The 144,179-nt window shown below is 41.6% G+C and overlaps 1 protein-coding gene across 1 annotated transcript; it reads left to right on the top strand.

Annotated features, from left to right (window-relative positions):
• Positions 1 to 23,742: 23,742 nt before the first annotated feature.
• LOC308377967 (cadherin-7-like) lies at positions 23,743 to 116,717 on the top strand. The gene is made up of 11 exons (XM_080854754.1): positions 23,743 to 24,083; positions 53,468 to 53,762; positions 59,525 to 59,644; positions 80,230 to 80,397; positions 88,725 to 88,912; positions 90,714 to 90,967; positions 99,789 to 99,925; positions 101,452 to 101,573; positions 109,689 to 109,806; positions 110,644 to 110,895; positions 116,064 to 116,717. Exons 1-11 carry the CDS (start codon positions 23,817 to 23,819, stop codon positions 116,585 to 116,587), a joined length of 2,445 nt encoding a protein of 814 aa, XP_080710880.1. The 5' UTR covers positions 23,743 to 23,816; the 3' UTR covers positions 116,588 to 116,717.
• The last annotated feature ends 27,462 nt before the right edge of the window (positions 116,718 to 144,179 follow it).

Raw genomic sequence — 144,179 nt, forward strand, 5'->3', positions numbered from 1 at the left:
CCTAAGAGATACTTAAGAACTCGTGCACGTGGCGCTCGTGCACCTGACTTTAAGATGATGTTCGGGAAACGCTTGTGAATAGAAAGTGTTACTGAGTCTACTATGTCGCCAAAATCCACGTAGAACGTTAAGATACGTCGTTATCGGGAGACGAGGCCCATTTTGATAATTTCTAACATCTAGAAGTTAGCGCTAGCAGGCTAGCGTAAAGTTGTTAATTAGTTACATTTGGCAGCGACAGACGGCCTTGGAAAATGCTTTAGTAAACATGTCTGACGTCTCTTTGCTAGCTATGCGTGTCGAATGTCTACTAGGCCTCCAAACTAACCGTTACAACGTTACATGCAACTGACATGCTAGTGCTCTATTTTACTATACGTCGTATCAGAGAGGTAAACTAATAGTGACATTATAAAGTCTAAAACTATAGTGACATTATAAAGTCTATTGATTATACACATGGACTGTAGTGACAGGTGTTTATTGATACTTACCGGACAGGAGCAGTATTTGGGCTTGATAGTATGCCCCATCGGACCACATCACCCACCACGTCTTGGAGGGGCTTTGCTTTTCAGCGTCGAAATCTTTAATGTCTCTGCAGGACACAATTCTCCTGCAACTGTCGGCTATATACCTCACCAGGGCAAACATTGTACTATTCATGCTACTAGGCTATAACACTAGCTATGACTCTGGACGAAAAAGACGTTAATAGAGATTCTATCTAGAGTGCTGTGATTTAATGTGTGCGTCAGAATTTGGCAGTTGCAGGTCACTTGTGAAGTTGACGGCTCAGCGTCAGCTGATCGCACGCATGAAAACAGAACAGCGTGGCGGGAAGGAGAGGCATCTTTGGTAGTACGGAAGTTTGGCCAATCAAGATACACTACAGCATCATCTTTTTCATTGATGAAGTCAACTTTCCCGTCAAACAGCTGTATTACTTTTGAGGTGAGTCTCGGTATCTGCCAATGATGTAATATGCTGTGTAACTTAATGTTGCAATAATGCTGTTTGGGTATTCCGTAGATTATTATTATTATTATTATTATTATTAATGACACCATACACCCACCATAATAAGAATGTCTAGCCAAACTCAGAGCTACTGTATATAACCAAGTCATCATACCATTAAATTGTTTTTAGGCCTTAAGTGAATTAATGTTTTATACCCCACTAAAAAATAATCATTATGGATGGGAGTGAATCTGCAACATTATTAAAAACTATTATGTCACTACCAGGGCATTCAGTGTAGGCTACTGTGGCCTATGCTACTTCATACAATCACTAGACAGATTAGTCCGCATTGTCACTGAAGACCTACAGTATGTGATCGATTTCATTTCTAAAAGTTGGATTATACATATTATAAACATCCAATATAGGCATGTTAATTTACTCATATTGTACTTGTATTTATAGCCATATCCAAGAAATGACCTCAAAGGCAACATACAAAACCTTTTTGGAGCCACAGGGGGAGTCCTCCATTCCCAGAAACTCAAAATGGAGAAAAACCCAGACCAACACATGTACAGACCAGACCAAGGTAGCCTATAGTATACAGTAGAAAATCAGTATTGTTGCGTTATCTGAAAATAATTCTCAAAATATTCTGATGTTAATGTCAAACTAATTGAACTTATGGCTTCCCTGTGTGTCTCTGACAGGAGTTTGAGGAAGAAGATGACCATGCTGAGGTAGGCGTATGTACAGGGCGTTACCTTATGGGCAACTCAATATCAATTCAACACAAAGAATGTCTGGATTTCCTCACCATGGTCTCACCCTAACCCCCACAAACAGTCCTCCATGTGTCATGACTACCATGCCAAAATATCCACGTTATCAGGTGTGGATTCTGAGTTATCTTACCTCCAAAATCATACTTTTTTTGCTTCACAGGGACGTGGGGAAGACGCGCCCTTGTGTTGGCAAGAAGACCTGGAGTTCAGTGACGCTCAATCTGATGTAGGTTGACAATTACACTCTCGCTTTTTTATGCTTTTCTGACCTGGTGTCACCACTGAACACTTGGATGAAGGAGAGTGGGATGTGGTTCTGAAAATAATTCTCAAAATATTCTGATGTTAATGTCAAACTAATTAAACTTATGGCTTCCCTGTGTGTCTCTGACAGGAGTTTGAGGAAGTAGATGAGGTAGGCCTAGATGAATGTGACGACTTCACTTTCACAATTGTATACTTTTATGGCCTTTTGCATCAAAAATAGCCTTGTTTGTGTTGATACAATGTTGTGCAATAAAGGTGATGATGAAGGAAACAGCACAAAAATCAATGTCTGTCCATCTATCTATTCTGTCTATTTAGGCTAGTGTCAATGGCTGGACCAGTGACAGGGACAATACTGCATCAGAAGCACCTGGGCAGCCGGATACATCTGAATATGAAAAGGACCCATTTCACATATTTGGAAGTACACCAAGTTTGAACAAACCATTGAGTAAATCTGGCCGTGTAACAAAAGCTGAAGCATTACTGATGGTCCTATCATTTGCCATGAGACATTCCTGTCAGGACTTTGGGCGGCGATTGCCGTAATTTGGCACATTGGCGGCATCTGGTGGCCAAAAGGACTTCGTGACTTCTGTGTTTGTTATATGTCCACATGTGCTTTTGTTGTGATTGTGTGTCCACATGTGCTTCTGTTGTGATTGTGTGCCCTCACCTGTTTCCCGTTATGTGCCCTCACCTGTTCCCAATTGTGTGCCCTCACCTGTTTCCCATTGTGTGCCCTCCTCTAACTATGTGCCCTCACCTTTAAATACCTGGTTAGTTTCCCTGCTCTGTCTCTGGTCGTTGTATTGTCTTTGTTCCCAATGGTTGAGAGAAGTGCTCTCAAGCGCCATCGTTTTGTCGTGCGCTCAAGCGCCATAGTTTTGTCGTGCTCTCAAGCACATTGTTTTGTAGTGCTCTCAAGCACATTAGTAGTATTTAGTTAATGGCTTTTTGCCCTGTTCTTGATTTTCTGCGTTTTTGTAGTTTCTCCTGTCGAGGAATCTTTTGTGTTTTTGAAAATAAAAAGAAGCTAAGCTCAAAACGACATCCTGCAACTGGGTCCTGTCTGTAGCCCACTGGGTTAAGCGCTGGTTCCCCAAATCCAGCAACTCAGGTCTCATCCCCGAGAAGAGCCCCTGACAATTCCCTTAGTGGAGTTGCAATTTTTGACCTTTTTCAGCTAATCAAAGTATTATTTGGAATGAATGTCCTTGATAGTTCGAAACATTTATTCCAAAAAGTATTTGGAAAAATATCAAACATGCTCAATTTCCATTTTTACTGCACTTTCTGTCTTTCATATATTGGTTCACCTGACTCTCGTGATGTGACAGAAATGGAGTGTCCTCAGTGCAATAATAAGTGCAAAACACATGATCTAAAAAAACCTAATTTTTTTATTAGTGTGCCTTTAGCTCCACAATTACAATGTTTACTTGAACAATTAGATGGTACAGATATTTTAAATTACAGAAAAAACTGAAAAACAAATAACTCCATTTCGGACATATTAGATGGCGACGTTTACAAAAAGTTATCAAGCCCTGGACACATTCTGAATAATGAACATCATTTTTCTTATATATTTAACAGTGATGGCTGCACAGTTTTTAATTCCTCCCCTTTTTTAATTTGGCCAATCCATATACTTATTAATGAGCTGTCGCCAAAAGAGAGAGGAAAACACATGGCTCTAGCTGCCCTATGGTTTGGGAGGGGGCATCCAAAGATGACCAGTTTCCTCCACAATTTTGTCGATGATGCCAAAACATTGGCAGAGGTAGGGGTGAAGTGGATGTCCAGAGGTCACGGCTGGGTCCTGTCTAGATTCATAGGCCTGTGCTGTGTAGTGGACTCTGTGGCAAGACCCATTATGCAGAACACCACACAGTTCAATGGGTACTTCGGGTGCAGCTGGTGTTTGCACCCAGGCCAATATGTGTCGGGCCAAATAAGATACCCAATGACACAAGAGGATTGCTCAGAGAGAACTCAAAAACAAATGCTGAGAGACATGGAAGAAGCCCTAAAAGCTGGCAAGAGTCGGAATGGTGTTAAAGGGCCGTCTCCACTCATAAACCTGCCATATTTTAACATTGTCTGGGGTTTTGTTCCTGATTACATGCACTCTGTGCTTCTAGGGGTCACCAAAGAATTAACAGAACTCTGGCTGTCTTCTGTGGGCAGAGCATATTATATAGGTGCCCCCTCTGAGTAAAAAAAAATTGACCCTAGAATTATTGCAATACGCCCCCCTAAAATTTCCCGTTTACCAAGAAGCCTCTCAGAGAGAAAAAATTTGAAAGCCTCCGAGTGGCGTAATTGGCTATTGTTTTACTCCGTGCCCTGTTTACTTGGAATTCTCCCCAACAAATTTCTCCAACATTTCTCTAAATTAGTACAAGCGGTTTACACCCTTCTTAAAACCAACATTTATCCCCACGAAATAAATAATGCAGACATTATGCTACTGGAGTTTGTGTGTGGTGTCCAGGAATTGTATGGCGAGGAACAGATCACCTCAAATGTTCATTCGCTCCTCCACCTAGCCAAGAGCGTAAAGCTCTGGGGACCTCTTTGGGCCCACAGCGCTTTTGTTTTTGAATCGGCCAATGGGGAGATCCTGAAACTCATACAAGGGACAAGAGGTGCAGCCACACAAATTGTTGGCAAATTTATATTAAAGAACACCTTATTGGTATTTTCAAAAATGTATTCAATCGATAACACCATCTTAGAATTCTGTCTTGAGTTAACATCATTCCCAAGATTGAAAGTCGCAGAGAATTTTGATGGCACAACTGTTTTAGGACAGGGACGCCCCTATGAATTAAATTTTGAGGAGAGGGAGCTCTTCGACAAACTTGGCTTCAGAGTAACATCTGTGACTGTCCACACAAGAGCTATATGCCATGGTCAAAGAATAGACAGCCTGGAGTACATTAGATAAAAAAAAAAAAACAACTCTATAGTGCAATTGACTAATAACACATTCGGAGAAATTCGTAACATTTTTACTTTTAACTTGGCAGTTTTTTTTCAAATAAACATTTTCAAGGTTGGTCACAAAGTTGCCAACACCCTTCATATCAGAAATGTTACACTAACAGACAAAATCATGATAGTATCACCAAGTGACATTGTAAATAAATGCTTAATTATAAACCATACAGATAAATTGTATATGTGTACGTTCCCGAATTTTTATGAGCAAGACTAAGGTGTTTAGTTTACGTTTATATTTAGTTTACCATCCAGTTACCTGTTGTGTTCTTGTGTTCCCGAGTGACTGTGTATAGTGAAGCTAATGTATGTCTGTTCTTGTTTAGACTTCTTAGTTAGTCCAGCCTGTTTCACAGTACTTCTCCTGTTAATTATTATCCTGTGTGTCTGATTTTCTGTTCATAAACTAAAATTCTGTTACTCCAAAAACACTTGTCTGAGTCTGACTTCCTTTGTCCATCAATCGTTGTAAAATTGCTTCACTTATGAAAATGTAAACATCATTTTTTTTTTTTTTTTACATAATAGGCCAAGGTAAATTGAAATGTCCTTGTATGTTTCCATTGTCCATCCATTGTAGTACACATCTTCAATGCAGTGGCAAAATGTCTGTAAAACAAATATAATTCTGCTCCCGTCCAGGAAATGTACAGGCGGTCTACAACTGCCTAGAGTCCGTCTGGAATGCCCACAGTTGCACATGCAGGCTATTATTTAGGTCCGGGAAACCAACCCGCGAAATGGACTGATTTGTAGTTGTGAACACATCCGATTAATTGTAGGCATGCACGTGCCGTCCATATCCAGGTGGTGCAGCGCCTCACTTGCAAAAGCATGCTCCCCCCAAAAAAATTCCTCAGTAAATCATTGCTCCAAGTCTATTTTTTATTAATATGATCGTCACACGATTGTCATTTTCCTTCTGTAGCCTAGCGATCATCTCGCAGGACCAAACTTTGACCTGCTATTGTAACTCTTGTTTGTTAATGAATGTTCTGACATTGAATGGACTTCTATACGACCATAGAAAGCCTGAGTAGCTTGCATTTAACTAAAATGAAATATTTAACTAAAAGCAAAACATTGGCTAAAGTTGGCAATTGGTTTGCCAGACCAGTTGAGACCAGTTACTGAACCAATTGAGACCAATAACCATTAAAATGGCAGACACCAGTTAAATCCAACTGGTTTCAACTGGATTGAACTGGTGAGCAACCCCAGTCCAAAAGCATTATTCTGGTTTGCCAGACCAGTTGAGACCAGATACTGAACCAATTGAGACCAATAACCATTGAAATGGCAGACACCAGTTAAATCCAACTGGTTTCAACTGGATTGAACTGGTTAGCAACCCCAGTCCAAAAGCATTATTCTGGTTTGCCAGACCAGTTGAGACCAGTTACTGAACCAATTGAGACCAATAACAATTGAAATGGCAGACACCAGTTAAATCCAACTGGTTTCAACTGGATTGAACTGGTGAGCAACCCCAGTCCAAAAGCATTATTCTGGTTTGCCAGACCAGTTGAGACCAGTTACTGAACCAATTGAGACCAATAACAATTGAAATGGCAGACACCAGTTAAATCCAACTGGTTTCAACTGGATTGAACTGGTGAGCAACCCCAGTCCAAAAGCATTATTCTGGTTTGCCAGACCAGTTACTGAACCAATTGAGACCAATAACCATTGAAATGGCAGACACCAGTTAAATCCAACTGGTTTCAACTGGATTGAACTGGTTAGCAACCCCAGTCCAAAAGCATTATTCTGGTTTGCCAGACCAGTTGAGACCAGTTACTGAACCAATTGAGACCAATAACAATTGAAATGGCAGACACCAGTTAAATCCAACTGGTTTCAACTGGATTGAACTGGTGAGCAACCCCAGTCCAAAAGCATTATTCTGGTTTGCCAGACCAGTTACTGAACCAATTGAGACCAATAACCATTGAAATGGCAGACACCAGTTAAATCCAACTGGTTTCAACTGGATTGAACTGGTGAGCAACCCCAGTCCAAAAGCTCTATTGGTATTTAAATGGTTTCAACTGGTTTCTACTGGTGTTACTAACTGGGTAAACCAGTAGAAAATTAAAAACCTAGCTGGAACCAGTTCAGACCAGTTCACACCAGTAGGCTTCCTATTGGATTTTCAACTGGATTTTCCACTAGGGAAAGCATACAGGTCTCAATCAAAACATTTGAAACCCCACGACACGACCTCTTCATTAAATACCACCAGCACAACCTTTTAAACTAGTCAGTTTCTTTCACCGCTGGGTAGGATCTGTATATAATACATATCAAGCTAGCTAATAACCTATAAAGATTATTTATTCGTATTCTTTATTCCATCTCTGGTGAGATATCTATCTAGCCAGTTAGGATGGTGACAATCTAAAGTACAGAACAGTAGCGTAGCAGTGTGGAGCAAGATAGCTGCTAGTAACCCTATTGTTCAAGGGATGTGTGTGCATGTTGCTGAAAGTATTTCACAGTCACTGTTCCGATAACTTGCTTGTAAAACTGATGATCCTGATGTAATGCTATGGCTTTGTATCAGATCGCTAGGTTATTGCTCTCAGGTTGTGCCTTATGCTTGGGATACTCGGGAGTAGGTTGCCCATTCACTATGTGTTACGTTATTTAAAAACACTGTTGTTTTTTTTAAGACGTTTTGTTCAACATTGATAAAGTATGTAAAGCTCCTGGCAACTTGCTGGCGTTTGCCACTGAATAGCTGAGCGTGCAATTCCAAATGGTAACATTAACATTTTGACGTCAACATTAACATTTTGATTTGAACATTAACACAATTGTTGAAGAGACTAGTTATGTACTAGAAGTGGTAATAATACTAGTTGGCATTCACCATAACTGTTTGGGGATGTTATATTAACTAGATAGTTAGTTACCTAGCAAAAGTGTAGATCGCTTTCTAGATATCTAGCTGCAAGCAGCTTTGTTTGCAGGCATATGTGTGTTTGTGTTTGTCGATGTGTTAGGTAGTGAGTTGGGTTCAAATCAGCCCAAGTTTATAAGTTTGCTCATTTAAGTCTGAATAAACTTAATTATTCTCTAAATTCTGACTCTTTGCTTTATTAACAGCATTTACTTGTACTTTTACTTTCAATACTTAAGTACAATAAATATCAGAAAATTACTTTTGATACTTAAGTACAGTAAAGATCAGATACTTTAATTCTTTTACTTAAGTAGTATTCTAAAAGGTGACTTTTACTTTTACTTGAGTAATTTTCCAGTAACGTATCTGTACTTTTACTCAATTATGGCTTTTGAGTACTTTATACACCACTGCTGTTATGGTTACCATTGAAAGTATCCAGACCATTGATACAGAACGGAGATTAAACTCTTCACCGGATCAACTTCATAGATGGTCCAGTTATAGATGATTAATGGACGCCTCTCAGCCAATCAGAAAAGAGTAATTCTTGTCCCGGGGCATAATTGACAATATAAAGACACATGGAAGGAAAACATTTGAAAGGATAATTTAGCTATGGAAATACAGAATAGTATATGAGGAGGGGTACCCTAGATGTGGCTCAGCTGGCTGGGCAGGAGGGGTGAGGTGGCAGGGAGAGGTGTGGAAGATGCTGGTAGTGCAGGACCCAGGGGAGCAGAGGAGAGGGTTGTGGGAGCCGGTGTTGCAGGCCACCTCATGAGCACATGTGATTGATGGGGAGAACAGAGCAGCACTGCTCCAAGTGTCAGCCTACAATTAAATAACTCTCAGCACTGACCTCCTGCTCCCTCTCTATTCTCTACCTCTTTCTCTTCCTCCATCTTTCTCCAAGGATGTCACCCATCTCCCTGAGTCTTCAGCTGTCTTCTGCCATTTCTTTCAGCTCTTCCTCCATGTTTTCACTCTCCTCAACAGTCATTTATTTTCCCTCTCTGTCATTCATTCTGTTATGTTCCCACAGGCCCTCCATCCCCACTAAGGGAAGCATTTACCCTTCATTCGATTCCATTCTTCCCCCCTTCTCTCTTATTCTCTTATTTGTTCTCTCCATTTCAGCTGCTTCTTTTTTTTTGTTGCCCTCACTCTCACCCCATTTTTACTTTCCTCTGACCTCATCTTTCCCTTCTTTTTACCCAATATGCCCTTACCTAACACTCTTCCTCTGTCAAGTCTTGCTCTGTGTTCCCTCTCTCCCCCTCTGTCCTGCCTGTTTTTCCCTGTCTGACAGACAGAGGCTGCTCTGCGTTCTGGTTTGGATCACGTCCCTGCTGGGCAGCACTGAAATTAAATAATGCAGTTTTTTTGTTTTGAATCAAGTACTCTCAGCTATAGGAATGTTAGGTTTTAAAGATGGAGAGGGGGGATGGAGCTAAAACAGACACTTTGGCTTAGAAAAAAACCAAATCAGTATTGATAAATACAAATAAAGTGAAAAATACAACATAGGCATGGAAACTCTGGGTACTAAAAGGAGTTCCACTGAACTAAAAGAGAGTCATTAAAACAATCCAAGCCTTCAATAAATAAAAAATGGAACAGACTTGATCCTTTTTTACCATAACATTTGTAATCTTATTATTACATTTTATTAAATACAATTTTATTTTTATAGAGCCAATAACTCTTTTAAGTTTGGCCACCCCCCTTCCTTTGATGTCCAGTTGTCATCTCCCGCTGCTGGTAGTAGTGGAGTTCGACCTCCCTTTGCATTACTCCAGCTAATGTATCCAATGAAATGTTGTTCCGTCTGCGATCCAATATTGTATTAAACACAGCATGCCATGAAGAAGACACTAACTTCCTGAGGGATGTATTGTAATGTGCCACTTGACCTGTCAAAAACATCGCAAGATTCAATTACCACTGAGTCATTGGCATAAAGTATGGCGGGATAAGCCAGGTATGTATGGGATAGCCATGGTCTCCTAACAGTCATCCATTGAAAGGTGCAACACCCTGGAGGGCTGCAGGAACATCTGGATTTGCCAAAATGAAAGAAGAGCCAGTGAGGAGCCAGGATAGTTGTGACTACAGTCTATTACACCTAGACCCCCAGGAACCAATGGGCATCCAAAAACGCAAGTTTATTTACAGTATAGCACATTTCACATACAGAGGCAATTCAATGTGATTTCCATAAATAAGAGCAAAATGAACATTTGAAAGAAAGATAAAGATAAGTGGAAGGGAAAAATATAATTTAAAGAAAGTAAGGAACTGTGTGAAAAGGCAGCCCCTCCTTTCCACCAACACGCCTGATACTGCCCATGACATTTAAACTGATCATCACTTTTTTACTACCCGCAACAACACGGAAACACGCATCCATTCACCACCTGGTATTGTTTGGAAAGTAGCGCCAGTCCGGCAACCGCGTCTCGCATTTCATCATTAAACATAGCAATCTCAATTCACAATTGCATCTGTTACTCACACATTCTTGTCACCATCCTAGCGATCGGTCAGTTACCAGCCGATTCTGCTCCATCACTCATTTCACGCAGTTAATCCATTCATTTCGCACAACACAAACATACATCACACTCACTTTCTGGTCTTGCAAACTTTCCGTCCCCAAAGAAGCCCCCGAGAAAAGCATAGTTTATTGCATGATTGGGATAGGGGGAAGTGACTGATTTATGCAGGGGTCATGTTATGTTCTTTTTTGTAGATGATGGTAGTTTGCACTGTTCAAGTTATATAGTTATGGTTGTTTAACAGTGTAATGTAATTGATAATGAAACGTAAACAGACCAAGGTGATTTTGATGTTGATAGTGATGAATATTGTGTAGAGCTTTGTGTAAATGGACTGGGTGGTCCACTGCTGATCTTGGGATGTGCCAATTTAGCTGATTGAAGGGCTTTATTTAAGCTGAGGGTGTTTTCTTCCTTAGACGTGGGAGTCTGGAGAGCATTTACATGTAGCGTGCTGTGAGGCTGAGAAGGAGTATTGTGATTTCTATTGCGGATTGTGTCTTCTGTATTTTTGTTGGCTTTGTCACTTCACTTTTTTTTGGAGCACTGTAAATAAAAGTGCACAATGTCACCATATTTCACATCGCTTGCTGTGTTCCAAAATCATCAATTTGATTGGTTAGACATTCTGTCGCTTGCTAGACTTATAAATCCTTAAATGTTTCTGTAGTGGGCACATGCAGCGGAGTGGCTACACAAACCAATGGCCTGGCGCTCAGCAGCTGAGTAGAAGGACGACACTAGTCTTACTTTGTCGTAGAACGGCACACTTCCAAAGCACGGAACTCCAAAGCACGGAACACAGAACTACATAGTGCATATCCTGGTTGTCTAATGGGGAAGACACAGGTGTTTATCTATCCATCACATGACCATATGCTATCAAAATTTATTTGAGGTTGGTACCGAAACTAGTTGCCTATAAAACTATACCTCAAAAGGTGTCAAATTGTTGCAAAGTGTTGCTTTAAGTTAAAATATTCAATTCAATTCAATTGTATTTATATAGCGCCGTAAAAATACAACAATACAACAATACCAGATTTGCGGATTCTGAAGTCACACTGTTTGTCAAAACATATGCTTTGAGTAGATCCAGCCAACAATGCACCTCTGAACGGGGCGTGGGGAAATTCCACTGAGCTATGCAGTTCAAAAGGACTCTTCATGGACAAGGAATTTACATCGATAATTTAACACTTGATGAGAAATTACGATATATAGACAAACAGCTTAAAACCTTTTACCCCTCTATCCAGCTAGCTAACGTAACATAGCAGACTTATGTTAGCTACCTGGATAGAGGGGTAGAGCCACCATGGTGAACCTGGACAATATTTCTGACAAGGGGAACATTTTGTGAGAATACTAGAAAAAGACACTTGCTTGAATAGGACAATCTGACTTAGTAGATTTAGCGCTGCAAGTTGATGCAGCCCTCTAGTGTACTTTGCTGGCAGGCATGTGCCCCCTTGAGGACACACCTGCTCAGCAGCCCCAGCCTGCCTACCATGTACGTATTACAGCGCCCATTCCACAGACAATAACTGGTGCTTGGAGCCAGCTCCCTTTCCACGGACAATAACCGGTGCTTGGAGAGGGGTTTCCCAGTGCAGCTCACATAGAGGCAGCGCAACAGGTGCACCTGAAAGGTCTGTGGCATCTGTGGTTCAAAATCACACAATTCTACCGCACATCATTTTACCAAGATGTGCTGCTCTGTCCCGGCAGCTGTACCACCACACATGAGGCCCCCACCTTGTTCTCTACCACCACACCTTGGACCCCCACCTTGTTCTCTACCACCACACCTTGGACCCCCACCTTGTTCTCTACCACCACACCTTGGACCCCCACCTTGTTCTCTTCCACCACACGTGGGGCCCCCACTTTGTTCTCTACCACCACAACTTGGACCCCCACCTTGTGGTGGGGCTCTGTACCAACACATGTGGGACCCCCACCTTGTTCTCTCACCTGCTGTTGGAACAGCCGGCTACTGCTCCATTAGGTTATGATAGATATCCTGTGTGCTCCGTGTTCCCGTTCACTATGACTCCAAGTGTTCATGTTTAGGGATGACTCTCGCTTGAACATTCGCTGGAGGCAAAAGTGCAGGTCGGCAACAAGAACCAGCACCTATCTGACCCAGTGCTAGGCCACGCTATGGGCCCAACTCTGAGTGCCTCCAGTCAGACACAGTGCTAGGCCACACTCTGGGCCCAACTCTGAGTGCCTCCCTGGCTGCTTTGGAAAGGCCAGAGCCAGGGGTTGAGGAGGGGGACAAACTGTACAAGCAAGGCCCTGAAAGACTGCAAGATTTTGTCTCAAAGTTCCACATGTAGGCCTCAAGAGCATTCTACTTATAGATGTTCAGCAGTCCTGGTAAGGATTCAGTCATACATACATGCTGTGCTCTTGGTGTGGAGGGGTCAATACTATGCACACACTCTCAAACATGCATATTATGCACATACTCTCAAACATACATATTAAGCACATACTCTCAAACATACAGTACATATTAAGCACATACTCTCAAACGTATACATCATGCACACATGCTCAAACGAACATATTATGCACACTCTCAAATGTAATTTTTTATGCACACACTTATTATGACAGTAGGGTAGCTGTTTGACACTACCAGGCTGTGTTGTTGTGGGTGCTAGGTTTGGTGTGTGTGCCTGCATGGCAGAAGTGAGTAAAATAGCATACACTAATCCATCCTGAAAGTGTTCAGTTTAGCGAGGTATCATAGTTTCTCATCAGGTTTTAAATGATCAGTATAGATTCTTCTGTGTGGGTGAGGAGTCGCATTGAACTGCATGTGAAAAAATGTTTCAATGACAATATTCTCTATTTATTTATTTATTTAATAAGTGACGATTTCATTTTTTTTTCAATGCCAAAATAAGGTATGTACTTATGGATGAATTTACAAAAACTCTCACGAGACACACTTTAATATTCCTTTATTGCTGATCACACTGATACCATCAACTGTATAAATCACGCAGGTATAGAAGAGGCATAGACTGAACACTTTAGGTCAAAAGGCTCAGTGGTACTAAAGTACTCTAAAGAAAGCATGTCCTCTCATTTCTGATTTCATGATATGAATTCATGGTGTTACTAGACGTAAAGCTCTGGAACCAGGCCTCCCATTTCTCAAATCTCACTGTTTTTTCTTGAATGCCTACTCTTTGTATTAAATGTCTATACAGTGTGCTATATGAACTTGAATGCCTGCTGTGTGTATTAAATGTACTACACAGTGTGCTATATGAACTTGAATGCCTGCTGTGTGTATTAAATGTACTTTACAGTGTGCTATATGAACTTGAATGCCTGTTGTGTGTATTAAATGTACTTTACAGTGTGCTATATGAACTTGAATGCCTGTTGTGTGTATTAAATGTACTTTACAGTGTGCTATATGAACTTGAATGCCTGTTGTGTGTATTAAATGTACTATACAGTGTGATATATGAACTTCCCTCGCTCAGCCAACTACTACTGCCAATGCCATACTGCTGCTGGAGCTGAAACAACTATTGGTGAGGGTAAACATGTAGGGATATTAATGTGAAATATTATGTGAGATATTTGTGAAAATATGTATTTAACATACATTGTCAACGTTCTTAACATGTTTTAGGCATACAACTTGTACCCATATGCAAATAATAACGACTTATCATTCAGTCATTCAGGCTTATACATTTGCCAGACCTGCAAGTAGGTGAGCTAGCAAGCTGGTTTACCACCAACTACAGCCCGATCTTAGATCTGTCAGTCTCAGCTCTCCTTATTGCTTCCCTTTCTCTGCAACGTCCAAAGAATTTGTCCATGTTCATCTACGTCTACGAGATTCAAAAATATTTGAGTCAAATCGAAATCAAAATAAGATTATCGGTATCGTTTGAAACTGACTTTAGTCCCGTCGTGTAAACATTCCTCAATTCTGAATCTTGTTCCGCGCACAATAGGGATGGCTTCGTGCGCGCCACGGTGCACCGGTTACGATATGCTTGTTGCCGTGCACAAATAGTTGTGTGCGGGTCGCGGTGCACAAGGTGCGTTCCTCAGCGTGTATGTAGGTTTAAACTGCGTTGGTTTGACATTGTGGATTTAATCAAACAATTTCTAAGTTATCAATCGATATGAATGACCTGTCAAATATAGGATCCTGTTGAAACTCGAATGTGATATTTTTCTATGGCACAGCAGATCAATACTGGGGAACGTCCCACTAAAAGGGGTCTAGGGACGCCATAAAGCCTACTTCATCATCAATTGTAAATTGTGTTTGAAAGTTGAATTTTCACCTAAAGCTTGATCAATGTAAAGAACACACAAAAAAAACAGATAACTAATTTCTCCTGAAGCAATGTAGATTCGTCCATGACAAATGGAACACAAACACATAATGATAAGACACACATAGACCCATGCAAGGGCGTCTTCATTGATCCAGCACTTTTTAGCTTTGTGAAAATGAAACATTTAGCTGGCAGGAGCACAGAACCAGACAGATATCAAATCTATTTAGATCAACGTGTGAAAAAGTGTCATTAAAGTGGAAAAGCTAACCACTTTTTTCTTTCGCTCTCCAGAATCATAAAGCGCAGAAATCCTAATGGTGCCACAGTTGAATTAATTTCCCCTTTAAGAAAAACATCAGGTTTAAAAACACTGTGTCGCGTACAGGGGTGGTGTGGTATGGCGCAGAGAGAGAGAGAGAGAGAGAGAGAGAGAGAGAGAATAGTTTACTTGAACAGTCCACACACCATTGGCGGAAGCAGAACGTCCATTGCGTTTACTCATCTCAAACACTCTTTGATTTCTAGGACTGCAAGCATTCTATTAACATCGAGTTTCTTTCCTATTTCATGATTATCAGTCGATGAGAGGAATATCAGACATGTTTCTGCACCCGTGTTTCTTTTTAGGAGGACTGATCATAAGAGCGTAACTTTAACTGTCTTATCCCCCATCAAGTTCTGTCCGAAACCCGATTCCTTGGCTGAGGGTGAGTTCGTAATCAAGTGGAATTCTTTGTATAGCCTACCTCGTATTCTCAATTTCAGGATGTTGCGGGGACTGATAATCTGCCAACGAACAATTTTCAATGTTAATATATGATGTGATTGATGCCTAATTATACAATTAGTATTCTGTGGATGGCGGTATCTCAGCTCTTGTTGAGTGACTTACCAGGGGCTTTTGCAGAATGAAGTTCCTCGCTCCGGACAAAAATCCATTTTACCGTGAGATCAAGGCAGCTACAAGAGCATTCGTTCACTGTCCGTTAAGGACATGAAACGCATTTAAATCCATTTATATATTTATAACTATTCCTGGGGTTAACTGCATGTCATTCCAAAATAAGTCCGTGTGTCGCTGAAACATCGAACAGGTGCATCGAATTCAACCCAACTTCCTTTCACGGAGACCCATTGTATGTTGTAGCCTATGCATCAATAGAACTCAAAATGTATTTGAAAGGGCAGGCAGCTATCTGTCATGACTTAACAATTTCTAACCTGTACAACATTTGCTACATACGAATAAGAGAGAAACAACTCTCTTAACTGCGGCCGCAGTCGCCATCAGAATCACCAAAACACGTTTGTTGTTCACATACTTTTGAAAAGGTATTTGTAATACACAATTGACTAAAGAAATAACAAAACAATGACGGGCTTACTTTTCTTTCGCTAGGCTAGTTGGTGTGCGATTTTGCAGCCTGTAGCAGGATCATGTCATCCGATGAGTAGGTGATTATGCAACGCTACAATATGGCACTAATCTCCACACAAAGTTTCAGACAGTGGAATTGGTAGGGGTCAAACGTCTTTGAGGTTTGAATATGTCTGAGCCGTTTTTCCTGACATGATAGGTACAGTTTGTGTCCATGACCCACGAATACACTAGTATTTCACTCAGTGGAAAAGTTCACGTATGATTTAGGCGACAAATAAACTTCCATTTGCATCTGGAACAGATTGTTCCTAATGATTTAAGTGCATAGGCTACAACATAGCCAGAGTAGCATACGTATAACACAATTTCTCTGCCTTGATGTAAATTCGAAATTACATTTTCACCCTTCATGTCTGTCAAGAATTGTGTTGGAGTGAAGATGATTATAGCTGTACATTTCTCCCTCATTAGTTTATTATGTCTTTGCATGTTTAATTAAACTATTAGTGGCAACATTCTTAGAAGATTAGGCAATAATCTTGTCCATGGAATGAGGTTAAAGCAGCACAACGGATCAATAGCTATTCGCGAACGGCATGCTAGCAGCTAAAACTATCGAAATCTCTTGAAATGTGCTGACTTTGACATTATGACAAACTAGTTACTCAACGACTGTCCTTACACAGTCAAATATCAAGCAAGTGCGATACAAGATAAAGCAAGACGGCAAATAAGCTACTTACTAGATCTGCAGAAAGTCAACAAGTCAGGGCGGCTGGTAGCGGCAGGTAAAACTACAGAACGCAGTTAGATGCCTAGAAGGACCCTTGTATCGCAATGGCACGGAGGCGATTCTCCATATTAAAAATCATTGTAGCGACCCAATTTTTTTTAAGCTGTTATTTTAAGGTTAAACTGCTTATCCTAACCCTAATTCTGAAGTATAATTGTTACATAATGAGGCTTTAACTATTAACCAACATCTGTCTAAATGTGGAACAAAGCAGATGCAGAATTCAAATGAAAGAGACTGACAGACATTCTATTCCTAGTAACGTGCTGTATTTATGCTTTATGCTTGATCATAGATGATAGAAAGGTGATGCTGATTAAAAAAAGGACCACTTTTGGAGCTCTCCCTCATAAGTCTCACTTGTGACATAAAATATTAAAATTATAGCTCATTGTTTAAGAGAGATGGCACTTCTAAGGGCCTTCCACTTTGAGATGTTGTTTATTGATCCTGTCCGGTGGATAAAGTGCAGAACGGTTCTATGTAAAAATTTACTTATTCACTAGTACTGCAGTATGTGCAGTATCTTGCTTTGGAGGTGTTTAAGGACATCACCTTGACTACATTTAAGACTGATGCATTTTACATTGACACCTCTGCTATCTATTTACTGATTGTAATGAAATGCACGTTGGAAGACTGCCATGTCCAATCCATCGATGACAACATTATGGACAGGCAATGCCTAAACTCATTGGTTCATTGGTTTCTATTTAGCCTCGCTTGTTTGAGATTTTGCTGGAATGATGTGGTGAATGACCAGTGGCAAATGAGCAATAGACTATTGAAGACTTGATGGGACATGTCCAAGTAAACCTTAAGTTAAATTCTTAGGAAATTGTTCATTATTAATGGCAGACAAGGAAAACCCACTTTCTTTACGATTTGTGATGAGCCCGAGTTGATCTTGTGTGTGACTTGTTAAAGGTAGTATACATGTTTCTGTCATGGAACAACCCAGGAAGCTAAACAATAAGTAGAAGTAAGTTAAAATAATTGTAAGAGTAATTGTTAGAATACATTTTTGAGCGCTGGAGACCAGGGTGGAATCATCGTTTACATCCTTTCTCTCTGAACAGGAGTGAAACTTTGAGCCCAACAGTACTGTCCTGTATGTATGCGACTGGAACAGCCATTTTTAATATACCTTTGAATTCTGGTGGACTGATGTTTTTTGTGGTATTTTCTGGACTTCTTCCTGTGATGGAAATGGACTAAAATCCCTTGTTCTTTCCAATGTAAGCCCGTGGACAGTGACTGATGGGAGACTGGTAGAACAGGTGGTGTCAGGGTGACTAATATGGTGCCACAAAGTGATTAATGAGGAAAATGAGTCCCTCTTTCTCTGTCCTTAAAGGCGTATTTGATGTTATGTTTTTCATTGCCCTAAAATGAACTTGAATATGGCAGGGTTTGAATCTGAAAGCGAGACAGGCTAAGCTAAGCTTAGCCTTTCTTGACTGTACATTTATTTTGTTTTGTTATGGTCCCTCCTCACACTGTTTGCCTTCAGACTGTGAAATGAACAAGCTTGTTGAGGAGCACATGAAAGAGAGAAAATGATCCATCTGATGCTAAGCACCAGTAATCCCGTTGTGAAGCTGGCGAATGGGATTAGTGGCGTGAGGGGGAAATGGAGGAGGGGAAGAGTGATGTTGAGAGATTGGGGGTTTTCTGGAGTTTATTACTCCTTTTCTTTGTATATTTCACTCTCATGTCTTTCTTTTTCCTTATATTTCTTTGTTTTTTTTACCTCCCTCTTTGGCCAGTTTTTCCCTTAAAAAAGGGCGTCAGAACATATATTTCAGGACGCGTTTCAACTTCCATGAAGGACTCTTCTTAAAGAAAGTCTCTCTAAGCCTCGGCTCATTGGCAAGGGCACAACATTAATCATTCATTAATCATTCATTATTATGTTATTTGTTTTTCATAAAACACTAATTTACATCCAAAAATGTTCTTCAACTGAGCTACTTTTCTGCTGTTATTGTGATTGCATTTACATTTGCTTAGAGCTATATATTTCACAAACAACTCAACACAAAGACTGTATAGTTTTACAAGGTTGTCAAAGTATATGAGGCCATTTTTGTTCGCCCAAAGAAGCCACAAGCCTGAACTCATTAACTCATTGGAGTGGAACTACACTACATACGTAATATGAGGCCAGTTGTGGTCAGGTGTCTGGATACATTACCAAATAAGTGCAATGGTGCCTGGATGAGATGGAGCACGGGAGCACTTTCCTTTGACTGCCATGAAACCCTTTTGATTTCATTATGTTAATTATGGTTCTTGTTTTAGTTGCCCTGCTTATCTAATGCTGATATACAGCATTTATTTTTACACTGAGAAACCAAATGTTTCAATAAAACCATTGGCATGTGGTTAACATCTTATTGACTAAGTCCAGCACAAGGCCAATAAGCACTGACTTCTGTATGTTTGACTTCCTTAAGAACATACAGAAGACAGAAACCCTGACCACAAACTGTTTCAGTGGGCTCTCAGTGCCCTGAAACCAATCCTTCTCCAGTTTCTGCCCACATCATTACATGGCTGACTCAAATCAAAAACGTTGTCTCCTTCTTTATGAAATGGCCAGCCTCCGCACTTTGCCATTGAGTTCTTGGTCTTCGCTGAGGAGAAGGTGCGAGATAAAAGTCTGACCTTGAAAGTTTCCAGCAGGTCATGTAAACAGAGGCACGAGAACTGGGAGTGACAGTCTTAAATATATTAAGAGGAGCATGTGTGTCCTACATACTTAGAGTTCTGGCCAGAGCAGTGGCAGGCAGGTTGACAAGGAAGGATTACAACCCCAGAGAAGCACTGTAGCCCACAACATCGCCCCTCTCTGAGAGCACCCATTCAACCCCACTTGAAAATATTGATTACTGCCTGTTAATTGGTAGAATATGATCCATTTACAGTGTTAAAACACAAGAAGAGCTCATACACATTTCAACAGGATGTGCAGTTTGCTGTTTACTGCTAAGCTTGGGGCAAGACATTCCAGAAAGACTTAGTTAGTGCTTGTATGTGTGGGTAGAGAGGGGTCACTTCATGCCGAGGCAATTATCTCCACGGCCCAGGCACCTGCCAATATGTAGAGTAGTGAAAAACAGGCCAGGAAGGAAATAAATGAGAGCCAGGCCTCACTGAGCTTCCGCCAATACAGCCCGCTTCCAGAGATCTCTCTTAGGAGTGTGAACTTTGAGTGCTCTTTTTCTAGCTGACTTAAATTAGTTCTTCATGTTATTTGGTAAGCTTTTCTTTAAGCATGGGCAAGATACAGTAAATAAAAAGGGAAGGTGTTTGATTAGACATTCTATCTCTTCATTTCAGTAAGCTCGTTTCTCTTATAAGTAAAAATATTTTGTTAGATTTGATCACATAGCAGTTTAAACTATTAATTCAATAAAAAAATGTAGGACATCTCGATGCCTCGGAGATTCATGACTATAAATGTGAAACGTAATTGTTTATGATACAAATATTCTCGTATTTATTATTCTAATTATTTTAATCCCAGGATGTCTGTAGAGTTGATGTGAACGCAATCACCAACTATTTCTCAGAAATTCAGCCCTTAACACTCCAAACACGGAGGGGCCCCTTGGGGCATTGTAGCCGGGATGGCCTCGCGGCGATGTGAAATGAAAGGGAAGCAGTGTCAGTTCAGAACAAATCCCAGATGAGAAAACTTTCATGAATGCCAAATTTGGTCCTAAATCCCCCGGAAGTGGAGTTCAGAAGAATTTTCTTCTTAAATTATTCTCAACTGCGTTCGAGACTGAGGCCCCTTGTTCATTGCATTAAGAAAATTTTGAAATATTTCATGAGGGTTTTTTTCCCCTCCATGAACCTTTTAAAACCCGTTTTATTTCATCTCATCTTAGGCAAAAAGATGGTTTTGCTTATTACTATTTCCCTTATTGGTCAAATAATGCAATATGTTTGAACCACCTTAGAAGGGATCCTGAGTCCATATACCAAGTTTTGTGTCATCAAAGAGTTGCTTAGATATGGTCTTTCAGTCAGCATAATGAATTGACATACAAAGACAATGGTATGATTTACAGGTCATTATCTTAAATACTTGCTGTATCATATTTCATACTTGCTGTATCATATTTACATCACCATATTTACATCACCATGTACATTTACACTAATATTGGTAAAAGGAGGAGGTTAATACCAATTTGTCGAGAGTAGCGAAAGATTGAATTTTGATTTGTCATAAGTAACCATTTCATTGAGCAAGCCAAATGGAGAATATCAGCAGTTCTTGAGATATTTGTCAGCACCCCCTGTGGACGAAACCTCAAACATTATTCTTTCGGTGACGCTACTCCACAAGTGATTCATACTAAGCTTGGGTCATACACCTACAGTACTAGAGGCCAATTTGCCATGGACATTTTGTAATATTTGGTGAAACGGTTGTAGAGCTATTTCCCAAAAAGTGCTTTTAGCTGACCCCATTTCAAAGGGGCAAGCCCAGCTCGGGACAGAAACCCTTTATTCCATATCAGCCTTGCGGGGCTACAATCATGGCAAGTTTCCTGTGGTTTGGTGAAGTCTAAGTATATGATATCGTCGACCAAAAATTTGTGAGAACATTTTTGAAAAAAAAAAACTTTGACAAATATTGCAGAGCACCGGCAGTCATAATGTATGGTAGGATAAAAATGTGTCTATATTGTTTCATACATTTACATTTAGTAGACGTCAAATATAATCAATATTCTTTTTTGTCATTTACATTGAAACCAAGAAATATCCCAAAAAATGTGCCTTAGTCTATACCTTACTCTAGTCTGTAGTTACTAAGGATTGCCAAAATGTATTCAATATTTCCAGGTTGCTTAATATTTGACTCAGCTCTGTTTTATAGCTTTTGACATTTATTCCACAGGGAAGGAGTTATTTCAACAAATCATGAAACATACATGTCATTGAAAATAGAGTAAAATCTAGTACAATTCAGTAATGGCAACACAAGCAGGGGGAAAAAACATAGGATAAAGGGATAATTCGGGTTTTTTTTTCTGTGTATGAATTATTTCTTGAAAACACATCTACTTTAGATCTTAGGTACCTGTAGTCTTAGGTAACATAATTAACTTGCTTTTTGTGCTGAACAGATATCATCAGTGTTACACTTTATATTTCCTTTATATGTCATTTGTCAAAGGGCTTAGTGAGATGAATAGACAATTGTATTGTGAATTGAATTGTGAATTGAAGTCACTTGTGAAAGCAGTGATGTGGCCTGCAACCTCCTCAGTATGTGTTTCATGGTGGTGTGTTCAGTGTGTGTTTCATGGTGGTGTCTTCAGAGTGTGTTTCATGGTGGTGTGTTCAGTGTGTGTTTCATGGTGGTGTCTTCAGAGTGTGTTTCATGGTGGTGTGTTCAGTGTGTGTTTCATGGTGGTGTCTTCAGAGTGTGTTTCATGGTGGTGTGTTCAGTGTGTGTTTCATGGTGGTGTCTTCAGAGTGTGTTTCATGGTGGTGTGTTCAGTGTGTGTTTCATGGTGGTGTCTTCAGAGTGTGTTTCATGGTGGTGTGTTCAGAGTGTGTTTCATGGTGGTGTGTTCAGTGTGTGTTTCATGGTGGTGTGTTCAGTGTGTGTTTCATGGTGGTGTGTTCAGTGTGTGATTCATGGAGGTGGCGACAGTGCAGCCAACACCGGAGCACACTAACAGATGTCAAGGGAGAACGAGTCCGTCATGATGCTGACAGCTCATATTTATTTATAATCCCATGGACTTGGGCTCATACACACACACACACACACACACACACAGACACACAAACAAACACACACACACACACACACACACACACACACACACACACACACACACACACACACACACACACACACACACACACACACACACACACACACACACACACACACACACACACACACACACACACACACACACACACACACACACACACACACACACACACACACACACACACAGTATCATGTGCCTTGTTACTATTGAGTGGTAAACCTTGCCACCGTTCCTCTCTGCTCTTCAACAAGGAGAGAGAATGTGACACAGCTAATGACCTTGGCAAGGTAATTCTCAGGTAATGGGGGTATTGAGGCACTGAAACAGCTGAACGTCTCTCAATTGGTATTCCAAACACCTGTGCCCTGCACCATTTTTATAGAACACAAATCACTTTGCCTGTGCTGTGTACACTGAGAAGGTGGTTCATTCTCGCTTATGCTTATTAACACTTAACCTCAATCAATTGTGTGATGTGAAAGTCAGAGAGCGATGGTGTGTGTTTATACCTGAAGGACACTGTTCTGACTATATTTACCACGCCTACTGTCTGTTCATTCACGGGCCTCATCAGTAGTAGGAGAGGCCATTATCATTGCATCAGCAGGCATATTACTTGCTGTATAAAGTGACTGCGGTCACCGTGGCAATTTTGCTGATGGCAGTCCCCTGCCCCCCCACCCCCCTTTCTCTGTCTCACTCAGGCTGTCTTTCTGTGTCTCTTCTGATAGGTGCCAATTACTACACCCCTCTTGAGAAGAAGGGAGACTGTCATCGGGGGCCATTCCCTGTCTCAACACTCAATGACCGTCTTCTGTTCTCAAAGCAAGCAATAGTTTCACTGCTGTCACCCACAATCAAACCCCAAGAGTGACAATTCCACTGCTCTCAGGTTTAGGCCATCTGAAGCAGTCACAGACTTATCAGCACCTCTTTGTTTCCCCCTGCATTTTCTAAAGGCAGAAACTCTTATTGAACTGCTCATCTGTCGTGGTGATTATGGACCACCAGATGAGGTTTTGTGGACCTGCTGTGTGCCGAGCTGTCTGGCTCCTGGCCGCACTGCTCCCCCTCAGGGACACTGTGTCCTGGGGTTTGACCTCTGGGTCCTGGGGTTTGCCCTCTGATGCCAAAGCTCCTCAGGCAGGTCCACACACAGATGGTGACTCTTTGGAAACACATCCCAGACACAAGAGAAGCTGGGTGTGGAATCAGTTCTTCGTTCTGGAGGAGTACACTGGCAACGATCCTCTTTATGTTGGAAAGGTAAGACGTGTTTTCCTTATGATTATGCAAAGGGCTGTCTTGATTGGGTGTTGTTCTCAGGTGAGACTGAGATAAATACAAACTTAGATAAAACTCTACACTCAGGGGAAAGTGTTTGCTAAAGGTGTGTGTATGACTTGAAGCAGGAGGTGAATAGAGAGTATGAATGAGAATGAACAAAGAGTACTAAACCAGTGGAACTGACGGAAGTCATTCTCTTGGTCAATCAGATGCTGTTAGCCTTTCACCATAGGCATGGTCAAACACAGGATTTTCATAATAATAACACTTTCAAATTGATGCTTACCAGTCAGTATTAAATGTTACCACTAAACATATCCATCAATACCATGGCAAAAATATCTGGAGATATCTGAAAATATCTACAGGTTAAAGATCCAAAACAGAAATGATATTGCTGTTCTTGATAAATTACATTAAATGCAAGTGGGAGGATTTTTCCGATTTGCAGATTTTGCTATACAAACAAGAACATCTCCCTCAAGACAGTAAAGAATCAATATTAGCTAGCAAGAAGTATAATGTTGTATTACTGTCAGCATCAAATGTGTTCAGTAGTAATTCTGTGCAAGCTAGGCCTACTTCAGTATTACATTTGCAACATTTTGTTAAACTGTCATAACCCGTTTATACATTTAAACCCCATTTATACAACACATGGATCTGTTTAATACATACAACTTATCAGATTTCTGAATAATTTCGATTGATTGTTGTTAGTTTGATGGTTACTTCCCAAAAACCTTTGCAGTTATTTTCAAAATTATGTAGAACAAACATGAGCTATACAAGGCCCCCGCATCTGGGGGTTACATTGCAAGACTTACCATAGAAACCTGAAATCACAGATAGGAGAGAGCTCGAAATATAGCTTGTTTTTTGTGTACATGCATTCCTATGATAAGGTTTAATTTATAAATAAAATCAAACATCAGCCACAATAACTAATAATAAAACTAAATAATCGATAACAATAACAACTAGAATGCGTTTCGTGAACGAACTGCGAGAGTGTGCTTGCTCTGTGACAGAGAGAACAAGTGCCAATGAATTAACATGTATTTACATCTACTCAATCAGTGTAGTGGGGCCTTCTTCCAATATATTTTAGCAAGCAACCAAGCTCAACCATTATATTTTGGCTCCACTGACGTTTAGACATATGAGGGTATCTTTGTTGTTCTGTTTTTGTTTGTTTGTTTGCTTGTTTATTGTGAAAGGGTCTAGTGTGTTACATTTGGTCATAGCCTAATAGTTCCAGAGTCTCGTTATACTGACTTACTGAGCTAAGTGAATTGTTGAAATTGTTATCTTGGTAAAAGGAAACATCTCTGCAACAATATTGGAATGAATGCGGTTACATAGCCAGCTTTACTTAAAGTTTATTGTAAGATAGGCCTATATGTTAGACTTAATGCAGTTAGAGTTAGACTGTAGGTCTAGTATCAAACGTAAGCAACACTTTTACTGTATAGCTAGAGAGCACGTGTATCACATTGGTTTATAGTCTGTCAAATTAGTTCTAGTTATTGGTGTTCGTTGGCATAAAAAGTTAGTCTTCTCTTATAAGCCTATAGTACATCTGATTAGAGCTAGCAACCATGAAAAACCTCTTCTGAAACTAAGAAGGATAACTATGACTAAATGTGACTAAAACTAATATGCATTTTTGTCTTAAGACTGAATCTAAAATAGCTGCCAAAATTAATACATCTCAGTGTTCATTTTGGCAGCTATTTTAGATTCAGCAGCTATTTTAGATTCAGTGCATATTAGTTTTAGTCACATTTAGTCATAGTTATCCTTCTTAGTTTCAGTCTAGTTTTCGAAAACTGAGCACACTACAACAGCTACGCTGTGTGTACATCCTCAAACGTTTTTCAGTTAACCTAATGATTCAAGGTCTCTCATGAATCATTACTCCCAGGACACGGGTTAATGTTAACTCACGCTATCGGTCACAACAAGTTACTTGGGATATGCTACCTCATAGTTAGCTAACGTTAGCTAGCTAAACGTTTACAGAGGCTAACGTGAAGCTTCAATCAAAAATTATTAGCTAGCTTTCCAAGCTAGCTGACACAACCTAAACACTCGACTGCCCCTTTGAAGTCAACTTAACGTTGGCTAATATATTCTAATAACTAGTTATCATTGACAGTTACAAGCTAATTTACCAAACTCCTTTCTGTCCTAAATTGAGCAGTTGCTGGTGTGAGCTACAATATGGGAGCTAGCAAAGCCATTTCTAGCTCTACTTCACAATACTGCTGCCTAGTGTAATAAGTTAACGTAAAACATAAATGTTTATAAAGTATCAGACATAAACAGGATACAACACACCAGTTACCAATTGATATTATGTGTTTATATATACCGAAAATGTCAGTAAATCCAGATGATGATTATGCTGCTGCTGCTGTTGGTCCCGTCGCAGGTCCCGTCGAAAACCCTGGAGTCGCGACCCTGTCAGTTGTTTCCATGTGAAATCAATGGAATGCTTCACTTTTTGGCGCCGTATTGACAACTGTCTGTCACTCGCACACTGTGCTTGTAAATTATTTTTCAAGTTTGCACGTACCTATTTATGCGAGTGAAATACTCGCACTGTAGAGCCCTGGAAGGTGTCTCTTAATATTCCTACAGTTGATTGGAGAACGACTGATAGAGCGGGTGACGTCACAATGGCTCAACCTTCCCCATGTTAGTCAATGAGAGAAAAAGGGGATGAAAAAATGGAATAAAAAAGGAGTGACAAGGAGTACCGCCACGAAAAGTCATAGCAGCTTGCACCGGATCGGGCCGGACGTTTTGGTGTTTGAATGGCGTCTCTAGCTCAATCGGGCGAGGAGTAGTTAGCTGCAAGAAAAACGTACGGAATAAATAAATAAAGAAAGAAATAAAGAAAACTTGACGATAACAATGCTGTGCTTCCCTTCGGGCAAGCACACTAACTAGAATGCGTTTCGTGAACGAACTGCGAGAGTGTGCTTGCTCTGCAGTGCAGTGGCCGAGTGCGCATATGTTGTTGAGGGGCCTCACAGACTGATATCTGAGAACAAAATCTGTATAGTACTGTGTTTTCTGTGGTCATAGTCATAATAGTTCCAGAGTTTCGTTATACTGACTTACTGAGCTAAGTGAATTATTGAAATTGTTATCTTGGTAAAAGGAAACATCTCTGCAACAATATTGGAATGAATGCGGTTACATAGTCAGCTTTACTGAAAGTGTATTGTAAGATATAGCTTGTTAGACTTAATGCACTAAGAGTTAGACTGTAGGTCTAGTATCTAACGTAAGCAACACTTTTACTGTATAGATAGAGAGCACGTGTATCACATTGGTTTATAGTCTGTCAAATTAGTTGTAGTTATTGGTGTTCGTTGGCATAAAAAGTTAGTCTTCTCTTATAAGCCTATAGTACATCTGATTAGAGCTAGCAACCATGAAAAACCTCTTCTGAAACTAAGAAGGATAACTATGACTAAATGTGACTAAAACTAATATGCATTTTTGTCTTAAGACTGAATCTAAAATAGCTGCCAAAATTAATACATCTCAGTGTTCATTTTGGCAGCTATTTTAGATTCAGCAGCTATTTTAGATTCAGTGCATATTAGTTTTAGTCACATTTAGTCATAGTTATCCTTCTTAGTTTCAGTCTAGTTTTCGAAAACTGAGCACACTACAACAGCTACGATGTGTCCAGGTACATCTTCAAACGTTTTTCAGTTAACCTAATGATTCAAGGTCTCTCATGAATCATTACTCCCAGGACACGGGTTAATGTTAACTCACGCTATCGGCCACAAGTTAACCATTCTTTCAGTATAAGCAACTTTTGCATAGCCCCGCACAGCTAGGATAGCTCACGTTACCGTAGTAGGAATACAAGCATTAGCGCACTATATCCACACAACTAAATTCATGAATTACTTCACAGGTTTACTTAACAACTTGAATTAAGGAAAATGATCCCCCGTTACGGCTAGCTGAAACTGCCAGTGGATACTCCCGTTACGTAGTGTTAGTTAGCCTTTAGCCCCGTACTCACATGTTACAGCTGCTTAACACAGCTAGGATAGCTAACGTTACCGTAGTGGGAATACAAGCTTTAGCTCACTATATCCACACAACTAAATTCATGAATTACTTCAAAGGTTTACTTCACAACTTGAATTAAGGAAAATGGCGTCTCCAACGTTAACGTAACGTTAATTTATATGTTAGCTGCTACCATTAAAATTTCAGTCAGTACACTGAAAATGCTGCCATTCAACTCACCTTAACGAAGTGGAAATACGGTAGCTAGGTTAGAAACTGTAGTTACTCTTATTCTTTCTCAAAGTTGAATTGAGAGGGACAGAGAAATACGGTTCCTCTTATTCTTTTTCAAAGTTGAATTGAGAGGGACAGAGAAAATGCGGTTCCTTGGATTTGACGGAGGTGTCAGTGAGAAGCACAGCTGCAAGCCAGTTTAATGACCCTTTTATGATGTCATAATGGCAGAGACCTCTGCCATGCAAGTCTATGGAGAAAAAAGGGTATGAAAAAGAGGGATAAAAAAGGAGTGGCATGGGGTACCGCCACGAAAAGTCATAGCAGCTTGCACCGGATCGGGCCGGACGTTTTGGTGTTTGAATGGCGTCTCTAGCTCAATCGGGCGAGGAGTAGTTAGCTGCAAGAAAAACGTACGGAATAAATAAATAAATAAAGAAAACTTGACGATAACAATACTGTGCTTCCCTTCGGGCAAGCACACTAATAACTAATAATACAACTAAATACTCAGAGTGGCGCAGAATTTTAAACTTGTGGGGCGTTTATTTTGGGAATTTTTAAATTAATAATTTCGTGATAAGTAAACCATAGTTACCGACATAACCAGTTCAATTTAGGCCAATGAAAACATACTCTGATAATACCACGAACACATGACTTGTACAACCAGCTATTTTCTATTCCATTCTATTTCATGGATGGTCATTAGTCACACTGTTTGCATGATAACAACAAAAACAACAGGAAGACACGGAAGTGCTACTTTTTCATTTTGTGGTGGCCTTATTGCCATCACATTGAGTCATGTAACCCTTCCAGAAACTACTTAGAAACCTTTCAAACTCCTCAGTGGTAGGTGTTCACGTTTTGCAAATGTCTCTTAGGATGCTAATATACGTACAGGACTTTTTTGGAATGTATAATACTTTCAGATTACAAATGAAAGTTTACAGTAAGCTTGATGGGAAAACCTCTTTGATGAAGTGTCAATAAGAGATGGACGAAGAAGATGCAAGATGTTCCATGCATTCATAAATTAAATATAATTTTAACAAAGACACAGGTGCCAAAAATACTGTATCTTCTGACCTGTTAATCAGCTCAAGAATCTCAAGACATGTGAGTACCTCCAAAGGCTAAAGAAGATCTTCAGCATAGTGAATATAGTGCTTGTATCTGTGCCATATTCCAGAAATAATATAAAAACACATATGCCAAATAAAATGTTTTCTGTCCCTATTGAGTCAGATGCCTCCCTCAGTTTCGTTCACGTTTCAGTAATTCCAGAGCTTCCCCCATCAGCCCTCAGGGCAGAGCTCACTCACTCACATTAAGAAGGAGCCAAGAAGTGGGGTAGAACAGGGCTGACCTTGGCCCGGGACTTTATTTTTATTGTAAATTTCAAATGGGTTAGTGCCAAAGCAAGGCACAGTTACTTTCTGTGCTGTAGTTCCATACTGGAGTATTAAAGGCAGTAGTGGCTGTATAAATAATTAAGCCAGCAAACCACACCACACAACCTGAGTGAAAGAAATGAACCTCAAGTAAATCGGAGTTGACATGCCATTCATTCTTGTGAAGCACTCTGGCATTTCCTGAAGGGTAGGCACATTCTCAAATAGATCACTTTTGGAATCCTAAAAGCTTGCACTAATCACAGTCAGACGCCCAGCTCCAAACCAACTTCATTCTTGGTCAATGATAATGATTGCACAAGTTCACTTTACCATACACTTTAAGGTTAAATGATCAGCACTTACGCATTAAATGTTTGATACTGTTTAAGACATTGAGACATCAAGGCATAACTTGTACGCTGAAGTTTTAGTATATGAGGTCAAGAGCAAAAAAGTTTGTTTGTTGTAAGAAATCCATTAGAAAAGTAAAGAATAGGTTTTCCTGTTAGTTGGATTTCTTTCGTCCTGTAGCTGTTATACTACTTGTCCAGCACAGCATGGTCCTGTAGCTGTTATTCTAATTGTCCAGTATAGCATGGTCCTGTAGCTGTTATACTAATTGTCCAGTATAGCTAGTCCTGTAGATGTTATACTAATTGTTATACTAATTGTCCACTATAGCGTGGTCCTGTAGCATTCTAATTGTCTAGTATTGCATGGTCCTGTAGCTGTTATTCTAATTGTCCACTATAGCATGGTCCTGTAGCTGTTATTCTATTTGTCCACTAAAGCATGGTCCTGTAGCTGTTATTCTAATTGTCCAGTATAGCATGGTCCTGTAGTGTTAAACTAATTGTCCAGTATAGCATGGTGTTTTCAAGCGATACTTTGATTGAGGTTAGTGCTCTGCAGCTTTTGCAGGCTTGTCTTGTACGATTATGGTGTAGAAAGCTCAAGCAAGGCATGTAACCTGACAACTGATTAGTGAAGCAGACCACAGTTGTAGTCAAATAAAGTAGCAGTTGCACTTCAGTTTTGAGTACAACACAGATTTAATGAATTCATGATCTTGCTTAGAGAGAGATTTATTTTTGACTGACCTGTGACCAATAGGAGCTGACCTTTGACTTGATTAATACTAATTATTGCATATTATTATTAATAATTAATATTATTAACTATTCTGCAGTCCACTCCTGGGTTTAAGTCAGTATCGATTCCACATAATTCCAAAGAGATAATCTGGTGCTGAATAATTAATGTTAAGTCCTCAGATATTGTTCCAGTTTTTATATATCAGGGTGATATATATACCTACTGAGGATGAAGCTGAGAGAGAGGCCGCAAGCTGCAATCTATTTGGAATTCTGCAAAACTCAAAAGACCCTTTGTGTTTTATCCAGAGACAAATTGATGCAGGTTTGGCAATAAACAATGCAGTACTCAGAAAAAGTGTGTGTGTATGTGGGGGGGGGGGTTGATAGAAGTCATTTATATGGATGATTTCACAGGAGTCACAATGACATTGGCCAGTTTACGCTTGTTCTAATCCTTTGCCTAATATTTAATTAGTTGTGAGATAGACATATGATTCCATATCACATGATCATTCAAAGTGCTTGAGTTCTGTATGTGCTGCTTCAGTTTCTTCAGTTGGTATCCGTCTCATTGGCCCTCTCACTATGACGGGTATGGCACTCTACTCTGACCACTGCCCACAGAAGGATTCATGGGTGTTGGAGTCCAATGGAAGGAAACGGATCATTGCTGGTTGTACAAATCATTCATGTTATGTAGCAGGTGGTGTGTTCATGTTGGTTTTCCAAAAGTGTAATACCCATGTTATGGTATTACTGTTACTGCTATTACTACTATACATTTCTATGAAGACTATCAATATCAACTATATCCGTATCAATATCCGTACAACTAATGCAAACCACACAATGATGACACACAAAGCATGTATTTCTCTATATCTCTTTCTTTCTCTTTCTTCTTCTCTTTCTCTTTCTCTTTCTTACTCTCACACACACACACACACACACACACACACACACACACACACACACACACGCACCCACGAACACACACACACACACACACAAACACACACACACACACACACACACACGCAAGCACGCACGCACGCACCCACGAACACACACACACACACACACACACACACAAACACACACACACACACAAACACACACACACACAGACACACACACACACACACACACACACACACACACACACACACACACACACACACACACACACACACACACACACAAATTATACACTGCCTCATCACAGAGGCTATCCACGCCTATGCTGTGACTTTTACTAAAGGCCAGTTTCAGCAAATGTCAACCGGCAAACATTGGTAAACAGTCTAAGCGCAGATCAAATTCCAGTGCATTGACATACGTGTTAAGGTTCTCTATTTCAGGACGAAAGCTGCGATTGGAATCAGCTATTCTAAACAGAGCTCTCTGCTGATATGTTTGTACATCTATTTGCCATATTCACTTCTGTGAGCTCTGCTCACTTTTAAATGGCTCACGGCTGCGAAGCAGTTCAGGAGGTGGCAACCACATACTTACGCTTTCAGTCTCTGAGGTTTTCAGCTTCTGTGTCATATAGAAAGGACGTGTCAACATGGTCATGTCCTTTATAGTTCCTGAAATTCTTCTGATAATTCAGTTCTGGACTGTATCAACTGTGGAGTGATACAATTTGAGAACATTGGTATTTCAGTCCTAGGTATCATCACTCTAATTACTATCCTAGCATGGATGTGTTTCAGTTAGCTGGAATTACTTTTTTTTACAGCATTGAAAAAAATCCACAAAACCTGTTATGGTTTCAGAAAAGAAACTTTCAAATGTCAAATTATCCTTACATACAGAATTCCAACTTGATTTGAATGACACATATGTGTGAAATGTGAAATGTGACATGCAGATAGACAGCAGACAAATAGAAATATTGGTTTTAAAGGCTGTTTGCCTTCATCTGTTTTTATTCCAATGAGTGTGCTGAAGGAGAGTAGAGGAAAGGAGAGGAGAAGAGAAGAGAAGAGAGGAGAGGAGAGGAGAGGAGAGGAGAGGAGGGGAGAGGAGAGGAGAGGAGAGGAGAGGAGAGGAGAGGCTACTGAGATCATTGTCCTGAAGTGTCCTTATGAAGCTGTGCACACACGCTGAGGACTCTCTCTGGTAGACAGGTAGTTTATCAGGACAGCACCCTAAACAGTTCAGCACTCGAACATGGCAGAAGTATGGGACATGCAAGCTAAATGGCTTATGTAAGTGACTACAAGTTGTTTGTCCCTTTGCAGTGAACGTTTGTTATATATTTACATATAAATTGTTTTCGTTGAGGTTTATTAAATGGGGCCACTGTCAATGTTTAGTTTGAAGAGCCTGAACAATGTGTGGTAATTGTAAGACAAAGTGGGAGTTTAGCTCAAGTTATATCATTGCATTTGTAAACACTGCTTCATATCCTCGTGTAGAGCCTGATCATGGCTGTGGAAGAGCCAGGCAGTGTCATTGTTTACAGTGAGTTTAGTTCAAAACAACACAACAGGGGACACAAATTAGAGACTGTGATCAGAGAAAAGAAGTCAGTCGAAAATGCATCCTGTCATATTCATAATTACTCCCACTTCCACCACCCTTGCCCAGAAGACAGGGTTGAACTGTTGCCCTAATGTGAAAGGATTTGTTCACATGTGAGCATAAGCAACAGTGACATGTGCTTGTTAATTAAGGACATAAGAGTGGACCCTCAGGCTCTCACACATGTATTCCCACCCTGTGTCTCCACAGTAAATACCCCCATTCTGTAACCCCAGCCCATATTTCTCTCCAAATGCCTCATCATGGTGTGTAATGTTGTAATGTGTTTTCACAACTAAAAGTCATAAGGCAGGCAATCTGGACAGACATCTCTTTTTGAATGCTCAACGCATATTCAACAGCACACCTCTATTTTCACAGAATCCAGCACAAATGGTCGAGCTCTTATGAAAGAGTTACGAGGGAGGAAAACAAAGGTGTATTTTCTCTTTCCACTTACAGGCACCCTAGATACATGCTCTAAGAACTTCTTTCCTTTTTTATATTTCCCTCGGGCATGAGCAATGATCCCAGATACTTTTGATAGAAGAAGAAGGGTGTGCATACATATGTGCATGTCTATAAGGAGCACTTGTGTACAATGAAAGAATGCAGGCATCATTTGCATTTATATTATTTCCCTCACTTGACACCCTTCAGGCTAACCAAGGAACAACAGCATCATGCCTTAAATTGATGTGGAAGGATGGATGAACAGAATGACAACAGTAGTCCACCATTGAAACCTAATACTATGCATATCTGTAAAGATATGTAGGTCTGTCATGAGCATCTGCGATATGTCATATCACTAGCATCAGCAATCCAGTCAGGCTTCTGTTAACGTGGAAAGAAACTCTAAATGGAATCATAACAGACATTGCCGTGGTGATTTACTGATTTATATGTAAGGCTTTGGTCAGCAAGGACAGCATGGTTTGGGTGGTTGATAGACAAGTTCAATAATATCAAGATATACAGTAAGTAAGTAAGGGATGGGTGTTTTGTGTTGGGAATGAAGGAGAATTTGTCTGCAGGAATTAATCTAAAGTGTTAGAATCACTCATCTCAAACAATTGGAATAAGGACCACAAATAAGGACCACATAGCAAACACCAGCAGTTTCGACATTCATCATTTAATTTACCCCATTCAGAACTCTACTCTGCTGCAGCAGGTTTGACCATCTCCTTTAATGCTAGTCCTGCGGTTTCGAACTAGTCAGTGCACCAACGTTAAGAGAAGTTAACACTCTATTTATTTATTTTTTTTGTTTTACTTTTGTTGGACTGTAAATGGCTAAATTAAAATGTGTGTATTTATTAAATTGATGATCTAACCCAGTGGTTTTTTTTACCTTTTTGAAGGTACTGAACCCTGCAAGCTACATCAGTGCATTCGCCAAACCCTTCGTAATTTGAAAAATAAAATGATTTCTTCCAAACGAAGGTATATATAAAAACGGCCCGACATTGCTAGTGTGAACCGGGCTATACTGCGTGTGTCTTGACCCCTGCCAAACCCCTGAGAGTGGCTCAACGAACCCCTGGGGTTCGATCGAACCCAGGTTAAGAACCACTGATCTAACCCTTTTATGAACTAGTATTATTACTATTAATAACAAAAACAACAAGAATAATACTACATTTGATTTCAAATCACCTTTTATAACACCCAAGGTCACTTCACAAATACAAAAAAATACAAAAACAAAAATGGATATAAAAATTCACTGCACACTTAATCACAATGAGACACTAAATTACAGTAGTAATGACAAAAATACTGTTAATATCTCTATCAGTAATGACAATAGAGTGCTAATTTCTCTATCAGTATAATTTGAGAATGAAGGATGTAGTAGGAGGGACTAGGAACCAGCACAGATCTAACTTAAGGGTGCACTATTGAATATTCTTGTGTGACTGTGAAGTAAATTAGAGCACAATACATGAATGCATATGAACAGGTTGGACTACTTAAATTATACTACTAGTTATGTTTTGTTGCCTTACAAGAAATAAAGTGAAGTATATTGCATAATTCACCTCAGATGATAAAATTGGACTATTCATTCGGATCATATTTGATGATAACACAGTCAAAGTGTTATCTAGTTTATGCATTTTTAGCAAATAGGTGAACCTGAGTTAGGAAGAAGTCATTGCAGAGATTTCTATGCAGCTTGACTTTTGAATCTCTCTATGGTCAAACATGGGGAGGAAAACCTTAGAAAATGAGGTTCATAGTGTTACAGATTATCCTAACACAGACAAAGACTAATTATTTAATGACTTGTTCATTGGTAAATGTGTTGTGTTGGATATCATTTTTGGTGTATCCAATTTGGGCCAGTTGACAGCACATTAGCTATTTTGGTTGCCAGTCTGCCCCTGCACAGCACTGCTCTTATATGGCCCTCTGACCATCCTCCATCTGTTGCACCTTTCCTCTACACCTCCTGTCCTTTTGACAGTGAAGTGCAGTGTTTCTCAGATGAGCATGAGGAGCTAGGTCAAGAGCAGGGTCACAGCAGTCATCATTGTGTGTCTTTTGTTACCCCTCTCTGAAGGGTTAAATTAACCTTACAGCTGGGGGCTTGATCCTGAAGGAGGAGATCAGAAAAGCACATCCAGGTCACCAAAACGCTTACTGAAATCGTCTAGGTTAGCATTCAATTTGTGCTTTGATTTATTCAACCCCGTTCATGGCAGTTCTTGCTTATCACAGTGTTTTATGACGATGATGGCATAAGACGCGACGAACAAGCCCACAGCCATTTCTAATCTGTGCAGTTGCCTGCTGTCTTGTGATGGGAAAAAGACAAATGAACCTCTTCTGCAGGCGCGACATAATGGCACCAGTGGTAATTTGCTTTATACATCACAGGGAAATATGTTCCCCATGATAACCCTGATGGTCTCTTTTTGATTGATAAGACCAAGCCATGCTCCTTCATCATGATGTCTTATTGAACCCTCAACCAAAATGTCCCCCAAAACAGGCCAGTCCATTAAAGCATTAGCTCAATTTACCATGAGACACAACGGCCGTTTAACTCATGTGCCAGACACCTATTATAAAGTCTTTGTAAAAAGCTGACAACATTGCATGTACCTGGATTTAACTCTGAGGGCCCTATAGTTTGACAGAGAGAATGGCTGGTGGAAAGGGCCTATTCCAGCCGGGCAATTTGTCTAAATGAAATTAAATGAAATTAAACTTTATGCCAAGGCATGGATTTGGGATATAGACGTGGCGACATGTTCTTCTCAAACCATCACTGCCCAAGTCTTATTAATCTATCTGGCAAAAAAACGTTCCCTTCATTGGAAGAGTGGCATTATCACATTGTGTATTATGCCTACATGAGGCAAGAAAGCAGGAGAAAACCTCTGTTATGGGTTAATGCAATTCATCTTTTTCAGATATCCTCAAAGTTAACACATATCCTGGCAGGCTTTTACATTTTTTTTATCCTAAATTTAGCTTAAAAAAAAAGTTGACTGTCTTGGAAGTCTAGGGTCTTCTGATTGGTCCAACTTGAATTAAATGCTCAATCAGCAGTGATGATGTTAATACACAATAATGACATTTTTTGTAATTTCTATTCTCACATTTTAAGCTATTTAGACCAAGGCAGAAGAAGAAATAATGCACCACACCAGCACATGTTCCACTAAAGAGCTCTTATCTGGACTGCAACAGAAGATGAAGAGATCACATTCAGATTGGTCCAGGTGTTATTTAAATTCATCAACATAAATATAGCTCACAACCTCTCATATCTTCTGCATTCCCCATTCATTTAGGGTATTTGTCACGGCTGCTCTTGCATTTTATGCATCAGGTTCTTTCCCTGTCTCTGGGATATCCCATATATCTACAAACACAGTGTAGCCAGTAGCCTCGTGTTCAGCAAATTAATACGTTTCTATGTCCACTCCCTCCCGTAATGCTCACCTAATCAGGCTAGTTTGGCTCTGCTGGGGTTCTGGATGCATCGACTGCACCAAGAAATCGAGATTGTTCCCAGAATAATTGTAGTAAAAAGCCATGTAAATGATAACATTTCTATCTTTTTAATGTTGAATACCATAGTTACTTGAGACAAACGTCTCGGTTACTTACGTAACCTCGGTTCCTTAAGCACGGAACAAGATATAACAACAGGACTTGACCTAGTGTCATGGACTGTTCGAAGAACTTATTCATTCACGCCGCTAGGCAGGGAGAAGTGCGCCGCGCTCTGGCCCCGCCCCCACTGGCCGAGCCTATAAATACCGCGGCGCTCATCTCCATCTTCCTTGGATCAAAATCTGAGCGTCGAAACACCCACCCAAAAGAAGAAAAACACTGTATCACGCAACTATTGTTTTATCTTGTGCTTAAGGAACCGAGGTTACGTAAGTAACTGAGACGTTCCTTATCGCAGGAAGCTGCGATATAACAACGGGACAGTTTCCATTAGCTCGTGTAAATATTGCCATATCACCCCAACTTTATTATGCTTTGCCCTCACGGAGGTTCATACAGCAGCTGGTGGTGAACGTTCATAGGGCCTTACCCGTGCTTGTGAACGCTAACTAGGTTCTCAATGTGCACATATGCCAAGGGGATAACCAATCTCCCTGATCATAGGATTACCCATTAATTTGTTCATTGCGTTAGCCAAGCAGAGGCTGATGAACATATATCTTACTAAACCTTCTCACGTTTAGTATCTTGTTCATGGCACTCCTTCAAGTAGCGCCGATGAACACATAACACTCTTCTCAGGTTCTGGAGATTCGGAGATCGTCAGCCTACAGAGTTATTTTTAATACACCATTAAACTGTCACCGTTTAGGTCTTTGTTCACTGCATTCTACCACGTAGAAGCTGACGAACACATTAAACTCGTAACTCTCCTCCGGCTCTGGGGATTCAGAGATCGCCATCCTGTAGAGTACTTTCTAATACCACACTAAACTGTCACTGTTTAGGGCTCTGTTCACTGCCTTCTACCACGTAAGAGCTGATGAACACCTGTACTATTTAGTTATTCCTAGGCTCTGGCGATTCAGAGATCGCTTGGCTGCAGAACGCATTGTAACTAAAAAATTGGTCTCAGCCCCATCTAACATATAGAATCTAATGAAAGTGTGGCGAGAACTCCAGCTTGCTGCCTCATATATCTCTTCCACTGAGACGCCTTTTAACAAGGCTCAGGAAGAAGACAACCCGACGCGTCGAGTGTGCACGAAGTGCGCACAAAGTGCGCACGCAGCCTTGCCGGGCGTCCAGAGACAAACCCTTATAAGACTTGTATACTATCCAACGATAGAGGCTCGGTTTAGACAGAGGTCTGCCTTTTTCCTGTGCCCCGAATCACACAAACAGCTGATCTGATCGTCGGAACGTCTTGGTGCGCCCTAACAACGTAGAGCACGCACCGGACACAGCGTATTCAAACGCTCCTCCTCTGCTGAAGCAAACGGAGGAGGCGAGAACACTGCCAACTCAATCACCTGATTACGAAACGGGGCTGCTACCACCTTAGGTGTGTATGCAGCATTAGGTCTCATCCCTGCCTTGTCCCCAGCGATCGAGAACTGAAGGCACGATGGACTGACGGACAGGGCGTGCATGTCACCAACGCGCTTTGCTGACACAAGTGCCAGCAACAGCGCCGTTTTCAACGAAACACATTTTATGTCCGCTGTCTAAAGAGGCACAAATGGAGGCCCTGTAAGATCACGTAACACAATCAGTAAATCCCATGACGGCACCGGGTGCCTGCCCGGCACTCTGATAAGTCTCACACCAGCCACGCTGGTGGATGATAGCCCGGGGGTTTATTATAAATACCTGCGTGGCAGGCAGAGATGGCTGCTAGGTAAACCTTGGGAGTGGAAGCAGCCTTCCCCTCATCAAATAACTGCTGGCGAAATTCCAGAATGACGCCCAGCGCGCAGTTGATAGGATCATGTTGACGCGCAACACACCACCTCTCGAAACTGCGTCATTTTAGCGTATATAGAGACCGGTTCGAAGCGGTCCATGCGCTCTGTATCGTTGCCACAACTGAGTCAGATGAACCTGGGGCTAGGAGCCTATGCCTTTCAGGTGGTAACTCTAAGCCGCCACAGCTCTGGGGTAAAAACGCATATAGACGTAAGCTCGGCCATTGCTTAGCGCGTCTATGCTATCATTGATAACAGGTCTGCTCCGTAGCTGAGCAGGCGGGCATGTGTACTGCTCTGATCAGGGGGAAATGCGCCGCTGTCCACAGAGTAGGCGGTTCGCCCATTGAAACAGTAATTGAGAACAAACTCCTCTTTGGCAGTTTATATACGCCATAGCGGAGGTGTTGTCCGTTCTTACACGCGCATGATGACCCTCTATCATGCATCTGGCGTTCACCACCAGCTTACCATACCTGTCCTCAGTGGAGCTGAGCTTCAGGGAGAGGTACCATATTTGACATGGCCTCATGCGAAATAGCCCTCAAGGCAGCGCTACCGCAGCTGATGCCATCATCCACATGGCTTTTATTCTCGCTGGGGACAGACTGACGTTCATTGAGGTAGAGTCTAGTACATTGCCTTGGAATGGAGCGCACTGTTGAGGTACGGAGCGCTTTCGCCTCTGTTTTTTTAACGAGCCGAGTCGATGCAAGTGTGCTACCACTAGATGGCAGTTTTGCACCACCGCTGACTTTGAGTGGGCACGTATTAACCAGCGATAGAGACAAGTGAGAATGCGTATTCCCTCTCTCTACGTAGCGATGGCTGCCTCTGCGCATTTCGTGAATACGCAGCCAAGACAGGCCAAACGGGGGAACACGAAATTGGCATGCAGTTCCTCCGAATGCAACCCTCAGAATCTCTGATGTCTGTGGTGAGTCGGTATATGAAAATATGCCTTCTTTAGACCTTAGCGACACAATCGTTTGGTTGTGTGAACTGAACGAGCGTGCGTGGGGTCAGTATCCTGATCTTCAATTTCTTAAGTGCTCTGTTCATTTTACGTAGATCTAGTATTTGACGACAACTTTTATCCGTCTTGGGGATGATGAAGTGTTCGTGTATAGCTCAGAGCTTGCCTCCTCGGGAGGCACACAGCGCCCTTGCCTCTGTCTATTAACAAGTCGGGTCGATGCAAGTGTGCTACCACTAGATGGCAGGCTTGCACCACCGCTGACTGAGTGGTGCATATGCAAACCTCTGAACTGACCGGGTCACACCGCCGAACCTCGGAGGGGGCGGGTGAACTGCTGTGCGTAACCCACTGTTATTGTATTCAACACCCATAGTGACGCTGTTAATGTGCGCTACCCGTCCGCGCAACTTGCCAAGCTGGGCTTCAAGTAGAATTGGTCGGGACCTAGCCCGCTCATTATTCAATAGTTCTAGATCTGCCACCGCTCTGCCTAGGGAGAGCTCTCGGGTGGCTAGATCTGGGGTTTCCCCCGCATGGTGTACGAATACAATTGGGTGTACGAACGCCGTGGGGGAAGTTACACAAGCATGGCTTATGTCTGGCCCAAAGGGGCAGTGGTTATGACACTCATGTGGGAATGTGGTGCTTGGTGGAATACTTTTACGGTGCTTGACATGAGCTCTGCCTGCGAGCAACGTGTAGTTTTCCTTGGAAGCCATGGATCCACCTCACCCCGCTTTGTGGTCAACGACCGAATCTCAGGTGGCGGGGTGTTTGTTGTGGCCCTTGCCACGACCAGCAGTGCGCTGTCGTCCCGTGTGGGTAGCGCCCTGCGTGGGGCGAGCTGACTGCTGCGCTTGCGGCTGCGTAGCGACAAGAACTGGTTTAGATTCCCGCCTGCACCTTTGCCGAGGTGTGGGTGAGCGGAACTCACTTCTCTCATGCCCTGCACTCGGGGTTCGCTGTCCCGATGACTGCGGGGGCTCGGAGCTGCTTGAGCGAGGCATCCAAACCTGCAATGCCTCCTCATTCTTTTGCTGCTCCTCAATTTGGCTTGCCACACTCGCTCCCATGACTCTCCCCAGAGTCTGGGAGTTGCAGCGCGTGAGACGCAGTGAGAGACCCGTTGCGGGACGGATCTCCTGACTGCTACCCAGCGATGCTGCCAGCTCTGTCAGGTGCTTCGCCTGCTAGCGCTGTAGCAGCGCAGCCGTGCTCGTAGAACACGTTGCCTGCCCAGGCGCTAATAGGCTATCTCCACCAGAGCCTCTCAACCAGAGGGTAGCGCCACTATCTCAGGGTCTGGGGCGACCAAGAGGGCAGTAGCGACCGGCTGTCACCCCAGGGGGGCTCCCGGATGCTGAACTGCCTGGGACCCGAGGAACGCGTCGGCGCTTGACTCGCCCCCTCCCACGTCGGTGCGTTCTCATAATGCGAGACGCCTCTGGGCCCTGGCTATAGCCATAGCCACACAACGTCACACCGGGGTGCCACCACTCAAGCTGCCTCCAGCAGCTGTCGCCCTTCTCCCAAGTATGACCACCGTCAGGGTATGCTTGGCGCGACATATCTGAAACACAAGAAAGATTAAAAGAGCACACTATCACCGTAACCCAGAGGTTAGCAAACCAAGCTAGCAGGCTAGTAAACCATGCTAGTAGGCTAGCCAACCAAGCTAGTAGGCTAGCAAACCAAGCTAGTAGGCTATCAAACCACGCTAGCAGGCTGGTCAGAGACCGGCCAGCCTTACAAGTTAGACAGTGAAACTCGACTTTCTATACGACGAGTCGAACTTGTAGCACTGTTGAGGTAGTTAAGGTTAGAGAACCTTTAACTCACCAGCTCATATCGAGTTAAGTTTAAAAATTGAAGCAAGTAATACGACCGTCAGGAATGGAGCGTCGAATAGTCCTTGGAACGTCCTAATCTTACGCGAAGATTTTGAAAAAGATGGAGATGAGCGCCGCGGTATTTATAGGCTCCGGTGGGGGCGGGGCCAGAGCGCGGTGCACTTCTCCCTGCCTAGCGGCGTGAATGAATAGGTTCTTCGAACAGTCCATGACACTAGATCAAGTCCCGTTGTTATATCGCAGCTTCCTGCGATAAGGAACCTATAGCTGTTGCAGTAAAAGCATAAGATAATTATTTTACATCACCACACCATATGTAGGATATGCTATTAGGGAAAGGAGTGAAAGTAGCCTACTTTTGTATCCAAAAACGTTTATTTCCATTAAACAGAGTTGACCTCTTCTGCGCCCACAAGTCGCCATACAATAAGTGCCAGAATGTCATTTCAGCAAAGATGTAAGCTATACATTGCTCATTTTAGTACCTAGCTCTGAAGTTGTAAATGTGTTGCATTGGACGAATTTAGATTATAAAATTGAATATGTATTACATGTTAGACATGTTTGGACATTTTACACTTATACATAAATAACCTAACATCCTGGAGCCTAAATACATTCTCCAGAATGGGTGTGAGATGGGCTGGATTGATCTTGACAAAATAATGTTAAGGTATTGAATCTGGAATCTAAGTGAGCAAAACCCTGTCTTTTTCCACAGGCTTTAAATCACACACCCTCATTAACTACATAATTGTCAGTTGGAATGAATGTGGCTTTGGCATTTAAAAACAGGTCTGACAAGCTATAATTATGTGTCAACAAATTGTATTATTTTGAGCAACAGAAAAGGCACTGCGGTTTATACCTTGTAAAGGCGCTCATGACGAATACTGTCCAGAACCTGCAGATATATAGTCATCTTCTTACATTGTAATCTTGTCTGACACTAAATGGGATTGCTTGACAAGGCTATTGGTCTGCTTTAACCAAACCTTTCACTAATGAACTTCGGCCTGGCTCTGCCCACGTAGGTACCTTTGACCACACCTTTACCACAGACAGTGAAATATTTTTGTGCAGCAGTGATACCCGTTTTCACCCTCAAAGTAGGGCCCTAAGTGTGTGTGTGTGTGTGTGTGTGTGTGTGTGTGTGTGTGTGTGTGTGTGTGTGTGTGTGTGTGTGGTGTGTGTGTGTGTGTGTGTGTTTTATTCAATTCAATTCAATTCAATTCAATTCAATTTTATTTGTATAGCGCCATAACAATACAATTGCCTCTCGGCGCTTAACAGAGCCCAGAGCCTGAACCCCCTTAGTGCATGCACAACGGCAACAAGGTATCTGTGTTCTTGGGTGTTGGTTGGTTGTCTCCTTTCCCCTGATTTATCATTTCTCATGGACTGAAATAATCCATATTAACCAATTAAATTAAGGGCAAAAACACCCTCCAACGCTCTCAAAATATGTTGCATTTCCTTGTTGTGGCCTATACACTGTGGAGCCTGGGGCTGATCTCCAGAACAGTGCTGACTGCATGAATAAAAAGTTCACAATCTTGCGTAGTGATGGAGCAGTGTGACAGCTGTGCTGATGTGTCCGCTGCTGTTTTTATGTCCTTTGTGCTGCATTCTGACCTCTCCCTGTCTCCCCCCTTTCCTCCCCTCTCTCACTCCCTCATGGTTTCTTTCTCTTTCTGTCTCTCTTCTCTCCTCCCCTCTCTCAATCTCTCATGGTTTCTTTCTCTTTCTGTCTCTCCTCTCTCCTCCCCTCTATCACTCTCTCATGGTTTCTTTCTGTCTCTCCTCCCCTCTCTCACTCTCTCATGGTTTCTCACTTTCTCATGCTGTCTCTCCTCTCTCCTCCCCTCTCTCACTCTCTCCTTTTTCACTCTCACTCTCTCCTCTGCTCCCCTCTCACTCTCTCCTCCCCTCTCTCACTCTCTCATGGTTTCTTTCTCATGCTGTCTCTCCTCTCTCCTCCCCTCTCTCTCTCTCTCTCTCATGGTTTCACCATAGCTGTCTCTCCTCTCTCCTCCCCTCTCCCACTCTCTCCTCTCTCCTCCCCTCTCTCCTCTCCTTTCTCACTCTCTCACTCAATTCAATTCAATTCAAATGGCTTTATTGGCATGAATGTACGATACACTGTTGCCAAAGCACTAATATTAATAACAATATAATAATAACAATAGTAAAAATAAGAATTGGTAATACAGGAGCAGATAAATTATGTAAATACCAAATAAAACAAATACTAGATACATATAAAAGTAAAGTCATTACAATTAATTAATTATAGTTCAGGCCTATATTCAGGCCTATGTTTATAGGTGGTATGGCCTGCTCTCGGAGGATGTGGCAGGACTGCACATATTCAGATGCCAAAAAGATACATGTCTCAATTTCCCCCAGGAGGAATGGCACTTTCTGTTGGTTAGCTAGGTTCATGAAACCAGGGTGGATGTTTTCGAATTGGTTGAAATATGCATTTCTTATATTTTGGTACTTTGCACATTCCGTCAGAAAACGAGGCTCATTTTCGACAGCGTTCATATTGAAGTGGACGCATAGTCTCCCTTCGGGAGCCACCCAGCATTGTCTGTGCCGCCCCTTCTCCACTGCAAGACTATGGTCGCTGAGCCTGTACTTTATCAAAATAATTCTTCGTTTATAATTTTTGATTTGGATTAGGTATGGTGCCAATTTGTAGTCTCTCTGGGTGTTCATCCTCACACTCTCTCACTCTCTCTCTCCTCTCTCCTGTCCTCTCCTGTCCTCTCCTGTCCTCTCCTCTCCTCTCCTCTCCTCTCCTCTCCTCTCTCACTCTCCTCTCTCCTCTCTCCTCTCTCCTCTCTCCTCTCTCCTCTCTCCTCTCCTCTCCTCTCCTCTCCTCTCCTCTCCTCTCTCACTCTCTCCTCTGCTCCCCTCTCTCACTCTCTCATGGTTTCTTTCTCATGCTGTCTCTCCTCTCTCCTCCCCTCTCTCTTTCTCATGGTTTCACCATAGCTGTCTCTCCTCTCTCCTCCCCTCTCTGTCTCACCGTAGCTGTCTATCCTCTCTCCTCTCTCCTCTCTCACTCTCTCACTCTCTCATGGTTTGCAGTATTTCTCTTGCAGTCTCACCCCCTGAACCACAGTGAATAAACAAATGATGTATCCCTCTCTCTCCTCTACTAGCCTCACTTCAATCCAACCCCCCACTGGCTTTCATACATATTTTTAGCTAGTATGCTGGCAGGAGCGGCTCACAGAATGCTCTCACACTATTATAATCATAAGGCTACTAAGGGGAATATGTGCAACAATACATATTTTGGCTTTCCTTCTAAGTGATCAGGATTTAATTGAAAAAAAAAAACATGATGCGCTGTACAAATACAAACAAGCAATTTTGTGTTTGTTACCATTGAACATTTTGTGTTTGTACCATTGAACATGTGTGTACACATACACATTTTTTTTTGTTGATTATAGTACACATGTGAGTCAAAACTAGGTGGATGGTAAGAATAGTTGCTACTGGTATCTATGTAGCTATCTGAAGCACTGTTGTTGCTCCAACCCACACAGACTAGGGAAGGAGAGCTGAGGACACGGTTTCTGGGGTGACTACTAATTTTCTTGTGGTCGCTTTAAAGACACAATGAGGGTTCAGAGCCTCGGCCCCACACACACACACACGCATACAAATATAAACACGCGCATACACACATTTGCTTATGCAGACAATCATGTAATTTTGATGCGTTCACAATTTGGATGAATCGGCCTATTGCACCAAAAAAAACCTAATAGGTCAAGATGGATTTTTTTTGTATTATCTATTAGTGTTTGTTAGCATAATCAAAATGGGTAATTCTTTAATGGCCCACTTAATAAGCTGACTACGACCTCTGTGTTTCCATGTATCAACAGCTATTTATCAATTAATTATTCATGTGCTGAGAAGATCTAATTGGAAATGATGTGACTGCCACACTATCCACAGTAATACCTCATTGTTGGCTGGATGACACATTGACACATTATGAGGCAAATTCTTTACTGGGGTGTTTTTCATGCGACATCAGATTACCAGTAGATGAAGGCTCAAGCCTTTGAACATAGGGCCTTACTGTAACTAACATCTTAGTTAGCAGGATCCACAGTTCACCATCAGTTTGTCAATATTAGCTTTGCCTAAAAGGAGATAATATCAGAGAGTGTATCTGTTTCTCCTCTTCGCAGGGCTGTGCTCCGTGGAGAGTTAGCTCAGAGTTAGAGGGTTTTTACATTTGATGTATATGGCTAATACTACCTTGCTCTGACAGCTTTGAGCTTTGCAGAGGCCAAGCCTCTGGGTCAAGGCTGTAAAGTTTGCTTGTTTAAATATTTTATTCTGAAAGCAGCCAGAAATATTTTCTCACACCTACTACCCTGTTTCTGAGACTGTAGGCTGTTTCACACTGGCATTATCAGAGGTATTATTTCAATCAATGAGGGAAGGCATTTAACTTGCAGCTAATAAACTTAAACTTTTAAACTGTTAACTCTATACCTAACAGTGGTGGCTCCTGAAAAGATTCTCAGTGGGGACAATTTTTTTGATAATGATTAAGGCGACCCATTCAGTAGGTACATTAAGTTAGCCGATTTACTCATGCAGCAATACCTTTTATTCCACTATTGGCAGCAACCAACAGTAATATTTCCCCTCTTTCTACATAGCTAGAGTAGCAAGTTACAAGTGGAACGCTATGGAAGAAAGTTACATTCAGGAGGCATATCAGACAGTCTAGTGGTAGAATCCAACAGAAAAAAAATGACATTTACATTTAGTCATTTAGCAGACGCTTTAATCCAAAGCGATTTACAAGGAAATTGCATTTAAACATCAGATTTTTTTTTTCTTTTCCCATAGGCAGTGCGTCTCCCCAATCACCCTTATGGACGAACCGCCTCTGATACCTCAATAAACTGTTCTGTCATGCACAAGAAACAAACGTCTTGAGGGATTTTCTGCTCATCAATGGTTGACTAAATCCATTTCTGTTTTAGTCAGTGAGTGGAGGCCAACTGACTTTGCTATGGCTTACAGACTGCTTCAGGGTATAGACATGGTTCTTTTTGTTGATTGTAACACTGTAGATAGTGCAGCCTCTTCGGATAGCTTCTCAAGAAAACTTTCAAAAAATACCACAAAATAGCACTGCTACAAATACAAATGGAGTGTGTTTTCATTTGACAAGAGCACTTCCAAGCATGGCAACTATTAATGCCATTAGGGGAGAGTGGGGTAAGATGAGTCATTTTTTTTTTTCTTTTAACTGAAGTTCACTTATACCCAAGGGAATATGAGACAGAAATAAAACTATTGCATTCAACACAAGTTCAGGATGTGGGCCATCAGCTGAAACCTTAGCAGTGTGTCTAACTGAAATTATCCATCTGACAGGAGAAGTTGAGCCATCTAAGAAAACAAACTATTGTATTAACCAGATTTTTAAGTATAATTCTAAACATAATTATTAGGGCTGTGAAATGATTTACATTTGTAATCAAATTAATCACAGGTTTCTGTGGATTAATCATGATTAATCACATATTACCGCTTTTCTGGGTATATTTTTGAGAGAAAAAGATGTATGACAAAAGACATATATATGTACATTTAAAATGTTTTCTTTTTTTATTCATAAAAAACTAAAAATGTTTTGCTTCAACTCAGTAGTTATCTTTGCTATTCCATATTGGACATTAATACATCTAAAATGATGATCCTGATGTAATTATATGGCTTTGTATCAAATCACCAGGTTATTGCTCTAAGGTTGTGCCTTATGCATACCTTGGGATACTCAGGAGTCGGTTCCCCGTTCACAAAATGCTACAAAGATTAAAATAAAAAAAGTTCATAATGGCCTTTTGGGACGTTTTGTTCAAGATTGATACAGTATATTAAACTCCTTGCAACTTGATGGCGTTTGCTATCGATAGCTAGGATAGTTAAGTGTGCAGCCTTATAGACAGTAACATTAACATTTTGACAGTAACATTAACATTTTATTTTAACATTAACACATTTGTTGGAGAGACTAGTTATGTACTTGTAGTCGTTATAATACTAGTTGACATGAACCATAACTGTTTGGGAATGTTCTCTCAACTAGATAGTTAGCTAGATAGCATAGTTCGCTAGCTGGCTAGCTGCAAGAAGCTTAATTTACTTTGGAAGCAGACATATGTGTGTTTTTTTCTTTGGCAAGATCGGACGATGATGATTCTAGGGAGGAGTTTCGCGAACTGTCAATTGTGGGATTTTGGGAAGCTCATTCTGCACATGCGTTAAATGAGTTAAAAAAGAATTACGCATTAATCCTGTAATTTTATCAGAACGCGTTATTTTTCACAGCTCTAATAATTATCAATTATAATTAAATCCCCCATTCTGTTGATTTATTGGAATCAATGAAAGAAATATTGCATCTAATAAGTCTATAGTTCTGACGAGACATGATTTGCCAAGTCCTTAGGATTAAAAAATAGACATGGACTTTTATTCTTTTGAGGAAGGTTCAGAGGTTCACAACTTTTTAGGCTATACACACTAACATGTCACTTAATGCGAATATCCGTAACATCACAAACTTTGTAGCCAATGACATAAACACTAACATGTCATATATGTACTTGAAATGTTATTCAAAATGGCAGAACGAGAGTGATTCTTCTACATCATCCACATAGATGGAGAATGCAAACTAAATTAAGGGTCACAAGACAAAAACTGTGTTTGGTTGCCCAGATACAGGTGGCGGGTCATCTTACCCTACTCGTCACCTACTTAACAGCAGGACCTGCAGGACTGAGAAATAAAAAGATAAGAAGACTTTTGTATTGATGCAGAACAAGTTCACTACATCTTTCCTGAGTCACTTTGAAAATTAGTAAAGAGCAGAAAGTCGCTCCTGGGAGCACATTTGCATACAAAGTGACAATCAGTGTCAGTAATGATTCAGTGTGCCTTTGATTCTTGGTGCCCTTTCACATTTTGTCTCAGTATGCCCAGGAATTTAGAATTTAAAAGTTCCTATAAACACACACATACCCTCCTGTGAATACACAAATGCATACCCACTAGTTTTATTCATATACAGTAAGAGAAGCAGGATTGTGAAGACATCTGAACACCAAGCACACACTTCTACAACCCATGAACACGCATATCAGTGATGCGCGGGCTGATCCAAAATGAGCGGTCACCCGCGGTGACGAGTCATCAAAAAATATTTTTAATTATATTCAGGTCGCATTCGGTCGAGCCGGTGAAAATAAATAAATAAATAAAAAACTCCCGACGAAACGTTTGTATTTAATTATATTGTAAACATACATTTTATAAAAGACAAATTAGACATCATTGACTGCATGACAACTGGCAGTAAGGGAGATGGAGTCGGTTAGGGAGAAGTTAAAGAAAGGAGAGTGGAAACTCAAAAAACACGAGAATCGAAAGAGCAAAGTGTGGGAAACATTTGCAGAGGTGATTGATAAAGATGACATTAGTGCCGGCTACGTTATGTGCACTTCGTGCGATACACTGTACAAGTTCGACAGCCACAAAGTCGGCACGACCAACATGGCCCGTCACAAATGCGACACCGGTAAGCCTTCATTATAGCCTAGGTTAGGCCTACCTGTTTGATGTGAATAAAGTTTTTTGAAATATGTTATTCCTGCCTTTGTGTTTGGGAGGGTTTCAACGGAGCATCCACTTTGACGGAAATCCTTATTAACTTTTGCATGAAAGCTGCGGGATGAAAACAATAGGCATAGGCTAAACTAATAATGCTGGTTCCCCACGCCAAACAGCTGAGCATTTAAGGTCATTGTACACGTTTAATGCGATATCTGTAGGCCTACTGGGTTTTTCATAACCAAATACCACTAGCTAAACAAGAGCATAAAAAACTGTTTTTTTTTTTTTTTTAAATAATAAGCGGGGCGGGTACAACATTCTAATAATTCATATTTTCGGTCGAGTTGCGGTCCAGTAAGTCGAAAACGCCTGGCGGTCGCGGGTCGTTTAGACACGTGCCCGCGCATCACTGACGCATATATACACAGGATGTATTATAATGTCTTCATGTTTTTTATCTTTATATATATTTTATTAATGAATTAATTATAACAACAAAAGTTAGAACAACCATCTGGAAATGTGTAACGATGGTTCAATAAAGTAGTTGTGCCAGATGTTATTTTTCTGCATGTCTGCCGTTTGCATTCTGCATACCTGCTTTATAATCATTTAGTACATATGAAACTCATTCATGTATCATAAAGTACATATGAAACCCATTCATGTATCATGAAAAACAACTCAGAAAAGATAACAGTTCCACTCCCACTCAGGGCCAGAAAAGAGACATAATTTAGCTGCAAACATGTCATGGCATGGTTTGTAGAACACACCACATGACCTGCTGCATGAAAACTACAGGGAACAGCACAACTCTGTCTCTATCCTTTAAAAGCAGGTGTAATCCAGAATGCCAGAGGAGAGAGTGATCCCCAGGCGTAAATGTTGTCCATTGATTGGTGGACTATTTTTACACATCTTTATTTGACCATTTAGTCAACATGTGGTTCTTGTCATGTTCAGTAGTAAGTGGCTTTCTTATCCTGAGTTAGATGGCTGGCCACTACACTAGGACACTAAAAGCTAAAACAGAGACTTGGCACTGAACAAAAAACAGATTTGGCATTCATAAAAAAATGATAACCTAACTTATTGTATTGTTTATTCTGGTGTGCTTTTTTACATTTAGTCATTTAGCAGACACTTTTATACAAAGCGACTTACAAGGATGTATGTACACATTTTACGTTGATGGCACACTGCATATCAGGAGCAAGTAGGGTTCAGTGTCTTGCTCAAGGACGCTTTATCAGGGATTCAAACTAGCAACCTTCTGATTTATAAACTACTTCTCTACCTCCTGTACCACTGTCACTGTTTTAAATGGCAATCTTTTCTTAGACATGTTTCTTCATGTAAGTCTTTTTCAGTGCAAGTCTTTTTTCAATGTCAGTACTTTCCAATGTCAATTTACTGTCTCTGTTTTGGCGTTGAAGGGGAGGAGTTTGATGGGAAAGACAAGAAAAAGATGATTTGCACAGATCAATGGGCAAATCTTCTCTGATGATAGAGATTGGGAAAAGAAGAGAAGATCCCACAGAAACTTGATACAGGACTTCTCATCCACAAAGAATAATCTACATTGATCATTTAAGACCTGAGGAGAAACTACCATACCTCACCCAACTGCACCTTTAAGTCACCAAGTTATATGTGGTAGAAAAAAGAGAAGACATTTGACATTTTGCCGTGGCCATCTATTAAAATAAATGTTTTAAGAAAAAGAAAGGTTATCCATTCAAAGTGTCCAGCTGTGTATTGCAAGTACTTACATTGAAGTACTTGACTTGCAGCACAAAAAAAGATTGTCATTTAAAAAAAAAACACCAGAATGAACAGAAACAAATCATCTTTTTAGTGCCCAAAGTTAATTTCGATGCAAAGTTGTTAATTGCCAATGTTCTATTTTTAAGTTTTTCAAGTTTTAAACAATGCCTTTCAAGTCTCTGCCTTGGCTCCGTAGCTGTCCAGTGTATTTTGACTTCATTTGGTGTAGAAGAAGGGGCCTGTTGAAATAGTTTTAACCCCGGCCCAGTCCTCATTGGGCCTAGGGTTTCTACATGTTCCTTTTATAATCTGAGCTCAGGTAAGGAGAGTGTTACGTATTAGCTACCATGTCATGCAAATGGAACACTGCCATTTAAACCATTTAAGGTTATTTATAAGTTTCCTTTGCTAGCATAGCAACTAGGCACCATAGCAACCAGAACCCACAATTTGCTGCATAGCCTTTTTCAAAATAAGATCACCAATTAAAGGAAGTCTTAAGTTCAACGTTAATACAAACACTTACATGATGTTAAAATACTTCACGTAAACAATCCTGAGAGAAAGAATGGGACATCGATGAGCCAAAGGCTTACTCTGAGATCAATGTGTTGAATGAAGGGGGAGGAGTCCCCTTTCCCCCTTGCCCTACTCGAACATGTTAACTGAATGGCTCCTATTTCCATCTGGGCTGTGCCAGAAGATTATCGTTCATGTTACTAGGTCGCCAGGGAATAGATTAATGATTAGAATTCACATGTTTAGCTTCCATTCCCACACAACACCATAACAGTACAATAGTGATACATCAATGGCTTCCAGTGTGAGTGGGGAGGACATCATAGTTAGCTAGAAGTCATTTTGAACCTGCCTGTGCTGCCAGAATTGAGACCAAGTTTCCCAGTTTGACTAAGTGCAGTAATACAGTAATGCCCTTCCATTCACCCGGAACAGCTCTGCTGAGGTTAAAATAATTAATTTTCACACAGAAATATAAAAAAGAAAACTGCGTAATTTCTTTTAGATTTCTCAAAATGCAGCACTTTTGAGAAATGAAATATTTTCTGTAAAATGAAATAAGCCCAGAGTAAGCCTGGGGTTCTCCCTGAACAAACTTGTTCTCATCTCATAAAACTGTGCTGGCACCCCCAGGAACTTAATATTCCAGGTGGACAAAAGGTTGGTAAACATTGGCTGAGGCACTGACCTGATTAGCAGATACGTGTTTGAACTTTGATAACTCCCACGCTAGTCTGTACAATGGTATTAGTTGAATCTGTATCATCTGTTTTCACACACTATCCTGACATTTCCCATTTGTCTTTGAGTACTTTTCTTCTGCTATTCAAAACCAAAAAATGTTACCTGTAGGGGAAGAATTTTAAAGACCAATTAGTGTCATGTTTGCGTTTCACTTCAATAAGAGGCAACATGAGTTACAGTATAGGGATAAGTATGAATTAGCCTTTGGATGGTTGGAATCCTCCTTAAGAAATCTTGTGGTATTGGGTAAACATGCAGCGTCAGTACAGCTGACATTTACAGCTGTCTCTGACTCCCATCCATCAAAATGTTTAAAATGTTCAAAATCAGGTTGTTAAAATAGCTGGCCATTAACTTACCTTTTTTCTCCATCGCTTACACATGTCTGACTAATAGACATCAAACTCGAATAAACAGACATTGAAAACAATGTACACCTGTAATGTTTGCGTCTCCTCAATACAAACAGTATATATGCTAGCCATTTCAGTCTTTCTTCAGAGCGGTATGGTCAGCTTTTCAACATATGTATGCATTTTGTGATCTTTTCTCATGTCTTCCCTTTCCCCTAGCTTCACTCAGATGTTGACAATGGGGAGGGAAATGTGAAGTACATTCTCTCAGGAGAGGGAGCCTCCTCCATATTCACCATCGATGAGAACACTGGTGACATCCATGCAACCAAGAGACTGGATCGGGAAGTCCAGGCCTACTACACCCTGAGGGCCCAGGCAGTGGACAGCGAGACCAGACGGCCTGTTGAACCTCAGTCTGAGTTTGTGGTGAAAGTCCAAGACATCAATGATAACGAGCCCAAGTTCCCTGATGGCCCTTACTCAGCTGGTGTGCCTGAGATGTCACCTCTAGGTGTGTTACTGCCTCTCTCCTCCCTCTTCATACAGCATATCATCTTTTATTTCTACCTACTCTTTTTGTCTTGTTCTTTGCAGAAATTAAATGTGTTCATTACAGTAAGATGTCATGATAGTGACTTCTAGCAACACCAGAGAGATTGTATCAATTAACAGCAAAAATGCATATGTTACAGGACACGGAATGCACAGTTCTGGACACAGTTGTACTGATCACAAGTTAATGCTAGCAATACAAGTATTGTTTTGTTAACTTTCGTCGTACCCTGAAGACTAAGCTCTCTCTGTAGATCACAGCGATGCCCATCTCTAAGCTCTCTCTGTACGGCACAGCGATGCCCATCTCTAAGCTCTCTCTGTAGGGCAGAGGGATGGCCATCTCTAAGCTCTCTCTGTAGAGTACAGGGATGCACATCTCTTTTGAAGTGGCATGATTGTCTGCTACAGCCTAATGGTGTTACATTTGAAATTCTGATCAGAGAGTCCCAAAAAGATATTTTTTTCTGATTTTGTGAAAGTTAGAAAAATGCAAAACCAGCCAGCAGAATCAACCCACAACAACATCACATTATCACAAGCTTACTTTAATGTCATGTTTTACTTATAACAACTTTAAGGACTGCGGGACATGTTTGACTGGAGTTTGAATGTGTGACTGTTCCCTTGCTGTGGTTTGAGTAGGGTAGAGAGAATGACAGAGAGACGGTGACAGTCTGCAAAAAGAGACCAAACCAGGGAGAAGTAAAACAAAGAGCAGGGAACCTGGAGTGAACGTCAGAGAATTAAATTTCTCAGCAAAGATTATTCAAATCTGTTGGGACATTAAACAGAGCACCTCCCAAGGTGTTTAGCTACGGAAGCTGCAGCTTACCGTACGTTGCCTGGGGATCTGTGAACCAATCCTGTCGGAACAGGGAGCTGGGCTTAAGCTCCCATTTAAAATTCATGTGACAATCTGCCTGGGAAGGTGTAAGAGCCAACTATGTGGCAGACAGTGTCGCGTAGTGTCTGGGATAACTGATATGACAGCTGAAAATACATTTAGGCTGTGATACCTCAGTGTCTCAGTGCTCCCTAGACAAAACAGACATTGCACATCCTTTATTTTTTCTATTTCTGGAGAAAGGAGAGTTTCATTCAAAGTGGGCTTGAAGGTTTTGGAGCACCTGCAACTGACGTCTCTCTTCCCTCTTCAGAGTGAATGGCCTTGTCTTCACATGATTGGGCTTGTGCTGCAATTACTCTTCCTCTCACGTAGTTGCAGCACAGTTACATGCTAGCACTGAGCTTTCTGGAGGATTACCCAGGCTGGGGTCTGCAGGGGGTACTGAGCTCAGAAGTAAATAACTAGTGGATTAAGAATGAGGGTTTTTAGACTCACATCCCATGGGTGTCAGACATCGAGAGAGCGAGAGAGAGAGAGAGAGAGAGAGAGAGTGGCTGACAGAGAGAGAGAGAGAGAGAGAAAAAGAGGCTGACAGAGAAAAGACTCCAATAGCAGGACTCGACAGGCAAGGTGCTAAGAGTCTTCTGTCAGGGTCCACCCAGCATTTACACTTTCTGGTTTATTTACCTCACAGTACCCCACAAACATGCTTTATGTGGAGCTCAGTTGGTAATTCATCAGGCTGGTCTGTTAAGTATTTGCACAGGAGGAATGATTTACAGTGTGGTACATTATGGTGCATTGGCCAGTCACCTCCCATACTATATAGCTCCTTTATGGATGTCTTTAAATCATTAAAGGCCAAATACCTGCGGCGAGGCTGATGAATGGCTTCAATTAAGGGGAAAATCATGAATTTAATGAATTAAAGTAATTAGGCTCTGTGCTGAGACCCATGCGTGCCAAGATCCTCTGGCTGTGAGGATTGCCAAAGACTTTTGTCCTCATCAGAGGTGAGGGCGTGAGGACAAGGCCACTGAGCCTCTGAGGGGGGCTGGCATATAAAGGGGCATCTGATGGGGGCTGGCATGCGAAGGGGCATCTGATGGGGGCAGACAGGTGACTCATTACAGATGGAAATGGCGCAGTGACAAAGCCTTCCTTAGATCCAGCTCTGACATGAATCCACACTGCTTTTAATGTTCTTCACTAAGTGATGAATTCTCCGTACAAGGTACAAAAATAAGTCTTTTCTGAACTTGCTCTCTCTCTCTCTCTCTCTCTCTCTCTCTCTCTCTCTCTCTCTCTCTCTCTCTCTCTCTCTTTCAAATCAGGGTATTATTTAAGATTGCATAATGGTAGCTGAATTGATTTCATTTTGATGTATAAAAAAGCCAATGACTGATGAAGTGTCATAAGGTCAGTGAAGGTCAAACCCCGGCCAGAACAGACGTTCTAATTAAGAACCTACTTTGTTTGAGATTTGTCTTTCTTTCCCTCTTCGCAGCAATTATGAAAGAACGCAGCTCCACTCAGAGTAATAATCCTCATCACTTATCCTGACCTGAGGAGAACAGGTGTTTAACCGTACGAAGAGAATCATCTCAATATAAGTGAGGCATGGTAAATGCTCATTGAGATTTTGAAAGTTCTGAGAAGGAACAATCCATCTTTTTAAGAATGTATCCTACTCGAGCTCCCGATCTGTTATATTAATTCTCAAGTTTCTGTATTAACATAGAGAACTGGCATTTAGTTTGTATTTCAGCTTTGGTATTCCTTCAGTTTTATATTCCAGTCAGAGCCCTTGGTAAACAACATTTACGAACAGTGAATTCATCTTTCAGCAGTGAATTCCTTTGCTGGAGACGAGGTGACCCGTTAGTGATCCAGCCTCAAACCTGAACACATTTATGCCCCCAACATTTTAGATGCAAATCGTATGTTTTGTAGACGTGCATTTGGGGAAAAAAGAATAGAAAGCGGTAATCTAATGAGTACGATTACAAATAAAGATTGATCTGACGCCCTAGGTGCATTCAAGTTTGGCAAACAGAGGCAAACATTCAAGGCATTTTCTTTTTACATTATTCGAATTTTAACAATTTTTTATGTTTACATTCAAATTCCATTTCAATTTAAAGTGTAACACTCTGCCCAGCGTCCATGTTTCTTCACTGAGACTTACCTTCTCAGACCATTTGTGTGTGTTCGCAAACACTTGCAGTGAACTCAAAGTAAATGACAAACTGTTTAAAAATGTTTGCAAACATTTGCCTTTGTTTGGTATTTTGAACCCACCTCCGGTTCAGACATGGGGAATAAAAGTGGTTATATAGTTATGTATGTGGCATTTTGATGTGGAATACAACACTGGATGTTTATCTGTCCCCAAAGGGGACACATTCTTATGCAAGGTAAAATTAAATCTGGCCAGAATATATGGAAATATGGTTGTAATGCACTCAGTAAAATGTTTGCTGTTTCAGTGGTAAAAAAACACAAAATTGCTAATGGCAGTTGCAATAGCCAATGTTTTTAGTTTTGCAATAGCCAATGTTTTTAAACTTAATATTTGCCTGTGATTTACACAGAAAGAAACACATTTTAGGTACTAGAGTGCATTCTTTCTCTTGATAATTGGTATTCCCAGTGGTAGCCTTCACAGTCAGCTCTTGTTTGGCTGTGGTTGATGAATACATGCCATGTGGAATTAGTGGAGATCTATTTTTTCTCATTACAGTCTGATGACAATGGCTCGCCCCCAAGATGCACAATTGATTATAAATCCCCCAATGCATCCTCAATAGGAGTGCATATCTAAAATAATGTCAGCCTGGAAATGAAAATGGACAGGTGCAAAGAGATAGGCACTCATGAGACTAGTTATAAGAAGATAAGTTTTAGAGTGATATGAAAACAAAATCACGAATTTCTGTATAAAGGGTATAAAACTCTAATCATAATCAATGAAAAGTACACCTGAACCCCAGAAGAACTGTGGCTTAGCTATCTAAGAATGCATTCTTGGGCATTTTACTTTGTGGTATGTCAATGCCATTGGCTGGCAGTGCATATGCAAACTTGCCCCTCTATATGATGCCTTTACCTTTCTGGCTAAGGGGAAGACATCAAGTTTATCACCCATGTTGAATTATGGATAGCTTCTCTTCAAAGGAGCCTTGAAGAAGGCTTCTAGATGAACTGCAATGTATAAAGCACTTGCAGGTGCCGCTTGGTGTTATGTACGCACAACAATAATTACCGTTGAATTCACTGTGTGCATCTTATGGGGCTTCATGCCTATGGTGTGATCTCTTCCTTGAACTTCATGGAGATTTCTCCTGACCAACTCCCATAGTGAAAAACATATTTTTGATTGATCATCATTTGATTGACATCCTGTCAGTACACTTATATACTGACATTACTAACGTTACTGAACCTTTCAAAAACTCAGGGGTAGACACACACATATGGCCATGAGCTATTCTGATTGGCTACAGCTCAGTAGTTTTCCTTTTAATGAGACATTAGGCACTGGACAACATAGCATACACTGCACACTGCACACACTACACAATTTTTTGTAGTATTTGTATACATCTTTGGTTGAATTGATTTCTGAAATGTATTATAGGTTTGTATAACATTTCTATTCACCCATTTCTCACCCTTTTTTGGAGCGGTTAGTTTGATTGCTTGCCTCTGGTATAGGGTGTGAATTTATGCAGCGCTTTTAAAGATTTTTTTTTTTTGATTTATTAGGAACATGAGATTTGTAATATTTGTTGTTTGCTCTTTCTCACTGGGTCTGAAGGCTTAATTGAATGTATGTATTCGCTTAAACATCACCTTTGGCGCAGTAAAAGTCTTTCAAAGAGGAAGTTTCACATATTTGTATGTGATACACTTTACTGTAATCAAACTAAAAGCATTCATATAGCAGTCAGATAAAGATTTATGATGAAAGGTTTACCTGTCCATCTGTTTAATGCTTTTCTATTCTTTGCTATGTGTTCTGTCAGGATCAATGTGACGTTTATGTTGTAGTTCTTAAAACATATATGTTTCATAATGAAGGGCCAGCTCATTGTTATTATTGCATGAGCTCACCTTTTTGCATAATTCTACAGATATTTTCCTGTTTATAGAGTTATTGTAATTATGTTGGTTGGAAATTGTACTGTTCGAAGGGACAAACATGCATTTGGTCTTCACCTACAATTGATGCTGATACTAAGGCGATGTTTGTCCTTGTTTGTGCTGTTAAATTGATTTAAAATCCCCTATAATGGTCCACAGAGATATTTATGCTCAGTTCCACTGGACTTTTGTTGGCTTTCCTTATTGTGGTTTACGACTGAAATTCACGATTTCTATCATCTCGTGTTATAACCAATTCATTTGGTAAAAAGCCTGTAATAAATAGGCATAGTGGAACGCTGGAGTTTATATGAGATTGAAACAGCTGGTAGTTGTAAAATAAAATGTAACCAATTTGTAAGTTGACAGTGCCTTTTATGTGAAACAGTGAGTGTTGTATCCCAGCTAGAGTTGGGTGGTGCTGTTATCAAAGTGAAATATGTAAACATTAAATAGCTCATCGACCTGTGCCTCACTTGGAAAGATGACACACAGGGAAATGAATGTACCACAAGGTTATGTCTCTGTCTGTTCAAAGTGGAATCCCACTGCCAAATGGAAGTTCAATTTTAAAGGCAATGACTGGCAAGTTAGTGAGCTGTAACCTTTAAAACAAAGATCAGTACAAAACAGTTTTTTTGTTGTTGATTCTTTATGCAATCAAAAGTGTTCTCGTATCTTCTGTGCTATAACAGAAACTCACATGGGGTTTACTGCCCATACAGGTACCCAGGTGGTCCAGGTGACGGCCACAGATGCGGATGACCCCACGTATGGGAACAGTGCCAGGGTGATCTACAGCATCATCGAGGGCCAACCCTACTTCTCAGTGGAGCCCAGGACAGGTAATGCTAACTCCCACTGACTGCATCTGCCCCTGGAGGTGGAATGGTCAAGGTGATCAGTCCAATTGGTCAAAGGGGGGAAGCGAACAAACCTTTTTTTTTCATGTAGAAAGTACATTGTTTGTTCAAACTTGGCATACAAAAAAGGATTTCTCTGGAATTTTCAATGTAAAATGTTCTTTAAAATTCCCCTCAAATGATACAGGTGTCTACATCCATTGCCTGCTAAACCAGATAAAAGTCAAAGCAAGTATGAAAATGTGAGAAAACAGGCATGAGGAAAGTAAAGGTCATGTGCTCTCTCACAGCTGAGTGCTGATTCCCGTGTCTAATTGAATTGTGATTGCACAACCTTGACTGCCAGAGTTGAGTAATAGTAAAGATCAAACATGCTCATTGTAGTCTGGGAGCTTTACAGAGACATGGAGTATGTACAAAATGCCTCTCTGAGCCAATAGTTTGAGGGTGTATTTCAGAAGACCATATTAACAAACTTTAAAGCTCAATTCTTTACTGAAAACACAGCAGAATGTCTACCCGATAAATGGAGTAAGAATGTTTTTGCCCCTGTTTTCTGCAAGTGGATGATAAGCCATTTGTGTTAGGGAGCACCTTGTCACTCCCTTTTACTTACTTTATTATTAGGCAATCTTCCTGTACTCAATATGGTTGAGTAGCTAACACACATTTCTGTTCTTGTTGAATATATGAAGTAAGAATACAGGGGAATTGAACCTTCTGATAACTAAACGACTTCACTACCACCTATACCCTGTCACCCAATAAGGGTTTATGTGGGTCAAAGACAGAGGCCAAACAGTGTTACCAGAGCACAAACACACTATTTTTCTCACGCCGTACCAAGGATCAGATCCATGGTGAAGGTTTGCCAGCCAACATATTATTTATCGAGGAACCAATCTGCTCACTGTCACATTAGCGTCTTTGCATTTTGACAAGAGGAGCGTCAGACAAGTGCTCGGTGTGGCTCTCATGGCATCCTCCTCACCATGTCTGCATTCAGTACACACACGATTTAACAACACATCTCACATGGGAGACAGCACAACAAACTACATTCAGATTCAAAATTCACCAAATATGTTCACAAGGGAAAAGGTGGTGTTTCCTCACCCAAAAACACATAATACACGTTAACAGATTTGCCTCCATGGTACATTGTATTGAGCTTAAGTATTGAACTCTTGAGGCTCAGTGAAATACTATTGCCTGGAAGTCCATGTTGATTTCAGATTTGTCACCGCATTTTCCCTTTGTTCCTCAGATGGCTCAATCTAAGCAGTCAAAACAATTAAGTACAGGATCAACATTCAGACTCTATCAAAATAAAAGTGTATGGACAACCTGAAATCAATATGGTTTGCTCTGGCAGTCTGTTTCCGCTGTCGATAATGTCACAGTCCATCAATGTACATGCATATGGACAGAGCAAGGAGAACTCTTGTTAAAACAGTGATTGAATGTTGCACAGCAAATATGTCTTTTCCTATCCTTAGACCCCTGGTTGTGAGCAGGAAATTAATGTACTCTTACACACAGTATCTGGGATTTCAGGTGAAGAGGGATTGATATTAAACCAAGAGAGTGTGTGCATGTGATATAACAGGTACCAATATAGAGGTCAAAAGGATATAATATTCAATTGCATTTGATTGAGAGATGTACCAGTATGGGTTCCAAATGATACCTTCTTAGAGTAGTCATTTGCTATATTAGAGGACCTTCTTATGCAGTAATGGGTTTTGATAGACGGACATGGTCCACTTCAGAGAAAGAAAAGGGCCTCCACATAATCACATTAACAGTCCTACTTGACTGTATGATTCATGGAAGAAATTTAATTTTATTCTACAAATAACTTTTGTTTTACTGCTTCAAATGCTTGATGCGCTATACATTAATCTCACCATAAAGAATGGAACATTTAGGCATGTTTATCTGTCAGTATAGAAACTAAGGCTAAGAAATAAAATTTAGTGAAGATACATATGGCTGTATAATGCTACACCCCTTATATTTCTCTAGACTATTTCTATATATATATATATATTGTAGCGGTTGCAGGGGAGGAATCAGACAAAACAATGGTTTTCCAACAAACTATAGCTTCTTTAATTCGCTTGTAACATAAACTCTATGCAGCAACACTCAAAACATGTGCTTCTCTCTGGCTCTCAAACTGTTTGCCAGCCTTCCCTTTGTCTGGCTCCTCTTTGGCTTGATAGGTGATTGCCAGCACCTGGTGATTGCCAGCACCTGTCTGCTTTCCGTGGCATTCTGGGAAATGAAGTTCCTGTTTCTCAGGGGAATGTATTTGCCATCCACGACACGCCCCCACGGGACACCACACATCCCTCCCCCTGACCCTGACGCCCTCGACAGGGGGAAAGCTGACCACAAGGCATCCCGGCGGGACAGGGCATCTGCATTTCCATGTTTTCTTCCTGGCCTGTGGAGAACCGAAAACTGGTAAGGTTGCAGCCCTAAAAACCACCTACAGACCCGGCTGTTAGTTTCTTTATTCTTTGCCATCCACTGCAGAGGTGCGTGATCAGTTATTAGGCAACATTTTCTTCCCAGTAGGTAATACTTCAGTGTCTCTAATGCCCATTTTATTGCTAAGCACTCCTTCTCCACTGTAGCATAATTTCTCTCCCTGGGCAGCAGCTTTCTACTCAAATAGAGAATTGGATGTTCCTCACCTGATTGGACTTGTGAAAGAACCGCTCCAAGACCCACCTCTGAAGCATCCACCTGCACCAGAAACTCTTTACTGAAATCTGGAGTCGTTAGAACTGGTTGGGAACACAGAGCGACTTTCAGCTGGCCAAATGCCTGCTCTGCATTCCACTTAACCACTCGGGACTGCCGATCTGAGGTTAGCTCTGCCGCTATTGAGGCAAAGTTAGGGACAAACCTTCTGTAATAATTAGCGAGGCCAAGGAAGGACCTAACCTGCTTTTTGGTGGTTGGCTTTGGCCATGCTTGGATGGCGAGGAGTTTTACTTCCTGGGGTTTAACTAGACCTCGCCCTATGGTGTAACCCAGATAGTTGGTTTCACTAAAAGCCAACTTGCACTTTTTGGGGTTAGCCGTCAGGCCAGCCTGCCTGAGCGAATCCAACACCACTCTTTCCAAGTGGCTTTCCCAGTCCTGACTCTGAACCACTACATCATCCAAATATGCGGCAGCAAAGGCTCTGTGAGGTTTTAACACCTGATCCATAAGGCGCTGAAAGGAGGCTGGCGCCCCCGATAGGCCAAACGGCATTTTTTTGTACTGCCACAGTTCGCCAGATGCAGCAAAAGCAGTCTTCTCCTTTGATGTCTCCTCCAATGGCAACTGCCAGTACCCCTTGGTGAGCTCTAACGTGGTGATGAAGCGAGCCTTTCCTAGGCCTTCAATAAGCTCATCAACTCGTGGCATTGGGTATGCATCAAACTCTGAGACTTCATTCAACTTCCTGAAATCATTGCAGAAACGCACTGTATTGTCAGGCTTACTGACAAGAACAATAGGGCTGGACCATGCACTTTTGGATTCTTCAATGATTCCTAAGTCCAACATCTTCCTTACCTCTTCCCCGATCATTTTCTTGTGGGCTTTGGGCACCCGATATGGCCTCTGATGTATTACCTTCCCAGGCGGTGTACGGATTCCATGTTCCAGCAGGTGTGTGCACCCTGGCAAGGCCGAAAAAACATCCTGGTTTCTCTCTACCAGTTCCTTCACCTGCTGACGTTGGTGGGGAGAGAGATCGGGCCCGAACTAGACTTCCTCCTGTGGAAACTCTGTAGACTTTTGGGGGGTCAGGCAAGCAAAAAACATCTCACGGTCATGCCATTTTTTCAACAGATTGACATGGTAGATCTGCTCACCCTTTCTTTTCCCTGGCTGCCGGACCTTGTAGTTGACTTCGCCCACCCGCTCGATCACCTCAAAAGGGCCTTGCCATGAGGCCAGGAATTTGCATTCCACCGTGGGGACAAGGACAAGAACTCTGTCACCAGGCTTAAATTCTCGAGGTTGAGCTGGTCGGTTGTACGTGACACTCTGCTCTCTTTGGGCTTTTTCCATATGTATCCTCACCATGGGCATCACTGCGGCTATCCGGTCACGCATTGCTCCTACATGCTCAATGACTGTCCGGTGTGGGCAGGGTTGTTCTTCCCAAGTTTCTTTCGCAATATCTAGAATGCCCCTGGGTCGGTGTAAGTAGAGCAGTTCGAACGGAGAAAACCCTGTGGAGGATTGGGGAACTTCTCTAATAGCAAACAGCAAACAAGGAATCAGTTGGTCCCAATTCCGCCCGTCCTGGTTGATGGCCTTCTTCAGCATGGCCTTGAGAGTTTTATTGAATCGCTCTACCAAGCCATCTGTTTGCGGGTGGTACACTGATGTCCTGACCTGCTTCACTTTCAGAAGGGCACACAGGCCCTGCATGACTCGTGACATGAAAGGGCTGCCCTGGTCTGTGAGAATTTCCTTTGGTAACCCCACCCGGCTGCTAACAATAAAGAGCTCCTGTGCAATCTGTCGGGCGTTGGCCTTTCTTAAAGGGATAGCCTCAGGATATCGCATGGCGTAGTCCAGAATCACCAGAATATACTGATGACCTCGTGCACTCTTCGGGAGAGGTCCCACTATGTCCAATCCAATTCTTTCAAACGGGGTCTCAATAATTGGCAAGGGAATTAATGGGTTTCTGTATCTTGGCTTCGGGGCATTAACCTGACACTCTGGGCAGCTACGGCAGTAGTTTTCAACATCTTTGTGAACCCCAGGCCAAACAAATCTCTCTAAAATCCTTTCTTTAGTTTTTTCCATGCCCAGATGAGCACCCAACAGATGCGTATGGGCTAACTGTAGGACTGAGGAGCGATAGGGTTGTGGTACTAAAAGTTTCTCTAACAACTTCTCTCTGCGCTTGGACACTTGGTACAGCAGCCCATTCTTTATAGCAACATGGGGGTAGGATGGTGCTACTCTGTCTCCTAATACTTTGCCCTCTAACACCTGTGCATTTCTTAACGCATTTACAAGTGTACACTGCAAAAATGCTTTTCTAACCTAGTGTTATTACTCTTATATTGAGATGAAAAAATCTAGTTGGTCTTGTTTCTAGCTAAATTGTACTTACCTAGTGCTTTCTTGGTAAGGTTATTTTTGCCTATTTCAAGCAAATATTACTTATTTTAAGAAATCTTAACAAGCCAAATTTGCTCAACGCACTGGCAGCCAAATTTGCTTGTTTTAAGCAAAATCTGTCAACATTTGATTACTCGTATGTACAACATTTTGTGAAACACCCACGAGGCAAAATCCCGGACGATTTGGGAATCCCTGCTGGACGCATTTTTTAGGTCTCAAAAAGAGGACATGTCCGAAAAAGAGCACGTCTGGTCACCCTACCATATAACAGAAAAACAGTATTTCATGAAGCAGAAAACAAGGTATTATGAAAATTTTGACGAGACCCCAGTCAAGTCAATGAGCAACTTGCCTCTAAAAATATCCTTCGTGAAGTCAAACGGTGTAAAATAAACGTGTTATTATTGCATTTCTAGTGAGAAATCAATGTCAAAATTGTTGAGTTTGGGAGTTCACTTACTTTTGAAAATACACTAATTCCATGTTTCATGTAGTTTTTTGGCCACTCAAACAATTCCCTCTAAACAAGTACATGCAAATGATAAACATAAACCTGACATTTCATCTATGGAAAATTGGTGATGAAAAAATGAAAAATCATGGTAAAACAACAGAAAACTCTTAAGTGCTCAAAGGGTTCACATACTTTCAAGTGGCACTGTATGTATGTGTATATATATATATATTTCATGTTAACGTTGGTACCAAATCATGAGGACCCAGAAGTGAATTCGGAAACAGTCCCCTTGGTGTCTTTGACATAGTGCCAAGTCTGGGTAGCTTGACCTAACGCCCAGACCGGTGCGGCTCTAAAGTGATTAAGTGGATGAGGTATAGTGGAAAGGGACTTGGGCAGGAAAGGGGTCTTGTGACCTAGAGGTTGAAGTTGTGTGTCTCTGGCTCTCCTTGCTTCAGCGAATCTCTTTTCCAAAGTCCTTAATCCCAAATTGAATCCTCAAGGTGTCCTTGGGAAAAATGCTTAATCCTGGGAAGCTTCACTTCACTAACTGGCCTACGGTATGAATTTATTAGAGAGACCAGGGGACAGTTACTTCTGTTGAATGTGCCTATTTAACAAATTATTTTAGCAGTTGAAAACTAGGAATGAAGACTTTATAGCATTCTCATAGGTATCTGGCCATACAAAGACAAAAGGAACAATATTCTGAATCCAGACACACACATAGAGAATGGAGTTTTTTCTCGTCCACTTGGAGAAGGCCATGGATTTCTGCTGGTACAAGGCTGTTTAGATCAATCTCTCCGTTCCTAATGATAGCATAACGCTAAGAGAACAGGGAGGCCCAGAGTGAAAGTCATTATGCCTGATCATGAAGGGAAAAAGGACCTTGCCAAGCATTTCAATTGGACACACCTGATACTTTTTTATATTGAGGGTGTTTAATGATTCACCTTTATCTCCAGGGCTCCACCAGTCAAACAGAAAACTCTTTTTAATTGAATATTAGTACAGGGAGGAAGGCCAGCCCCACTGCTATCTGGTAAGAGTTTTAGTGTCCACAAATTCCAATGTCACTGTTCTTCAAATATAGGCCTAGTCTCTCGGCATCCAGCCTCTGCAGTTCTTTATTATAGATTCATCCCGTTATAGAGTTTTTATACAGAACAAAGCCACTGACATTCTGTTGATACATGTGTTCATATTCAGTGAGGTATCATGAAGACTTAAGGTCTATCAGCCATTTTTAAGTTCTTAAATTGATGTAGCCACAGTGATCTTGACTGCCTCCTTACAACTGAGATAAATGTATGTATACCTTCTAGGCAATCATGTGTAACAGCCAAAAAAAGGGGTTTATATATGGTAGGGCAGCCAGAAATAACCTTTTTATGTTTTATTGGGAATTGTTTTAGATAGGCAGGAGGCATATTTATTGACTCAATGCCTGACAGATGTTGTTTGTCAATAAAATTGGATTTCCTCCACAAGCCCACAGATCCGTATGCACTGTCATACATTACATCATCATCACTGTCATGACATACATCGTCTCCAGGACATGTTCAGTTCCTCACATACAGTTAAGGAAAAAATTCCCAGCCTTGGCATTTTAGTAACTGGATAAAGTATACGTAAGCACACTGCCTGGGGGCACGGGCATAGTGCAGCTCTCATGTTTGAGGTGTCCTGGCTCCCACAAGTAGCCTTACCCAGTTGCCCAGACACACACACACACACACACACACACACACACACACACGGACACATGCACACATGCACACACACAAACACACACACACACACACACACACACACACACACACACACACACCCAAACCACTCACACACACACACACACACCAGACACACACACACACACATGGACACCCCTAGGCTACTCTCAAACACATCCCATCTCCCTTGCCTCCCCTCTCTCCGCCAAATGTCAAGCATGGTGTGCTTCCTCCAGAGACCACCCCCCCCTCCGCCCCGCTCTGCAATCCGCCACCGTTGGCAAGGAGGAGACAGGCAGATAAATGCATGTTGGCTGCACTACGTTTGGCTGTGCGCCGAAGGCGAGGTGTGATGGCATGACATGGGTGTCCGCACTGCAATGTCGATGCTGGAATTTTTAATCATTGGGCCCCCCTCCCGACTTCCCTGAATGACACTGGTGCACACAAGATCCAGAGATAATAGAGGGTGAAGGGAGAAGGGGAAGAGAATGGATTATATATTGAAGGATATCCAGGAAGAACAGGGAGAAAATGAAATAAGAAGCAAAAGGCAGGGATATAGAGCGGTAACATACAGGGTAGACAGAGAGGAAAAGAGAGAAAGACAGCGGACGGCAGGGCATGGTGTCTCTTCATGAAAAAGAGTCCTGCCAGGGGGATTAGCAGTATCGTACTGTGAGAGATATGAGCTTTGTCAGGTACAGGGGAGACAGAGAAAGAGACGAGAAGAACAGGCTGAAAGAGAATACAATACACTGGTAAAATAATTCATAGGATCATCAAACCTGCCCTCTCCCAAAATGAAGCACTGATACTGAATACGCGCGACAGATGAGAGACATATATTTCTGTCTAAGAATAGGGTAATTCGGATGTGTTTCGATCTTGCATATGCTCTGTCTGCACATAGGCAGTGGCAGGGCTGGACTGGGGAAATTTTTCAGGCCGGGCATTTTTAACCAAGAGCAGGCCACCACCAAGTATTGACGGGGAAATATTTAAGCGCGCTGTGTGACAGCGTGGGTTTTTTACACAACTGCTTTTGACATGCGTACCCCTTAAGCCTTTTTGTCACACCATGAGTACCCCTTCACTCATGCAGTGACTATGCTGCACACATTCGTTAATTTATCCACATACCCCCTGCAGTTTGCTTGCGCACCTCAGATGGTATGTACCACTTACCCCTGGTTGGGAATCACTGCCTTAAACGATCAATGTGCACTAGGAGACACAAACATTTTAACACTATGAAAAGCATTATGAAAAGTTCTCCCAAAATACTGTTATCGTAGGCTTATCAAAAGTATGATCTATTGACCGTAGGTCACATTACTTTTTAGACATGTAATTTCTTTGTTACTTAAATTTAAGTAAAGGAATTACATAAAAAAATATTAATTAACTTAATCTGATCCACAAGTGTTTCAAGTCTTCTCGGCTACCCTGTCAATGATGACATCTGTACAGTGGCGTAACGTGGTTACGACGGGCCCCAGTGCACGGTATTTTGACGGCCCTATAGTTACTTTGGCGTTCCCTATTACGCTAAACAAAGGTGTTTGTAATCGATATGATTGTGACAGGTGTGTACACAAAGAACGAAATCTTGTTTAACTCGTTAGAAATGGTCAGAAAGTAGCCTAAATAGCACTGTTTGCCATAACCCTGATCTTAAAAATGACAGACGTCCCACATAAAGTAATTAAGTAATTTATTAAGAGGAACAGCAAACATATATTAACAATATTTACAAGAAGAAGTTTCAATAGGATATTTAAATTGTGTATACAAGCAACGCAGACACGATGAAACTAACTAAATTATTAAACACAGACACACACGTTCTGTTTTCCATCCTCCTGGCCATGGTGCGGTCACGAATGGCCCGACACCTCTCACACTCAAAGTCCTCTTGCTCTTTGAAAGTAGACAGGACAGTGACAAATGTATTAGAAACATGGATAGCGACGCGCTCCGACTCGCGGTAACGTAAACACAGGGTCAAAGTGTACTACGCGTTCTTAAAACACGGATGACAAGCGACACACCTGCTTTACCCACATCTGAAAAACACATAATGAAACGGGTGCTCCACTGCGACTTGTTAAAGGGGGCATGGCAGCCCATCAAATACCCTTGTAGGCAGAGATGGGCAGTATTTCAATTACTTGTATTTGAAATACTAGTAAATTTGCTTTTGAGTATTTTGTAATTTGTATTTCATAGGGCCGATAAAAAATCGAATGTAATTTGTAACAAAATACTTTAGAGTGGAGTAATTTTGTATTTAAAATACTCCAATTACTTTCACCAGTGTTTAGGCAGAAGGAGATTTTTTTTCTGTCGGATTCTACCACGAGACTATCTGATCTGCCTCTGAATGTCATTGTCGAATCAGACAATTTGCCAAAGTGTTGCTTCTTATGGCCCGCCCCTTTTTGGGACGAAAAGGAAATCACCCCAGATCTCTCTCATTGACTCTCATGTTAAATCAATTTTTTTCACAAAACAGGGTTGTGGTCAAAAACTTAGAAAGCTGTCTTGATCCTTGTCATTTATCTTCAGTACACCGACTTAAAGGAGGTTCTTTCAAAGAGCGAATCGAGTTGTTGCACTGAACGTTAGCCATCTTGACACAATGTGACTTGATGAAAGCCGTGTGATGTCCTTATACGCAATTAGAGCTAAGGTCCGGGACGCGATCTGGCACTCCGCGCCTGGGCGAGACTCTCCACTTTGTGAATGAGGCGCACCTCACCTAGGACGCGATCTGGCACTCCGCGCCTGGGCGAGACGCTCCACTTTGTGTATGAGGCGCGCCTCACCTAGGACGCGATCTGGCACTCCGCGCCGCATTGCATAGAGGCAGGGGCCCGGGCGCACATGAGACTCTTATTAAAGATCTTAGCCTACTATAAACGTTGTTGAGACTCGCACTAAAGATCTTACTCATTCTCACAGAGTCATTTATCTGTGTGATGTCATATGTGTGCGCCAGTGTTGTCAATCACATGTGGGCGCCAATGTTGTCAAAGATAATCTGTAACTTGTGGAAGTTGTATTGTTAAATAGTGAGTACTTTGGTAGATTAAAGTATAAACTTTGAATACAAATGCTAGTACAACTTCTATACGTTCATTCACAAAGTGGAGCGTCTCGCCCAGGCGAGGAGTGCCAGATCGCGTCCTAGTCCTTACCTTGCAATTACGTATGACGAAAGCATGGTGGGGATAGCCCTCCCGGAAGCCATAGAGATTGCAATGAGAGCCCTGTGGCGGCGGTTACAAACATGAAAAAAAGGATACGGAACCACTGACATGGGCCCGTCATAATAGCCTGCACCTGGCCCCGTGGTTACTTCGTTACGCCACTGAATAGCCCAAACCTGAATGTTCTGCTATACCAAATTGTGAGAAAACTGAAAATTCAGAAAAAGTATTTCCTGTATTTTAAAAATACAAAATACATGTATTGTATTTTGTTACATTTTCTGGCAACAGTATTTTGTATTTTATTTTGATACATTTATTTGAGGGGTATTTTGTATTTTGTATCAAAATACATTTTGATGTATTTTTGCCCATCTCTGCTTGTAGGCTACTACTCACCTATTGATAGTTTTCAGTGACGTCACTACAATTGTTACCTGGCGGGCAAAAGGAACAGCGAAACAGCGAGAAACAGTGGAAAACTTCGAGCAGTGCCTACTCAACTACGATTGCCATCAACCACAGACTATACCACTATAGCCAGACAGAAATATTCAGAGGGGAAAACAAATTAGGAACATTTACTGCAGCCGTCCTGACATTTTTATTTCGTTAACCTCCCCGAAGTCCCTGTCTGAGCTCCAGTGTGGAGATATTTACATCTATCTAATAGGAAATCCGTCCACAGACACATCTCAAAAACTGAAAGCCTACAAAAGCACAGATAGTTATTTAATTTTCAGAAGTGATTGGGTTCACAACGATGTCGTCCGGAAGGTGAAAACTAAAAACCATCTTCATAATCAGTGCAAAGATGAGTGCCATCTAATAACTAGGTACCAGCTAGCGAGGTACCTGCTGTAAGCTAGCAGCCGTTAGCCTACCCAACGATGTTCTTTATTTTTTGACACAATTCCCTGGTTTAAACGGTCCCTGGTTTAAGTAGGCTACAAAAACCTTGTCTGGCGAATGACAACTTAAATGATCTTCCCATATATTTTCTACTGACATTGTAGTATTACTAGTTGAATGACAAAATACACTAGCCTAGCCCAGGCGCGTATCAGACGGGGGGGATGAGTACGATGCATCCCCCTCACTTCTATTGGAAGGCCATTCCATCCCCTCCACTTTTGTTCGTTAAATCCTCACAAAAATCAGCTTTTGTAATAAAAAATAGTAAACGTTCGCCTGTTGTATGCAATTTAAAATGGTTGCTATGATTGCATCCCTTTGTATCAAATTATCACTCTGTAAATCCCAGCGCTACAATTGACGTTACGTAGACTAAACAGCTTGCGCAGCCTGCAGAAAGCGCTGGCAGCGGTGCTCCCGAGACCCGACTGCCTGAGAGCTCAGCGCGGTGATCGCGGTCATTCAAGCAGTTTGCTGTGCCTAACTGTTTGTGCTGCATACAGACTTGACGCCTTCAATGAAAAGGTAGAATTGAATCACTGTTTTAGATCAGCATCATTCACTGCCTGTAATGAAGGCAACATTTTCAGGCATATTAAGCGATTAAAGCGATTCATTATTAATCATTAATAGATGCAAGGTTCATGGCTCTCTATTCAAGAGCTAGTTACCTCCTAGCATAAGATCCCATTCATTCTTCCGACTGGAACTAAGCCTACTTTAGTTTTAAAACTGTTCTCTTTTTTCGTGCAATATAGCCAATCAATAATGCCGAAAAGAAAAAGACAGGGGACTATAGACGGCTTTTTCAAGAAAAAACAAGTAAGTTGACTTCTCTCCCTCTGCAGACACTGACGTGCTTGCAAGTTGCAATAGGCTATCTGTTTCGAGTGCTACCGCGGTTGGGATGCACAGGTTTGACTAGGGCTACAGGTAGCCTTTACGGAGAGTAGAGATCCTCGTGCGATTCGTCATTTTCAAACCTTGAGAAAACGCACTTCAATCTACAAGGTGTATCACTCAAAATATACACAAAGTATGTGTCACAGCAATCAACTTAGGCCTACTGGTTTGTCACCGCATAGATTCTCAAACTGACATCAGTCTGTGAGAAGCCCTGCAACAGTCACTGAATGAATGTGAATGCAAGTCTTATTTTTATAATGTTTTGTCGATTATGTCAATACTAAAACATCATAAGTCAGATCTTTGTAGAACATAATATCTGAAAATGTGCCCAAACAAATTCTTGCACTGGCTTAACATGGCTATAGCCTACTACATGATATGCACACTGTATGGCTAAAGGTTTTTGTACAGTATATCCACTGTAGAATGCAATATTGACACATCTGTCATAGAGCAGTATCCTGTTACTTAGAATTATATCAGACACGTTTTATTTTCAGTTACTGTATAATCAGTAAGACCACACCATAAACACAGAAGCCCAACATTATACATCATAGATAGGTCTCAGCATGAAATGGAGAACATTTGAACTTGACCACTGGTTTGACAGCCTGCACTCTGTGTGTCACTACATAATAACATCACTACATACAAGTAACAAATGCTGTAGCCAAATGTCATTAGAGCTACAGTTATTGAACATTCATGCAACAGCCTCAAGTGGCTTTACAAATGTGTTTTGTCTCTGCTCATTAAGACAAACTAATTGTTCTGCAATCATTTTCCTGTCCAACAGATCCAGCTTGTGCTTTTGAACATAACACACGGTTACACTGTTGAGACATGTTTGTGTCATTGTACTTCGCATCCATGTTTTCAGCCTTCAGAGGCTGCTGAAGCTCCTTTCAGCTTTATCACACAGTGTGTGTGTGTGTGTGTGTGTGTGTGTGCGTGTATCAAACAAACACACAATGAGTCATACACACACACACACACACTCACACACACACACAGTGTATCTGCTCGCATTTCTTCCATTTTGTAGGCCTAGATGTATGTAAAAGTTCATATAATTGATCATCGCTATTTGGAATGATTATTTCTTCGCCTGTTCCAGAACACCCCCACTTTTGGAAAGCTTGATACGCCCCTGGCCTAGCCTACTTTCTTGCTTAGGTACTTAGGTAGATCAGCAGCTGGGTAATCCACTTTGAATCGTTTTGATGCTTTGTTTCTTGTCTTTATTACTTGATTTATTCCCATTTTAGGTAGTTATTCTGATAAATTAGGCGACCAGAACAGGGTGACTGCTTTTATTTCCAGCTCCAAAAGTAAGGCTACTTTACTGTGTGTCCGAGAAAAGTTGACACAGAAGGCGTCTACAATCAGCTGGCAGCACGGCGAAATAAATTTTTTTTTGATCAGCTGGCAGGAGCGGTAGCGGGTTTTAAACAGGGACGTGCAGTGAGGTTCGGAGCTGGTGAGGCACAGAAACCGGAAGTGATTACGTCATTTTGAGCTCTAGTTTAAACTATATATATAATGTATATATACATGTATATATGTCTATGGTTTTAAAATTGTCATCTGATCAGAACTGAAAAAACGTTGTTTTATTGTCTAATACCATTATTTTCAAACGATTGTTTTTTTATTGTATTATGATGAGTTATTAATAAGATATTAATAGTTGCAAGCTAGTGTATGTAGACCTCCCACCAATGATATGGCTCATTTCATTTTGTCTGGAGAAAATATAACTACGGTGGTGGGATGCTAATTTAAATGACCATTTAACCAACTCGGACAGCTTCGAAAAAACAATTCCATATTTATTTACACAACATATTAACATGTAAACAGTTAAACACCGCATACATAGCACACAATACCAAAATGTTCTACTGGCCAGTATAATTTAAAGTTGGTGCACTTTCGTTGGAGCTCATAGCCGTCAGTTTGAGGTGAAACAAAATTAATCCACTCACGATTATCAGTATAGATCAGTGGAAATCCGTTGTCCTCTTCTTGAGTGAATGCAGTCAGTGGCTAGTTTAGCTCAGGATTAGCACCTACCTAGTCTGCTCACAACTTCAAGGCAACTTTCCTGCATCAACAGCCTTTAGCTTCTTTGGTTCGTGTTGCGCATGAATATGTAGTCCCGTTGGGAAACGTGAAATACTCCAATGCAAATGTGTAATACTACTGTGTTAACTTAAAATACTTAAACGTTCTTAGTTAATTCAACATGCCTCAGGTTAGCAATGCAATCTTCCATTTTCGCTGTCAAACTCAAGTAGAGAAGTGAAGAAGAAAATCCAACGTCAGATTATATACCCAACAAGTGCCCTCTCGCTCGCCACCCTTCTTGAATCCGTGGTAGTGCGTGCCTCCCTTGCAATATTTTTCAATGCGTTTTCAACTCAACTCAAAAGGTTCTACGCTTGCGCACGCATGCGTAACACCCAGTTTGGAGTGATTTCGCAATCCTAGGGGAGGCACTGCCTACCCTGCCCATAGACTGCAATGCATCTGCCTCCCTTGACCGCACGTCCAATGTTCATTGGCTGATCACTGGGAACCGGAAATGCTCAAATTCAGCGATTTTGATAATAAAAATGCTCGAAATGATCGGAATCATGCAGAAATGACACTCGTAACACAGATAACTAGAGAAATATGAATATTTATAATACATAAATATATAGGATTATTATACAAAAAAATATTTATATTTTTTTAAAATATTTTTTTTTTACTTTTCAAAATGACAGGTGAGGCTCTGCCTCCCCTGCCTCCTATGACTGCACGTCCCTGGTTTTAAATGCGATAAAAACTAAATCTGGGCTTGTCTCCTCGCCGATTTAAACAGCCAACCGAGCAACAACTGTCTGGCATTTTACTAACTTATATTAAAAGAGCTTGAAAGGTGGGTGGTTCCTGTATTAACTCCCGTGTTAAACAGCTGTGGAACGTCTTTTTTGCCCTTCAGCTGGTCATTCTGACGTCAGCTGAAAACTATCAATTTGAATGGCATTCGACAAGCCTTTTGTGCTAGCAGGAGGGTCGTAGCACTAGCAGACTCCACGGACTGGCGAACGTTTGTTGAAAAATAAAAAAATAATCTAATTTAGGTAGCTTTGCCACCTTCTCCTGCAGCTCTTTTCTCTCTTGCCTTTTCTTACTGCCACTTTTGTGTTTTTAAGACATTCAGACTCGTGTAGCCTCTTGCTCCTTTGCTATTGACAGTTAGCAGCCTTAATGTCACTCTATATTTAAATGGTCCATTAACAGTGTTAAACATGTTACCCAGAAATCCCCATTGCAAATCTGAAATTCTGAATGACAAAATACCAAAGACAATAACTTATTCGTTTCATTGAATCGTTTTTCTTTAATGTTTCTTCAGTGTATGTAGGTTAATCATGTGCTGTTGTTCTAAATTGCTACTATTTTTTTTGCAAAAATAATACCCACCATGACGAAGACACGTACGGTATTATAGGAGTATAAATAGTTGTCGAGACAGCTGACACATTAACTGATGAGGTTATCGCTGAAAACTTTAGCTAGAGTACTGGAAGGCTAGGGCGCGCGGGCAGGTTCGTCTTTTTAACTTAAATTGACGTTAATGTGGCCTGCATTGAAGTTAACGTGGCCAGCTACGTTAGACGCGAGTTTCGTATGAATAAAACAAATAATAAAAGGCTTCAGGCCACCGTGCAAATGCCCGCCATGCCCTATGCCCAGTCCAGCGGTGGGCAATGGCCTTGGCTCCATCACATTTCTGCAATATAACTAGTCAGGTCTCTGTGATGTAAACATTTTAAGCTATTTTAAATTGAATGTTTGTAGCTATGTATCTGATCTTAAAGGACATTGTTCCATTTTTTTTAAAACACTCATATCATAAAACATGTATGTATGTAATGTGTGTGCCAACATAAGCATCAGGGTTCTATACATTGGCATCAGCCTGATGCTCCACTGGATCTGCAAGTCTTTTCCGTCAAGACAGTTCTCAGTTTGTCTCCGGTGCTGTATAAATCTTTGTGAAAAGTTGCTCAGAAGTTACCAAGGTCATCTGAGATATCTTTCTGAGTCTGTCCCACTTTTGCACCTGCACCGTGGCCATTTGATCTGAAGTGGGGCCACATTTCCTAAGGCATAGAGGGACACAGGCCTTACAGATATCAGTATCAGTGTGCAGTAATTGGCAAGAGGGGTCACACTGCTGTAGATGGGGTCAGTGGGCCTGGGTTGATCAAGACATTCGGCAGGATGTAAAGATTCATAGACATTTGCTTTTATTTGAGACTCTCAAATTGAAAACAATAGCTTCAGAGTGTTTGCATCAGGCTTGGGCAGAAAAATGTGAGAGAGACAGGAGATTTTCACATAGCAAAGATTTTTAACAAGCTATGGAAAAAGAAATTAAGTTTTTCTTCAGTCTAAAAATAGAGTATTGACTGAAAATATGTATTTACCAGAGATTCTGCTCAGTTCAATGTGTCAAAATGACATATTTCTTATTTTCCTTTATAAGATGATACAATAAAATAAGAATTAGAAAATAAATAAATAATGTATTTACAGTCGGTCTTTAAAAGAGCAGTTTAGATATTAGGTTGTACTCTTGAGGGAGAAAGGGATATATGTCTATCAATACTTCATTTTGTACTGTTGTCAAAGGCTGAAGAGGATTTGGTAACACTTTCTATGAAGCCCAGCGTCATAAGGCCCTATAAGGACATTATAAGGGCCTTAATAATGACTTATAGCGATTGCTACAATGACTTATAGCTACTTTATAACTACGTATAATGTCTTCATGATGACTCATAATCACCTTTATGATACATTATATCAGTTCATTATGAATGGTTATAATTAAAGACGGAATAATGCATTATAAATATGTGACTGTCGGGTGACACTTGCTATGAAGCCTGCCTTTATAAGGTCCTACAAGGACATTAATGATGACGTTTAAAAGTAGCTATAAGTCATTGTAGCACTCTTTATGACTATGTTTAGCATCTCCACAATGACTCATATCCACTGCTCTTAAACGTAATATCAGTTAATTATAAATGGTTATAATCTAAGATAAAATGATGCATTATAAATGTGATCATAGGTTTGTGTGGGTAATTATGAATCCTATGAAGCCTGCATATATGAAGCACTATAAGAACATTCATAATACCTTTAAAAACTAGTTAAGTCATTGGGCACTCATTATAACTATGTATATAGGTCTTCACGGCACATCATAACCACCTTTGTGATATATTATGCAAAAGGGATATAAAATTATTATATTGCTAGGTGCCGTTCCCTTGTGACACCAGAAATCCAAGAAAAAATAAGCAAGATGAAAACTGATGGGGACTTGCTCCTGATGGCCGTCCATTAAAATGTCATACCGTATGTCACATCAATAAGTTGTCTACAGAAGGCTTGCTGTTTTTTAAATTTTGAACACCCTTTTTAACACCCTTACAATGCTATGTTCTGGGCTATGTTCAGCCAGTGCTGATTTAAATAAAAGGGTTTTCATCTGTATCCTGTTGTATTTACTGTCAGCACTATTCACAAGTTCATAATGTCTTATCTTCTCTTCTCTTCTCTTATAATAATCTTATATCTGTTTAAAACAAAATTACTCTTTTGTCACTTTACTTAAAGCTGACAAAGTACACTTATATAATCTCATATCTGTTCATAACAACACCACCCTTTTGTCACTTTACTTAAAGCTGACAAAGTCCACTTATAGGATCTTCTAAAAGTTTATAATATTCTATGTCTGTATAGCAGCCTAGTCACCATACTAATAACCATTAATGAATATGCATAATATATCACAAAGGTGGTTATGATGTGCCGTGAATACCTATATACATAGTTATAATGAGTGCCACAATGACTTAACTAGTTTTTAAAGGTATTATGAATGTTCTTATAGTGCTTCATATATGCAGGCTTCATAGGATTCATGATTACCCACACAAACCTATGATGAGTGACAAAAGGGTGGTGTTGTTATGAACAGATATGAGATTATATAAGTGTACTTTGTCAGCTTTAAGTAAAGTGACAAAAGAGTAATTTTGTTTTAAACAGATATAAGATTATTATAAGAGAAGAGAAGAGAAGATAAGGCATTATGAACTTGTTAATAGTGTTGACAGTAAATACAACAGGATACAGATGAAAACCCTTTTATTTAAATCAGCACTGGCTGAACATAGCCCAGAACATAGCATTGTAAGGGTGTTAAAAAGGGTGTTAAAAAAAAAAAAAAAACAGCAAGCCTTCTGTAGACACCTTATTGATGTGACGTACGGTATGACATTTTAATGGACGGCCATCAGGAGCAAGTCCCCATCAGTTTTCATCTTGCTTATTTGTTCTTGGATTTCTGGTGTCACAAGGGAACGGCACCTAGCAATATAATAATCTTATATCCCTTTTGCATAATATATCACAAAGGTGGTTATGATGTGCCGTGAAGACCTATATACATAGTTATAATGAGTGCCACAATGACTTAACTAGTTTTTAAAGGTATTATGAATGTTCTTATAGTGCTTCATATATGCAGGCTTCATAGGATTCATGATTACCCACACAAACCTATGATCACATATTTATAATGCATCATTTTATCTTAGATTATAACCATTTATAATTAACTGACATAACGTTTCAGAGCAGTGGATATGAGTCATTGTGGAGATGCTAAACATAGTTATAAAGAGTGCTACAATGACTTATAGCTACTTTTAAACGTCATCATTAATGTCCTTATAGGACCTTATAAAGGCAAGCTTCATAGCAAGTGTCACCCGACAGTCACATATTTATAATGCATTATTCCGTCTTTAATTATAACCATTCATAATGAACTGATATAATGTATCATAAAGGTGATTATGAATCATCATCAAGACATTATACGTAGTTATAAAGTAGCTATAAGTCATTGTAGCAATCGCTATAAGTCATTATAAAGGCCCTTATAATGTCCTTATAGGGCCTTATAACGCTGGGCTTCATAGAAAGTGTTACCGAGGATTTTTTAAGATGAGTCATTTCTAATGAAGTGAAATATCAAGATATTTATAGAATTTAATTCATTATGTTGACCTTTCAAAGGTACATGCTTTGCGTGTCATTTGTTACTTGAGTTGGCCTTTGTTCTTCTGATGCCATAGAGGTTGCAGATCTGTACCACAGCTTTTGTCCGGTGATGTGGTGATGTTTCTGTTGTGACGTAGGCCTAATGAAATTAAATTAATTTGGTTGAAGATCTCCACGGGTAAAGAATTAATCTGTCGTTTAGTCATCAGAGTAAGATCATAAACTGGCAGTGTTTTTATTATATACATTGAGCAATGCACAGTACAGATGCAAACACTCTGACAGTGAGAGAGGAGAGAGAGTATGTGATAGATGTTATTGAGGAATAATGTGTCTGTGCTTTCCAACATAGTAATCTCCAACTTTCAATGAGATTTTACATTAAATACTTTGCAAATAAATTGCATAAATATTTGAAACTCATTAATTTTAAATCCAATAATAATTGCTTGAAGGGGGATTAGAAAAGTGTTTTGCATTAAAGCCTTTGGAGTAATTTCATGGGATTATTCTGATTTTCATCTTCAGTGAATTGGAGATAAAGTTATGATTTCATTTTATTATAGCAGATATTCTTTCACAAGCAATTTAGTCAGAGCGTCCGTTGTAATTACTTGATGTACCGACGGCCTGATATATGTGTGTGATTCAGAGAGTTTCCTTGTATAATAAAAAGCATTTTCCTAAAATATTTTTTTTTTAAAGGTATCTAAAAATGGCTAGACTCATTTAAGTGCAAAGAAAGTAGTGTCAAGATATGCTTGAGAAAATCAGTGTTGAGAGAGTTATCAAAGGTTTGTATATATATAGTCCTATTATTTTGTAATAATAATAAAAGTCTTCTGTGAGGCTTATAGTAATGAGGAGACCACCTGATGTGAATATGCACTGAAAACTATAGAGGACTATACAAAATAAGATTCAGCAGATACCACACTATCAAAGTTCATTATCAGAGAGGTTTCAGGGACAAACTGTTTTCGATATGGAGCCAATAACGTTTCCCTGAAAATCTCTGCTCTGCAGGCATCGTGAGGACAGCTCTTCCCAACATGGACCGTGAGTCCCGGGACCAGTATCTGTTAGTCATCCAGGCTAAAGACATGGTTGGTCAGATGGGAGGCCTCTCAGGAACCACCTCTGTCACGGTCCTGCTAACTGATGTGAATGACAACCCACCACGCTTCTCACGCAGTAAGGCACCCATTGTATGTTTTATTACTGTTACATTACAAGCTCCTTGTAAGTTTTATTTCAAATGTTCCCCTGGTTTTGAAGATGAAATCAAGTTTGAATGTACTCACAGAAGAATGTGTTGAAATGAACGAGGTGTATTGTAAATACTGTACGGTCAAAGAAACAGGATATTCCTTTCAGTAGTGCGTCCAACATGTAAACTCACCAAAGCAGATCAGTTTTTAATTATTTGTCACACTGACATCTGCTTATGGCTGAGCTTGTAGGACATGTTGTTCATGTATTATTAAACTTCCTCAAAGACTTCAAATGTGAAGAACCCAAGAGATTAGAAAGAATCTCTACTCCTCCTCCCCCCTTCACACCTCCCTCCCTGTCTGTATGCTTTGGGCATTTTGACACCTGGACCTACACCTTCCCTCTCTCTCGCTCTCTCTTTCTCTCTCTCTCTCTCTCTCTGTCTCTCTCTCTCTCTCTCTCTCTCTCTCTCTCTGTCTCTGTCTCTCTCACACACACACGCACATACACAGACCACCCTACCACCACCACATTCATCTTCATCCTATTTCACAGGTTTGCACAGGCAAGGCTTAGGGCTTCCGGAGGGCGAAGTTGCCTTGCCTAGTGTGAAAATCCCAGCCTCCTGTAATCGTTTTTACTGCTGATAGTCCGGCGACCAGCAGCTCTGTTTCTGTAATGCTGCCCATCGAAAAGCCGGCTTACTTTTGCTGAGCCTAAGAAAGGAAGGGAGTGGAGACCAGGGGGTGGTGGAAGGGGGGGGTTGCTGACTCACATGTCTCGCTTTACTGGGAGAATGAGCAGATCCCAGCTGTGCTTCTGAGACTGTGGAGCCATAGTTCATGAGCACAATAGAAAACATTATGAGGTTAGGTTTTAAGAGATGTGGGATGGTCTGAGGACAAAGGTGATGAGTAAAAATGTCAAGGGGAAGACAGAAGCAGTGGGAGACACCAGGAGGACTGGGAGACACAAGGAGAAGTGGGAGACACTAGAAGCAGTTGGAGACACTAGGAGACACTAGGAGGAGTGGGAGACACTAGGAGACACTAGGAGAGACTAGGAAGAGTGAAAGACACTAGGACACACCAACACCAACGACTGCACCTCAGGTGACCCGTCTGTTAAACTCCTTAAATTTGCAGACGACACATCAGTCATCGGCCTCATCCGTGATGATGATGAGTCTGCATATAGACAGGAGGTTGAACAGCTGGCCCTGTGGTGCGGTCGCAACAATCTGGAGCTTAACACGCTTAAGACTGTGGAGATGACAGTGGACTTCAGGAGGAGCACCCCAGCACTGCCTCCCCTCACCATACTCAACAGTACTGTGTTGGCTGTTGAATCCTTCAAGTTCCTGGGATCCACAATCTCCCGAGACCTGAAGTGGGAAATCAACACCATCATCAAGAAGGCCCAGCAGAGGATGTACTTCCTGCGCCAGCTTAGGAAGTACAACCTGCCTCAGGAGCTGCTGATCCTATTCTACACAGCGGTCAAACTTCAACGGACTGTCAGGACTGCAGAAAGGATAATTTGTGCCAACCTGCCCACCATCGAAGACCTGTTCACATCCAGAGTCAAGAAGCGGGCAGGAAAAATAACTGCAGACCCCTCTCTCCCTGGACACAAGATGTTCCAACTCCTCCCCTCTGGTAGGCGCTACAGATCTCTGTTCGCCAAAACCTCCAGAAACAAAAACTGTTTCTTCCCTCTTGCTGTCTCTCCTGAACAGCTAACCCTCTGTGGCACTGTACAAAATAACTCATTGTACAATTATCCCTGCAACCATATCTATTTATTCCACCCTTCCTGTATAACCGTCGTACTCATACCATATAGTATTTATTTATCCCTGCTCTTCCTGGACTCTCCACTTTGCACTATTGTTTGTATATACTTTTTAAGACTTGTTGATCATTGCACTGTTGTATTGTATTGTTTTGCACTGCTGTATTGTTTTGCACTGTTGTATTGTTTTGTGTTGTGATGTATATTTGTGTAATATGTGTAAGCACACTGAGAGCCACTGCACCAAGACAAATTCCTTGTTTGTGCTAACTAACTTGGCCAATAAAAGCTGATTCTGATTCTGAAACACTAGGAGGAGTGGGAGACACTAGAAGCAGTGGGAGACACTAGGAGGAGGGGGAGGCACTCGGAGGAGTGGGAGACACTAGGAAACATTAGGAGCAGTGGGAGACACTAGGAGCAGTGGGAGACACTATGAGGAGTGGGAGACACTAGGAGGAGTGGGAGACACTAAGGGCCTGATTTACTAACATTGCGACCGCAGCTTAATCTGCGGTTGCACATTCACGCACGGTGTTTTTGCGCATTTTCCGTGGTATTTATCAAACCAGATCCGCGCTGGGCGCTATGTGCTTACTCCGCCCTGTAAAGGGCCTGATTTACTAACATTGATTTCCGAGCGCAGCTTAATCAGCGCCTTTGCTAGGCGCACATTAACGCACAGTGTTTCCCCGCATTTTCCGTGATATTTATCAAACCAGATCCGCGCTGGGCAATCATTATTTAGCGCACCGTTAAAAGACGGGAGAAATCGCCTGCAAGTTACTGCCACCATGGAGATTCGAGGAAGCAAAAACTAAGGTTCAGCGAAGAGGAGATAGATATATTGGTTCACGTTCGCTCAATCACTGAACCTGATTCAATGGGTTATATTGTTGTTCTGCCCGCCATCACCTACAGCGAGATGTTTAAAAGAACACGATTATAAATAATATGCTTTTGGTGGCATTAATGCATAAACTGTCTATTATTACAATATAGATGTGAACATGGCGAGATTAATACGTTCTACAAGGGACATGGGTTCACTAAAATATATCCCCACCAGTGATGCGTGGGCACGTGTCTAAATGACCCGCGACCGCCAGGCGTTTTCGACTAACTCGACCGCAACTCGACCGAAAATATGAATTATTAGAATGTTGTACCCGCCCCGCTTACCGACCCGCTTATTATTTAAAAAAAAAACAGTTGTTTATGCTGTTGTTTAGCTAGCGGTATTTGGTTATGCAAAACCCAGTAGGCCTACAGATATCGCATTAAACGTGTACAATGACGTTAAATGCTCAGCTGTTTGGCTTGGGGAATCAGCATTATTAGTTTAACCTATGTCTATTGTTTTCATCCCGCAGCTTTCATGCAAAAGTTAATAAGGATTTCCGTCAAAGTGGATGCTCCGTTGAAACCCTCCCAAACACAAAGGCAGGAGTAACATATTTCAAAAAACTTTATTCACGTCAAACAGGTAGGCCTAACCTAGGCTATAATGAAGGCTTACCGGTGCCGCATTTGTGACGGTCCATGTTGGTCGTGCCGACTTTGTGGCTGTCGAACTTGTACAGTGTATCGCACGAAGTGCACATAACGTAGCCGGCACTAATGTCATCTTTATCAATCACCTCTGCAAATGTTTCCCACACTTTGCTCTTTCGATTCTCGTGTTTTTTGAGTTTCCACTCTCCTTTCTTTAACCTCTCCCTAACCGACTCCATCTCCTTTACTGCCAGTTGTCAACACAACTTCGGCGCTCTCACACTTGCCATGCATACACAGTAAAAGAAAGCACACGCAGCATCTACTGTTTGGGCAAACCTGGATACAGGGCTGTTAACGTGTTGTAATGTGTTTTTCGCCTTATTCAATTTCAAGTTCAATTTAAGAATCCTCCTGAGAACACTTCAGCTGTGTTCAGAGATATTTTCTGACTATGGTCTTCCGAAGTCCGTAAGAAAACAGTTCGAAAACGAAAATGATTTTTTTTATTATTTATTTTTTTAGAGATCAACAGAGAAAGTCTCCGAGATCGACACGTCGATCATGATCGACGGGTTTGGCACCTCTGGCCTATATTAAATATTAAATGTTTTCAGAACTGTGCAAAAAAAAAAAGAACTATTTTCTAATTATCATGTAATCTTTCGCGGGCCGGTCTGCATTAGACGGTACAGGTTAACCAGCCACGCAATACTTTAATTACTGGACCAGAGACGACATCGAACCCTCCACCCGGGGATCACATTACATTCCATCCGTTGTTAAACTCCTGGCAACATTTGCAAATATTGGCCTCCGGATAATTTCAAACAGTTATAGCATCTGCAGTGGCTATATCTCAGCCTTCACTCATCCAAATATTCACCCAGGTACTCGACGCATTGCTACGGCACACTGGTCATTATACATTTCCCCACTACGATAGCTGAAATTAAACTTTCCGAACGTAATTGGAGCCATTGATCGCACCACATGCAAACAGTCCCACCTTCAATCCACGAACACATTTACCGAAACAGAAAGCACACATATTCAATGAATGTCCAGGTCATATGTGATGCCAACATGACCATTACTAACGTGGTTGCCAAATACCCTGGATCTGTCCATGACAGTTTTATCTTCCGGAATAGTGCCATCTATCCATGATTGAGCAACAGTTTATTTTGGAGAGGCCCAGTGGCGGCGCCAGGGGGGGGCTAGGGGGTGCTAGAGCACCCCCTAGATTGGCCATAGCACCCCCATAGCACCCCCAAGAAAACAATGGTTTATTCATTATCGTATTTAATTTCATTCTGAGTTCTTAATAAAATGTATTGTGTGATAATAATATTTGAATCACAAAAGAAAATAACAGATTGAAATAAACAGATTGTTCACGTAGCACGACACAGACACGTCGCGTGCGTGAACGTGATTGTTCAATGAGTAGTAGGCTAAGTAACAGTTATCCTGGCGATCGGTCAATTCTAAGTTAAGCGTTCACAAAATCACGAAAATGGATCGGTATTTGATCCGCAAAATTCCTCGAGTTGAAGAGCAAGGATGCACCATTAACAGCAACCAGGAGTTCCTATCCCTTATGCGGCCTTACAAAGACGCCTTCATGGACCTCTACAAATTGATCTCCGTATCTCTGACCCTGCCTGTAACATCTGCGAGCTGCGAGCGCAGTTTTTCTTGTCTGCGTAGCTTGAAGAGCTACCTGAGGAATAGCAGTGGGGATGGCCGAACCAGTGACCTTGCACTTCTGGCGATTAACCCTCTGCGAGCACTGGATTTGAGATTGACACTGTACAGTAACGTACACTCTACACACCGGTAAATTTAGTAATGTGTCGCACATAGTAGTGGTGACCTTGTAGTCATCTGGCGCAAACTTTAATCCACACACTGAAGTTAGTGAAGTATTTGGGATTACGTTATCTATAACATGCTGCATTCATTTTGACCGTCGGAGATGAACGCGGCTTTGTGCGCGTCTGTCAGAAGTAGCCTAATGAAAATAATAATACGATCGATTTTAATGGCGCTTTTTATGTAGGCCTGCCCCAAAGACGCGTTAGAGAGCAAACGTGTAAACATATGTGATGATATGGTAGGGAGGTGTTGTAGTAGAGAAAAATGAGACTCATATGCTATCACCCTAATTTCATAGCACCCTCAGTAAAATGCAGAGCACCCCCATTGCACCATCAGAAATAAATCTCTGGCGCCGCCACTGGAGAGGCCTGGCTACTTGGTAAATGTATTTGTTTCAGTGGGGATCATTGATGCGCGGGCTGATCCAAAATGAGCAGTCACCCGCGGTGACAGCGGGTAACCCGCGGTGACGAGTCATCAAAAAATATTTTTAATTATATTCGGGTCGCATTCGGTCGAGCCGGTGAAAATAAATAAATAAATAAAAAACTCCTGACGAAACGTTTGTATTTAATTATATTGTAAACATACATTTTATAAAAGACAAATTAGACATCATTGACTGCAGTAGTGGCCGCGAGCGTTATTGCAGACAGATAGATATTTTAAATTGGATATGAAGATGAAATCTGGCACATAGTTTCAGCGTTAAACTAATAAAATAATTGTGTCTATGGTTCTTTATGGGCTGTTGAAATAATTTAGAAAAATTATAGTTTGAGACATCAATTTGAAAGCTGGACCAAAGTGTTTGATTTAATTCAATTACAACTAGGCCTAATACAAAGATAAGCTGTAAGTGCAGTTTGGAGTCTGGACGGTCTTTTTTTCTCAACGGCTCAATAGGTAGATCTTGCCTTCACCAAGGCAAAGGTTGGTGATCTTGGGCCTAAAAAGTTTGGGGACCACTGATATAGACATATAAAGTCAAAAAGGCAACAAAACTGGGACACTTTTTTTTACACAGTTACACAGTTCAGTGACTTGTTGTCTTGTTTATTTTGGCTACAAAGATGATGTGATATCTTTAGAAAGCTAAGAAAATCCTTGTTTTTAATAGTATATGAAACTCAAAATGCCCTTTGTTATTAATGTGGCTGAAAATGAGTCAAATGTTTCACATTTTGTTTATCATTTTGGAAATTCTATTTTAATAAATTCTATTTTTGAAAGCTAACGTCACATTTGAATTGCCAAATAATAACATACACTCTTACCAGCGGTCAAAACAATGCCATTTACTGCTTTTTATATATAAATAAAATGTATATTATGCATAATTGAGTTCGGCATTGTGGCCCAGCCCTCCAAATTATTTTCAGTTGCTCTTTTGGCCCCCTGGGGAAAATAATTGCCCACCCCTGGTCTAATGATTTGTGGTTCCCTTAACTGAAAAAGTGTTATACGAGTTAAAAAAATATTTTTTTGCGCTGTCTCTGTCTTCTTTCTTCGCCTTGCTCTTATAACTGCTGCCATATCAACTTTTTCAGACTCAATGGAAATGCGCTTCCTGGTTAAGACGTGCTTTTATGAGGCGGAGAATTAGCCCGCAAATCAGAGACGTGCGCTCGCCAGGCAGTTTTAGTAAATACCACGCAATACATCATTAGGCGCACTTACCTTCTCTCCTCCCATTAAATTGCGCTTCACGTCCACGTTACCACCCACGTTTCCGTGCCATCCCACCTGTTTGCAGGTTCACACCCACAAAACGTTAATATGCGCCTCTACTCAAATGCGCCCCCATAGTAAATGCCGTTGTATGTTTACGATCGCTATTTTACTCCTGAAATGGGCGCAATCCTGTTAGTTAATCAGGTCCTAGGAGCAGTGGGAGACACTAGGAGGAGTGGAGGAGTGGGAGACAGAAGGAGCAGTAAGGGACACTAGGAGGAGCTGGAGACACTAGGAGCAGTTGGAGACACTAGGAGGAGTGGGAGACACTTGGAGGAGTGCTTACTCTATGGCAAGTTAAAAAGCCAAGACAGAGATGATGTGCTGGTAACCAGTGTCTGGATAATAAGCAGTGGGAGCTTAGTTTGAGAGAGCAGCTAGGTTAATGTTTAGACAAGGCCCTTTTGATATATTATATGGCTGCAATCTAGAAGATTATCTTCATATATTTTCACTTACATTTCCCTGATCAGTACATTTATAGGTAAGACTGAAAATATAAATAAAGTTTTATATACATGTCTTGAAACTTGATTTATGAAATGATTTGTGCTTTTCTTATCATTGTGTCACATTAATAAATTCATGTGTTTGTGTTTTTTAGGGGGTGGAGGTGGGTGGCAGGCAGCATATATACAGCAAGTCACCATTTTGGAATACACTCTAAAAATACACTTCCAAATAAATCACAAGCTCACTTGTGCATCAACTCTACATAGCACCTCCCAAAAGCACTTGCTAATTATCAAGGTCTTGGATTTAAGTAAATATTTGCACAACCTTGCTTTGAAGCTCCCTAAAGCACCACACGTTTGCAATATGAGACCTGTGTTTTAGTCAACCTACTTAGCTCTGAAATGCTTTAACGTTTCTTCAACAGAGAAATTCAATTCAATTCAATTTTATTTGTATAGCGCCATAACAATACAATTGCCTCTAGGCGCTTAACAGAGCCCAGAGCCTAAACACCCTTAGTGCATGCACAACGGCAACAGGGGCAAGGAAAACTCCCTGTTGGGCAGGAAGAAACCTTAAGAAGAACCACAGCACATAAGGGGGGACCCATCTGCTTGAGGTCGGCCGGGTGGAGACAGGAAGGTGGGACGGGGGGAAAGGGGGAAGGGGAAGGGTTGTGTGGCAGAAGGGGAAAGGAAGCAACAGGGGTTATACACAGCCAGCATTTGGTCACTGGACATAATATGTATACAGACATCTGGTGGTAAATACATGATACAGGCAAGACCAGATTACTGTGCCAATAGGGTTACTGTTACAGGGGTAAGGGATGTAGGGACAAAGAAACATTTCATTTCAGAAAGACCAAGTAGGTTTTGTGTAAAATATTATGGAGCCCTATCGGTACTGAATAACCACACACAGGCATTGCTTCATGTCTGCAGAGTCCTATCAGTACACTGTGCTGGAGTCTCTGCCTGTGGCCTCTCTGGTGGCCAAGCTGAAGGCAGCAGATGAAGACCAGGGCTCCAATGCTGAAATGGACTACCGCATAGTGGATGGAGACGGCCCAAGCATCTTCAACATCACCACAGATGAAGAGACCCAGGAGGGAGTTATCATTTTGCAGAAGGTACATATTTAAGTAGTTCCAAAAATATTTAACAATTAATTGAGATATTATTTTGAATCACTCTCAGGTTATTACTCGTATTACTTTCGGTTATTTTATTATTTCAGATGTTACATTTAGACAATAGTAAGAGAAACAGCCTGCGCCCATGGATCCATGATGTTAGATGCAAACAGACATGAAAATAGAATATCTTGTTACATTGATCTGAGGTTGCATCAGTTAGTTAGGAATTTCAAAATTGCAAATGTTCTGCATGGTTTCTTGTAGTTCCTAGTCTGACACACTGACGTGGTATTTAATGGGGTGATGGTAAAACAATACAAAGGGGTGCTTTGTGAGTGAGGTAGAAAGAGCATATATTGCTGAGCGCACAGCAAATCGGGTTCTCCTTGTAGTACAGCTCAGCAAGAGTTGTCAAGACTTAGTAGCAAGGAGGGCCAAGGTTGCTGTTGAATTGATAACGGTCAGGAGAAAGCATGGACATAAAAATCTATAAAGATGAGCCACCGTTTGCTAAAGAAGATAAAGAATGTCTTAGCACTGCTTGTCTGTCAGCTTAGGAATGACCACTCCAGGAGATGATTTGTGTACCTGTTTTTCCTTCTCATAGTTCTTCTCATATCTTATGAGCTACAGAAATGTTAATGGAGACCCTTACATTTAGATAGGTTGGTCACCAGACATGAGTGGGCTCCAACAAATATCTGATTTTGTTTACATTTCCTGGTGGCCACAGCAATTGACAGACATTAAAGTAATGAAATTAATTTACTTTGATTTTTTCATATATATACTGTATGCACAGGTGGGGAAGGTTGAAGCGTCTTTAACTCAATCTTTTAAAATATATTTTAAATAAAAAACGTTCATATAATCAATGAGGCGGTCTTATCTCAATTAAAAATGTAATTTAGCAGGAGACCCATACTATGTTAGAATGTTTATTGCCACCAGTATAGATTTTCTGTAGTACATTTTAAATGTGGTGATCTGTCCAAATGCATCAATAATTTCAAAATCCTTTGGAATGGAGTGCTGAAGCATGTCTGACAAATAGAACAGAATGTCATTTGCAAAGACGGAAGAATTAACACATGTCCCTAGTTTGATAGGAGAGATCAATTTGTTTTACCAAATACATTGAGCAAGTGGTTTGGCTGAATTAAAGATCGAAATAGAACATTTTTAGTGTCTCATCTAACAATACCCCTCCTAGAGACAATGCATCGTCATCCAAAGTTCAAATTGTTAGGGACATACACAACTATCACTCATCCAAGTGCCCCATGCACTATTCAGCAGTGACTTATAAAAGCTTGCTGGAGACACGCATTCCCTGCTTCGACAATAACAAGTGAAGTGCTTGCCAGCTTTTTAGAAATCCTGTTTGATCAGAATTGATCAAGCGTTGAATGGCTGTCTCAAAGAGACAGTTAATAACTGGTACAAACAAGGTTTATTTGACCTTGTCCGAGTTTCCCAGAGGGCTTTTTTTAAGCAATTAATAGATACCATTCATACTGCATACAAAAAATCTGATTACAGTTTGAAGGAGCCTTAAGGGTATAAAGGTGTAACATGTTACTGGAGGTCCTACATGTTTTCAGATCTTTATTTCCTAATAACACAGATGTGTGAATTTGTGGACATATACAGTAGTTGTCACTGGTGGTGTTTCTCCCTGCATGCTTTGTGTGTTTCCATTTATTCATTTGGTGTGTCATGGCATACGCACACCTACTGGTTACTCATCGTTCACTTCAACTTTAACTTTTTGATATGAATTTCTCATCCACAGCCTCTGGACTTTGAGACCAAGAGCACCTACACCCTGAAAGTGGAAGTCACCAATCGCTACATTGATCCTCACTTCTTGACCTATGGGCCCTTCAGTGACACCACCACTGTTAAACTCACGGTAGAGGATATCAATGAGCCACCCATCTTCTCCACTCCACTCAGTAAAATGGTGGTCTCGGAGGCTGCTAAAGTTGGCACTATAATCGGGAGTGTCTCGGCTCGTGATCCAGATGATACCAACAGTGGCATCAGGTAAATCAATGAATCAATCTTTCAATCTATCTTTCACTCTCTCTCTCTCTCTCTCTCTCTCTCTCTCTCTGAAACTAAGAGATGTATTTGATTGTCATGATCATAATTTCATGTAGATTTGTAATATTACTAGGGTATAATGTATAACGAGTATAATGTGTGCATAAGTATAATAAAAGGCAAATACCATTCCACTATGTAAAAATAGTAGTATATAGTGGACTTCTTCACAGACAGCGGCAGGAGGCTGCTTATATTTCCTTTATACTCAACTGCTATCACCCACCCACCTAGAGAGAGAGAGAGAGAGAGAGAGAGAGAAAGATATATATATACAGTATATATATATATATATATATATTATGGCATGCCGTTCAGGAAATTAACATTTGAATATAGTATATATACAAAAGTCTGAATACATACAAAAGTCTAAATATATATACAAAAGTCTGAATATATATACAAAAGTCTGAATATATATACAAAAGTCTGAATATATATATACACAAAAGTCTGAATATATATATAAAAGTCTGAATATATATACAAAACTCTGAATATATATACAAAAGTCTGAAAATATATACAAAACTAAGTCTGAATATATATACAAAACGAAGTCTGAATATATATACAAATCTGAACTCTGAAGCGCTCAATCCGTCTGTGTCCGCCGTATTGGATTGAGCGCTTCCTATTAAATCAATGTTACCAAAATGTTTGTAATTACCTATTTTTTGCTTCATGAAATACTGTTTTTCTGTTATATTGTAAAATGTAGACATTGATTTCTCTAGAAATGCAATAATAACGCGTTTATTTTACACCGTTTGATATTTTTATAGGATAGGATATTTTTAGAGGCAAGCTCCCCATTGACTTGACTGGGGTCTCGTCAAAATATTCGTTATTCCTTGTTTTCTGCTTCATGAAATACTGTTTTTCTGTTATATGGTAGGGTGACCAGACGTCCTCTTTTTTCGGACATGTCCTCTTTTTGAGACCTAAAAAATGCGTCCAGCAGGGATTCCCAAATCGTCCGGGATTTTGCCTTGTCGGGTGTTTCACCAAATGTTGTTTCTGCGAGTAACTGAGTGTAGGGAACTTTCTGGAAACACACCCGTGAACAATGACTAGTCGTATTGTAATGCAGGAGTACCTTATGCTATATATACCCTCGGAATGGCCTACCTATCTCGGTCATGGTGTGTATAATTATGTAGAAGGGAAATAGTCAGTAGCAATCTATAACACAATTATATGCTTATCCTACACAAACTATGGAAACTATTAAAAAACTATTCAATTAAATGAATCATTTCTTATTTTCATTGGTATTGTTGTCATATACAGATATGCAATGATGATTGCTGGGTAATATTTAGTTGTCCAATGTCAAGTCTCTATTTGATCATGTGACGAGACGATACGATGTATCTCATTGAGACGCAAAATCTAAACGTAAAAATGTCCTTCATTAAGTCAAACGATATTTTGACGAGACCCCAGTCAAGTCAATGTGGAGCTTGCCTCTAAAAATATCCTTCGTGAAGTCAAACGGTGTAAAATAAACGTGTTACTATTGCATTTCTGGTGAGGACAATATAACAGAAAAACAGTATTTCATGAAGCAGAAAATACGTAATTACAAACATTTTGGTACCATTGATTTAATAGGAAGCGCTCAATCCAATATGGCGGACACAGACGGATTGAGCACTTCAGTGTTCAGAGTTTTGTATATTCAGACTTCGTTTTGTATATATTCAGACTTCGTTTTGTATATATATTCAGACTTCGTTTTGTAAATATATATTGAGACTTTTATACAGTCATGGACGAAAATGTTGGCACCCCTGCACTTCTGTCAGATAATGCAACAATACTCCCTGAAAAGTGTTGCAATTCCAAATGCTTTTGTATTCACATGTTTATTTACCTAGTTTGCATTGGAAAAACACAAAAAATCTGACAAATAATGCCAAATCTCACTTTATTCCACATAAAACTCAAAAAAGGGCCGGACAAAATTATTCGCACCCTTAAGAAATAATTGTATTTTAAGCATGAAATGCTCCTTTAATCTTTATTTAAACTCACCTATGGCGAGCCACAGATGCTGGTAATATAGAAATCACATTTGCAAACAGTTAAAATGGAGCAAAGTTGACTCAACCTTTGTGTTGTGTGTCTGTGCATACCGCGCTGAGCATGGGGAAAAGAAAGAAGAGCAAAGAATTGTCTGAGGATTTGAGAACCAAAATTGTAGAAAAGCATGGACAATCTCAAGGCTACAAGTCCATCTCCAGAGATCTTAATGTTCCTGTGTCCACTGTGCGCAGCATCATCAACAAGTTTACAGCCCATGGCATTGTCACTAACCTCCCTGGATGTGGAAGGAAGAGAAAAATTGATGACAGAATGCAACAAAAGATTGTTTGAATGGTGAATAAATAACCTAGAACAACTTCCAAATAAATTCAAGCTACCCTGCAGACAAAGGGTACAACGGTTTCAGCTTGTACTATCCGTCGCTATTTGAATGAAATGGGATGCTATGGTAGGAGACCCAGAGGACCCCACTGCTGACACAGACGTAAAAAAGCCAGACTTGAGTTTGACAAAACTTTCTTGGGGAAGCCAAAATCATTCTGGGAGAACGTCCTGTAGATAGATGAGACCAAAGTAGTGCTTTTTGGTAAAGCAGTTTATAGACAACGAAATGAGGCCTTCAAAGAAAAGAACACGGTCCCTACAGGCTAATATGGTGGAGCTGGACCGATGTTTTGGGGTTGCTTTGCTGCTTCTGGAACCTGATGCCTTGACTATGTGCATAGCATCAGGAAATCTGAGGACTACCCAATCATTTTTGGGCGCAATGTAGGGCCCAGTGTCAGAAAGCTGGGTCTCCGTCAGAGGACATGGGTCTTCCAGCAGGACAATGACCCATAGCACACTTCAAAAAGTACCCAGAAATGGTTAAGACAAAGCACTTGAGAGTTCTGAAGTGTCCGAGATGAGTCCAGATCTTAATCCCATAGCACAACTGGGGCATGATCTCAAATCAGTAGTTGGGAGAAGGCACCCTTCAAATGTGAGAGACCTGGAGCAGTTGGCCAAAGAAGAGTGGTCCGAAATTCCAGTAGAGAGGTGGAAGACACCTCATTAGTGGTTATAGGAAGCAAAGGATTTCAGATATTTGTATTTCTTTATTGTTAAGGGTGTTCTACCCATTATAAAGTTGAGGGTGCCAATAATTTTGTCCGGCCCTTTTTTGAGTTTTATGTGGAATAAAGTCAGATTTGGCGTTATTTCTCAGATTTTGTGTGTTTTTCCAATGAAAACTAAGTAAATAAACATGTGAATACAAAAACATTTTAATTGCAACACTTTTCTGGGAGTAGTGGTACATTATCTGACAGAATGGCATGGGTGCCAACATTTTCGTCCATGACTGTATATACTGTATATTCAGAGTTTTGTATGTATATTCAGACTTTTGTATATATATTCAGAGTTTTGTATATTCAGACTTTTGTATATATATTCAGACTTTTGTATATATATTCAGAGTTTTGTATATATATATTCAAATGTTAATTTCCTGAACGGCATGCCATAATATATGTATATGTAGAGAGAGAGAAAGAGAGAGATAGAGAGAGAGAGACAGAGAGACAGAGAGGCAGCGAAAGAGACAGAGGGAGAGAGTTCCAATCACAGTCTGTAGTCACTTCAAATCACTACTATACAGGGCAATCTCTGTCTGGTATGATTTTCTGAAGTGTAGGTACTAGCATTCCAAACAGCTCGCAGCATTCTCACAGCAAGACTATATGGCTCCAGTTGTTCTCAAGGGCTCTTAGTCTGGTCAGTTTGGGGCAAAAATAGGGTCAAGGCTGCAAATCATGATTAACATATTAGACAATGCTTTTCTCATAATTTAGGGCCTAATAAAGAAAAAAAAGCAAGGAGCCCAAAAAATGAATGGGGGGGAGCCCCTGAAACGGCCACGCCCACTTTTTAGATCTGAAATTCTGTATATCGGCTCCTGGAGGTCGCAGAGAGTTAGTTTTGGGCTTAAAAGATGCGGAGATACCACATTTATATTTGTGTTATGAACAAACATAGGCCCTAAAACCTTTAATTGTTGAGATATTTGTGAAAAACCCTTTTTTATAACTGTGAATCTATCAGTGCCTAAGCCACCTTTTTCTGTAAATCGGCTAATGAAAGCCATACCATTTGTTTTGGCAAAAGCTCTAAATATACTCATGGGGCACACTAGTGCTTTAGTTGATTAAGGCTCTTTGTAAGAAGATAAGGACCCCAACAACCACTTAAGAAACAATGTAAACCAAGTGAAAGTCCAAAAATGTAAGCTTTTATTTGAATGTAAATGACATCAATAAGGATTGGAACACTTGCTTTGGCACTTGCAATAAATGACACATTTCATCTCCCTGGCAGCACACGAACAAGAGGTGCATTTTTTTGTTCTGCAGCTTCACACCCCTGTTACCCGAGACAATGTATCTCCTATGGAAACTGTGCTCCACTTGATGAACAGTTCCTCCTCATCGGCAATCCATCCTCATTCAACAACCAGGGGACAAGGGAGTTGAAGAAGGCTGTTCCCCCACAGCCACCCTGCCTGGAATGCACTTCTCAGCATATGCTGTAGAAGTGCACCTCGACTTGGGGGCAGGTCCCGCAGTTCCTCTTTAGCTGTGTGTTTGAACAGCTGGAATCTGAGCCCATCTATAGTTGTACAGTCGCAAATACAGCCTTGTTGTACCAGCTCATTACCCAGGGCTCAATGACTTCCATGCTGTTCTGAACAGTCTCATTACTAGGGCAGCAACTTAGCCCTCTCAATACATCAGTGAGCTCTGTGATCTTTGTGTATTTCATCCAGGCTTTGAATTGACCCAAGGACCTTCCTGCCGTAGGTGATGCTGAACTCCTTGCTCCAGTTCCATGACTGTTCCTTAGCAATTCTGGCGAACATTAAGTTCAAGGCGACCTTCTTGTCTTGATTAGACAGGAAAGCTTCAGAGAATTGCTTGGAATCTGGAACCTGGTCATTCTCACTAAAGGCCATCTGTGAGCTATCTGCTGATCCCTGATTCTTCCTAGTCGCAGACTTAATGCTCATCGTCTGGTAGAAGTCAGCCACAATGTCGATACGATTGGCTCCCTTCTCATGACCAATCTTGGCAATGCTGTTCAACACTTTGATGATAAAGTCCCGGAATGTCAAGCCTTTAGTGAGGGACCTAGCCAGAATTCTCACTTGCACAGATAGATCGATCACAAGTCCCTCTGAGGCTATAGATTGAACTTTTACTCCAATGTCCTTCAGAATTTGAGACTTTTGACCATGATAAATGTCTCCATCCTTTGTTGACAGGGCTTCTGGTAAACCTGTAAATTAAATTAAATTAATAGTTTAACCATAACTAAATTTGCACTGTCAATACCTATTCACTTATACACTTATTCACTTACCTTGAAAAGATATCAACTAGATTTTCCTGTGAGTTCACCACCAAAGAGCCTCCTTGTCACAACTTCTCTCATTCTGCAGGCCTCCTTAAGCTTTGTAAGGGTTTCTTTATGTGGCTTGATTCTAGGGCTAGCAAGCTGGACTCTTGCACCAGAACCCGGGAGTTTCAGGGCATTTCTAGAGATGTTCGCATTGACACCCTTCTGACCGTAGACGAATCGCTCCTGCACAAACTGATCATGCTGAGGTTTGCCAACAGTAAAGACAAGGATGGCATCTTTAGTTACCACATCTGGGAAGACAATTGATGAGTTCAACCTCATGAACTGAGCCTGGTTGAAGGGGTTGGTAAGGATCCCCTGGTACACCTTGAGAGTGTGGCTTGCAAACGTTTCCTTGAAGGAGTCCAGCATTTCTTTGTGCCCATGTGTGAGATCTTGACCTTTGACCTCCGCTAGGTAGCGCTGGATTTCGGGAAGGGCAAGTTCGAGTTTCCGGAAGAATCCCTGATCTTCCCGATTGATGATATCGATGTACCCAGTGTCAAACTTGATGACCTTTATATTATGCTCTTGCTTCTGATCACATGCAATCCTCGAGAATGGGCTACCTCTGGTGTTTACTGCAAAAGAGCCAGATAGAAACTCCTTGAACAACCCTGGGTCTCTCCATTTCAGCTCTTTGAGATCCTGAAGAAAAACTGATGCCCATCTGGCATAGTGTGTAGGATCTAGTGCAAAGTAAAGAGGGATGAGCTGCTCAAGTGCACAGATCATCATGATGAAGTTGGCCTCCCGAAAGGATCTGATGAAGATGAGAACCTTCTTGATTGCTTCAAGGACGTGTCCAGTAGTCAAACATAGCGCCGTTTTCACTGGCCAACCAATCACTCCAAATCAACCTGTGGTCCTCTAGCTGTTTAGCCTTGAATGCCTCATCTCTTTTCTTGGCCAGGACCACAGCCCAGATATGAATGCAGTATCTAGCTTTCTTTATTGAATTCACGTCTCATACAGTAGTTGTCAGACCAGTGATGTTCAGACTAGCTAATGTTAAGATGGTATCCAGGCCAGTTCCTTTAATCAACTGGCCAACACAGACCAGAGAAACCTTCTCAAGGTGCAGCCCACCCATGAAAGCAAAGTATGAATGAGAAAACTCTTCTCCCATGGCCCACTGTATCATCTTCTTGATGGCATAAAGAGGCTGATCAGATCCACCCAATGTTAAAAGGTTGACTGCATTTGAGGTAATCTAAACAGCTAGCTGACCTAGCTTATCATATAAGTTAACAGTTAGCTAGCCAGCTGCAGTGTCTTTCCATCTAAGAAACGCCCTAGCAGCTAGTTTTGGCTTTATTTTAATGGATATACAACTTAACTTTTTGAAACCTTTCAAAATGAGTTATAATACTTTTTGCCATCTTAAAATATGCTCTAGGCCTCTTACCTTGCCAACGTCAATCTTGGAGGCAATGCCTGGAAGACTCCGTTGGGGGCATAAAACATCAACGAGTGATACAAAAAAATGTTTTTCACAAATATCTCAACAACTAAAGGTTTTAGGGCCTATGTTTGTTCATACCACTAATATAAATGTGGTATCTCCGCATCTTTTATGCCCAAAACTAACTCTCTGCGACCTCCAGGAGCCGATATACAGAATTTCAGGTTTAAAAAGTGGGCTTGGCCGTTTCAGGGGCTCCCCCCCATTAATTTTTTGGGCTCCTTGCTTTTTTTTCTTTATTAGGCCCTAAATTATGAGAAAAACATTGTCTAATATGTTAATCATTTTTTGCAGCCATTTTGCCTAAACTCACCAGACTATCTCTGAAGCATGTCAGCCATGATGTTCATCAGCTATCGAGCACACTACCAACAATCACTCCCTATGGCTTATAGTCTGTTCAACAAACAGAGATAACTCCTCAGTGGTGAAATAATCCCTAGAAATACATGCCATCAGATGTACTCTTCAACATGAATTCTTACCCACACACAAATTGATTATATTCTAATGGAATTACTCATCCTAGGAAAGGTCAGATTGATGTTTGTCACTGCAACTAAATCAAAGAAATGAATGAAATACCAAAAAGTTGTGATTGTATACAAATATATGAATATAAAAGGTTCTCTTCTCTCCAGCTGCTGTGTTTTGTTGTGGATATTAGGTGTCATTGTGCATGCCACTGCAGAGCAGACAGAGCAGACAGAGCAGACAGAGCAGATGGCCTGATGCTCTGTAATATATGGAACATCAAAGGCAGAGCGGGGAGGGGGCTCCCCTGAGGAGTGTGATAAAGAGCTATGGCAGTCCAAATCACAAACTGTGCATTTATGCTAAAAACCTGGTCCTTTTCACACTGGGGACTACTCCAAATTATGTACTAATTGAAAGAATATTGCATGGTGTTCTCACTTGGGCTGTTCTGATTGTCTGTAATTTTAATCAGAAAATCAAATTACTTGACCATTGTGGTTGTAAATTGGCTCTTTTTGAGTGTGCACTTCCTTAACCCCATGCTCCATGCTCCTGATTGAAATCACATTACAGTACAATAACTGGCAGAGCCTTTGGAGGCACACTGGACCAAACAATGTGCTTTAGATTAATAGCAGTTAAATGTGAAAGGCCTTTTCACTTTGTTCACGAAAGTTCATATTTAAAAAAGTAAAAATTATTTATAGCTTTGGAAAATATTTTAGTTTAATTTTTTCTTGTGGGGTGACACTTTCGAAAGTTTTGAAAAGCAGTTCAAAGTTGTAAATGCAGGATGAGTGAACTTGATGTAAAAGCTTGTTTTTGGAATGAATCACCATAATGGCTGTCACATCTGGCAAAGAAATGAGAACTGATGACACTTCTTGAAAGTCAGTCCAGTAATGAATGAGCTGTGTTTTGACATAATTTTTCTCCACTAAAACTCATCATAGCTATTGGGATGGCTCATTCCCACACATCAAAGCTATTGGGATGGCTCCTTGGAATGATGCAAATGAACTGAGAAAGCACCATTCAATAGCACAAATAACGCGTTTGGTCTTGCATTAAACTGAGTAAAAGCTGGTTCGGATTCTAAGCTGAATCTTAGAGTTTATTTCTCAACAAGTTTCTATCTTAACAGTACCAAACCTGTCCCATGACTATTTCTTTCACTTTGATGGGTTTACATGTACTCCATTGACCGAAACACCAAACCTGTCCCATGACTATTTGTTTTCCCTTTGTTGGGTTTGCAGGTACTCTATTGGCCGAAACACCAAACCTGTCCCATGACTATTTGTTTTCCCTTTGATGGGTTTGCAGGTACTCTATAGACCGAAACACTGACCTGGAACGCTTCTTCAATGTGGACGCCTCATCAGGAGTTATCAGTACTGCAAAACCCCTCGACCGAGAGGTCAACTCTGTCCATAACATCACTATCTTTGCCATGGAGAGCCGTAAGTGCATGTCTGGATGTCCATCTTTATGTCTTCTTTGCAAGTACTGTATGTCACAAAGGTCTTCATATCTACTGTGTTTTTATCTTTCTTTCCCTCCCCTCTCCTGTATATTGTTTTGCAACACTTGGCCCTCCACCTGCGTTAACATTTAGGGCATGATGAGTTTGTTGGGGAATGTTCATTGTCCAGCTTGGGATTGGCTCTGACCCCTTGGCCTCCTTGAGAGGCAGTGAATGAGAGGGATGCTGACTCAGGGCATAGGGGCGTGTCCATGTGTTCACTGTCTATGCAAATGTGATGGCCTGAGGTGGCAGGTGACTTCAATATTAAGGACACCAGTCTCAAGGACAGAGGGGCTCTCCCTTCTTATTGTTTGATGCACACTTTATAATGGGTTTTTTGTATCCTTGGCGCTATACAGACTCACCCTACCTAATAAATGCAACTTTGCAACTTTGCAACCTGCCTAATAAATGCAATATTTTTGCTATCTGAAATGTGTAAACACCTTCACCTCAGGGTTTAAAAGTTTACTATTAAAAGTCGGAACAAATCATATTACAATTGCTCTGGGGAACTCTAAACATTGCTCTAATGTTACCCCCATGGTTAAAGCTACTATACAAAGTGCCTTTCATTACCTTACAAATGGTTGCCCTGAATATGAATTCTGTCTCAGATGCACCATGCAATGTGAGCTCTCAGTCTCAGTTTTTTAGCATTTTTTTTTTATTAAAGGAAAATGCATTTGGCCCTCTTAGTGAGCAATAAAACACTAAATTGGGCTTTATAGGACCTTGTGTGAGTGAAAGGTCATAGCATCCCTTCCTTTTCTTTTATCGGCATAACACTTCCAAGACAGTTCGCTTGAATACAGGTATTATAACTATGTTTTGAATAGAGGTATTAGAATAGAATAGAATAGAATAGAATATATTTATTTGTCATTGCACAAGTACAACGGAATTAAGGTAGCAGCTCTCAGACACAAAAACAATACAAATATAAACATTAGTACCTATGTGTTGAGGAAGAGCATGCGTCGTTCTAGGCTACTCATCTTCCCACTGCCTCCACAAACACTGAATCTGTATGTGACAAACAACAGTCCCTATCAGAGGTCCCATGGTCAGACATCTAGTTTTTTATGGTTATGTGAAGGATGTGTCATTGGCAGTGAAATGGCTTGTTTTCACTGATCCAAATGATCAAATGCTTTTAAACATCCACCAATCTTTTCAACAATGCCCAGTTTCTAATGACAACCCCTGAGATCAGCCAGTTTTAGCATTTACAGACATGATGTGTATTAATAACATGTTTTAGCACTTACGGACATGATGTGTATTAATTACATGTTTGTTAATAACATGTTGCCATTTAGTCATCTCTGCCCACACCATTCTTAATGGATGATTACATTCCTGTGGACCGTTATGCCATTGTGTTCTTCCACAAGTCAAATACCCAGTGCTCCTTTTAAATGTGTTTTATTTTGTCTCTAAATTCTTTCCTTGTTCTAGAGGACCCGTCACAAGTAGGGAGAGGTGTAGCGCTCATCACAGTGATGGACATCAATGACAACGCCCCCATGTTTGCCATTGAGTATGAGACTCTTTTGTGTGAGAACTCTGCACTAGGGAAGGTAAGCCTCCATCACTTATAGCAATTTTCTCCATTTATGTACAGTTTATCCAAGGTAATTGAACCATCTATGCCTTTAAAGAAGATGACTCTCAATAGCATTTGTTCAGAATAGAAAGGCTGATCAGAGAAAGGAAGTTGTGGAGTTGACCAATGGACGACGGCCCGCCCAGGTGAAGGGAGGCGCATGGGCTGCGTCTTTTCCCAGCCCTAAGAGGGTACATCATTGTGTCTATTAAGTAGCGCCTAATGTTATGAAATATCTATGGAAGCTCATGGTGATTGTATGGACAAAAGGACCAATTCTGGGGACGTGTTGTCAGGCAGGTGGTATTTTCACTCCAAAGAATGACGTAAACAACAACAATTCAGTATCAGTCTTCTTCATGTGGAAGGAAAGATCATCTTAAGCTTGGTAGCAAGGAGGTTGGTCTCTTATCTGATAACAGTTTAGCAAATATTTTGCTAGGTTTTTATGTGTAGTTTTTTATCCCGGTTTGTAGATGTTAATACACACAGTTGCCATCAAATTCAGGCATCCAGCACAGAAGGCAGATACTGAGTCACTCAAAGTAGCTTTTAAAGGAGTTGTCTGAATCTGCTGAAAAGCGAGCCAGTGGTTCTGGGCTGTGTCTCACACTTCTTGGGATCGTGAATTGACCTGAACTAAAACTGAGATGCATTCAATCTTGTCAAGGTGTATCTTGAGATGTATCTGTTGTTGTCTCTGGAAGTGGTGGACGCTGATGAAGGAAGGGGACTGCTTGAACACCCCAGTGAAAAGCTCACAAAGGCAACTTTGATGTTGTATCCTGATGCTCAGGTTTTGTGCTTGTGCAGTCATGTTGTGTTTAGCATTTGTGCACTACAGACAGCTCATGTTGTACAGTGAAGGAGGGCCTTGATGGATCACAACTGATGGGGCGGTCTCCATCCAGTAATGCGATGTTGTTGTTTCCTTCTGTGTAGGATCCGTGGTTGGGTAGTTGTTATATTGGTTAGGTTAGGTTGCTGGCTATGAGGACTTGCATGTGACAGTAGGAAGTCTCCAACCAATAGCACAAATAATGTAACCTTTCCTGTGTATTACTTCAATCATGCAGGCCTATGCTGTTAGTCTGATAACTGCTCCACTACCTGATGGCTAATTGTGTGTATTCCTTGAAGTATGAGTCATTTTTTAGAGTTTTGTCAGTACAACTTTCCAAACCAATGAGAGTGAGTTTTTCACAATTTCTCATCACATTCTCAAGTGTTATCTGCAATTTTCCCTTTAATTCAGATATAATCTACATATACAACACACAGAAACTGTAAAACATCAAGAGAAATCTACCTGCCAGTGCCTCATTGTAATTGCAATGTATGTTTTAAAGGGTTTCTGCTGTGGCAGGTCTTACTTCACAGTCAGGGTGTGTGCTGGAAAAGGATTGTTCATCAAGGGTGACTGTACATAAACATGCATCTTGGCCTCATGTTGTCAAATCAGCGAGACTGTTCCTTGAAATTAAAGCATAAAGCCTTGGATAGCATGGCATTCGATTAGCTGGGGGTTGTTAAGCATGTGGCCGTATGGTATCTAAATGACTAAACATGTCTCTGGTGGTGATTTGTCTGCTCCTGGCATTTGAAAAACACAATCAGAGGGAGAGGGGGAAAGCAAGATTGCAAAACCAAATAAGAACAATTGTTCAAAATGATATATCGATTTAAAAATGGCCATTAGGCAGCCTTAAATGTGCTTTTATGGTTATTTTTCAGTGTAGACTCCTCTTGCTTGTTGCACTGAGAAAGTGTGTGGACATCAGCTTTATGCTGTTTTTTTTGTTGTTTGTTTATTTTATGGGGGGGGGGGGGGGAGTTGTGATTTTTTAATTTGCCGTTTACTTTTGCTTTTTGTAGCATTTCAATGTAGTGAAGGTGTAAATGACACCGATGGTTAACACTCAATTCACTTAAACCCTCTGAAACAACACAATTACACCAACACTAAAACACTCCATGAGGCTCAGATTATAGGGGTCTCTTCAGTGGTTTTGCTAAATCTCGGGTATTCAGTTGGATTTTGGATTTTCTGTTTTCTATTGATCATGAACTTTATTTTCTCTTGAGTTATTCCAAAGGTAAACCACTGTGTAGAAAAATAATCGGATTCCATTCAGTCCAATATTTTGCATTACTGAAGAGGAACAGTAAACTAGGAACGTGGCTGTAAAGGCACTGAGTGATCGTTAAAATATAACAGAATTATTACAACAATCATATAAACTGTGTATGTTTAAGTAATTGAGGACATGAGGACAATTGTGTTTGGGTGGCACGTTGATTAAACACATGATGCAGTCCCCTGTAATCAGTCGGGGGCCAGTGTAGAGAGAGATGAAATACTAATGTTTGCTCTGCTCGGGCTGCACTGTGGTGCTGGGAGGCAGCAGATTTACGGGTCGGGCCAGGGCTTGTAATAACCTTCCATCTTTCAGAGCCTAATTAAAAGCCATCTTGCAACGGGGGCCCTCGATAGAGACGCCAGTCGTTACGGATCACCAGTGCGTCTGTCTTCTGCCATAATATTAATTGATATTATGTGGAGGGTAGCAGGGCTGTGGGTGGGTGCCTGGGATGGAGGAGGAGGGTGACGGAGACAAGCGAGGAGGAGGGGTCATGCACTGTGATCATAGCCATAGTCATTGCTATTTCATGCATGGCTGGGTTATGAGCCTTCATGCAACCTCCGCTCACCCTTCAGGACATGGGCATGCTGTGAAACACCCAGTACTAGTGTAGGGTTTGATTCTGTGTCTGGAGTTTATATGGTTTATGCCTATCCTGACAGTACAGCTGTTAACCAGAGCTTCTCATAGCCTTCAGTGTTTCATAGGCTTTATGTAATAAAGGCACTCTTAAAGAAAGGAACTGTATTTGTAAGGCCACAGAGATTTCATTAAATTCCCTTTAGTTTTCCAAATTGTAGCTCACTGATATGATTCTTACAGAGTTGTTTAGAAATGCATTTTAAATGCTTAGCTTTGGATTAAGCATGATTGCTGTTGATATCGTTATTGTGTGGGTAAGTTTCTCCTCTTATCATCTACAACATGCTGTGTGCTCTATGGGTTACAGAACAGAAAGGGTTTTATCATCGTCATGGACAATTACCAAGTCAGGGTATCAAGAGTGGGTGGCTACTAAATGAAAATAGCACATCAGTTAAGTGGATAGGAGAGTATGATTATGAGTATATAAATGAGTTAATGTCTATCAAAAGCTTGAGCAAAGCTGGAAATAAAAATGCATTGCATTCACCCTATCCTACAGCTGAGATTTGTTTTGTAATCTCATTGAAGTCTGTCAAAACTGCCAAATACCACACCACAAATTGGAACGTGGAATCAATCTACAACACCTCACATAAAAGGTTGGTGAGTGATTGAAAACTATATTATCTCTGATGCAAACACAAGACCATAAAGTCACATTCACATATAGTGGCTCAACTCCATTCTGTGTGTCTCTCCTTGCAAGATTGTCATTTACCCTTTCTGTTGTGCAGTAACGCACCAAGCCATGCCCCAAGGCTAGTTAGTGAGGTGGGGTGAGAAGGAAAGAGTGAGCAATTGATTTTATATGTAAAATGGGACAAAAAAACAGTGTACCAGGACAATACATTCAAATACAAATATGGCTAATACTAAGACATGAAGTCTATTAGCGGGGCTGCACTATGTTGTCTATTTAATCCTATTCCTACTACCTTGCTGCTTTGACAATTGAATTTCCCTCACGGGATAAATAAAAGTTTATCTATCTATCTATCTATCTATCTATCTATCTATCTATCTATCTATCTATCTATCTATCTATCTATCTATTTAGTTGAAATCCATTATTGGTGCCAAGTACTTTGATTACTGGTTTAACATCTAAGAAACAAAGTTCAGAAATGAGAAGCCACTCAGTCTGGAAGCCGAAGCAGGGGAGGACCCCAAGGGTGGCCGTGGAGATGCCCATTGTTTTCAGGGCTGTGCTTCTTTGCAAGCCCTGCCATTGGTGTTGTTTAAGTCATTACCAACATACTCCCATAGGGATATACTCTGGAAATCTGGAGCCTGGGGTGACAGTGTCCCCTCCTCATGCCCCTGTCACCATAGTAACTGTTTGTACTAGCAGCCATTAAGATGGCATTATTTATACATTTTTCAATGATTGTTGTTATTTTGTTGCATGGGTCTGAAGGGAGCATTATTGGCCTCATCTGAAAGAGAGGGAGATGGGAATGACACAGATGAAAGACTTTGCCTTGGTATGGAAATGCTTGGACCGTATCAAATTAATGAGCGTGATTGTCTGTGTCAACTCTGTGAGTGCAGAAGTGGGAGTTTAATTTCTGTCGGAACGACACTTTTATGTGACAGTGGCCTTTCTTGCCGTACTCTTGAGAACATTCGGGGGCAAAGAAGGCACAGTGCAGACATTAAGTAGCAATAAGGCATTCATTATACTGACAGGGCCAACACTTTGTTGCCGCTGTTAAAAAAAGACGGCTAGATTCAGAAAGAACAAAATAACAGGCCCCTTAAGTCCAGAAAAATCATCACTGTGATGAAAAGGCTTGTCCGTAGGCTTCTTTGAATTTGTATTGTTCATGCTGATTTGTTGTGTAGTTCATTGTATAGACCCTCATTATCTCACTCATCTACCCAATAACTTACTGTCACAGGTACATATAGACATACCACAATGTGTATACTACTCTATGGTCAGCACAACAGCAACTTATATTATAGTACACGAATGGACGGATTATGAATGCATGGGCCCCTGGACCTGGACATGTCAAATTCATCGTTGATCACAGTCACATTAAACTAGCAACATTCTAACACTCTGTCATATGTCTGAGAAAAGTACAAAGGTATGGCATCCTTTCCCTACGAACCCTCCTCGCTGGCTGCATTGTCTGTAGTGATGCCCGTGGCGCACATGCACATTTTCTAACACAGCGCAGGTACACTCAATGAAAGCAACAGCAAATTACTAAAATACACCTCTTTCAACCACAAATAAGAGATACATAACAGCGACTTCATGAAGAGGCTCTGGCTTAGGGGCCCCCTGAGCTCATGGGCCATTAGGGCCGTTCAGTAATCCATCGCTTTTCTTAATCTTCTGATAAACATTTTCATAACAACTTTATGAATACTGTCAGCCAGATGTTAGAACCACACTTCATGAAGAAAGTACACATTGTGCAGACAGCTCCTTGAAATTGCGCTCTTGAATGCCTGGCCTAGGCTGGTTCCCCCCTGAAAATCCACTTGACAAAGCACCAATCCCCTGTGCTGTTTCCCCGGTTACTTTGAACTCTGCATTCATTGGGGCATAAAACTGGTTTAGAGTGTTCCACTGACTGCACTCCTGCCAATCAATCCTAACAAAAGTTCGACCAAAGTCCTAAATGGTTGTCTCCAGACATTTTGTGCACAGCAATGTTTATGACTAGCTCCACAAGAATAGCCCATGACAGCTGACACCTAAATCAAGTAATTAACTAAACATGTGAAATGATCTGCCAATTGTGTAGGACAAATACATTTTACATGTAGGAATAGAGTGTGTGTGTGTGTGTGTGTGTGTGAGTGTGTGTGTGTGTGTGTGAGTGTGTGTGTGTGTGTGTGTGTGTGTGTGTGTGTGTGTGTGTGTGTGTGTGTGTGTGTGTGTGTGTGTGTGTGTGTGTGTGTGTGTGTGTGAGTACGTCAGATTCCACAGGTAATTCACAAACAGACTGGCACCGTATGTTTATACCTGTCTATATCAGTGCCTTGGTGCACCTTAGGAGTCAGGGGATGCAGTCTCAGACTCCTAACACTGAATGCTCCGTCCTCATTAATGATATTTCAGGAACGTTTCAACACAGAGATGGAAATTATTTAGCATGCTTACCCAGCCAGAATATATCTAATAAGATTTCAAATGAACTTATTTTCTCATTGTATGTACTCATTGTATACGTATGCTGGTGGTACAATTTTTACATTTGACATTCCATCACTCGCCAATACCACACTGGACACATCATAATCTAGAGATATTTTATTTCCAATACCACACTAGACACATCATAATCTAAGTGATATTTTTATTTTATATTAACTCTGTGGTGGCCAGAAGATGACAATGCACATAAATATTATAATTTGGCATCTGAGCTTTTGTCTTTTTGTCTGTATTCTCACTGGTTGTAGGCTTATTAAAATTCATAAGAAAATAGAAGAAGAATAAGGAAATAGTGAGTGAAGACATTACTGGTCAAAATGACAACACAGCCACGCCTGAAGACCTATTGTGTTAATCCTGCAGCATTAAGGAAATGCGATGCACATCTTCCTATTAATCATCTCTCTTTGGGAATAACAGCCAGCTAGCCTTTGGATGACTTTCCTCTCTGTCTCCTAATGTGCTTGTAAGCAAGGCCGTTTGACTGCCAAAGAGTGCATACAGCTATCCCTTGAGTGTCCTTTTTGGACACATTTGAAAGCAGAGGAAGGTGACGAAGAACAAGAACAGCCAAAACATTAATATAAAATCATCTACAGCCATAACAACCAGAAACAGAAGAAGACACAAGAAGCACAAAAAGAAGAAATGCAAAGACCCCTCTGCTCAAAGCAGATAGACTTACGTCATTGTACTTAAATATATGCTCATGCCCACCATAATAATATTCACTGGATTGGGCTTTAACCATTGCAGGAAACACATGAGGTATATTTTTTTCCTTCTTGACGTTTGGTATCTGAATAGCAGTCAAGTCTCCGGGTTTGTGATAAGGGGATTTCCGCATTACACACCTCAGCAGGGCAGATTGGATTAGTACATTTGTAGGTATCTCTGGGGCCACTGTGATTTACTCCTAGGGTTGTTTGAGATGGCACTCGTGGGTTTATCTCCTGTGGGTATCACATTTTATCAATGCTTTATTATTGGAATCAATGCCAAGCTCACCCAGTGTTGCAAGCGGAGGGAGACATAATGTCCCTATAAGTTAATCACAAAAAATCAATCCCTGGCCTTTCTTGAAGATTTAGCCCTTAAAAAAGGATCTCATCTGGAAAGCATGCCGTTGCCAAATAAGCACTTACTGCGAGTACAAGTGATAAGTGATGTACCCCACACTAAAATCCAGAGCCAGTATTTTTAAAAGAATCTGATTCAATACACAACATAAATCAACAGACGGTTTATTTGCTGCCATTGCCTCTTTGGGTTCTATAGGCTTTGTTTATGACTGTCCAGAATGAAATACAAGTGCTGAGCTATGGTGGTGTCTTGAGTGCTCAGTCTGGTCCTGATTGCAGGTGTCTGCAGTAGTCAAACATCCTGAAATCATATGTAAAAGTTGAAATGCATTTGTTTTGGTAAGGTATTTTATATCAGTGTATGTGTATAGTGCTATCGTATATCTTGAATTTCCAATGCTCACTTGAGGTGATGCCACATCTTGGGCCCTATCTTGCACCCAGCGCAATTGACATTGTCACCGACGCATGTATCATTCCTATCTTGCACTCGGCGCACAGCGCAATTTTCCCTCCAGAGGCGCGCTTCGAAATGAACTTGCGTCGACATGGGCGGGGGCGGAACAGAGAAGGCGTTTCTCTGGCGCAAGTGGTATTTTGCAGTTTCAAAACAACGCTGTGCGCCGTGCGCCATTGACCACAAAAAAGCTGGTCTAATGTCAGAGGCGCAATGTCTAAAGTCTGTAACGCGTATTCAGAACGCTATTTTAAGGGCGCATGTGCTTGCCCGCACAGTATAGGACCTATAGGCTACACTTTACTTCTGTCGTCTTCACGAGATTTACACCAATTTTTTGGCAAGCCATATATAATTACAAGGAAAATAAAATATTTACCACATGAGGAAATCATTGTGATATCCGTATCCAAGACATTTTAAAACTAGGCATACATCTAGCGTACACATTGACCCAAATGATTCAGGTTAATTGAAGCTGCGTGACATTTGATTTATTGTATTGTGTTTATTTATTTATTTTTATTTAATTTGATTTGGGGAGTACTTTTGATGGATTGATGACTTGCATGGGTCTCTTCAGGTCATCCAGACTATCAGTGCGGTGGACAAGGACGAGCCACCCAGTGGCCACAGGTTCTACTTCTCCTTTGCTATCCCTGCCACCAGCAATCTGAACTTCACCCTTCGGGACAACAAAGGTGAGTCCACTGACATTTAAACTTTTCATATCTCAACAGCCACAGCTGTCATCCCAGACCAGGAATTCTTGTGCAGCAGGAAATAGGCCACATCTGAAAGATACCAAGGCATTTTATTGAATTTTTAATAAATATATTTCTATGTATGTCCAGCTCAGTCTGTGCTGGGTTAAAGGGGACATTATACGTCCGGGAGAAGGATATCATTCTCAGAAGATGAATAGAGAATAGAAGCATGGGACGGATGCAGTTAAATGTGTATATGTTTGTTTCACCTCTGAATAGCATTTATGGATTAAAATGCCCTTGAATGCTAATTGATGGTTTAGGAATGGAGAGCCACAAAAAGATCTGATCGTGTAAATATAATGGCTCAATTTGAAAGTATAATTTAATCTGTAAGCGTTTCATCTCCATTTGCACATAAAAGTATTTCTCTCTCACCCATGTTTTCCGGTAGGAACAAGCCTGTTATATCTTACCTAAATGTTATGCTTTGTTTAGACCTTTTTGTAATGCTGAACCATGACAGCGGATTTCAAAAGGAACATGAACCGGAATAATGTTGGCTAAATTTAGAATGATGTTGAATGCATGACAAAGTCTATCAGAGTTCCAGCCATTTCTCTTTGTTTTACCATTCAGTCATCCATTCATCCATTCACCCATTCATCCATTCATCCATTCATGCATTCATGCATTCATGCATGCATGCATTCATCCATTCATACATTCATCCATTCATCCATTCATCCATGCATTCATCCATCCATCCATGCCTGGTTTGATATAGCATCAGTGTCCTTGAAGCTAAGCCCAAAATGTGTTGTGTTCTAGACAACACGGCATCAGTGCTCACCAAGCGTGGGTATTTTCGCCGTCGGGAGCAGTCTCTGTACCGCCTTCCGGTTCTGATTGTGGACAGCGGCACGCCAGCCCTGAGCAGCACCAACATGCTCCTGGTGCAGGTGTGTGAATGCGGTGCCGACGGCGTGGCCCAGGCCTGTGGGGCGGTGGCCTACTCCCTACCAGCCGGACTCAGCACTGGAGCTCTGATGGCCATCTTGGGCTGCATTCTCACTTTACTAGGTAAGAGAATGGCCGTGGATCAGGCACTTCAAACAGACTCACTTTACTAGGTAAGAGAATGGCCGTGGATCAGGCACTTCAAACAGACTCACTTTACTAGGTAAGAGAATGGCCGTGGATCAGGCACTTTAAACAGACTCACTTTACTAGGTAAGAGAATGGTTGTGGATCAGACACCTCCAACAGACTCACTTTACTAGGTAAGAGAATGGCCGTGGATCAGGCACTTTGAACAGACTCACTTTACTAGGTAAGAGAATGGATGTGGATCAGACACTTCAAACAGACTCACTTTACTAGGTAAGAGAATGGTTGTGGATCAGACACCTCCAACAGACTTATACAACTGTTCCTAAGAAGTCTACCAAGGTCATCGGTTTGATTTCCAGCAGCACACACTCACTGTATAACACTGTATGACAAGACTTTACCTCCAAAGTTATAATATACTGGTTTAATAGAGAAAAGAATATGTTGATATATATTTTGGTATATAGATTTCATTTTCTATAGTGATGAATGGGTAATCCCTTGCCAAGGAAAAGCTTTTAAAAAGGTTACATTAACTCCACCTAGCTCACCTCTTAATACATCTTAGCCTTGGAGATTGAATATATTCATTGATGTGTAATTGTGCTTGTGATTCAGGCAACTGCAAGGTAAAATGACTTAATGCTCTCGAGCTTAATGCTCTTGATAAATAATAATTTAATAAAATAGTAATTTAGTGTCTATCATGCTCGTGATGAATACAACTCAAATAAGCCATCTTAAAGAGGGCAGCATAAGAAATGATCTTATATTTTTGCTCAAAGCGCAATCTCCTTATTGTGAGAGATTTGTGCTCTAAATTAAACGCAGAGAAAGAAATTTGAAGAGGAACTACAGAACCACAAAAAGCAACTTGGCTCTAGCTCTGCATTTGTTACATCATTTTAATGACATTTGATAGGGTGAACTTTAAATACGTATGTTGTCCTGTAGCATTGTAGAGCCTAGTTAATGAGATATTTCTCCATTTTTAAACCCCTCAAGGCAATGAGGAGTACTTGGCTGAAAATATTTCCCTGTGTCTTTCTCATCAATTTATTTTTGTAACCCTTTTTGTCTCTATCTGTTGGTTTAATTTTGCTTTGTCATCTTTTTGATCTCCTAATTTGTATATGTCCCTTCCTCTTCCCAGTGTCTCTTATCCAGCGTTCCTATTTGCCCTGCCCCCCCGCCCCCCCCTCCCATTCCCCCTGGTTCCCAGCCCCGCCTTGTGTTCTTACACCATCCTGCACATATCCCCACGTTCTCTCCTCCCTCTGTCTCTGTCTGTGTTGCCCACTCACCCAGGCCTTGCATAACTTTCTCACTCGCAGGCCTGTTTTTATCTGGAAGTTGCAATGTTTTGGCAGCTGGTGTGCGATTGAACAGTTTCAGCTGACAGGAGAAATGGATGATGAGTGGTGCTTAGGTGCACCCTCACAGGTCCTCTGCACAAGTGGTGGGAATAACGATGTCACAGTTGTCTGCAGGATAGAAGCATGATGGAGGCACAGGCGTTGTTTACGCTTGGTATTAAAAACAAACATCTGCATTAAAGCTGGATACCATCAGATCCTCAAACTTTAGTTGCCTGGCATTAAAAAGTTAATTTCTCTTTTTTAAAGTCGTGTGTTACCAGACTTTGATCTCAGGCCGCTGTTGCGGTCCCTGTTTGTGCAGAGCCTTAAAGTAGAATAGTGGTCAAACTTTAGTTTGGATGGGTACCCCAATAAACAAAGATGATGTGATACGTGCCAGCTGATCAGAAATTCGTTTTTTAGAGCCCCTAATGTAACAACATTTTGTAGTCTAACAATTAATAGTCTTTACACCTGAACAAACTCAAATCTGAGATCACTTCCACGGGGAAGAAAGCGAACATATAGCCCATACAGTAGATGTGCAACGTTGTTGCATTTCTCAGCTCAGTTCATTCAAAGTGTGCATAAAAGAAGGGAAAGGGAGGTGAGAACATGCTCTCCATGCCTCATTGATTACACTTGATGGTTCACTTACAGAATGCAGTTCCATGATCATGCTGAATTGATCTTTCTGGTCGTTATTTGCATCTATTGTCCCTTAGAGAGCTGTTTCCTGAAAGGAGATTATTTGTTCAAAGTCTAGTCCTTCAAAGGATTGATAAAGAGTGTCATTATATCTGTTTCTGTAGTCATGACAGATTTGTTATAGTCAATTTATGAGCACAAAAATTGCTGATAGGATTTCAGCTACTCAGAGCCTCTGCGCTGATTAAATGATTTCCCAGTAATTGCAAGGGAATGTTTTTGTTGGCATCACTTTCTCTTGCCAATCATCACTTGCTCTGAATTTGATCTTTCAGATCTTCCAACAAAACGTAGAATTGAAGTCCTTTATCTTCCAATGTATCAAGTAATTTTGAAAAACTTTAATGCTTTTTTTAATGCTCATTTATGATGTTTCTAAAACTAAAGCATCACATAGTCCTCACGGGTTTTCTCAAAATCTGCAAAAATAAGGTGTGAGCGACACACCGCCAGTAGAAAACATAGGCAACCATTTTTTTTCTGTAACTAACTGATGTCTTGTCTTGTAAAAAAGAAGATGTTGCAACCAATATGCTAAAGTAGAAAAAAGAATACATCATGTTCAGGGCATCGTGGGGCTGGTATCCATAATTACAGACCACACTTTACTCCGCAGTTTCTTATGAAACTTACAGCTCAAGTACCTAAAACACCAGATTTATACTATGCAACAGTTTGTGGCTAGCAAATAATCAATGTATTTACTTAAGTTAACTTGATTGGTAAAGCTGAATATGGTTAGCTTCTACACACCTTGTGAAATTGGTGATGCATTAGCTGAGTGACTTGCTTTGTAGTCTGTTATTTTTTGATGTGAGCAGAAGGATAACAAAATACATACTTCAGCTTGATTTGCCTCCATCGGTTAGGGGCCTTTGGCTTAGATGGAAAATACACAAAAAAAAAAAGAGCCAAGCTATGGTGGGGTAGTTCACACATGTACGCTTGAGCGCCACTTTAACAGGTGAACTTAGCTGCTGGGTGCATTGTAAACATTGAAGGAGAGGAGTTGGCATCCATCCATCAACAATTGACATTAGAGTTCCAAATGGCAAAGCCTCCACCCCCACCCCAGCTATTCTCCTAGCCCATTATGAGGTGCGAAGCGGCTTTCGCCTCCACTTCCCCGGTCTCCTCCTCAAGCGGCACGGGAGCCAGACGCTAGTGAGGAAAGAAATATTGAACCTGTGGAGCGATATTTTACTGGATGCTGAGCGACGTTGATGGATGGCGGATCATTAGACGTTTGCCAGTTTGCCTGGGTGCGAATAGTTATTTTCAGCCCTAATAGATGAGAAAGGTCTCTGGGTTGGAGGGGTATAGAAGGATGGTACTGTCAAAAAAGCACTCAGAATCCCTTTTCTGATAAAGAGGCACATGTTCTGTGTAATAGAAAGATATGTTCTATCTGTAATTATGTAATTAATGGATAAAGGAACAAAGTACCGTATAACGCAAGCGAATGATTCTCTGGCCATCTTTACCTTTGGAAAAACCGAAACAATTCGTTTGCATTGCCATCCTGATTTTAACAAATCTGAAATTTGTATTGGATTGGTTCTGCAATTTTCCTGTGCATAAATGCTGTAAATTACTTACTGTAACTAACTGTCATTTCATTGACGACTTGATATTTAAAAAAAGAATTAGACATAATTTGAAGTGTGTGTCATGTGTGTGTGTGTGTGTGTGTGTGTATGTACCAGGGGCGGAGTGGGACACAAAAATCCACCGGGACAATTCTGACTGCACCGGCCCACCACCGGACCATAACCTGCCCACAACGTGCCCACAACTGGCCCAACCCGCATCCCCTCCACCTCCCATATATCAACTACAGAAACAAACGGGCGGCTTTTGATCATTATTGTTAGATTTATAGTTGATGTGTGGGTGACAGACATGACAGTGACAGTGTATTTGTATATACTTATGGAAATACGGAACAAATCGCGTCCCGTATTGGCTCAAATGTTATGCTAATTCGCAACAATGTGTCATGTCAACTCACTCGCACCTAGTTGACGGCTGGTTGAATAAATCCGTAATTCTTGTACATTTTGATGCACTTTCCTCCAGCATCCGCCTCTTTTTCAGTCTGGCCTTTTTGCCCCCTCCTTTATCCTTTCTCTTATGTCCCTCCATCAGGCCCGCTTCACCTGCTATCTCTCCCTGATAGCCGCTAATTTATCTCCCTAGGTTCACTTGATAAAGGCAGAACGATACGCATTTCCCATGATGCTTTGCACCGACTATTCTACATTCAACAAAAAAAAAACGAATTAAATCGCTGGCCAATTTATATTTGTGGTCATGAAAGTAATGGAGCGTCTGAATAAAAAGAATTACATCAATATATGAGGCTAAACAAAAATCAGAAGGTTGGATTGATGGGAGTGAGTTTGACACACACCATAGGTGTGATGTACAGAGACAAATAGTGCTATAAATAGTGGTTGGACTGCTTAACCTTTTAACTCTCGGAGAATTTAGAGATTTTCCCGGGACCAGGATTTCACGTATATTCAAATGGGCCGCTCATGAATTTGATGCGACGGCTGCGAAGGCCGGCCTGCAGGCTGGTTCTCGAGAGATTATTGGCCTACCGGCCGACCGGGAAAAATCCCGGTGCTCCCGATGGCCACTCCGCCCCTGGTATGTACTGTTTGTGTGTGTGTACATAAAAGCCTCTGAGCTTTTGGGTTTGTGAAGACAGTAAATAATCTCCCTGTCAAATGTTTCAATGTAACATGAATATTGCCGGGATAACTTGACACTCTGAGCAATATATCTCTGTCATTGATCCAGTGTTGTGTTTTATGGCCTGTGGGCCAAATGCATGAAACCTAATTATATCAAATAAAACCCAATAGTGATTCCTTATGAAAGCACATCTTGTTCATTTTTATTATTTGCATTTTGTTAGTAATTGAGCTCAAACTTTGTTTATCGTACACTTACTGTACACTGTAATTCACAATTTAATTAAAAAAATAAGGATAGCAGCATCTTCGTTTAACCATTAGTAAACTTGAAGATAATCCATATTTTTTTCGTATTTCCTCCCTGTAGTACTGGTCCTGTTAATTGTGACAATGAGGAGGAGGAGGAAGGAACCACTAATTCTTGAGGACGAGAGGGACATAAGGGAGAACATCGTCCGATATGATGATGAGGGTGGAGGGGAGGAGGACACAGAGGCCTTCGATATGGTCGCCCTACGAAACCTTAACATCATTCGAGACCACAAGACGCGACGTGATGTGACCCCTGAGACGCCCACTTTCTTCCATTACCCGCCCCCTTCCTCAGGCCCCCGGCCCACCTACAAGACCCTGCCAGATAACTTGCTTTTCCGCGAGTTCATCTGGGACCGGCTGAGGGAGGCCGATGTTGACCCTGCGGCACCTCCGTATGACTCTCTGCAGACGTATGCGTTTGAGGGCAGTGGCTCTGTGGCCGATTCGCTCAGCTCACTTGAGTCACTGAGCTCAGACTCTGAACAGAACTATGACTACCTCAGCAGCTGGGGACCACGCTTCAAGAAGCTAGCAGATCTATATGGCAACATCGAGGCCAACGGTTTCTTCTCATAACCTCACGCTTCACACGCTTGCTTGTTGTTGATTATCAGGGTTTTTGGTAAACCCTGCTTTTGCTGAAAAAGACAATGATCATGTATTGCTTGGTTAATGAAAAGCAGTGATCTGTAAAACATGCAGATATGGATTGTGTCTGTCAGTGAGGTGTAAGACTGTTCTATCATCAAAGTGATATGTTTGTTTACCTCCATTTTTGGGAGTTTCCAAACAGAACAATTTCTGGTGGCATTTACGCAGGAACTTCGAATAAGATGTGTGTACAAAGGAAACCTTTGAGGAAACTGCAACTGCACATTTGACTTTGGGCTTGTGGCCAGCATTTGAACTTGCCTTTGTGGAGCAGTCTGGATGTACTACTGCATCATTGCTTCTCTCTTAGTGTCACTCGGGCATAAGTCTGCCATTTTTACATTGACGCTTTCCTCCTTTTGCATTTGTTGCTCTCAAAAACAAAAACACTTTTCCTGCCCTAAGTGCTCTGTCCACATTGGTCAATATAGAGGTTGCTTAGAGCAATTTCTTAAGAGTGTTGGTGTACAGTTTTGTTTCATCAGTCTTTTAAGGAAATTGTAACATATTTGACATGAAAGAACCAACAACAGCATTGGTTCGATCATTAGGTGCAATGCCATGTCATTCTGTTGCTTAAAAGGCTGTAATATTTCCATTGTACATTTTCTCTGTTGGACACTTCTGAAAACAGAAGAAAGCTGCTGAGATTTGATGTTCTGATTTGGCCCAGTGAACCATGAGTGTGATGTGGTGCTTACCTGAAGTTCTGATTCTCATTATTGTCACTTTCAGTGTCATGTAACCTTCAGAGAGCTGGACCATGAGGTAGAAACCTCTCATGGTAATCCTCTGTCTTTTTCTTCTCCCTCTGTTTGAGAAAGATTGGGTGATTTTCCCCTTTACTCTTTAAACAGACATTTGACAGAATATTCTGTTGTTTTGTGGAACTCAGCAGTTAATGTGTGACACAAGCATTTCATAGTAAAAGCCTTGCTTAAATTGGTATGTGTTTGCAGTTTTCAGATAGGATTTTGAAGGGGATTCTAAAATGATCATTTTGAACTAGAATACAAAAGCGTTTGCTGTGCTTCTTATGAGGAGCAAAATCAAGGGCATCATTGGAACAAGTCATGTGTGGTGGTGATAAAAAAAATACTTCTACAGTAAAGATGAGGGAAGGACCAAGGAAAAATCTCTATTTTAAAATGAAATGCCTTTTGAGCTGTTGCCATTGAACTCAAACATGTTAATAAAACTCTATTATTTATTTTGAATAGGCAAAACACATGTGCCAGATGTTTTTTTCCTTTTTGATGTCAATAAAAGGGACATTCAGTTCTCTCAAAAGACTAGGGACTATTTAAAAATCTTTTGAACATGGGGAAAGGGGCTATATCTATGATTTGTCAGTGTTTAATTATCTTATCAAGGTGAACCAGATAGGCTTTTCCGTTGGAAAAGGCAGGGAACTACTACTTCACAGAGATGATAACCAGCAAACATATTTCCTATGCCGAACGCACAGAGGGTGCGGAGTAGGAGGAGAGAGAGTTTTCTGACGGTTTGTGCCTCTCCATGTGTCTTTGTACTTGAAAGGCAAGCAGGAGACAAAGCGTCCGCGCCCGTCCGCCTGCAGAGGCGTGTGATGAATGGCTCCAGAGCCAGCGACCTGTTTAAACAGTGCCTCACAAATTAGCCAAGCCATCCTCTTGAGTCAGGATCATCCCTCCACACAGTGACACAGCCACATGTTTTTGCAGTGGAGATAATACACATATTCCTCCAATATGTGCAATGCCCTATCTTGTGAAAAAAGATACCCAACATCATTGTGTTAATGCAAAGGTTATCAAATAGTTGTAGAAAATGAATGAGAGGACATTTGTAACATGGCTGAAAGATGACCTGATGACTCAAGCTGAGTCAAGCTGGGGATTCAAGCTGATATGAGACTCTTTACAGATGCAGTATGCCTCCATATGAGCTGATATGAGACTCTTAACAGATGCAGTATGCCTCCATATGAGCCTTGATGAGACTCTTTCCAGATACAGTATGCCTCCATATGAGCTGATATGAGACTCTTGAGCCTCCAGTCGAGTCCTAGGTAACATCCCCAAACTCCCCCTATGAAGAGCAAAAATAATATTTGATCTCGGAAGGACTACTGGTATTCAAATATTCACAGTTTTGTCTGGGTCAACACATTTCCTTATTACTTCCACTTCAGAAGTGCAGATGCAGTGTTTTACAGTCAAGTGTTCTAGAGATAAAAGTGTGATTGCAATGGTCTGTAACTATTCAATTCAATCCAATTTTATTTATACAGCGCAAAAACAATAAAATTGTCTTTAGTCTAGACAATAACACAAAATCACACTTTACAGAGCCCAGGGCCTGAAGGGATGCATATGATTACTATAGTAAAATAATCTAGTGTTATTTGTAAGTATGCAACAATAGCTAATGCATTTGATTAATAAAGTCAAATAGGTCAGTGTTATTTTAACACAAGCTTTTATAGTGGATTAAGTATGTAAGTATGTATGTAGACGTGTACTTACGACCCCAGGTCCAGAACTGACCTATTATTTGAATCATTTTTCCTGAGGTCAGTATTTAAATATCTCTCTGGTCAGATACCTAAGATATTTACATCCTTTTCCATAACATACCTGCCTAAATGCTCTCCAGTGCCTGCACTATAGAATGAACTAGAATCTATTAACATGAGTGATTTTTCTGGGGGAAAAAGCCACTCCTTTGGTATACCCAAATCCACCACTATGATGGCAGTGCATTACGTCAACCCATTGTGTGACACTGCCCATGTAGTAGAAACATTACCATTTTTGTCTCATTCCACTATTTGGTCCTATCAGTGCACAGAAGGACAGGATTGAGCTATTTTGTGATGCAACATTATTTTGGAGTGGATGCAGGTTCACACTGACTCTGCCAAGGTGTGTGAATGAAGCTGCTGCTTCCTTAAAGAGCTCTGATGCAAGAATATGCAAGAGGACTGTTAAATATCTTCTCCCAGACAATGCAACAGACTTCGTGCTAGCAGGTATTGACTCTGTTTCAACTGCTTTGAAAGTGGGCAAATGGAAACCACACAATAAAGGACTTCAGATGAAAAAAGGGATGCATGGCCCGGCAGCAAAGGGATGTGCTCTCTCATGTTCCGTGTTAGATGTGTTAGGACTGTTGCCAGCAGCAGTTTGTCCAAGACACAACTTTTTACATTCAAATCAATGTTTACAAGGAATGAAATGGAGTGACAAATTGGATATGGATGCCATGCACATTACTCCTTATCACATAAAAGGAAATTTTGTCCTCTTTCTTTTACCTTTCTCTATACCTTCCCTCTGGTATAGATGCGCATGATGTCACTTCAACACAAGGCCATGGAAACTGAAAACCTGTCAAAATGACACAAGGTGTGGTGAGCCAACAAGACACAGCTGTCACTATCCAGCCATGAGACATGTGAATGACGAGCTCAGCAGAGTGCTCATAAGACAGCACAATGTTGTCTTGTTTTCACAAATTCTCTTGCAGAAATGGCCTCTGTCAGAATGTCTGAGAACTTCTAAATATGTCCACAGTATGCCTAGCTGCGATTGAGCAGTCCTGACAAGACTTGCCCACTTTAACGACACCTCTTTCTGCACAGCTTTAAAAAATAATTCAATGAGCCAGGGTTTTCAGGAATTGTCATTCTGAGAATGTTAGTACTAGTTGAACTGTGCAGGTACAGTTTGCCATGTGCAGATAAAGAGAGACCCTTGCATGTCCTTGTTTTTCTCTCTGGCTTATTTTGTGCAGAAGGTGGAGAGAGTAATTTAATAGTATGTTTAGGTTGGCTAAACCTGGTTAGAGTACAGCATAAACACATGGAGAGTCCCACCAGTGGTCAGTTGGCACGTAATGATTTCCATAGGAACAGAGTTTACGTAATGAGTCACTTAATCTTTAAACACAGCTTGTGCTTTCTTTGCCTGACCACATCCAAAGTAAACCTTGATCTAGAGGGCCAAGAAAAATTGGTTTCAATCATCATATCTTCCTCCTACTAGCTAGTTTATTTCACTCATCATATCCACCTCCCAGTAGCTAGTTTATATCAGGGTCAGTCGTCATTAGCCTTATGATTTCTTGAATATTGAACAGCTGCCAACCTGAATGGTGGAAACTGCAATGAGAGGGGGATGGCATGACACGAGACACAGATGCTATATTACCTCAAATGTAATCATATGCTAATACAGCAAATCACATTATCCGTTCAATGTTAAAAATGCCCCCAGTTTATCCACAAAGAAGCAGGCTGGGTCGAAACCCACAATCTCTTTAACACTTTTCCTGATAGGTTTCAGCCTAAATGAAACCCACAATCTCTTTCACACTTTCCCTGATAGGTTTCAGCCAAAATTACCAATGAACTGAGTCTGTATAACATGTTCAGTGTAACAGGTCAACTCCAAGTTTTGTGTAAAGAACAAGGAAACATCTGGATTTCTGAAATAACCAGAGATATTCATACAAGCGACCCAGCAAGAGGTACTGTAGCTAAGGCTGAGAAGTTCAGGTGGAGTTATGGAAGATTCTGTTACCCTCCATGATAGGCACTGATTCTACTGCAGACAGCTTTACCACTGTATCTTCCCCGACTGACAGATCTTAGTGGTATATCCTCTTATGTCTCCCCTTTCACTAGAGGTGCACAGAGACATCATTATCTGTATCTGTCAAACCAGCACAATGATCTGTCTCTGTACGTGAATTCGAATAGAGGATGGTTTATACTGGTAATCACATTACATCTAGCAAATTTATTTTCTAAACTAATATTCATAATAATGCAACATCTGGTATTAAATATTATCATATTATTTTGCTTTCCCGAATAACAGATTCAGATTTGGCTACATCTATGACTTCTGCTGCTCTGACTGTTTGACAGTGCAGGATTAGCACCTCCCCTTACCCCACTCCTTGAGTAGACACCTTCATCAGCCAGCAGCATTTGTGTGTGGGACCAAGGTCATTGTCTCTGCTCCTGTTTCTATATACAACATTTCCTTTTATGTTTATAAAGCATAGCATTTATCAGTTTTGATGGTCACAATGGCATTCAAACTAATTCTTCGTAAATGTCGGATGAAGGTTTGATTTAAGACAACAAAAGACAACAAAACAGGACAGTGAAGAATACAAATAATACAAAGAGCAACATGAATATTTGTGTCAGTGTTGTAGAGATATTGCACTTACACTTTAAATGAAATGTTACCGTGTTGGGTACAAGTTTTCCTCAGCCCTTGTGTGGTCTTATATTTTGGCACACTGCTTCTTCAGCTCTTTGTCCATAAAGAAACAAATTTAGCCTTAGCACCACTCTACCCTAGGGTGGGTGAGGGCAATCAGGTGGTCGTCTTTATCAGCATTGAAATCTCTCCAGGAGATTACACTTGCTGGCCCAGGGGCCTTACTGGAGACCGGAGGGAGTGAGGGCTCTCCATCCAATTACTATCTTCACCTTCTGTCAGATCACCGTGTGGCCCGCTGTAGGGGGAGATGGATGCTCTGGTGGGGACTCATTGAGCATATTCAACTCGGAAAACCCCCAAGAAGCTGTTTATCTTATAAAAATAAAAAAAAATCCTGCATGTTTTTAGTTATCAATATTTTATGAAGCAACTCAAATGATAAAATCAGAGTCAGGTCTCAATGTCTTATAAAGGATGATAGGAGAGTGATCACCTCTGACAAAACTTCCCATCAGACTGACACCTTCTTGGACGCTCAGAGAGATCCTCTGTCAGGCAGGCCAATGTGTCTTGTTCCCTTCACAGACTCTTTGAAAGAAGGATGAGGAGAATGAGGAGATCAAAGACGCCTTGCATTAACATGTTTTTTCTGTATTCCTCCTTCTCTGGCACTTATGGTTGGTGGCTCTCATACATGCTCACGGCTACACAGGCAGCAGGCCTGGAGGCTCTATACACTTCCACTCAAACTGGGCCTGGCCCCAACTAGCTGTGGATAAATCATTCTCTTGTGAGGTGTGGGTGAAATATCTTGCTCTGGAGGCATCTTAGATACATGAGGTCCGCCAAAGTAGGTCAAAGACAGCACAGAGACAGGAGACCTTTGTAAGAAAATGGCTTTCTATGGAACTTGACAGATGCCGGTTATAAAACTCAGTAAAGGGGACTCTATTGTCAACCTATGACAAAACAAACAGAAAAACCAACAGAAAAAACACACACACAACACTTTTCAAGGGGTGTTGATTGAGTGTGTGTTGCATTTCGTCACTACTGAATCAACTAGTTAAAACAAGTACATGTACTGTATGTCAAATATAGAGTCTACTCATCTATTCTAATATTAATTTGCAGGAGACACAAAGTAATACAGATTTAAAATGTGTGCTGGTATGGCAAAAGAGACAGAGTGCCATCTCAGTGATCCAAGATTTCTGTGTGTGTGTGTTTAAATATTTGGCCAACTTTGGGTCATTTTGTATGGATTCACCGTAGTACCCATGTTCGTATAAAGAATGCATACATTTCTGTCTCATTTCCTAATTCTGTTCGGTACTCTTGATCATCTTTCCTGGCTTAAATTGGTTCTGAGTTGTATCTAATTTTAGAGAGAAATATCTCAGAAATGCTTGCATGTATCAAGGTCATCAGGTGTGTATGTCGTGCCTAGCAATCACGCTCAGGTCACTGATCCTCCCAGGTCACAGACAATACACGAAACAGAGTAGGCTTATAAAAAGGTTTATTTTAAATAAGACAGGACTGTGGCACAGAACATATGTATTTGAAACCCCACTAGGTGCTATGCCAAATCACCCCTTGGCCAGCTATGGTTTACCCAGAGAGCCCCCCACACAATGGTGTTCACCCCACCGCAAGGTACCTGCTACAGGTATTATGCATAAACAGGTTTAAGCCCAAAGCCCACAGCAAAGTCACAGCAACACAGCAAATAAGCAATGCAACACCCCACAGCAAAGAGGGAAGTTGTCTCCAGCCAGACAACAGCTAAACAATAGTGATCTTTGCACCCACACTTAGCAGTTCCTTGCTCTTCCCCCACAGCCTGAAGTAATGGGAAATATAAGTGGTTACTGGTCGGTCCGTCCCCACTGACCAGTATTAAAATCAATGTCAAAAGCAGTCCATCCAGTCAGCAACGTGACTTGAGTAGGCGTGGCGTGCAGTCACTTCCGGCCAGGATGGCAAACACTCGCCTCTGCCGTTCAAACACAGAGACTGGTCTGCGCACCGTCTGTCCCGGGGAACACTCCCGTAATAGCACTGGTTACATGCGGCTCCGCCCACCTCGAGGAAGTTCCAGACTGCAGGAAACACAAGGCAAGACACAAAATGCTTTAGGCAAACTCATACGCCATTAAGCAGGCTGATCTCATAGCAAATAAATAAGTTGAGGGCAATGACAAACTTCCCTTTGTCAGGTAACCGTAGAACGTTAAATAGTCAGCATCGGAACCAGCCCATACCAGTCCGGAGTAGTCACCAGTATCCTCGCTCGATCCGTCTTTACCATCTGATAAACACAAGGGAGAGGTACACCATATGCCAGTTTGTGAGGCTGCATATTCCCTGATACCCACACAACAAGGGTAGAAACAAATACATCCCTTTCGGGAATACTTAGCGTGCGTTGTGTTTCATTTGTTGACTTGCCGGTTCCAGTGTCAGTCGTGTGGATCTCTGCCTCCCGTTCTTCTCCCGTGTTGTATACACCGTCAGTCCTCTCCCGCACAGGCCCGGATTAAGCAGTCACAGGACCCTGAAAAAAAACCCAGTGCTGTGGCAGGTGTTTTTTATTATTAATGATTAGGCCTATTGTAGCCTATGTCACAACAGAACAGAAATGTTTCAATTGCATATTATCAACAAAGCATTATATGCTAAAACAAGACAAAGAAACATTTAACAAAGCTAAATGGTATGCTAAAACCATCACCATCAAAATGAAATACTTTAATTATTTGTTTATTCGATTTGTTTATTCAGTTTATACTAGCCTAGCCCCTATCAACTTATGAATTGCTGAATGAACATATGAACATAGAGTTTTTTAATGTGACTGGCATCATCCCTTGGTCTCCTTTCTTCACTCAGGATCCCCTATCACGGTCTGGTTATCTGTCTTTCTGATTTCCCCACTTCTGTCCTCTCTTTCATCTTGATCCTTAAACTAGTACTCCTCTCCGCCAGGGTATGTCTATATAATGAATGGCAATACATTACACGTAGAAGTTAGTAAACAGAAGTAAGTCTGAATACAAATATGTAACATTAAATGAGAAATAATATATATATGTTTATGTCTCCCTCCCAGACGCAGCTGTTAGAAAAACTTCTTACTGGCTCTCCTATTAGCAAAGTCAGTGATAACTTCATCGAATTCCAGGCTCCTAAGTAGCTCCGTCTCGATGGCCATGAGTGATAGCGCGCTGAGGCGCTGTTGCGTCTGTGTCGTTCTAAGCTCATTTTTAATTCTGGCCAGATGTGAAAATGATCGTTCCCCTTCACAATTTGTCACAGGCAGGGTCAAAAAAATACGCAGAGCTACAAAAACGCTTGGGAAAGTTGATTGCAGACAATGTTTTAAGATCATCTTCAAAAGCTTTTGAGGAGACTTATCCTGTTCGTTTTGTATGAAGCTTCTGAACTGGATTATTTCATTGGCCAAGTCGACATCTAAATCAGATGGGTATGACATGCAGAGCACTTCTGCCTGTTCACGGATACTGGTCAAATTGTAAGTTTCCATATAAAGCACCTTAAATTTGTCCAAAACATCCCGATATGCGTCCATTCTGTGCCCCAGGCAGCTAACCAGTTTGTCAATTATGACATTGAATGTTGCTACCTGATATTGCTCTTGGTCTGTCAGTGTTATTTCGTGTCGTGTGCTTTCGTCAGAAAAAACTTTGCGCTTTTTGCTACGATGCAGTTCATCTCTATATGACTGGCACACATCGGGAATGGTCTTTGCAGAGTTTTCAAATTGGTGAAATTGGTCGCGAAGTGACATAACCCATGATCGTAAAGAGTCCAGAAGGCGTATAGCTATCATCAGATCTATGTCAACCCTTTGCAATGACTCACTTGTGACTTTGAATCTGCTTAAAATACAGTTCCAAAACTGCGCCATGAATGCCATGTCAAGACTGCCTAACTTCGACCACAAAGCAGCTGCCTCATCCCGTGTTTTACGATACTCACCCATGTCATCTGACATACACTTAAGTATGGCCCTAATCTGTGCATAATTTCCACAAAGTGCCTTGGATGAATCTGCACGAGCACTCCATCGAGTGGATGAAAGTGATTTCAGCGTCGAGTCAACCTTAATGTCCACGTTCTTGAAAAAACGGGCCCATCTATGTGTGGAAGCTGCGCAAAATGCGTACAGGGACTGTAATAGATCAAAAAAACTACTTGCAACTGGGCAGCAGTCTTGTACAGTATTTGTGCCCACCAAATTGAGGGAGTGTGCTGCACATGGTATGTAATGGATTAAAGGATTTTTGTTTTTTAAATGAGCTTGCAGCCCATTATAACGCCCCGACATGTTACTGGCATTATCGTAGGCCTGACCTCGACAATTAGCGAGGTCTACGTTTAGACTATCAACCATAGCTAGTACAGTGTCAGCCAGACTTTCCCCTGTGTGACTCTCAATCGGCTCAAAGCCAAGGAATCGTTCGACTACGCTGCCCTCTTTACTGACAAACCTAAAGACGAAGGTCAGCTGGTCAGTGTGTGAGAGATCAGGAGTAGAATCCACAATCAAAGAGAAATACTTTGCCTCTCGTATCTCTACAGCTATAGTGGCTTTGAGTTTTTCGCCCATTTGCTGAATTAAGTCCTCGCACGTAGTGGAGGACAGGTAAGACACAATGCCCCTACCCCTCTGCCCATATTTGCTAATATGCTCAGCTAAAAATGGATCAAATTTAGAGATGACCTCCAACATGCCTGAGAAATTGCCATTGTGTGGCGAGCCAAGTAACTTGTTATCCCCCGAAAGGCTAGTCCACGTTCAGAGAGGAACTGGATCACTGCAATCACCCGTTTCAAAACCTCTCGCCAATATCGTTTCTCACCCTCTAGCTGCTGCACCAGTTCTGCATTTATGGCCCCCTTGCCACCAGCGACAGAGCGGTGATGGAACGTTAACATGCATTCTGAATGCTGGCAGCTCTTTTCATGGTCAAGAAGACGTTCAGGGTGTTTCCAATCCGAGAAACCAGAAATTAATTGGTTCTTTTTCAGAGAAAATAGCATGCATGGAAAGCAGAATACATTTCCAGTGGAAGGCGAGTACACTAACCACTCTCTTGTAACTTTCTCGCCATTGTGGAGAGCACACTCAAAGATGTCATTCGTGAGCGAGCGAACCCTACCTCCCAAGCCCCCATCGCGGACTGATGCGGGATACTTTTTCCCACGATTCTGGAACGCTGCAAGCCCCCTGTCAATCAGAACGCCGCGAGCTTCCTCTGTTATCGTCCCCCATATAGCCGGATCAGTTTCTGTGTACATCCATGTTTTAGGCTGAGGCTGAGAGCAGTTATCGTCAGAAGAGGGGAGCGAGCTGCAGATAGGCTCCTCAGGTGGTGGCGGCGGTGGAGAGCTGCAGTAAAAGTCCATTCTGGCCTCTTGGCTTTGGTCTTGTAGTCTGACATCTTGCTCAACCTACACAGAAGTATTCTGTCGTGTAAAAAAGGTGTTTATTGATGGCAGGCTCCTTAGCATTGACGCATTCTTTTCTTCTTTTTCTCTTTTCTTTTTTCGTTTGCTCCATCCACTTCTTTCACTCATGTTTGCACTAAGTTTGTTAAGGTTTGCCGTTAATGTTTGCAACGTGAGAGAGAAAAGGGGTGGGGGAATGTAACTATGTTGCACCAGCGGAACAGTAGTAAATACGTTGCGGAGATTTGGCGGGAGTAAGTTCATACCATACCCATTGATATGTAATGTCAGTGCAACCGAATTAAATTCCCCCCTAAACATACACCATCTGACACACAACATGAATGTAAAGTGAAGGCGCAGAGATCTTTACTTATGATGTACAATATACATTAATATGTGTTAATGAAAACACCAATGAACACAGTATTTCATCGATCAAACTGATTTTTAGAGAAACAGTGTAGTTTACAGCCTGTACAGTACATATGTAAACGTTTCTAATTGAAACCGAGGCAACCAAGGCGGCTGATATTGACTCGCTGATGATATGATATCGCAACTTAAAGGGGCCCGCCCGAAATTAAAAAAATAAATAAATAAATAAATTCGGACGAGTCTTGGGCCCTCTGGCTGGGCGGGGCCCTGGGCACGTGCCCATAAAACCCATTGGTTAATCCGGCCCTGCTCCCGCACCATCATTTGCCCTGCCATCTTATGCAGGGAGGAGCCTATCCCCGTGAGCTCTTCCACCTGCAGTCCATCACGCTAATTGCCATGCAATTGGCGATTGGATTAGTCGCAAGTGTTTGCAGTCCCACGTCCCTCTCATCACAATGCACCCCAAAGCAATGCACACGATACATAAAAGTACATCAGTCCATAGCCTAGTCTTATGAACCCCATTCCCCAAGGTCCCGCACAAGCAGTCCAGTTCATAATACATTAAATACAATATGAAATACAATACATCATTCCCATTGCCCAGTACACGTGACATTTCCCCCCCCCTTAACCAGTGCTCGTCCCGACCACCATGCTAGTGCCCAAACCTTACTGGAGGGATCCCCAGGTTGTCCCTCGTGGAGCGTCTAGGTGCTAACCCAGGACCCTCACCCACGGCATCCTCCACTTAGTCACCCTCCCGCTCTTCCCCACTGGGTTCAGGCTGACCAGGGTCAGGCTCAACTACCCTCTAGTCATTGCTAGAATGAACTGGCCAATATCCTTCCCTGAAACTAGGGGTCTCTCTACCCAGTCCTCCCCTTTCACCCATAGTCTAACCCTCTGGACAGGGGCGCAGATTATTTCGGTGAAGAGTCCGGGTGGGCCCCTCCTTTCCTTCGGGGCGCACCACATAGACCGGCTGGTCTACGTTGAGCTGGGAAACAATGATCAAAGGGTCTGGAATCCAGTACGGCCCCAACTTGCCTCTGGACCGCCTTGTAAAGTTCTTGCATAGTACCCTCTCCCCCGGGACAAGGGGAAGGGCCTTGGCCCTCTGATTATACCTGCGCTGATCCCACTCCTGCCTGCGGCGGCTGTGCCCCTGCACCTGCTTATATGCTGCTACCAACTGACGCTGATGATGTTGTATCCAGTCGTCTGTTGTGCCCCTGGCTTGAGGTCGAGTCATGCTCAGGTTAACATCTACTGGAAGTCGGAGTGCCTTCCGAACAACACATAAAAGGGGGCCAGACCAGTGGAGCTGTGTGGGGTGTTATTATACGCCTGTAGTAAGTGTGGCAACTGCTCAGTCCACCGAGCCTGCCCCTCTTGGTCTAAGCTGTTCAACAGCCCCAAGAGGGTCTGATTGAATCTCTCACAAGCCCCGTTGCCCTGTGGGTGGTAGGGGGTCGTACGGCTCTTTGCACACCCATACACCTGGCAAAGCTGTCTCATCATGTTGGATTCAAAAGCTCCCCCCCTGTCGGTCAGTATGCGTTCTGGGCATCCAAACACCTGAATAACGTTCCTCCATAATGCCCTAACTGTAGTCTGGGCCATCTGGTCCTTGGTAGGGACCGCCACTGCATATTTGGAGAACAAATCACTCAGGGGAGCCCTCACCTCTCGCCCGGCACACACTGCCGACACTCAGTTGTCCAGCGTTGGGAATCTCTAGTCATACCCTCCCAGTAGACACGGGTCCTCAGGCAGTCTACCATCCGCTGTCCTCCTGCATGGCCAAAAGTGATGACAGGAGGTCCACACCTTATGATGCTCCCCAGCTGGCACCACGACAGGTGTCAGAGGATGCCCAGACGACAGGTCCCAACTGGCACACACCAGGACCCCCTCCCTCAGCTTCAGGCGCTCCCACTCCCTCAGTAGCCTCCGACCAGTAGGCGTCAGGGACCGTGGGTCCAGTTGTTGGAGTGATTTCCCCTCCTCCTTCCACTGCCACATCCGTCCGAGGTCTGGGTCCAGCTTTTGCAGGCCTGGCCAGTCAATCCCAGGGTCCTCCACCTCTGTGGACTCAGTGACACCTGCTCCCCCTGGAGGACGGAAGCGGGACTCCGCCCCAACTAGATTGCTGTCAACATCAGTGGGCAGCCGGGACAGTGCATCAGCATTCTGGTTGGTAGACCCAGGCCTGTAACACAGTTCAAAGTTAAAATTCACCAACTGAGCCACCCACCTCTGTTCTGTTGCCCCCAGGTTTGCCGACTGGAGATGAGTCAAAGGCCGGTTATCGGTATATAGCTTAAATGCAGCCCCCCAAAGGTAGTCCTTGAATTTTTCTGTTACGGCCCACTTCAGTGCCAGCAATTCCAGTTTGAAGGAACTATAGTTTTGGTCATTCCTCTCAGGCGGATGGAGGCTACGGCTGGCATAAGCAATAACCCTCTCTTTCCCCTCCTGCACTTGCGCTAGCACAGCGCCCAGGCCTTGTAAACTGGCGTCAGTGTAGAGGCGGAAAGGGGCATTAAAGTCTGCAAAGGCCAACACTGGGGCCTGGAGGAGGGCACCCTTAAGTCCCTCAATGGCAGCCTGACAAGCTGGGGTCCAGGTTATGCCTGCAGTCTTAGCACCCACTGTTCCTTGCAATAAACTATTTAATGGCCCTGCAACCTTGGAGAACCCTGACACAAAGCGGCGGTAGTAGCCCGCAAAGCCAAGAAATGAGCGTACCTCTTTTACAGTGTTGGGAATGGGCCACCGCCGCACTGCAGCCGTCTTCTCTGGGTCGACAGCGACCCCCTGTTGACTCACTATATGTCCTAGGTATCTCACCTCACGTTGAAACAGCCGGCACTTCTGAGGAGTCAGCTTGAGGCCATGGTGGTCGAGTCGTTCAAGCATCTTTTCGAGATGCTTCAGGTGGCTTCCAAAATTTGTAGAGTAGACAATTACATCATCCAGATAGATCAACAGAAAGTCATGTACCTGCTCTTCCAGGCACCTCTGCATCAAGCGCTGGAAAGTCGCAGGTGCGTTGCAAAGGCCAAAAGGCATCCACTCCCACTGGTAGTCGCATCCACTCCCATTGGTGTCGCAAAAGCAGTCTTTTCCTTGTCAGGAGGGTCGACCTCCACCTGCCAGTAGCCGCTGGCCAGGTCCAGTGTGGAGTACCACATGGCCTTCTTGAGTCCTGTCAGAGATTCCTCAATGCGGGGAAGGGGAAAGGCATCTTTGTTGGTCACTTCGTTGAGCTTGCGGTAGTCGACGCAGAAGCGCCAGGATCCATCCTTCTTCCTTACCAGGACTACTGGGGCAGCCCAGGGACTGGAGCTCTCCGTAACCACCCCACTGGATAGCATCCCCTCCAGCAGAGTGCGCAACTCCGCATATAGACTGGGTGGAACTGGCCGGTAACGCTGCCGTACTGGGGGGGTGTCACCCGTGGGGATGGAGTGCAACACAGCGCTGGTCCTTCCATAGTCCTCCTCATGGGCAGAAAAGACATGGGCCCACCTTCGCAGCAGCTTCGTCAACTGGGCCTGTTGTTCTTCAGCTAACCCCTCCCCTTCGAGGGACAGCGCAGGATGGTCACCCTCAGAGTCCACTCTCACTGGACGGACATCCACCTCCACTTCATCCTTTCCTTTCGGCCGCAGGATCAGATACTTCTCGCCCTGAATATCAGCAGGGTCTATTTGCAGCACCTTGGCCAATGGCAGCTCCACAGGATACGGATGGGGGTTGCAGATTCGAAGGGGTAATTTGCCTGCCTGCATTTGCACGACTGCTCTACCTACTCTCCACTCTGTCGGTCCACCCCCCAGGTCCTCCACCACCACACAACAATCAGGGTGTCCAGAAGCTTGCGGGACCCGAGCCCAGACCAGCATCTCAGTCAACGGGGGTAGCAGGACTGTATCATGTAACTGCAGCCTGGCAGTGCCCTGGAATGCCACTTCAGGGCCAGTTGCTTGTACCCGCCGGCACACCTGGAAGGTCTTTTCCCATGCCTCGCCAACTCTGTGCGGAATAGTCGATTTGGATGTGGCCATGCCTGGGTGTCCATCCTGGAAAAGGGCCCCCCAGCAATGGCTAATAACGTTCATTCCCAAGCTCCCGTAGTCTGACTGGAGGCATTTGTCCTCTACTATGACTACCCCCTTGGAAGGCACCACCACCCCCCCATCTCAAAGTCCAGTATGGCATAGCCAACATATGGCAGCTTTAGTCCGTTGGCGGCCTTTAGCGATAGCCAAGGGATCTCCTCAGACCCATGGACCTGCCCTTGTTGAACGAAACGTCTAAATAAAGACTGGCTAAACAGAGTCACCTGCGAGCCAGTGTCTAGTATGCAGGGGATAGCAGACCCCTGTACGATGACTTCAACTTCAGGGCACTGTCCAATCAAAGCAGGCTTTAGGGGGATTTCCGTTTGGATCCCTTCCTCACCCACCTGCACGGTGGTGGCCGAGGCAGTCAAAAATCCTGGAGCGGTGCCTGGCGCTGGGGACAGTCTCTCTGCATGTGTCCTGGTCGATCGCAGCGTAGGTATATGGGCTGCCCCTGGTTGTCCCATCTTAGTGGGCGCTTTAGTCGTCGACCTTGGTTCCCCCAGTTAGACCGACTTGGCCCACCCCTGGGCCCAGGCTGGGGATGCTGATTTTCCTGGAACTGTTGCCTTATTTCCCCCAGGATGCTCTCCTTGAGGGTAGACATCTGCTCCTTTACCTCAGCCAACACCTCTGCTTTCAAAGCCTCTCTGACCTCTCGCCATTCATCCACAGACTGGACCGGTGCAGGGGCTGGGGGAGGCACATAGGCCCGTCTGGCACTTGCCTCTTCGGTGTGGTGGTCCTGTTCCTTCTCCACCGCTTTCACCTCCCTGCTCACGTCGGCAAACGTCAGAGTGGGGTTACGCCGTAGCAACTTCTGGAGCTCCACCTGTACTGGTCCTCGGCGAAGGCCAGCCACCAACTGGGACCGCAACATCTCATCATCATGATCATCAGCAGGTCTTGGCTCCTTCACTCGCCACCTGGCAAGACAGGAAAAGGTGAAAAGCAGGCTCGTAGCTGGACTATAGTGGCTTTCCCTCCATACAGGCCCCCTAGTGTCTGAAATATCTTGGCTGGGGTATCTCGTTTTGCAGGGAGAAGCAACAGGATCTCTCGCCTTGCCTCCCCTTGTAGGGCGCTCATCACAAAATCTACCTGTTGGGCTTGGTTAAGATTCTGGGCACGTATGAAGGTTTCAATTTGGATGTGCCAATCAGCAAACCCTGTCTGTCTCTCCTCATCCCCAAACTTAGGCACCCAAGGCCCACCCAAGAACCAAGGCATCACCACATTGCAAGTCCCCGCACCGGCCACACCCCCCTGCTCAGCGTCATCCGCCATTTTGTCTGCGCTACAGGAGGATCCTTGCCGACTACGCCAAATGTCGTGCCTAGCAATCACGCTCAGGTCACTGATCCTCCATGGTCACAGACAATACACGAAACAGAGTGGGCTTATAAAAAGGTTTATTTTAAATAAGACAGGACTGTGGCACAGAACATATGTATTTGAAACCCCACTAAGTGCTATGCCAAATCACCACTTGGCCAGCTATGGTTTACCCAGAGAGCCCCCCACACAATGGTGTTCACCCCACCGCAAGGTACCTGCTACAGGTATTATGCATAAACAGGTTTAAGCCCAAAGCCCACAGCAAAGTCACAGCAAAACAGTAAATAAGCAATGCAACACCCCACAGCAAAGAGGGAAGTTGTCTCCAGCCAGACAACAGCTAAACAATAGTGATCTTTGCACCCACACTTAGCAGATCCTTGCTCTTCCCCCACAGCCTGAAGTAATGGGAAATATAAGTAGTTACTGGTCGGTCCGTCCCCACTGACCAGTATTAAAATCAATGTCAAAAGCAGTCCTTCCAGTCAGCAACGTGACTTGAGTAGGCGAGGCGTGCAGTCACTTCCGGCCAGGATGGCAAACACTCGCCTCTGCCGTTCAAACACAGAGACTGGTCTGCGCACCGTCTGTCCCTGGGGAACACTCCCGTAATAGCACTGGTTACATGCGGCTCCGCCCACCTCGAGGAAGTTCCAGACTGCAGGAAACACAAGGCAAGACACAAAATGCTTTAGGCAAACTCATACGCCATTAAGCAGGCTGATCTCATAGCAAATAAATAAGTTGAGGGCAATGACAAACTTCCCTTTGTCAGGTAACCGTAGAACGTTAAATAGTCAGCATCGGAACCAGCCCATACACCGCGTCCGGAGTAGTCACCAGTATCCTCGCTCGACCCGTCTTTACCATCTGATAAACACAAGGGAGAGGTACACCATATGCCAGTTTGTGAGGCTGCATATTCCCTGATACCCACACAACAAGGGTAGAAACAAATAAATCCCTTTCGGGAATACTTGTGTTTCATTTGTTGACTCGCCGGTTGCCATGCAATTGGCGATTGGATTAGTCGCAAGTGTTTGCAGTCCCACGTCCCTCTCATCACAATGCACCCCAAAGCAATGCACACGATACATAAAAGTACATCAGTCCATAGCATAGTCTTATGAACCCCGTTCCCCAAGGTCCCGCACAAGCAGTCCAGTTCATAATACATTAAATACAATATGAAATACAATACATCATTCCCATTGCCCAGTACACGTGACATGTACAATAATTTCTACCCAGATATACTGACAGATCCATCGGAACTGTTCTTTGAGGCTTCCTGGTCTAAAAGTGGAAACATATTCATGTAAAAGGTTATGTTTTAGTTGCTAGTTTGTATTAAATTGGTCATCATTGGACTGGTGTTTGTGTTGTGAATCGCACATCAGAGTGACAAGTCTAAGCAAAGTTTAACCATGTGGGCAACTACCCAGATTCTCAACTTGAACATTTTGTTTCCTTGCAATTCATGTGATAAGAGATCTGAACCAACTGCAGGGACATGATGATGTCTGTAGCACTGTTTTGATGGTTCTGCTCTTTCAAAAAAATATAAATGGTAATTATACATTACATGAGAACACAGTTGTCAAAATATATATTTCAAATCTATAAGAACTGTCTTTAATCTGTAAGATCTGTAATATTTATATCTTTATATCTGATGCTGTAATATTGGCATAGACAATAGTATTTGAGAGAGACAGTATCTATTCCCCATTAATAATTGTCCCAAGTCAAATGTCATGTGAAAAATGTCAGCGTAACAATAATAATACACAAACAGTTGTTTACGTACAGCATGCTTGTCCTTTTAAGCAGTCATGGTCAGTCTGTCATTTTATAAGCATTGTAACATTTTAAGATTTATTTGGGAAAAGCCGAAAATAGATTTCATAGATTTCATACTGTGAGTGTAAATTGGGCCTAACATGCCACTTTGCAAGTGCCTCAAATGAGGCGTAATCAACGCTTTCTAATTAGCAGCAGATTTCAACCCATATTGTTGTTTGTCATCATCAACCAAGCTTGGACTGAAGTGTGTGGGAGGCATGTTCGTGTTTGTTTATCATGTTGACACGGAAAACAGTTACACGCAACACAGAGTCACTGGGCAAACTCTGATCTCTTTTTTTTTGAACATCACTGAAGAGTAAAACTAGGGCTAATTGATCCTGACAAGGAACTGGTTTAATATCCATTCATGTATAATTAACCTGAGCCTGTTTGACAAAGATTTAGATTTAAATGAATATGTTCACATACATATATCACAATTGTTCACTGATAACCCTGCATCAGAAATCCCTTTTTTTGCCTGTCCCTCTTTCATCACTGCATACACCAACAGTACATGGTTGGGAGTTTTGATTTTAGAGGGCAAAGATGCCAGCATCGTCTTGTTCTTGTCATGACTTCCATCCATGAGATGCTGGCCTTCCAGTATATTTTGCATATTTGACATGAATCTGAACCACCACCTCTTTGATCTGAATGGGCCACAGTGCTGTCCACATCACAGCATTATACGTGTAGCAATAGTAGGATTTATTTTTCAAATTATTTGTATTATTAATAATTCATAATTACGTCTTTATCTTTATTTTCTCACTACATTGATCATAAGTTTGCCACATTCCTCCTTCAAATATTTAAATGGTCTTGCATATCCTTCATTGTTTATCCTGAAGGGCAAATGTTTCACAAACAGCCAGGAGTGCATCCACACTGACACATACAGTGAAAAGATCTGACATGTAGACTTTCATCTCATTTAAATATGAAACTATAGGATCTTACACTGTTTGTGTTATGTGGTCAGAGGCCCAAGAAATTGAGCAAAATTAAATCCCAATTTTCAAGAAGAAAATGTCCTTTTAAGTTCAGATACTGACACTCTGCAATATCATGCCTGGTCTGGGTTGACTGAAAACTTAATCAGAGGCTTCAGAATCAGATTCATCAGAATACTTTATTGATCCCAGAGGGGAAATAGGGTCATGTTAAGTTTGCTCACATTCAAGAATAGAAATATTAATAGGCTTAGTTAATTATAATGAAGATAATAAATGATACATAATGAAGGGGTTAAGAGGCTTCTAATAAGGGTACATTAAAACCACGGGCCAGTCTATTAACTCAGAGTGTTGATCTGAGGGAGGAGTTGGAACGTTTTGATGGCCACAGGCAGGATTGACTTCATGTGACGCTCTGTGGTCCATCTCAGTCGAATCTCAGTCATCCCCAGCATTGTCCAGCAGATGTTGAAGGACCTCAGTCTCCTCAGAGAGTAGAGACTGCTCTGACCGTTCTCTTTGAGGGCTTAAGAGATTTTGGTCCAGTCCAGTTTATTGTCAATGTACACTGCCAGGTCCTTGTAGTCCTCCACAGTGTCCACACTGACCACCTTCAGCTTGAGCCCTCCTCAAATCAACAACAGCTGCAGATGGCTCTGCTCACACCATGTGACAAAGATCTTTACCGTAGTCCTGTACTCAGCCTCCTCACCCTGGCTGATACATCAGAGTAATGGAGTCATCAAAGAACCCCAGGCAGGACTCTGTGTGGTAGCTGACGTGCATGGTGCTGAGGGGGAAGATAAAGGGAGACAGAACTGTCCCCTTGAAGAGCAAAACAAAACATTAAACTGAACAACAATGCGGATGTTTGCAATCAACATGCTTATTATGAACGCTGCAGCTGTCGCTGCGGCGGTCATATAGGTTTAGTCGGAGTTTTTTTTCTTCTGTTTTTTGTTTTTTTTCTGTTTGCCGATTTTCTGTCAACGATTCCTGGGACACTGAAACACCGGGGTGCACGAAATTTGGTGGGCATGTAGCCCCACTAGATTAGCGTGGAACCATTGATTTTCGTTTTGATCCGTTGCACCCCCGTCAGACTGGACCCCTTTTAAAGAGGGTGGGGCGATTCAGTTTAAACCGTAGGGCCTAGGAGGACCAAATTTGTTTTGTATGTTGGTCTTAAGAGGCCACATCAACCATTCCACTACCACTTATTTCATGTATAGCGCCACCTAGTTACAAATGAAAAAGCAAAAATGGAGTGTTGTAAAAAATGTAATTGTAAGTTGACAAGGCCAGAACTGCACGAAATCGGAGGTGTGGGATCAGTATGACACCTCCTGATTGCACATTAAGTTTCGTGGAATTCCGTTCACGGGGGGGCATGCAATTAATTGATTTATATGGTTGTACACCAATTGGCCTGTAGGTGGCGCGACACAGTTTTCTTCGAATATCCCGAGAACCGTAGGGCCTTGGAGGGCCAAATTGTTCTTGTATGTTTGTGTTAAGAGGCCATGTCAACCCATACCATAACCAGTCATTAACTGTATAGCGCCACCTAGTTAAAATTTAAAAAGCAAAAATTAGGTGTTTTAATCGCATATATGTCAAAGTGTTCAAAAAATTACCAAATTTGCCAGGGACATCAAGCCTGTAACCGTCCATCTTTGGTAGAGTTTTTGTCCATGGATGGAGCAAAATGGCTCTGTAGCGCCCCATAGAACATTGCAAAAAACCCTGCGCATTGGAGTTATTTTGGCGTAGCTTGACGGAATTCGGTACACGTCTTCATCAAGCTTGGACGCACCAAAAAGTCACTTGACGCCATGGTGGCAGGTCCACGGGAAGTCGGCCATTTTAAGTGGAAGATGCGTTTTGACGGCGTTTGCACACCTCGCATCTGATCAAACTCCTCCGACAGATTTAATGGTAACGCCTTGAAATGTGGTCAGGTTACTCTTCAGCCATGGGCGACTAAAACTTATATAAAATGTTCTCATTAGTCGGAAGGTGTGAGCGTGGCAGACCCTCAAACTTTGCCAACTTGCCACAAAATGTGTCAAAGTGCTCGAAAAATTACAAAATTTGCCAGGACATCAAGCCTGTAACCGTCCATCTTCGGTAGAGTTTTTGACCATGGATGGAGCAAAATGGCTCTGTAGCGCCCCCTAGAACATTGCAAAAAACCCTGCGCATTGGGGTTATTTTGGCGTAGCTTGACGGAATTCAGTACACGTCTTCATCATGCTTGGACGCACCAAAATGTCTCTTGACGCCATGGTGGCAGGTCCACAGGAAGTCGGCCATTTTGATTGGAAGATGCGTTTTGACTGCGTTTGCACACCTCGCATCTGATCGAACTCCTCCGACAGATTTAATGGTAACGCCTTGAAATGTGGTCTGGTTACTCTTCAGCCATGGGCGACTAAAAGTTATAGAAGATTTTCTCATTAGTCGGAAGGCGTTGCAGACCCTCATACTTTGCCAACTTGCCAGTGCTTGCCACAGAACACAAAGTCTCTTATAACTCTTGTGTACATTGAGAACATTTCTTAGGGTGGACGCTGGATCTGGCCCGTACGCGTACATATGCCTGACTGATATCACCTATAGCGCCACCTGTTGGTGATTGGAAACTTCACTTTGTTTCCACACCTCTTTATGTGACCTGTTTTAACAAACTATATTGCAAAAGAAAAATATACCAAAGCAATCCACCAAAAAGTAGTACACAAAACATTACATAACCAAATCATCAAAATATATCACAAATAATTCCTTTAATACATACAAATTAAACACAAACCAATTTACACACACAAAACACATACAAACACACAAACACACTGACAATAATAACTCATTCTGTGCCAAAACCTACTGAACAGTTCGGCGGTCATATTTTGTAACGCTTTGCGTTACGTCTAGTTTATAAAGGACATTGTATGTTTTTAGTATTTATCTTATTTATAAAGGACATTGCATGTTTTTAGTATTTATCTTATTTGCTTGTTGCACACTTTTTGTCCCTTAGGCCCCTTCTCTAGCTCTGTAGACTGACCCTGCAGACTTGATCTCAGATCAGTTTTCACTCTGGTGCGGATTCCCCTTTCCTGGAGCATTTGTTTTCCACCAATCAGCAAAGGAAGTGGATGGTTTATGTGATATCAGAATGAAGCATGATGTTGCATCAGCTGTGGTGGAAGAGAACAGTGTCAGTGCTGATTTCTGAACGCCCCATCCGATCACTTCAAATTGAATTCCCAACTGCCTCCATCTCTGGTGCAACTAACTCAATCAAAATCAAATGAACTGTATTCAGACCTCTATGAATGTAATGAGAGGAAATATCATGGGAGGGTAATGCCAAGCTACTGTTGTATGGTATGGTATTATTTGCTTCAAATATCTTTCTATCAAATCTATTTTCCTGTTTTCAACACATTTCCTATGACGTTTCAACAGTACATAATGAATGGAATACTTGAAAACAACACATGCGATGTAGAAGAGTTAGAGGCTGTTGTGACAGACTCCAGTTGCATGTTTAATTCAAAGTTTCAATACTTGTGTTTTGCACTGCATACACCTAGTGTGGTATGAACAGAAAACACTCCTATTCAATGAAAATGAGAAGGGCTCTTCCCATATATTTCAGTCATTCAGTGATTGGGGAAATGTCCATTTTGTGTCCAAATACTAGATGGTCAGATAGAGCATACTTTAACTCCTTCTGAACAGTATTGGGGGCTATACATCACCTTCCCCAGCTCCCACCACCCCTATCAGAACATGTCATGGTAACCTTTCCCTTTCCAAAAGTTAAAACGCCCCAAAACATTCAGTGGAGGTTAATTAAGAGTACACAGCCAGGTCTTGCTCTTTGTCAGACTTCAAATAAGATTTCAGTTCTAAAAGACTGATCAAATACTGCTAACTACTGAGAAATGTTTCGGGCTCATAGACACTTCTTTAAGAAATGTAATTTCACATTTAATTATTTATACAAGTAGTTTTGGAGTCAGATTTTTCTGATCTTATCTGTTCACATTCCTGATTCAAAAGGTGGGAAGTACCCTGAACACTCTACGGTTTTCTCTTTTTCTTATTCCTTTGTACCTCCGTTAGACAGAGAGTCCCTGTGACCCATGTGTCAAGCTGCAAACCTGATTTCTGTTTACTGGGTTTATTTGTGTGACGAGGACTCTAAGGGCCTAATGCTTTACGCTGCCGTGATTGCTGTCACCAGGCCTCCCCAATGTTTTCCAGGCCGCATTAACATATTATTAGCCTTTTCTGGAACTGCTCATTCAGAAAATTGGGGCTCCCCATAGACCCTGAATCCTTCTAGGAGGGAAAAGTGTACACAGTAACACATCCACTGTGAAAACTAACAAACAAAGGAAAGACTAACAGACTAAGGTGGTTCAAACTTTCTAAATTAGTAGAAGTAGTAGTAGTGTTTCCATTTATGGTTCAAACAATAATTACACACGTATATAAAAAGAGGTCCTTCCACACAAATATATGCAGTTGTATGAAGAAAGCAATGCAATACATTAAAATGCTGAGGAGTTATTAACCGATACTAGCTTTGGTCAAAAGTGGTTATTATGGTAAATGAAAATAACGTCAATGTCATTAACAGACTCATTTATGGACATTTACTTGAATGATATTACCACACTGTGCAACCACTCCAGGCCTCACATAGAACCTCCTGCATGGTAGGAAATTTCAGAGCTACCACAAAAATAGCGTGGTTCTTGTATGCAGTCCCAGTGCCAACCTTGAACATCCTCAAAAGTAAGACTCCTTCACTCTCTGCATACTAACCCAAACCCTAACCCTTGAACATCCTCAAAAGTAAGACTCCTACACTCTAAGCCCACCATATTTAGCACATAATCGTAACATACTCATTTTGGTTTCTTTGCTTAGGTATAGGGACTAGTAGAACTCACACAAAGACATCACTGGGTCCCTGCAAATTCTATTAAAATCTATTAAATTACCCTAACCCCTTTTTCTCAGGCCAAAGCTGCAGCCAGACCGATACACTTGCACCTACTCTTGACCTATTACAGGTCTGAATACAGAGGACAGATGCCTACTCACAACAAATAAGTAATTCATTCATTTTAGCATAGTGCATCTCAAAGTAGCAATGAACTTTGTTTATGTTTACTGAAAGCTTTGGTGCTGTTGCTAAAACAAAAGTAACAAACATTGTGCTTTGTTAGGTGTCATGCCCTCTTACATCTACGTACTGTATATCCTCCTCCCATCAGCACTTCAAAGAGAGAAGGCTCAAAATAAACAGTTTCTCCGGCGCCACTAGGGAGATAATTTGCATTATTTCAGAACTGACACCCTTTCAGAGGGACAGTCATAGTCCAAGGTGGTCTTGTTTTTCTGTCAGCATGCATGTCTCCATTTTTAACGAAAGACTATAATTACATTAAAGAAAGCCCAGAGAGATTTCAAATCTATAGAAAGTCTCATTGTGTCCTGGGTCTGAGAGCTGGTGTTTGAGGAAGCAGATATTTTTCTTCTCATACATTAAGAGGTACAGTACTTCTCCCCCTTGAACAGAGTGCTCATAGGCTGTCTAGATGCATTTTGAGTCCCTCTGATTTCTCCCACTGGTTTGACAGTATTAATGTATGTGTATGTGTAGTGTGAAAGTGTTTGAAAGTGTGTGTGTGTGAGAGAGTGTATGGGAGGGAGAGAGAGAGAGGGGGAGACATTCTATCAAATGCCCTTTTTTTCTCCTAAGCAGGTGTTTTATTGTTTGCTATGGTATAGCCCAAGGAGAGTGTAAGTGTCTGTGTACTATAACACTGATCCTAACCCCGATGGTACACAGGAAACACACTATCCCACTATGGGGGAAAGAGAGGTGTGTTAAACCAGTCGGAACTCAGGAAGGATTATGGCAACCTGACTTTATCTTTTATGTTTATTTTTGTATTATTGTGCCCTTTGTAAGTGGGAAGGGATAGAACTCCTCAATGTCAACACTTGCACCCTCCCCAACATGTCAAGCACTTAGTTTGCCATGCAAAACAAGATATCAGGATCTGCTTAGTATTCACCCACTTAAGTTGCCTAAAGGTTACCAAACCTAATTAGACATTTATGCAGGATCTTCAAAGGTCCCCCTGTTATTAATGATGTGGTACTGCTGCAGACTGCATCGACGCTTTGTCTTCCCTCAGCACAGACCATCCCTCACAATATGTGCATACTCAATGGAGACTGATATTGCTGTCAAACCTTAAGGACTAGCTTTTATTTATCATGCTTCTGTTGTTGAGAGTGGATACGCTGCTGGTATTAAATGTGGCTATACTATTCTCTGGTGTGTCTGATCAGAAACTTTTTCCCTTAGCAAATAAGTTATACAATATCATAATAACCTCACCTAAAGGCTATGTAGATTTCCAGTATGGAGCACTTTTCAGACACAGAAATATTTTAATTTGTTCATATTTTTAGATTTATTAAAAACATTGAATGTTTTTTTTTTTAAGGTCACATACATTCAGCACACATTGGCCACATCATTTGTTTTTCAAACAAACCTTCAAAATAGCTCAAGTGGAACATCACTAGTTCATGTGTTTGCCAAATAACTGTGACCTTACATCGCTCATTAAAGATTTGATTGATTTATCCCTGTCTTCTTACAGCTGACAAACAGTGGAAAGGTGAAAATGATATTGGCTATCTTTGCCCTTTAACAAGATGAACTAAATGCGATTGGCAAATTGTGGTGTAATTACAGAAGCATGTTTTGTAGCTATAGCCTGTATAGCGCCTAGGGTAACTGTAAATGACAAAACTTTCCAAATAAAATTAGATTTTCATTTATTATTTATGCTCAGCCTTTAATCAATTATGAATGGCAGCTAATTAGCACTCAGCTAGGACCTATTTTTCCTCAATGTCAAAACCTACATCCTGGGAGAAAAGACCGTTTATAGTGACTAGGAAGTGGTTTGATTTTTATTATATTTAAAGTTATAAATAGATTATAAACAGCAATAAGATCATCACAAAACACAACGACAAAATACATGAAACCTTGTTTTTGTATGTGTGTGTGTGTGTGTGTGTGTGTGTGTGTGTGTGTGTGTGTGTGTGTGTGTGTGTGTGTGTTTAAAGGAGCTTTTAAAGGGGCAACAAAAAACAAGAGTAAAAATGGGAACATCATTTCTCATTTCCTTGCTCCGCTGAGTGTCAAGTGAGAGCCCTTGCATTCTGAATGATGCCCCACACAACACAGACTCCTCCTTTGTGTGCATGAGCAACAGAACATAGTGAAAAGAGATAGGAGAGAAACCAAACCCTACATAACAGTATCCCTTGTTATGAGATTCATTCCAAAATCATATGGTAAAAAAGGGGAAGGTCATCGTGGTGTGATGAAAAGGTTTGGTGTGGAACCCATCCAGTGGCCTCTGTAATGAAAACTAATCAATTTTACATTTACATTTACATTTAGTCATTTAGCAGACGCTTTTGTCCAAAGCGACGTACAAGGGAGAGAACAATCAAGCTAAGAGCATTAAAAACCTGGTGTAACAATAAATACTGCTTATAAAACGACATAGAAAGAATAAAAAAGAAGTGTGGGCCTGTTGCTGCTTAAGTGCAGGTTAAGCCAAGGTGCCAGTTAGGAAGGAAGGTGCTCTTTGAAGAGTTGGGTCTTCAAGAGCTTCTTAAAGGTAGAGAGGGACGCTCCTGTTCTGGTAGTGCTAGGCAGGTCGTTCCACCAACGTGGAACTACAACTGAGAATAGTCTGGATCAATCCTGTATCATGGAGCGATTTCACAGCCCAGGACCACCTGATGTTTTACATGTGTTGTTCTGAGTCTGTTAGATCTTTAGATACCTTTTTTACTGAAGAGTGGGGTAATTCAGGTTATAATTTGTGTAAAGCTGAGGTGGGCATTTCCAATTTGCCAAAATATCAAGGACAGTATTTAAACTGTAATTAGCCATTAAAGAAGCCCCAACATGAAGGGTGTTTTTCTGCTTCCAACTCATACACATGCAGAGCGCATCTCTCCTTATTACCCCTCATTTCATGCTACAGTCCAGAGCCCAGAACACGCCATCTCTGGATGTTTGAGTGACGGC

Source organism: Sprattus sprattus (assembly GCF_963457725.1).
Source record: "Sprattus sprattus genome assembly, chromosome: 17".
NCBI lineage: Eukaryota > Metazoa > Chordata > Actinopteri > Clupeiformes > Clupeidae > Sprattus > Sprattus sprattus.

Bases quoted from the DNA above. Each gene is read 5' to 3' on its own strand.
- LOC308377967 (XM_080854754.1), top strand. From the start codon at position 23,817: ATGGACCACCAGATGAGGTTTTGTGGACCTGCTGTGTGCCGAGCTGTC. The intron at 53,763-59,524 runs GTGTGTTACTGC...CTGCCCATACAG, and splicing joins GCCTGAGATGTCACCTCTAG to GTACCCAGGTGGTCCAGGTG. The intron at 99,926-101,451 runs GTAAGTGCATGT...TCCTTGTTCTAG, and splicing joins TATCTTTGCCATGGAGAGCC to AGGACCCGTCACAAGTAGGG.